The sequence below is a fragment of the Amblyraja radiata genome, chromosome 1 (genome assembly GCF_010909765.2).
Source record: "Amblyraja radiata isolate CabotCenter1 chromosome 1, sAmbRad1.1.pri, whole genome shotgun sequence".
In the NCBI taxonomy this organism is placed as follows: Eukaryota; Metazoa; Chordata; class Chondrichthyes; order Rajiformes; family Rajidae; genus Amblyraja; species Amblyraja radiata.
The window spans coordinates 190988298-191106064 of record NC_045956.1 but is presented as its reverse complement, the minus strand read 5'-3'; the positions used below and the strand labels follow the sequence as shown (position 1 = coordinate 191106064).

The 117767-nt window shown below is 47.9% G+C and overlaps 2 protein-coding genes across 2 annotated transcripts; one reads left to right on the top strand and one right to left on the bottom strand.

The window, feature by feature from the left end:
* Nucleotides 1-857: 857 nt before the first annotated feature.
* LOC116982876 (rhotekin-like) lies at nt 858-14468 on the bottom strand. Its single transcript, XM_033036424.1, has 5 exons — nt 14103-14468; nt 12304-12503; nt 3417-3478; nt 1418-1471; nt 858-979 (listed from the first exon to the last, which is right to left on the bottom strand). The coding sequence occupies exons 1-5, from the start codon at nt 14172-14174 to the stop codon at nt 858-860; spliced, it is 510 nt and encodes a 169-aa protein (XP_032892315.1). The 5' UTR covers nt 14175-14468.
* A 25981-nt stretch (nt 14469-40449) lies between these two features.
* Nucleotides 40450-100041, top strand: fbxo41 (F-box protein 41). Its single transcript, XM_033036411.1, has 12 exons — nt 40450-41396; nt 47155-47365; nt 62092-62171; nt 64811-65172; nt 67407-67648; nt 72379-72494; nt 82565-82717; nt 85689-85784; nt 86745-86863; nt 90499-90657; nt 96716-96831; nt 99555-100041. The coding sequence occupies exons 1-12, from the start codon at nt 40696-40698 to the stop codon at nt 99615-99617; spliced, it is 2418 nt and encodes an 805-aa protein (XP_032892302.1). The 5' UTR covers nt 40450-40695; the 3' UTR covers nt 99618-100041.
* The last annotated feature ends 17726 nt before the right edge of the window (nt 100042-117767 follow it).

Below are 117767 nucleotides of genomic sequence, written 5' to 3'. Positions count from 1 at the left end.
GGGGGGGCAGATAGAGGTGGGGGGGCAGAGAGAGGCAGGGAGGGGCGATCTTATAGATGTGTATAAAATCATGAGAGGAATAGATCGGGTAGATGCACAGAGTCTTTTACCCAGAGTAGGGGATCGAGGACCAGAGGACATTGGTTCAAGGTGAAGGGGGAAAGATTTAATAGGAACTTAGACAATAGACAATAGGTGCATGAGTAGGCCATTTGGCCCTTTGAGGCAGCACCGCCATTCATGGCTGATCATGCTTAGGGGCAGCCTTTTCACATCGAAGGTGGTGGGTGTATGGAATGAGCTGCCAGAGGAGGTAGTTGAGACTGGGACTAGAACAACATTTAAAAGACACTTGGACAGTATTATGGACAGAATGTTTGGAGGGATACTTTGACTGGAAGCATGAAACACTAGCTTTTGTCACGTGATAAAAATAATCTAAACCAAACTAAACTAGTTGAAGCCAGGTGTGACTAGTGTAGCTGGGACATGTTGGCTGGTGTGGGCAAGTTGGGCTGAAGGGCCTGTTTCCACACTGTATCACTCTATGACTAGTGTAGATGGGACATTGTTGGCCGGTGTGGGCAAGTTGGGCTGAAGGGCCTGTTTCCACACTGTATCACTCTATGACTAGTGTAGCTGGGACATTGTTGGCCGGTGTGGGCAAGTTGGGCCAAAGGGCCTGTTTCCACACTGTATGACTAGTGTAGCTGGGACATTGTTGGCCGGTGTGGGCAAGTTGGGCTGAAGGGCCTGTTTCCACAGTAAAACACTGTAACTCTATGACTCTAAACCCAACTAAACTAAACTAAACGCAGGCAGTTGGGACTAGTGAACAAGATGACACAGTTTGCTACTTACAACACCACAGCACTTTCAAAACAGATGTCAGTCACGGTGTGATCCACAATCACCATCTCTGTGTCGTAAATGTCACAGCCCACCTGCATCAGACCGAACACAGCGTAGCGATGTCCATCTGTGTACACACCAGTATACAACATGTGAGTATACAGCACCAGTGTACAGCACCAGTGTACAACGTGAGTACAAGTGACTTAACATGCCAGTGGACAACACAAGTGTATGTCGTATGTGTACTACGCAAGTGTGCATTGTGAGTCTGTAATGCTAGTGTACAACATGAGCATGCAACGGGGGGGGGGGGGGTGATGCCAGCACCATCACCTCCCCTCCCCCACCCGCACCCCCACTCCCCCCACTATACCCCCCCCACTCTATCCCCAGCCCCACCCCCCCCACTCCCCCCCAGCACCCCCACTCCACCCAGCACACCCACACTCTTCCCCCCAACTCCCCCCCAACCCACCCTCCCCCAGCACACCCACTCCCCCCTCCACCTTCCTCACACATCACCACCGACACCCCCCTTCCCCCGCCCCCCCGTCCCACCCACCTCCTTTGTTTTGGAAGTAATCCGTGTCTTTCCACATCAAAGGAATTCGGAGATCTGTTGATGAGAACAAAGACTGGTGTTACACCTGGCCCTGTCCACACCTGGCCCTGTTACACCTGGCCCTGTCCACACCTTGCCCTGTCCACGCCTGGCCCTGTCCACGCCTGGCCCTGTCCACGCCTGGCCCTGTCCACGCCTGGCCCTGTCCACGCCTGGCCCTGTCCACGCCTGGCCCTGTCCACGCCTGGCCCTGTTACGCCTGGCCCTGTTACGCCTGGCCCTGTCCACACCTGGCCCTGTCCACACCTGGCCCTGTTACACCTGGCCCTGTTACACCTGGCCCTGTTACACCTGGCCCTGTCCACGCCTGGCCCTGTCCACGCTTGGCCCTGTCCACGCCTGGCCCTGTCCACGCCTGGCCCTGTCCACGCCTGGCCCTGTCCACGCCTGGCCCTGTCCACGCCTGGCCCTGTCCACGCCTGGCCCTGTCCACGCCTGGCCCTGTCCACGCCTGGCCCTGTCCACGCCTGGCCCTGTCACGCCTGGCCCTGTCACGCCTGGCCCTGTCCACACCTGGCCCTGTCCACACCTGGCCCTGTCCACACCTGGCCCTGTTACGCCTGGCCCTGTTACGCCTGGCCCTGTTACGCCTGGCCCTGTTACGCCTGGCCCTGTTATGCCTGGCCCTGTCCACACCTGGCCCTGTCCACGCCTGGCCCTGTCCACGCCTGGCCCTGTCCACGCCTGGCCCTGTCCACGCCTGGCCCTGTCCGCACCTGGCCCTGTCCGCACCTGGCCCTGTCCACACCTGGCCCTGTCCACACCTGACCCTGTCCACACCTGGCCCTGTCCACACCTGGCCCTGTCTACACCTGGCCCTGTTACACCTGAACATCTACATCGGACAGTAGAGATCGTATGGGCAGGTTGATTCACCGCCTGCTTCTGCAACAAGCCAACAACAAAGGAGTCGACAGAGATGGTCAACACTGCCCGGCTCATCACACCAATGGAATGTCATTGAGACGTGTGAGGTGTTGCACTCTGGGGGCACTACCATGGGCAGGACCTACACAGTAAATGGTAGAGCAGAGGGATCTAGGAGTACAGGTGCATGGTTCCTTGAAGGTCGAGTCGCAGGTAGATAAGGTGGTCAAAAAGGCTTTTGGTACTTTGACCTTCATCAGTCAGAGTATTGAGTATAGATGTTGGGAGGTCATGTTGCAGTTGTATAAGACGCTGGTATAAGGCCGCATTTAGAATATTGTGTTCAGTTCTGGGCACCATGTTATAGGAAAGATATTGTCAAGCTTGAAAGGGTTCAGAGAAGATTTACGAGGATGTTGCCAGGACTAGAGGGAGTGAGCTATAGGGAGAGGTTGAGTAGGCTGGGTCTCTATTCCATGGAGCGCAGGAGGATGAGGGGAGATCTTATAGAGGTGTATAAAATCATGAGAGGAATAGATTGCGCAGACTCTTGCCCAGAGTAGGGGAATCAAGGACCAGAGGACATGGGTTCAAGGACATGAAGGGGTTTCATCCCAATCTGACTGAGATCACCGACTGACACGGGGGATGTTGAACAGGACACAAAACCACAGCACAGCTGGAAGGGTCTACCTGCATCAGGTAACGTCTCCCCCACCTGCACCAGGTAACATCTCCCACATCCTGACCCCCCCCCCCCCCCCCCCACTGGTGACCAGGTGACATCTCCCCCACCCTGACCGCCCCCACACTGGTGGTCCTCCGGGCTCTAAGTCCCCTCCCTACACCCTCTGCTGCCAGCAGTGTGTGGATGGGTACAGCTGCCCCTTTGCTGATGATGCCAGTGTGCTGGCAAACCTGGTGCCATGGGATAGCTCTGCCCCAGGGTGCTGGTGTCCCCAGGGTGCTGGTGTCCCCAGGGCGCTGGTGTCCCCAGGGCGCTGGTGTCCCCAGGGTGCTGGTGTCCCCAGGGTGCTGGTGTACCCAGGGTGCTGGTGCCCTCTGTTCCTACCTGAGACACTGACCGTCCCCTTGCATGGTAGGCGATCGTCGAGGAGAGCTGCATCTGAGGACCTGCAGAGAAGCAAGCAACACAATGCTGTAGTCAGTCCCTGCCTCAGCACCACGCACACAGCATCGCTCACGCACGCACACACACACACACGCAGGCACATACACGCTCACGCACGCACACGCACACACGCAGGCACATACACGCTCACGCACGCACACACACACACACACACGCAGGCACACACACGCACGCACACACGCACGCACACACGCACACACGCACACACACATACGCACACACGCACACCCACATACAGGCACACACACGTACACACGCGCGCACACACATGCACACCACCCACACCACCCACACACACCACACACACCACCCACACACACCACACACACACCACCCACACACAGCACCCACACACACCACACACACCACCCACACCACCCACACACAGCACCCACACACAGCACCCACACACAGCACCCACACACAGCACCCACACACAGCACCCACACACACCACACACACCACCCACACCACCCACACACACCACCCACACACAGCACCCACACACACCACACACACACCACCCACACACACCACACACACCACCCACACACACACATACACACACACGCACACACAACACCTGCCCCAGCACCCCGTAGGACATTCTTGCTATTGAGGGAGTGCAGCGTAGGTTTACAAGATTAATTCCCGGGATGGCGGGACTGTCACATGCTGAGAGAATGGAGCAGCTGGGCTTGTATACTCCGGTTTAGAAGGATGAGAGGCTATCTTATTGAAACATATAAGATTCTTAACAAGCTAGAGGCAGGAAACATGTTCCCGATGTTGGGGGAGTCCAGAACCAGGGGCCACAGTTTAAGAATAAGGAGTAAGCCATTTAGAACGGAGATGAGGAAACACGGAGAGTTGTGAGTCTGTGGAATTCTCTGCCTCAGAGGGCGATGGAGGCCGGTTCTCTAGATACTTTCAAGAGACCATTAGATAGGGCTCTTAAAGATAGCGGAGTCAGGGGATATGGGATATAGAGGGATCTTTCTCCCTCTCACTGGTCTGCACGGTGGCTCAGCGATATAGTCACTGCCTCACAGCGCCAGAGACCCGGGTTGGATCCTGACTACGGGTGTTGGTGCAGGCAGATACAACAGTGCCGTTTAGAAGCCCTTTGTAACAACACATTGACATGCAGGTAATGGAGGGATGTGGATAGGTGGTGGTGTTGGCATCATGTCTTGTGCAAGCACTGTCACTGTGGGCCAAAGGGCCTGCTCTATCAATCTCTCCCTGTCTGTAATGTACATCAAACCCACTCATTATCTTACTGTCTAGCCATCCGTGTTAAATGTCTTCAAGATACCCAGCACCTTTGTTATCTCAATATTGACAGGTCAGTGCAGCGCAGGGAGAGGCCCTTCGGCCCTACTGTGCTGGACATGACACCAAGCCTAACCCTCCTCTGCCTGCCAGTGATCCACATCCCTGCACTCTTACATGCCGATTCAAATGCCTCTTAAACGCCACTATTCTGTTTGCCTCCGCCACCACCCACAGCAGCATGGTCCAGACCCCCACCCACCCACCCACCCACAGCAGCACGTTCCAGACCCCCACCCACCCACAGCAGCACGTTCCAGACCCCCACCCACCCACCCCCAGCAGCACGTTCCAGACCCCCACTTGCCCAGCCCCAGCAGCATGGTCCAGACCCCCACCCACCCACCCAGCCGCACGTTGCAGACACCCACCCACCCACAGCAGCACGTTCCAGACCATCACCCACCCACCCACAGCAGCATGTTCCAGACCCCCACCCACCCACCCAGCCCCAGCAGCATGGTCCAGACCCCCACCCACCCACCCAGCAGCACGTTCCAGACCCCCACCCACCCACCCACCCACAGCAGCATGTTCCAGACCCCCACCCACCCACCCAGCCCCAGCAGCACGTTCCAGACCCCCACCCACCCAGCCACAGCAGCACGTTCCAGACCCCCACCTACCCAGCCCCAGCAGCACGTTCCAGACCCCCACCCACCCACAGCAGCATGTTCCAGACCCCCACCCACCCAGCCCCAGCAGCATGTTCCAGACCCCCACCCACCCACCCAGCCCCAGCAGCACGTTCCAGACCCCCACCCACCCACCCACAGCAGCATGTTCCAGACCCCCACCCACCCACCCAGCCCCAGCAGCACGTTCCAGGCCCCCACCCACCCAGCCCCAGCAGCACGTTCCAGACCCCCACCCACCCAGCCCCAGCAGCACGTTCCAGGCCCCCAACACCATGTTGATTATCTGCCCTGCATATCTCAGTTAAACTTTGCACCTTAAAGTTGTGCCTTCAAGTCTCTGAGATCTCCATCCTTGGAGAAACGTTCTGAGTTTCTGACAATCTATACCACTCATAATGTTATCAACTTCTATCAAGTCTCCCCTCAACCTCTGTTCCAGAAAATGCAATGCAAGTCTGTCCACCCACTCCCTGTAGCTAATCCCCTCTAAACCAGGCATCAATCGATAAAGGACACACAGTGCTGGAGTTAGACAAAGATACTGGAGAAACTCAGTGGGTGAAGCAGCATCTATGGAGCAAAGGAATAGGTGACGATTCGGGTCGAGATCCTTCTTCAGACTGATGTGGGGGTGAGGCGGGGGGGCAGGAAGAAGAAAGGAAGAGGCAGAGACAGTGGGCTGTGGGAGAGCTGGGAACGGGAGGGGAAAGGGAGAAAGCAAGGACTACCTGAAATTGGAGAAGTCAATGTTCATACCGCTGGGGTGTAAACTACCCAAGCGAAATATGACTTGCTGTTCCTCCAATTTGTGGAGAAACTCACTCTGGCCATGGAAGGAGGCCCAGGATAGAAAGGTCGGATTTGGAATGGGAGGGGGAGTTGAAATGCTGGGCCACCGGGAGATCAGGTTGGTAAATGCGAACTGAGTGGATATGTTGGGCGAAGCGATCACCAAGCCTGCGCTTGGTTTCACCGATGTAGAGCAGTTGACACCGAGACCAGCGAATGCAATAGATCAGGTTGGAGGAGGAGCAGGTGAACCTGGATAGACGGCTTGGGTCCTTGAATGGAGTCGAGGGGGGAGGTAAAGGTTCACCTGCACCTCCACCAACCTTTGAGGAAGGACATCCTTGTGATTGAGGCAGTGCAGTGTAGGTTCACAAGATTGATCCCTGGGATGGCGGGACTGTCATATGAGGAAAGATTGAAAAGACTAGGCTTGTATTCACTGGAGTTTAGAAGGATGAGGGGGTATCTTATAGAAACATATAAAATTATAAAAGGACTGGACAAGCTAGATGCAGGAAAAATGTTCCCAATGTTGGGCGAGTCCAGAACCAGGGGCCACAGTCTTAGAATAAAGGGGAGGTCATTAAGACTGAGGTGAGAAAAAACTTTTTCATCCAGAGAGTTATGAATTTGTGGAATTTCCTCCCACAGAGGGCAGTGGAAGCCAAGTCACTGGATGGATTTAAGAGAGAGTTAGATAGAGCTCTAGGGGCTAGTGGATCAAGGGATATGGGGAGAAGGCAGGCACGGGTTATTGATAGGGGACGATCAGCCATGATCATAATGATAATTAAGGATAAGGGCGAAATCCTTTAGGACCGAGATGAGGAAAACATTTTTCACACAGAGAGTGGTGAATCATTGGAATTCTCTGCCACAGAAGGTAGTTGAGGCCAGTTTATTGGCTATATTTAAGAGGGAGTTAGATGTGGCCCTTGTGGCTAAAGGGATCAGGGGGTATGGAGAGAAGGCAGGTACAGGATACTGAGTTGGATGATCAGCCACTGGTTCTCCCTTATCCACTCTACTAGTTACATCCTCGAAACATTCTACAAGATTCGTCAGACATGATTTACCTTAATCCATGCTGAATTTGTCCAATGATTTCACCACTTTCCAAATGCGCTGCTATCCCATCTTTAATAACTGACTCTAGCAGTTTCCCCACTACCGATGTTAGACTAACTGGTCTGTAATTCCCCGTTTTCTCTCTCCCTCCCTTTTTAAAAAGTGGGGATATATTAGCTACCCTCCAATCCTCAGGAACTACTCCAGAATCTAAAGAGTTTTGAAAAACTATCACTAATGCATCCACTATTTCTGGGGCTACTTCCTTAAGTACTGGGATGCAGCCTATCTGGCCCTGGGGATTTATCGGCCTTTAATCCATTCAATTTACCTAACACCACTTCCCAGCTAACCTGGATTTCACTCAGTTCCTCCATCTCAATTGATCCCAGGTCCCCTGCTATTTCTGGCAGATTATTAATGTCTTCCTTAGTGAAGACAGAACCAAAGTGGTGGCGGCGCGACTCGTTGCAGCGGCTCCTACAGCCTGTCTGTCTTTTTTTTTTTTTTTGTCTAGTTAAATGTAGTGTTTGTGTTTTTTTAAGCTTGGTTTTAAATGTGTATATGGGGGGGGAGGGGGAAACCGTTTTAAATCTCTTCCCTGTTCGGGAGACCCGACCTTTTCCCTGTCGGGTCTCCGTTGTCGTTGGGGCCTAGCACCGTGGAGCGGCCTCCACCCTGAACGACCCGGGGGCTCGGGAGACTGCGGATCTGCGGACTACTCACCATCGTGGGGCTGGCCGGCCTCGGTGCGTGGGGAGCGGTGGTGACTCGCTGCTGCGACTCGACTCCTGGGGCTCGGAGGCTCCAGCAACGCAGCCGCAGGTCCGGTGGACTGGGACATCGGGAGCTCGCGGGTCCGGGGGGAGAGAGAGACCGCTTCCCGGAGCTCCCGCAACGCGACTTCTCCAGCCCGTGTCGCGGGGTTGGAACGACCCGGAGCGGGGTCATACATCGCCCGGCACGGCTTCATGGCCGTGGGACATTACAGCGCCCGCCGGGGGCTCTAACTTCGAGACTTCTAGACCGGGAGCGGGGCCGTAAATCGCCCGGCACGGCCTAAAATGGCCGTGGGACTTAGCATCACCCGCCTGGGGCTTGGACATCGGGAGAGAAATTGAGAGCAGGGGAGAGAAAAGACTTTGCCTTCCAACACAGTGGGTTCACTGTGATGGATGTTTGTGTGAACTTAATTGTGTGTATGTCTGTAGGACATTGTTTTTGTTTGTATGGCTGTGGAAACAAAATTTCGTTTGAGTCTCACTGGGGCTCAAATGACAATAAATTTGTATTGTATTGTAAGTAGTTATTCAATTAGTCTGCCATGTCCTTGTTCCCCATGCTCAATTCATCTGTTTCTGACTGCAAGGAACCTACATTTGTTTTAACTAATCTTTTTCTCTTCACATATCTATAAAAACGTTGGCAGTCAGTTTTTATGTTCCCTGCCAGTTTTCTTTCATAATCTATTTTTCCTTTCCTAATTAAGCCCTTTGTCCTCCTCTGCTGGACTCTGAATTTCTCCCAGTCCCCTGGTAGGCTGCATTTTCTGGCTAATTTGTATGCTTCATCTTTTGTTTTGATACTATCCCTGATTTCCCTTGTTATCCACGGATGCACTACCTTCCTTGATTTATTCTTTTGCCAAACTGGGATGAACAATTGTTGTAGTTCAGCCATGCAGGCTTTAAATGCCTTCCATTGCATATCCACCGTCAACCCTTTAAGAATCAATCGCCAGTCTATCTTGGCCAATTCACGTCTCATACCCTCAAAGTTACCTTTCTTTAAGTTCAGGACCCTTGTTTCTGAATTAACAATGTCACTCTCCATCCTAATGAAGAACTCAACCATATTATGGTCACTCTTGCCCAAGGGGCCACGCACAACAAAACTGCTAACTAACCCTTCCTCATTACTCAATACCCAGTCTAGAATAGCCTGCTCTCTCGTTGGTTCCTCTACATGTTGGTTTAGAAAACTATCCCGCATACATTCCAAGAAATCCTCTTCCTCAGCACCCCTGCCAATTTGATTCACCCAATCTATCTGTAGATTGAAGTCACCCATTATAACTGTTTTACCTTTGTTGCACGCATTTCTAATTTCCTGTTTGATGCCATCCCCAACTCCACTACTACTGTTAGGTGGCCTGTACACAACTCCCACTAGCGTTTTCTGCCCCTTAGTGTTTCGCAGCTCTACCCATATCGATTCCACATCCTCCAAGCTAATGTCCTTCCTTTCCATTGCGTTAATCTCCTCTCTAACCAGCAACGCTACCCCGCCACCTTTTCCTTTCTGTCTATCCCTCCTGAATATTGAATATCCCTGGATGTTCAGCTCCCAGCCTTGGTCACCCTGGAGCCATGTCTCCGTGATCCCAACTATATCATAATCATTAATAGCTATCTGCACATTCAACTCATCCACCTTATTACGAATGCTCCTTGCATTGAGACACAAAGTCTTCAGGCTTGTTTTAACAACACTCTTACCCCTTATACGATTATTGTGAAAAGTGGCCCTTTTTGATTTTTGCCCTGGATTTGTCTGCCTGCCACTTTTACTTTTCACCTTGCTACCTATTGCTTCTACCCTCATTTTACCCCCCTCTGTCTCTCTGCTCTTGCACTCATCCCCCTGCCACATTAGTTTAAACCCTCCCCGACAGCACTAGCAAACACTCCCCCAAGGACATTGGTTCCATTCCAGCCCAGGTGCAGACCGTCCTGTTTGTACTGGTCCCACCTCCCCCAGAACTGGTTCCAATGCCCTAGAAATTTGAATCCCTCCCCCTTGCACCATTTTTCAAACCACGTATTCATCTGCAATATCCTCCTATTTCTACTCTGACTGGCCCGTGGTACTGGTAGTAATCCAGAGATTATTACCTTTGAGGTGCTACTTTTAAGTTTATCTCCTAGCTCCCTAAATTCACCTTGTAGGACCTCATCCCTTTTTTTACCTATATCGTTGGTGCCAATATGCACCACGACAACTGGCTGTTCACCCTCCTCCTCCAGAATGTTTTGCAGCCGTTCAGTGATATCCCTGACATTCCCACAACATCATACTTGCCAATTTCTAACTGAATCTCTAGCTCGTCCACTTTATTCCTTATACTTCGTGCATTCATGTACCTTTAATCCATTACTCACCTCACCTTTCACATCGATTCCTATTTCACTTGGCCATACTCTCCGATCCTTTCTGCCCCGTTAATTCTGTGGTATTTCTTAACTTTTCTTATACTCTCTTTCCCTTTAACTCCATCCTTATATCTCCAGTTGTCTCCCCCCCCCCCCCAACTATTAAATTTAAAATTCCATTAAACATTTCCCCTTCACCTTAAACCTACGACCTCTGGTCCTCGATTCCCCTACTCTGGGCAAGAGACTCTGTGCATCTACCCGACCTATTCTTCTCTTGATTTTGTACACCTCTATATCATTCCCCCTCATCCTCCTGTGCTCCATAGAATAGACACCCATCCTACTCAACCTCTCCCTATAGCTCACACCCTCGAGTCCTGGCAACATTCTTGTAAATCTTCTCAGTATCCTTTCCAGCTTGACAATATCTTTCCTATAACATGGTGCCCAGAACTCAACAAAATACTCTCTATGTGGTGTCACCAACGTCTTATATAACTGCAACATGACCTCACAACTATACCCTCTCCAAAGCCTCCACATGCATCCTGTAATGGGGTGACCAGAAATAAACGCAATACTATAAACGTGGCCTGCCCAAAGTCCTGTAGAGCTGCAACATGACCTCGTGACTCTCATTCTCTGACGACAGATGGCACAATGGGCTAAGTGTTCGGCTGGCGACCGGAAGGTAGCCGGTTCAAATCCCGCTTGGAGTGCATACTGTCGTTGTGTCCTTGGGCAAGACAGTTCACCCACCTTTGCCTGTGTGTGAATGTGTGTGAATGTGTGTGAGTGATTGGTGGTGGTCGGAGGGGCCGTAGGCGCAGAATGGCAGCCACGCTTCCGTCAGTCTGCCCCAGGGCAGCTGTGGCTACAGAAGTAGCTTACCACCACCGAGTGTGACTGAGGAGTGAATGAATAATGCGATGTAAAGCGCCTTGAGTATTAGAAAGGCGCTATATAAATCCCATCCATTATTATTATTATTATTATTCTCAATGTCCAACCTATGAAGGTGTTTATTCCTCCCTGACCATCATCCCTGTTCTCTGCCACAGAAGTCAGTGGAGGCCAACTCCCTGGATGTTTCCTAGAGAGAGTTAGATTTAGCTCTTAGGGATAACGGAATCAAGGGATATGGGGGGAAAAGCAAGAACGGGTTACTGATTGTGGATGAGGTGAGGTATGGATTAAAGGTACATGAATGCACGAAGTATAAGGAATAAATTCTTATAGAAACTTACAAAATTCTTAAGGGGTTGGACAGGCTAGATGCAGGAAGATTGCTCCCGATGTTGGGGAAGTCCAGGACAAGGGGTCACAGCTTAAGGATAAGGGGGAAATCCTTTAAAACCGAGATGAGATGAACTTTTTTCACACAGAGAGTGGTGAATCGCTGGAACTCTCTGCCACAGAGGGTAGTCGAGGCCAGTTCATTGGCTATATTTAAGAGGGAGTTAGATGTGGCCCTTGTGGCTAAGGGGATCAGAGGGTATGGAGAGAAGGCAGGTACGGGATACTGAGTTGGATGATCAGCCATGATCATATTGAATGGCGGTGCAGGCTCGAAGGGCCGAATGGCCTACTCCTGCACCTAATTTCTATGTTTCTATCATATTGAGTGGCGGTGCTGGCTGGAAGGGCCGAATGGCCTCCTCCTGCACCTAATGACTATGTTCCTGACCTCACCATCATCGCTGTTCTCACGCCACCTGACAGCCTTCCCTGGCTCCCTGTGTGGATACCCTCCATGGTCACTGACATGATCCTGCCCTGGTCCCCGCTACACGCACAGCGTCACACGTGTGGGCAGCTCACCGCCTGACCCGGCGCGGGATCACCTGGCGTTCCTTCATCCTCTGGACCTGCGACATGCAGGAGGTGATGCGGGCGTTACACACCAGCAGGCTCTTTGCAGCTTCCAGTGCCTGCTCCTTCTGCGTGCAGGCTGCCAGCAATCTGCAGGCACCATCCCTCACTCGCAGCTCACGGTCGATCTTCTCCTGGAACTCAGAGTCCTGCACAGTGTGGAACAAGACAATAGACAATAGGTGCAGGAGTAGGCCTTTCAGCCCTTCGAGCAAGCACCGCCATTCAATGTGATCATGGCTAGTCATCCCCAATCAGTACCCCGTTCCCGCCTTCTCCCCATATCCGCTGACTCTGCTATTTTACACAGACACAACTCTCTCTGAGAAAAAGTGTTTCCTCGTCTCAGTTCTAAATGGCTTACCTCTTATTCTTAAACTGTACCCCTGGTTCTGGACTCCCCCAACATCGGCAATATGTTTCCAGCCTCTAGCGTGTCCAAACCCTTGTTAATTTTATATGTTTCAATAAGATCCTCTCTCATCCTTCTAAACTCCAGAGTGTGCAAGCCCAGCTGCTCCATTCTCTCAGCATATGACAGTCCCGCCATCCCAGGAATTAATATTGTAAACTGAATTAACAGATAGTAAACTGCCTTCCTGTTTTTGCTAATAAAGTGGATAACCTCTCATTTATCCACATTAAACTGCATCTACCATGCATCTGCCCACTCCCCCAACCTGCCCAAGTAACCCTGCAGTCTCATAGCATCCTCCTCACAGTTCACACTGCCACCCAGCTTTGTGTCATCTGCAAATTTGCAAATGTTACTTGTAATCCCTTCATCTAAATCATTAATATATATTGTAAATAGCTGCGGTCCCAGCACCGAGCCTTGCGGTACCCCACTAGTCACTGCCTGCCATTCTGAAAGGAACCCGTTAATCCCTACTCTTTGTTTCCTGTCTGCCAACCACTTCTCTATCCATGTCAGCACCCTACCCCCCAATACCATGTGCCCTAATTTTGCCCACTAATCTCCTATGTGGGACCTTATCAAATGCTTTCTGAAAGTCCAGGCACACTGCATCCACTGGCTCTCCCTTGTCCATTACAGCTACTAGAATTGACCCACTACCTGCAACACGAGGAGGGCACAGCTCTGGACCGCTGCCCCATCAGGCAGATCACAGGCCAGTGTCTGCAACCTGAACATGAAGGGTCAGTTTTGGACAAAGGCTTTTCACTCTATGTCTGCACACATGACAATAAACTGAATGGAGCCTTGGCTCTTCATGGAAGCGGGTGACAAGACCAGGTCCTGATCACAACAGCAACAAACCAACTGGTATTGTAATCCTACAGTTGATACAAGGTCAGGAGGGCGTGATCATTCGCAAACATTCATCCACGTCTTGTAAAACCTCAAGCACGAAAGATCATTCACGCACAGTACTAGAGTAACTCAGTGGGTCAGGCAGCATCTGTGGAGAACATGGATAGGTGACATTTCACAGAGTGCTGGAGTAACTCAGCGGGTCAGGCAGCATCTGTGGAGAACATGGATAGGTGACGTTTCACAGAGTGCTGGAGTAACTCAGCGGGTCAGGCAGCATCTGTGGAGAACATGGATAGGTGACGTTTCACAGAGTGCTGGAGTAACTCAGCGGGTCAGGCAGCATCTGTGGAGAACATGGATAGATGACGTTTCACACAGTGCTGGAGTAACTCAACACCCAAGGGATACCCCACCCGGACCCCCCCCCCCCCCCCCGGCCGAACCTACCCACAGACCTACACCCCGTTACCTGCAGACTGAGGGCCATCTGTCGGATGTAGAGCAGGTTCAGGTCCTCCATGATCCGGAGCGTCTCATCCATTCCGGCCGCTCACTGACCGCTGCCTCCCGTGACAGGCATCGGCCCGGACACTGGCTATTGTCTCCCGACACCGGTCAGTGTCTCTGGACACCGGTCAGTGTCTCCGGACACCGGCCATCCCCCTTCCAGCCGCGGACAGCAGCGAGTGTGCGGCTCCGGACACTGACCGCTAGATCTCCTCACGGCGAGCTGTGATTCACCATGAAGCTCCCGCTGCTGCTCCGGCTTTGCGGTTAGACCCGCCCCGGCCCCGCCCGCTCCTCCTCCTCCCAGCCGGTCCCTGTGTCAGCCCCGCCTGGCCCGGCCCGGTCCCCGGCTCCTTGCCCCGCACCGCCTGGTCCAGCCCAGCCCAGACACTGCAGTTCCAGCCCCAGCCCGCTGCAGCCCCAGCCCCAGCCCCGCTGCAGTCCCAGCCCCAGCCCCAGCTCCAACCTCGCCTCCTCCACGCATTGACTGCTCGCCAGCTGTACACATTCCTCGCCCACAGGAAGCCGCGCTGACTGCAGCCTCTCCCAGCTCACACACTGGCTCCTTTCACCTCTCTCAATGCGGCGAGTGTTCGCAGTTTGACATCTCTCCCTGTAACTCGTTGCCACACCCACCCTTTAACCCTTTGTCGGCGCTCAACCCCCAACAACGCAACGCCACGCCACATCCCCATACAGCGCCCAAACCCCTCGGCCCAACTTGCCCACAGCGACCAACATGTCCCCATCTAGTCCCACCTGCCCGCGTTTGGCCCATATCCTTCAAAACCTGTCCTATCCATTCAAGATTCAAGGGGGTTTATTGTCCCAGATAGGACAATGAAATTCTTACGTTGCTTCAACACAACAGAACAAGAATTACCATTTTCCAATGTGTGGAAAAGTTACCCCACCAATTCCCATTCAATCATTCCCCTCTCACAGAGGGTGGTGGGTGTATGGAACGAGCTGTCGGAGGAGGTAGTTGAGGCTGGGACTATCCCAACACTCAAGGGACTTTGAACAGCTACATGGTATTCTCCTCTACCCGATCTGCCAAACTGTCTCTTGTCCTTCTCTTGCCCTCTCACATATTCCCCATATCCCAACCTTTAAGAAACAGTTGGACAGGTACATGGATCAGACAGGTTTAGGGGGATATGGGTCAAACGTGGGCAGGTGGGACTAGTGTAGCTGGGACATGTTGGTCGGTGTGGGCACGGTGGGCCAAAGGGCCGGTTTTCGTGCTGTTTCACTCTATGATGTTCAGTACAGACACTGTGGGCCGAATGGCCTGTTTCTGTCCTGTATCACACTATTTATCTTGTCATGCAGGGTTCCCCTTCAATCTGACAGGAACACGCTGCCCCTGAGCTCGTGCTACCTCATGTTTAAAAGCCCCCACACCCACACAAGACGCCTCTTTACATGCAGCCTCTCGTAATGTCACAATGTCATGGGTAATAGGGGCAGAATTAGGCCATTCGGCTCAGACCTGGGTGTCCTTGTACATCAGTCACTGAAAGTAAGCATGCAGGTACAGCAGGCAGTGAAGAAAGCAAATGGAATTACGTCAATAGCAAGTTGCCCTTCATTGTGAGAGGATTTGAGTTTAGGAGCAAAGAGGTCCTACTGCAGTTGTACAGGGCCCTGGTGAGACCACACCTGGAGCATTGTGTGCAGTTTTGGTCCCCTAATTTAAGGAAGGACATTATTGAGAGAAGGGATGTGTGAGAGACAGTGAGAGATAGGGAGAGGGGGGTGGGGGGTGGGGGGGGGGGGTTGTAGAGAGAGAGAAAGAGAAGATGGAGAGAGAGAGAGGATAGAGAGAGAGAGGATAGAGAGAAATAGTGAGAAATAGTGAGGGGGGAATGTAAAGAGAGAGAAAGAGAGCAGATGGAGAGAGAGCTGGGGGGGGGGGGTGTAGAGAGAGGGGGAGGGGTTGTGCTCATCAAAGCACAACTCCCCTCCTCTCGTTCATCACGACTATCATGTCTGACAATAGACAATAGGTTAAGGAGTAGGCCATTCAGCCCTTCGAGCCAGCAATGTGATCATGGCTGATCATCCCCAATCAGTACCCCGTTCCTGCCTTATCCCCATATCCCCTGACTCCGCTATCTTTAAGAACTCTATCTAGCTCTCTCTTGAAAGCATGGAGAGAATTGGCCTACACTGAGGCAGAGAATTCCACAGACTCACAATTCTCTGGGTGAAAAAGTTTTTCCTCATCTCCGTTCGAAATGGCTTATCCCTTATTCTTAAACTGTGGCCCCTGGTTCTGGACTCCCCCAACATCGGGAACATGTTTCCTGTCTTTAGTGTGTCCAAGCCCTTAATAATCTTATATGTTTCAATGAGAAACCCTCTCATCCTTCTAAACTCCAGAGTGTACAAGCCCAGCTGCTCCATTCTCTCAGCATATGACAGTCCCGCCATCCCGGGAATTAACCTTGTAAACCTACGCTGCACTCCCTCAATAGCAAGAATGCCCTTCCTCAAACCTGGAGACCAAAACTGCACACAATACTCCAGGTGTGGTCTCATTAGGGCTCTGTACAACTGCAGAAGGACCTCTTTGCTCCTATACTCAACTCTTCTTGTTATAAAGGCCAACATGTGACATTTGTTCCCAGGAACATTGAGCTGCCAGTCCTGACGCTGCCTCGACTGTGGCTCTGTAACAGCTGTCAGACAGTGGCTGTCCCTTATACCCATGCATGCCCTGAACTCATCAGCCTCACCTGTTGGCCTCTTGCATTGAAACACAGGCAGTTGAATCCAAGTCTTCCTTTACTCCCTGCCGTTCTCCTTCCTGTCTCTTCCACTGAACCTGCTCTCCTTAACTTCTGCATTTGCCTAAACTTTCCCATCTCCACATGTCTACTGTGGGTCCCATCTCCACATGCCTGCTGTGGGTCCCACCTCCACATGTCTGCTGTGGGTCCCACCTCCACATGTCTGCTGTGGGTCCCACCTCCACATGTCTGCTGTGGGTCCCACCTCCACATGTCTGCTGTGGGTCCCACCTCCACATCTGCTGTGGGTCCCACCTCCACATCTGCTGTGGGTCCCACCTCCACATCTGCTGTGGGTCCCATCTCCACATCTGCTGTGGGTCCCATCTCCACATCTGCTGTGGGTCCCATCTCCACATGTCAGCTGTGTTTGCTAATACATCTTGCTAATACAAAGTTAATTCCCGGGATGGCGGGACTGTCATATGTTGAGAGAATGGAGCGGCGGGACTTGTACACTCTGGAGTTTAGAAGGATGAGAGGGTATCTCATTGAAACATATAAGATTGTTAAGGGTTTGGACACGCTAGATGCATGAAACCTGTTCCCGATGTTGGGGGAGTCCAGAACCAGGGGCCACAGTTTAAGAATAAGGGGTAAGTCATTTAGAACGGAGACGAGGAAACACTTTTTCTCACAGAGAGTGGTGAGTCTGTGGAATTCTCTGCCTCGGAGGGCGGTGGAGGCAGGTTCTCTGGATGCTTTCAAGAGAGAGTTAGATAGGGCTCTTAAAAATAGCGGAGTCAGTGGATATGGGGAGAAGGCAGGAACGGGGTACTGATTGGGGATCAGCCATGATGACATTGAATGGCGGTGCTGGCTCGAAGGGCCAAATGGCCTACTCCTGCACCTATTGTCTATTGGGTCCCACCTCCACATGTCTGCTGTGGGTCCCACTCCTCCACCATCTAATTTAAACATGGACATTGCTTACGAGGTTCCTGGCATCGGTTAGTTCAGATGGTTAAAGACACGGGATTCATGGAAACTTGGTGGCTTGGATTCAGACATGTCATTGGCTCTGCATGTCAACCCTATCAGTAACATTCACCACAGCCCACTCACACTCGCTACATCTTTTCCTTTATTTAGAATCGGGACCTGGTCTCGGAAGCAACTCTCTCATTCTCCACGAATGTGAAGAATTCATGTCCCGGTCCCTCTTCACCAAGGGAGCTAGAACACAAGATTAGTCACAGAGTCATACAACACAGACACGTCACTATGGCCAAACATGCCTGCCCACCCTTGCTGGCGAATGACATTTGTCTTCATCTCCATTCTAAAGGTACGTCCTGTACCCTCTGGTCCTAGACTCTCCCATTACTGGCAACATCCTCTCCACATCCACTCTATCCAGGCCTTTCACTATTCTGTAAGTTTCAATGAGGTTCCCCCTCATTCTTCTAAACTCCAGCGAGTGCGGGACCAGTGCCGACAAATGCTCATCATAGGTTAACCTATTCATTCCTGGGATCATTCTTGAAAATCTCCTCTGGACCCTCTCCAACACAAGCACATCCTTCCCCAAACTGCTCACAATACTCCAAATGCGGTCTGATCAGCGCCTTATCAAGCCTCAGCATTACATCCATGTTTTTATATTCTAGTCCTCTCAAAATAAATGCTAGCATTGCATTTGCCTTCCTTACTACCGATTCAACTTGAAAATTAACGTTTTGTGAATCCTGCACCAGCTCCCAAGTCCCTTTGCAGCTCTGACTTCTGTATTCTCTCCCCATTTAGAAAATAGTATACGCCTTTATTCCAACTACCAAAATGCATGACCCCACGCTTTGCTACACTATATTCCATCTGTCACTTCACTGCCCACTCTCCCAACCTGTCCAAGTCCTTCTGCAGAGTCCCTGCTTCCTCTGCACTACCTGCCCCTCCACCTATCTTTGTATCGACCACAAATGTGGCCACAAAGGCTTCAATCCCCTTGTCCAAATCATTAATATACAACGTGTAGAGTAGTGGACTCAACACCGACCCCTGCGGAACTCCACTGGTCACTGGCAGCCAACCAGAAACACCTCTCTTTTATCCCACTCTTTGTCTTCTCCCAGTCAGACAATCTTCTGCTATCCACAGGTTATTACCTTTTTTGGTTTTCAATTTAGTCCCTAGCTGCTCAAATTCTCTGTTCCCCTGCCTGCCTCACTGGCAGTCACACTCTCCTTGTGACCACGGACCATGTTGGAAGCAGTTACTCTAACGGGTGTGACTGCCTCTAGAAACACAGCGTCCAGGTAATTCTCCCTGCCCCTGATGTGTCGCAGTGTTTGAAGCTCACACTCCAAGTCATCAGCTTTCAGTCTGAGTTCCTCAATCAGCCAATACTTACTGCAGATGTGGTCACCAGGATTCAATGGGTCCAGCAGCTCCAACATCATGCAGCTACAGCACTTTGTGTGATCCTGCTAGCCTACTGTGTATCCGCCTGCCAACTCCTCTTTACACTTCCTGCATGTAAAATTCTTAAAGGATTGGGCAGGCCAGTTGCAGGAAAAATGTTCCCAATGTTGGGGGAGTCCAGAACCAGGGGTCACAGTTTAAGAATTAGGGGTAGGTCATTTAGGAAGGGATACGGGGAAAAAGCAGGAACGGGATACTGATTTTAGATGATCAGCCATGAGAGGTTTATACTCTCTAGAATTTAGGAGATTGAGAGGGGATCTTATAGAAACTTACAAAATTCTTAAGGGGTTCGACAGGCTAGATGCAGGAAGATTGCTCCCGATGTTGGGGAAGTCCAGGACAAGGGGTCACAGCTTAAGGATAAGGGGGAAATCCTTTAAAACCGAGATGAGAAGAACTTTTTTCACACAGAGAGTGGTGAATCTCTGGAACTCTCTGCCATAGAGGGTAGTCGAGGCCAGTTCATTGGCTATATTTAAGAGGGAGTTAGATGTGGCCCTTGTGGCTAAGGGGATCAGAGGGTATGGAGAGAAGGCAGGTACGGGATACTGAGTTGGATGATCAGCCATGATCATATTGAATGGCGGTGCAGGCTCGAAGGGCCGAATGGCCTACTCCTGCACCTAATTTCTATGTTTCTATGTTTCTATCATATTGAATGACGGTGCTGGCTCGAAGCACCGAATAGCCTACTCCTGCACCTATTTTTCTATGTTTCTATCCCAGGACAGTCTATTACATGCAAACAATATCTACTGCCCAGCCCTGCCCTCATCATATAACCATATAACCATATAACAATTACAGCACGAAAACAGGCCATCTCGGCCCTACAAGTCCGTGCCGAACAACTTTTTTCCCTTAGTCCCACCTGCCTGCACTCATACCATAACCCTCCATTCCCTTCTCATCCATATGCCTATCCAATTTATTTTTAAATGATACCAACGAACCTGCCGCCACCACTTCCACTGGAAGTTCATTCCACACCGCTACCACTCTCTGAGTAAAGAAGTTCCCCCTCATGTTACCCCTAAACTTCTGTCCCTTAATTCTGAAGTCATGTCCTCTTGTTTGAATCTTCCCTATTCTCAAAGGGAAAAGCTTGATCACGTCAACTCTGTCTATCCCTCTCATCATTTTAAAGACCTCTATCAAGTCCCCCCTTAACCTTCTGCGCTCCAGAGAATAAAGACCTAACTTATTCAACCTATCTCTGTAATTTAGTTGTTGAAACCCAGGCAACATTCTAGTAAATCTCCTCTGTACTCTCTCTATTTTGTTGACATCCTTCCTATAATTGGGCGACCAAAATTGTACACCATACTCCAGATTTGGTCTCACCAATGCCTTGTACAATTTTAACATTACATCCCAGCTTCTATACTCAATGCTCTGATTTATAAAGGCTAGCATACCAAAAGCTTTCTTTACCACCCTATCTATATGAGATTCCACCTTCAAGGAACTATGCACGGTTATTCCCAGATCCCTCTGTTCAACTGTATTCTTCAATTCCCTACCATTTATCATGTACGTCCTATTTTGATTTGTCCTGCCAAGGTCACCTCACATTTATCAGCATTAAACTCCATCTGCCATCTTTCAGCCCATTTTTCCAAATGGCCTAAATCACTCTGTAGACTTTGGAAGTCCTCTTCATTATCCACAACACCCCCTATCTTGGTATCATCTGCATACTTACTAATCCAATTTACCACCCCTTCATCCAGATCATTGATGTACATGACAAACAACAAAGGACCCAACACAGATCCCTGAGGCACCCCACTAGTCACCTGCCTCCAACCCGACAAACAGCCATCCACCATTACCCTCTGGCTTCTCCCATTCAGCCACTGCTGAATCCATCTTGCTATTCCTGCATTTATACCCAACAGTTTAACCTTCTTAACCAACCTTCCATGAGGAACCTTGTCAAAGGCCTTACTAAAGTCCATATAGACAACATCCACTGCTTTACCCTCGTCAATTTCCCTAGTAACCTCTTCAAAAATTCAAGAAGATTAGTCAAACATGACCTTCCAGGCACAAATCCATGTTGACTGTTCCTAATCAGACCCTGTTTATCCAGATGCTTATATATATTATCTCTAAGTATCTTTTCCATTAATTTGCCCACCACTGAAGTCAAACTAACAGGTCTATAATTGCTAGGTTTACTCTTAGAACCCTTTTTAAACAATGGAACAACATGCGCAGTACGCCAATCCTCGGGGACTATTCCGTTTCTAATGACATTTGAAATATTTCTGTCATAGCCCCGGCTATTTCTACACTAACTTCCCTCAATGTCCTAGGGAATATCCTGTCAGGACCTGGAGACTTATCCACTTTTATGTTTTTCAAAAGTGTCAGTACTTCCTTTACTTTGAAACTCATAGTATCCATAACTACTCTACTCGTTTCCCTTACCTCACATAATTCAATATCCTTCTCCTTGGTGAACATCAATCTTCTTCATCAACGTTTCAATAGACAATAGACAATAGGTGCAGGAGTAGGCCAATCAGCCCTTCGAGCCAGCACCGCCATTCACTATGATCATGGCTGATCATCCCCAATCAGTACCCCGTATCTCCCCATATCCCCTGACTCCGCTATCTTTAAGAGCCATCTTCCAAAAAACTCTAACTTATGAGACTCGATTTCCCACAGACAAGTCAATGCTGACTATTCCTAATCTAAATGCTGGCATATCGCAGATTGCCCTCCAGTAACTTACCCACCACTGACATCTGGCACACTGGCCTGTAGTTCCTTGGCTTGTTCTTGCAGCGCTTCCTAAATAACGCAGTCCTCTGATAGCTCACCTGTAGCTAATGATAATGCAAATATCTCCACCAGGGCCACTACAATTCTCTAGCTTCCAACAATGTGCAAGGGCACTCGTGGACAGGCCCCAGGGATTCATCCCCCTTAATGTGCTTCAAGACCATCAACACCTTCTGTTCTACAATATTATCACTATTCATTTCCCTTGATTCGTTACCTTCCTTGACCTTTTCCTCAGCAAATATAGATGAGAAATATATTACATAGAAACATAGAAAATAGGTTCAGGAGTAGGCCATTTGGCCCTTCGAGCCTGCATCGCCATTCAATATAATCATGGCTGATCATCCAACTCAGTATCCTGTACCTGCCTTCTCTCCATACCCCCTGATCCCTTTAGCCACATAGGCCACATCTAACTCCCTCTTAAATATAGTCAATGAAACATAGAAACATAGAAACATAGAAATTAGGTGCAGGAGTAGGCCATTCGGCCCTTCGAGCCTGCACCGCCATTCAATATGATCATGGCTGATCATCCAACTCAGTATCCCGTACCTGCCTTCTCTCCATACCCTCTGATCCCCTTAGCCACAAGGGCCACATCTAACTCCCTCTTAAATATAGCCAATGAACTGGCCTCGACTACCCTCTGTGGCAGGGAGTTCCAGAGATTCACCACTCTCTGTGTGAAAAAAGTTCTTCTCATCTCGGTTTTAAAGGATTTCCCCCTTATCCTTAAGCTGTGACCCCTTGTCCTGGACTTCCCCAAAATCGGGAACAATCTTCCTGCATCTAGCCTGTCCAACCCCTTAAGAATTTTGTAAGTTTCTATAAGATCCCCTCTCAATCTCCTAAATTCTAGAGAGTATAAACCAAGTCTATCCAGTCTTTCTTCATAAGACAGTCCTGACATCCCAGGAATCAGTCTGGTGAACCTTCTCTGCATTCCCTCTATGGCAATAATGTCCTTCCTCAGATTTGGAGACCAAAACTGTACGCAATACTCCAGGTGTGGTCTCACCAAGACCCTGTACAACTGCAGTAGAACCTCCCTGCTCCTATACTCAAATCATTTTGCTATGAAAGCTAACATACCATTCGCTTTCTTCACTGCCTGCTGCACCTGCATGCCCACTTTCAATGACTGGTGTACCATGACACCCAGGTCTCGCTGCATCTCCCCTTTTCCTAGTCGGCCACCATTTAGATAATAGTCTGCTTTCCTGTTTTTGCCACCAAAATGGATAACCTCACATTTATCCACATTATACTGCATCTGCCAAACATTTGCCCACTCACCCAGCCTATCCAAGTCACCTTGCAGTCTCCTAGCATCCTCCTCACAGCTAACACTGCCCCCCAGCTTAGTGTCATCCGCAAACTTGGAGATATTGCCTTCAATTCCCTCATCCAGATCATTAATATATATTGTAAATAGCTGGGGTCCCAGCACTGAGCCTTGCGGTACCCCACTAGTCACTGCCTGCCATTGTGAAAAGGACCCGTTTACTCCTACTCTTTGCTTCCTGTTTGCCAGCCAGTTCTTTATTCACATCAATACTGAACCCCCAATGCCGTGTGCTTTAAGTTTGTAAACTAATCTCTTATGTGGGACCTTGTCGAAAGCCTTCTGGAAGTCCAGGTACACCACATCCACTGGTTCTCCCCTATCCACGCTACTAGTTACATCCTCGAAAAATTCTATAAGATTCGTCAGACATGATTTACCTTTTGTAATCCATGCTGACTTTGTCCAATGATTTCACCACTTTCCAAATGTGCTGCTATCCCATCTTTAATAACTGACTCTAGCAGTTTCCCCACTACCGATGTTAGACTAACTGGTCTGTAATTCCCCGTTTTCTCTCTCCCTCCCTTCTTAAAAAGTGGGGTTACGTTTGCTACCCGCCAATCCTCAGGAACTACTCCAGAATCTAAAGAGTTTTGAAAGATTATTACTAATGCATCCACTATTTCTGGAGCTACTTCCTTAAGTACTCTGGGATGCAGCCTATCTGGCCCTGGGGATTTATCGGCCTTTAATCCATTTAATTTACCCAACCCCACTTCCCGGCTAACCTGGATTTCACTCAATTCCTCCAACTCCTTTGACCCGCGGTCCCCTGCTATTTCCGGCAGATTATTTATGTCTTCCTTAGTGAAGACGGAACCAAAGTAGTTATTCAATTGGTCCGCCATATCCTTGTTCCCCATGATTAACTCACCCGTTTCTGACTGCAAGGGACCTACATTTGTTTTAACTAATCTCTTTCTTTTCACATATCTATAAAAACTTTTGCAGTCAGTTTTTATGTTCCCTGCCAGTTTTCTTTCATAATCTATTTTTCCTTTCCTAATTAAGCCCTTTGTCCTCCTCTGCTGGTCTCTGAATTTCTCCCAGTCCTCCGGTATGCTGCTTTTTCTGGCTAATTTGTACGCATCATCCTTCGCTTTGAACTGGCCTCAACTATCTTCTGTGGCAGATAATTCCACAGATTCACCACTCTCTGTGTGAATAATGTTTTTCTCATCTCGGTCCTAAAAGATTTCCCCCTTATCCTTAAACTGTGACCCCTTGTTCTGGACTTCCCCAACACCAGGAACAATCTTCCTGCATCTGGCCTGTCCAACCCCTTAAGAATTTTGGAAGTTTCTATAAGATCCCCCCTCAATCTCGTAAATTCTAGCGAGTACAAGCCGAGTCTATCCAGTCTTTCTTCATATGAAAGTCCTGACATCCCAGGAATCAGTCTGGTGAACCTTCTCTGCACTCCCTCTATGGCAAGAATGCCTTTCCTCAGATTAGGAGACCAAAACTGTATGCAATAGTCCAGGTGTGGTCTCACCAAGACCCTGTACAACTGCAGTAGAACCTCCCTGCTCCTATACTCAAATCCTTTTGCTATGAATGCTAACATACCATTCGCTTTCTTCACTGCCTGCTGCACCTGCATGCCTACTGTCAATGACTGGTGTACCATGACACCCAGGTCTTGTTGCATCTCCCCTTTTTCTAATCGGCCACCATTCAGATAATTCAATATTAATTTAAGGTGGTACAGAAATCCCACACCACCAGGTTGAGGAACAGCTATGTTCCTACATCCATCCAGTTCTTGAACAGACCGACAATCTACAACCATAGGACCACTCATGCACTATAATGAACGTTCTTCTAATTGTGTATTACACTAATGTCATGTTTTAACAATCTATCTTTTCACTGTCTGATGTAAATTATATATTTGTGTGTTGTTCATAAGTGATAGGAGCAGAATTAGACCATTGAGCAATCAAGAAAAAGGGGAGGTGCAATCCTTCAAGAGTATTGTGTGCCCCATTAAGGATTGGAGGCTTTGGAAAGAGTGTCCATGAAAACAAGGATAAACAACATAGGTATAATTCAGTCATCATACAGGAATACATTGACAGATACTACAGTTTTGTCCAAATTTATACAGATGCATCAAAAGATTCAGTAGATAAAGTAGGAGTAGCATTTATTGTACCAGAATTTCACATCAAAGTAGGGAAGAGGATCAATAATGAGGTCTCAGTATACACAGGTGAAATGATTGCAATATTGTTAGCGGTACAGTGGGTCGAGGATACTAGGCCTTTAAGGACAGTTATTTGCTCAGATTCAGGTTTAGCAATAAAGAGTTTACAGCACAGCCATTCAGACAGTAGACCAGACATTTTGATTGAAATACAACAAACACTATTCAGAATTCAAATGATGGGGCTTACAGTCATATTTTTATGGGTACCAGCACACATTGGCATTAGAGGAAACGAAATGGCAGATAAGGTAGCAAAAGAGGTAGCAAAAAGAAGTAAAATTGATTTAAGTATTAACATAGGTAAAACTGAAATCAAAGACATTATTAAGCAAAGACTGAAGGAAAGATGGCAAAAGCAATGGGATGAAGAGCGGAAAGGACGGTGGTTCTACAGAGTCCAGAGGAAAGTGGGAGAAATGAGATGTGCAGGAAAAAACAGAAAAGAGGAGACAGTAATCTCAAGAATTAGATTTGGACACACTGGTCTGAACAGTACACTTTTTATAATAGGCAAGCATAATACAGGTAGATGTGAATACTGTGGGCAAGAAGAGACAATAGAGCATGTCATTGTACATTGTGAGAGGTATGAGGAGGAGAGAGAACGGATGAGTGAGCAGTTCAGAAAAGAAAGAATACAATTTGATTTGGTAGATATTTTGCAAGGAAGTTCATATAAGTGCTATCAAATCCTGTTGCATTTTCTTAGGGTAACCAATTTGTTCGGAAGGATATAGGTTATGAGTATATGTAATGGTGTTGTTTGATCCACACTCCATGCCAGTTGGTGGCGGTAATGCACCAAAAAAGTTGTTTGCCAACCGCCAAAAAACACCACATAGAAGAAGAAGAAGAAGAAGAGTGTCCATGAAGTTTACCACATTGATTCCTGGATTAGGTGTGTTGCCACAGGATAGACATGCATTGTTGGATAGACTTGGATTGTTTTCTCTGGAGCACCAGAGTTGCGGGGAGACTTGATAGAAGTATATTAAATGATGAGAGGCATAGCGTGGACAGTCATAACTGCAAGAGATGTAACACCTATCCCAAACCCACTTCCCTCACCTCTATCCAGGGACCCCAGCAGTTCTTCCCGATGAGACAGAGTTTCACTGTGCCTCCTCTAACCTCATCTACTGCATCCGCTGTTCCCAATGTGGCCACCTGTACATGGGTAACACCAAGTGTAGATTTTCTGTCTGTTTGGCTGAACACTTGCACTTGGTCTGCCAAGACCTACTGGATTTCTCGGTTGCTATCCATTTTAAATCCCCTTCCCATTCCCGTACTTACCTTCCTGTCCTGGCCTCCTCCATTGCCAGAACGAACTGGAGGACCAGCACCTCATATTCAGCTTGGGCATCTTACAACCCAATGGTATAAACATTGAATTCTACAATTTTAGGTAAATAATAACCAACAAACCACCCTTCCTTACCCCCTCCACTGGTTGGTCGAGCCCCAATTTAGGACTTATCTTGTGGACCCTTTCTATGTACCGGTAATGTTATTGCAAGTTGTTAATTGTACCTGCACCTCACTGCCCTTGTACATCTATATCATTAAAAGTCTCATCTTGTCCACTTCCTGTTTGCACTGTGCTTTGATTTTAGAAAATCCGCTACCACATATGGCTGTGATTTTATGGCCATCTTACTCAGAGTCCTCCTCCGCTGCGCAGGTCCCGAAGATTTTTCTCATCGATGAAAAATAAAAGACTTATTAGTGTTTAAAAAAACTTGAGATTCTCTCTCCTGTCAATCACCTCAATGAAGACCACGCCCCTTCCGGTGGGAGGGGGGAAGGGACCATGAAACCGGAAGTGTGCGCGTGGCTCAGTCTGTCTGCAAGTTGGCGAGGGAGAGGTCACAACTCTCTGTCTGAGCTGGGAAAAGTACAGAACACTGTGAATATGCAATGTACTTGAATAAATGATTTGTTAGCCCTTAAATTAGTTGTTTGGCCTGCCCTGTGCTTGAAAGTGCAAAGGCAATGGAAATGAAGTGAAAATGCAATCAGCTGTTTGGCTTGAGCCTGCCCTGTGCTTGAAAGTGCAATGGCAAGAGTTGAATAGGTATTTCGGATCTATCTTCACTAAGGAAGACACAAACAATCTCCCAGATGTACTGGAGGACAGAGGTCTAAGGGGGTAGAGGAACTGAAAGAAATTTTCATTAGGCGAGAAATAGTATTGGGTAGGCTAATGGGACTGAAGGATGATAAATCCCCTGGACCTGATGGTCTGTATCCCAGGGTCCTCAGGGAGGTGGCTCTAGAAATAGTGGACGCATTGGTGATCATTTTCCAATGTTCAATAGATTCATGATCAGTTCCTGTGGATTGGATGATAGCTAATGTTATCCCATTTTTCAAGAAAGGAGCGAGAGAGAAAACGGGGAATTACAGACCAGTTAGCCTGACTTCGGTGGTGGGAAATATGCTGGAGTTAATTATTAAAGAGGTAATAATGGGGCATTTGGATAGCAGTAAAAGGATTAGTCCAAGTCAACATGGATTTATGAAAGGGAAATCATGCTTGACTAATCTTCTGGAATTTTTTGAGGATGTGACAAGTAAAATGGATGAAGGGGTGCCAGTGGATGTAGTGTATCTGGACTTTCAGAAACACAGTGATAAGGTCCTGCACGGGAGACTGGTGACTAAAATTAGAGCACATGGTATTGGGGGTAGGGTGTTGGCAGGAAAGAAAATAGGTTGGCAGACCGGAAGCAAAGAGTAGGAGTGAACGGGTCCTTTTCAGAATGGCAGGCAGTGGCGAGTGGAGTGCCGCAAGGCTCGGTGTTGCGGCCGCAACTGTTTACCATATATCTTAATGATTTGGAAGAGGGAATTAGGAGCAACACTAGCAAGTTTGCGGATGACACAAAGCTGGGTGGCAGTGTGAACTGTGAAGAGAATGTTAGGAGGTTGCAGGGTGACCTGGACAGGTTGAGTGAGTGGGCAGATGCGTGGCAGATGCAGTATAACATAGATAAATGTGAGGGTATCCACTTTGGCGGAAAAAACGGGAGCAGATTATTATCTCAATGGGGTTAGGTTAGGTAAGGGGGAGGTACAGCGAGACCTGGGTGTCCTTGCACACCGGTCACTGAAAGTTGGCTTACAGGTACAGCAGGCAGTGAAGAAAGCTAATGGAATGTTGGCCTTCATAACAAGAGGATTTCAGTATAGGAGTAAAGAGGTTCTTCTGCAGTTGTATAGGGCTCTGGTGAGACCACATCTGGAGTATTGTGTACAGTTTTGGTCTCCTAATTTGAGGAAGAACATCCTTGTGATTGAAGCAGTGCAGCGTAGGTTCACGAGATTGATCCCTGGGATGGCGGGACTGTCATATGAGGAAAGATTGAAAAGACTAGGCTTGTATTCACTGGAGTTTAGAAGGATGAGGGGAGGATCTTATAGAAACATATAAATTTATAAAAGGTCTGGACAAGCTAGATGCAGGAAAAAATTTCCCAATGTTGGATGAGTCCAGAACCAGGGGCCACATTCTTAGAATAAAGGGGAGGTCAATTAAGACTGAGGTGAGAAAAAACTTTGTGAATTTATGGAATTCCCTGCCACAGAAGGCAGTGGAGGCCAAGTCACTGGATGGATTTAAGAGAGAGTTAGATAGAGCTCTAGGGACTAGTGGAGTCAAGCGATATGGGGAGAAGGCAGGCACGGGTTATTGATAGGGGACGATCAGCCATGATCACAATGAATGGCTGTGGTGGCTCAAAGGGCCGAATGGCCTCCTCCTGCACCCGTTAATTTCAAAGTTAATGGAAGTGAAGGGAAAATGCAATCAGCTGTTTGGCTTGGCCTGTCCTGTGTTTGAAAGTGCAATGGCAATGGCAATGGAAGTGAAATGAAAATGCAATGAGCTGTTCCGCCTGCCGTGCTTGAAACTGCAATGCAATTGGAAATGAAATGAAATGAGTTGTTTGGCTTGCCTGAAACCACTAATTTTGGCCCACAAGGCCCCTACTAGCCGATAAATCTCTCTCCACCTCAACTTGGTCAAAAAGGCACACTTCAACATTTAATCACTACTCTACTCACTTCGATCTGCACGAGATAACCACTGATGAGATGTTTGCGCAGCAATCAACCAGAACCATCCCCTCTCTCCCCGCCCTCCCCTCTCCTCCACTCCTCCCCTCTCTCCCCCCCTCCTCTCCCCCTCTCCTCTCCCCCCCTCCTCTCTCCCTGTCTCCTCTCTCTCCCCTCCCCTCTCCCCCCCTCTCTCTCCAGTCCCCGCCCCCTCGCTGCCCATTGGGCGGTTGCCCGTCACTCAGGCTGTTTCTGCTGCTGTGATTGGGTGGGGCGCGGCGCTTCCGGTGGGGGTGACCGGATGTGAGTTTGGTCACCGCGGCGCCGGCGTCAACGGCCATCGGCTCGAGCTGGCGCGGACACGGACACGACGGCGGGTGGCGGCAGCGGGGACAGGTGAGCGGGGACAGGTGAGCGGGGCCGGGGCCGGGGCTCCAGGAGGGGGCTGAGCGGGGACAGGTGAGCGGGGCCGGGGCCGGGGCTCCAGGAGGGGGCTGAGCGGGGACAGGTGAGCGGAGCCGGGGCCGGCTGGATGTCCCTCGTCGCCCATCGGACCTGGGCGGTGGATGCGCTGACACCCCCCGGCCCCACCATGACACGGCCCCGGTTACCCCCCCCCCCCTCCCCCCCCCGGCCCTGACACGACCCGTCTCACAGCCGGTCTCCACCGGCCCCCGGCCCTGACACGATCTCGGTTCCCCGGCTCCGACCTCTTTCCTCCCCCCCCGCCCCCCTGACACGGTCCCGAATTCTCGATCCACGGTCCCGGTGTCTCGCCCCCCCCCACCCACACCCGACACGGTCCCGGTCTCTCTTCCCCCCCCCCCCCCCCACCCGACACGTCCCGGTGTCTCGCCCCCCCCCACCCACCCGACACGGTCCCGGTCTCTCTCCCCCCCCCCCCCACCCGACACGGTCCCGGTGTCTCGCCCCCCCCCACCCACCCACCCGACACGGTCCCGGTCTCTCTCCCCCCCCCCCCCCACCCGACACGGTCCCGGTGTCTCGCCCCCCCCCCCACCCACCCTCACGGTCCCGGTCTCTCTCCCCCCCCCCCCCCCCGACACGGTCCCGTGTCTCGCCCCCCCCCCCCCCCACCCGACACGGTCCCGGTCTCTACCCCCCCCACCCCCCCCACTCGACACGGTCCCGGTCTCTCTCCCCCCCCCCCCACTCGACACGGTCCCGGTATCTCGCCCCCCCCCCCCCACCCCGCGACACGGCCCCGGTCTCTATCCACCCCCCCCCTGGGTTACTCCAGGGTAGATACATTGTGAGAACTGTCCCCTAGCCGGTCCCCAGCTATATTGTGCTTGTGCTGCTGTCCGTGTGGGATCCAGTCACTGACTCATTCCTGCTGCCGGATGAGACGAATCCCAACGGGGAATCATCCATGGGAGGGAAGGAAGGGCTGCTAACGAGGTGCTGAAGGGAAAGCGCTGTAGATCTGCTCTCCCCGTGAGATAATATGCCCTGTAATCCATTCCTTGGCCACCAGTGTCAGGCTTGCTGAAGCGTGTGTCCACTATGCCCCATTACTGCCTCTTGTAACACTAAAAACCCCGCAGATGCAACAATCCTGAATGAAAAGCAAAGTGCTGGTGGTACTCAGTAGGCCAGGCAGCATCTGTGGAGGGAATTGACAGGTGACATTTCAGGTCTTCCCTTCTTCAGACACCAAGCCAATATGTGAGGAGGATGCTATGAAGAAGCAGGGTGACTGGGACAGGTTGGGTGAGTGGGCAGATGCACGGCAGATGCAGTTTAATGTGGATAAATGTGAGGTTATCCACTTTGGTGGCCAAAACAGGAAGGCAGATTATTATCTAAATGGTGTGAAGTTGGGAAAAGGGGAAGTACAATGGGATCTGGGGGTCCTTGTTCATCAGTCACTGAAAGTAAGCATGCAGGAACAGCAGGCAGTGAAGAAAGTGAATGGCATGCTGGCCTTCATAACAAGAGTAGTTGAGTACAGAGCAAAGAGGTCCTTCTGCAGTTGTACAGGGCACTGGTGAAACCACACCTGGAGTATTGTGTGCAGTTTTGGCCTCCAAATTTGAGTAAGGACATTTTTGCTATTGAGGGAGTGCAGCATAGGTTCACCAGGTTAATTCCCGGGATGACAGGACGGATATATGTTGATAGAATGGAACGGCTGGGCTTGTACACTCTGGAGTTTAGGATGAGAAGGGATCTTATTGAAACATATAAGATTATTAAGGGTTTGGACACGCTAGAGGCAGGTAATATGTTCCTGATGTTGGGGGAGTCCTGAACCAGGGGCCACAGTTTAAGAATAAGGGGTAAGCCATTTAGAATGGAGATGAGGAAATATTTTGTCGAACAGAGAGTTGTGAGTCTGTGGAATTCTCTGCCTCAGAGGGCGTAGAGGCCGGTTCTCTGGATGCTTTCAAGAGAGAGTTAGATAGATCTCTTAAAAATAGCGGAGTCAAGGGATATGGGGAGAAGGCAGCAACGGGATACTGATTGTGGATGATCAGCCATGATCACATTGAATGGCGGTGCTGGCTCGAAGGGCTAAATGGCCTACTCCTGCGTCTATTATCTAGGTCGTATGTCCATTTCTTCCACAGGTACTGCTCGATTCACTGAGTTCCTCCAGCCATTTGTTTACTTGCTCTGTGAATGGAACAGTACAGCACACGAACAGGCCCTTCAGCCCACGATGTCTATGCAGAATATGATGCCAGACCAACTCTTATCTGTCTGCACACAATCCATATCCCTCCATTCCCTACAAATTCCCTCGCTAGAATTTAGAAGATTGAGGGGGGATCTTATAGAAACTTACAAAATTCTTAAGGGGTTGGACAGGCTAGATGCAGGAAGATTGTTCCCGATGTTGGGGAAGTCCAGAACAAGGGGTCACAGTTTAAGGAAAAGGGGGAAGTCTTTCAGGACCGAGATGAGAAAAACATTTTTCACACAGAGAGTGGTGAATCTGTGGAATTCTCTGCCACAGAAGGTAGTTGAGGCCAGTTCATTGGCTATATTTAAGAGGAAGTTAGATGTGGCCCTTGTGGCTAAAGGGATCAGATGGTATGGAGAGAAGGCAGGTACAGGATACTGAGTTGGATGATCAGCCATGATCATATTGAATGGCGGTGCAGGCACGAAGGGCCGAATGGCCTACTACTGCACCTATTTTTTCTATATCCATGTGCATGTGAGAAAGCCTCTTGTATGCTACTATTGTATCTGGGTATTTTATCCAGCAGTGTGTTCCAGGCACTCATCATATCTCCCCTCTCACCTTCAAGCTTTGCCATCTAATCTTTGACATTTCAACCCTGAAGTAAAACGATTCTGACTGTCTATTCTATCTAGGCCCATCATTATTTTATATACTTCCATCAGGTCTCCCCTCAACCACGACTGTACCAGAGTAAACAATGCAAGTCTGCCCAACCTCTCCTGATAGCTCATACCCTTAATCCAGGCAGCATTCTAACAAACTTCCTCTGCACCCCCTTAAAACCCTCCATGTCCTTTCTGTCATGAGGCAATCAAAACTGCATGCACTACTCCAAATGTGGCCAAAAGCAAAGTCCTACATGATGACCCGTGGCTCATGCTCAACACCCTGACCGATTAAGGCAAGCATACCTTGTGCCTTATTTATCACTCTACTTGAGTGGCCACTTTCAGGGAGCTATGGACTTCGACCACAAGGTCCTTCTGTACATCAATGCTGTCATGGGTCTAGCCATACATTTTATATTTTCCGCTGCATTTGATGGCCCAAAGCACACCACCTCACACTTGCACACTCCATCAGACACTTCTCCCATTTCTGTATCCGCTGTACACCTTGACAATCTTCATCACATTCCGTGACTCCAGCAATCCTGGTGTCATCTGCAAACTTATTAACTAATCCATCTATGATTTTGTCCAAGAAAGAACTGCAGATGCTGTCGCTGTCTTCTATCAGTGAGCTAGTTCTGAATTCATACGACCAAGTCACTGTTAATCCTGTGCTGGATCTTGATCTGGATCAGCCCACCATGGGGGACTTTATCAAATGCCTTCCTAAGTAAATGTTAACAACTTCCACATCCCATACCTTTTCTTTACAACAGGATTCTCGTGTGTCGCTATATTAAGAGTAATCTATGACTGCATGTGTTATGTGTGGATATCCTGTCAGAATAGCATGTATCCACTTTTAGGTCCATTTTGTGAAGGGATTCTTCCAGAGAATATCAAATATAATGGATTACTACATATGGTAGTTTTTCATAAGTTCATATTCATAAATGATAGGAGCAGAATCGGACCATATGACTCATCAAGTCTAGTCCGCCATTCAGTCGAGGCTGATCTATCTCTCCCTCCTAACCCCATTCTTCTGCCTTCTCCCATAACCCCTGACACCCATACTAATCAAGAATCGATCTCTGCCTAAAAAATATCCATTGACGACCTCCACAGCCTTATGTGGCAAATAATTCTACAGATTCTCCACCCTCTGACTAAAGACATTCCTCCTCATCTCCTTTCTAAAGGAACATCCTTTAATCGTCTGGTCCTAGACTCTCCCACTAGTGGAAGCATCCTCTTCACATCCACTCTATCCAAGCCTTTCACTATTCAGTAAGTTTCAATTAGGTTCCCCCTCATCCTTCTAAACTCCAGCGAGTACAGGCCCAGTGCCGTCAAACGCTCATCTTATGTTAACCTACTCATTCCTGGGATCATTCTTGTAAACCTCCTCTGGACCCTCTCCAGAGCCGGCACATCCTTCCTTCGATATGGGGCCCAAAATTACTCACAATACTTCAAATGTGGCCTGACCAGTGCCTTTTAGCCTCAGCATTACATCCCTGTTTTTGTATTCTGGTCCTCTTGGAAATAAATATTAGTATTGCATTTGCTTTTCTTACTACCGATTTGACTTGCAAATTAACATTTTGGGTCAAGGGATCTTTTCAGAATATTCAATCGAGATCACTACTGGATTTGCTAGCTCATTGCATCTTGTGGTTAGAGAAGATACAAAGTTCTTTGTCAAGGTCCCTGCATTCTGCTCTCTTAATTATCTGCGATAGATCTCATCACGTCCTGAGGATTTATCCACCTTAATGCTTTTCATGAGCCTCAACACCTCTTCCTTAATCTTCACCAGCCCTTGCATATTAGCATTCTTCACACAGATCTCACTGTCCTCCATGTCCTTCTCCTTCCTGAATACCGATACAAAGTCCTCGTTTAGTACCTGACCTACATACTCACACATCAAGCAGAAATTCCCTTCTTTAGTTTGCTGTCACGTGTACCGAGGTACAATGAAAAATAAAGATCCTATAGCGGAGCAAGATAGACCACTCCTGCTAAATGCAATGGGCTGACGTGTAGTACGCAACGGAGCGGAATGGAACGTGGGCTTTTTTTTCATCCATTTCCATAACCTGACCCGACTTGCAGTGTAATCAACGTTGCGGGGGAACAGTTTGTGTTAATAAATTAAAATTCTGAAAATGAGGAAAAGATTTTTACCAAATAACTTTTATTTTTATGAGGATGTTTCCGTAACCGGCTTCCGTCTCCGCACTAGTATCCTATGGGATCTTTGGTGCGGAGACTGAAGCCGGTTACGGAAATGGGGCCGAAAATTACCCATGAATCTGCCCTGGACCGTACTACGTCTTTTTCGTCGAGTGATCTATCTTGCTTGCTGTAGGATCTTTGGTGAAAAGCTTTTGTTGTTTGCTAACCAGTCAGCAGAAAGACAATACATGATTACAATAGATAAGTGGTTCTTTATCCTTGATTGGTCCCATCATTCCCCTGTTTTCTCTCATGTTTTTAAGGTATGTTTAAAAAGTCTTGGAATTCTCTTTAACCTGACACCCTTCCCAATGGCATTTCATTGCCTCTTTTAGTCCTAATTCCCCGCTTGAGTTTTTCCCTGCTTGCGTTATATTCCTACATGCCCTGTCTGATTTAACCTTCCTAAGCATTGTATATGGTTCCTTTGATTAGAAACCAATTGTACAACCCTTCTGCTCATCCAAGGGTCCTTTACCTTGCATCATTATCCATCTTGCCTATTGGAACATGCCGGTCCTGGACTCTGATCAGCTGATCTGGGACATATGACAATAAAACACTCTCAAATTCTCAGGCTTGGGCTTAAAGTGAGAGGGGTGAGATTTAAAAGGGACCTTAGGGGCCCCTTTTCACCCTGAGAGTGGTCTGTATTTGGAATGAGCTGCCAGAGGAAGTTCTAGATGTGTTTACAATTCTAGCCCTTTAAAGAGGAAACATGGATAGGAAAGTTTATCCCAACTTACTGGGACGAAGGACCCTCTTGGTGGGACCTGTTTACTTGCTGTGCTCTATGAATCTAGTCCCCAGCTGGTCCCCATACCCTGCAGGTTCCCACTCTTTCTTTTGTTGATTTAAAAACCTTAGCAAGAATGATAAATATGAGATAACCACCTCTGTTCGGTTCGCAATAACCAGCCTGATCTCTCGGTGGCTCAGCACTTCAACCCCCCCCCCATCCCATTCCCAATCCGACCTTTCTGTCCTGGGCCTTCTCCATGGCCAGAGTGAGTCCCACTGCAAATTGGAGGAGCAGCACCTCATATATTGCTTGGATAGTTTACACCCCAGCGGTATGAACATTGACTTCTCCAATGGTAGTCCTTGCTTTCTCTCTCCTTCCCCTCCCCTTCCCAGCTCTCCTACAGCCTCTTCCTTTCTTCTTCCCGCCCACCTCCACATCAGTCTGAAGAAGGGTCTCGACCCGAAACATCACCTATTCCTTCGCTCCATAGATGCTGCCTCAGAGATTCTCCAGCATTTTTGTCTACCTTAGATATGAGATCATTTTGTTACAACTGAATCTGGCACAGATTGGGAGTCCAGCGTTCATTTCTCGTGTGTGTGTGTGTGTGTGTGTGTGTGTGTGTGTGTGGTGTTATATTAGCAAATTTGCAGATGACACAAAGCTGGGTGGCAGTGTGAACTGTGAGGAGGGTGCTATGAGAATGCAGGGTGACTTGGACAGGTTGGGGGAGTGGGCAGATGGATGACAGATGAAGTTTAATGCGAATAAATGTGAGGTTATCCACTTTGGTAGCAAAAACAGGAAGGCAGATTACTATCTAAATGGCGTCAAGTTGGGAGAAGGGGAAGTACAACGGGATCTGGGGGTCCTTGCACATCAGTCTATGAAAGTAAGCATGCAGGTACAGCAGGCAGTGAAGAAAGCGAATGGCATGTTGGGGCTTTATAACAAGAGGAATCAAATATCGGAGCAAAGAGGTCCTGCAGTTGTACAGAGCCCTAGTGAGACCACACCTGTAGTATTGTGTGCAGTTTTGGTCCCCTAATTTGAGGAAGGACATTCTTGCTATTGAGAGAGTGCAGCGTAGGTTTACAAGGTTAATTCCCGGGATGGCGGGACTGTCATATGCTGAGAGAATGGAGCAGCTGGGCTTGTATACTCTGGAGTTTAGAAGGATGAGAGGGTATCTTATTGAAACATATAAGATTGTTAAGGGCTTGGACACGCTAGATGCAGGAAACATGTTCCCGATGTTGGGGGAGTCCAGAACCAGGGGCCGCAGTTTAAGAATAAGGAGTAAGCTATTTAGAAAATAGGTCCGGGAAACACTTTTTCTTACAGAGTGGTGAGTCTGTGGAAATCTCTGCCTCAGAGGGCAGTGGAGGCAGGTTCTCTAGATGCTTTTAAGAGAGAGCTAGATAGAGCTCTTAAAAACAGCGGAGTCAGGGGATATGGGGAGAAGGCAGGAACGGGGTACTGATTGGGGATGATCAGCCATGATCACATTGAATGGCGGTGCTGGCTCGAAGGGCTGAATGGCCTCCTCCTGCACCTGTTGTCTATTGTCTGTTGTCTCCTTCAGAGAAGTAATGCAAGCTACCGCAAGATGGCATACAATAGGCACATGGATATGCCGGGATATAGATTGTGTGCATGCACACTGTGCCTATCTGAAAGCCTCTTAAACATTTAAATATTGCTGTCAAATGTGTCTCAGTCACCACCCCTGGCAGCATTCGCCAATCTGAGTTTTAAAACATTTACCCTACACATCTCACCCCAGCAGCCTGTGAATCATTCTCCAACGTTTCTAATACTCCAAATTAAACACACCTACCACAGAGATCACTCCCCCTGCAACCCCTTGGTTCACTAATACTTTCCCACCCCATCCAGCCTGAGGTACCTTCCCCTGCCACGGCAGGAGTAACATCTGTCCCTAAACCACATTTCACTTGCCAGGCTTTGCTTTGCCCCTCCTCTCTTCCAGCTTTCTCCCCCTATTACAATCAGTCTGAAGAAGGGACCCAACCAAAACGTCACCTAGTCGTATTCACCAGAGATGTGTAGGATCAAGTTTAAAGGAGATACAAGGAACTACAAGTGCTGATTTACAAAGAAAGTCAAAATGCTGGAGTAACTCAGTGGGTCAGGCAGCATCAATGGAGAAAGACACAAAAAGCTGGAGTAACTCAGTGGGTCAGGGAAGAATGGTCTTGACCCAAAATGTCACCTATTTTTCTCCAAAGATGCTGCCTGACCCGCTGAGTAACTCCAGCTTTCTATGTCTTTCTCCATAGATGCTACCTGTAGCTAATACCCTCCAATCCAGAGAAGGATACCTCTGAGCATCTCACTCCAAAACCATCCCTCAGTGTGGAAAGGGTGGGGATTCATGTACCTCTGAGGTCCAACCAGAGCCAAGACTATGCTACCACAAAGGTTGGGAAGAGCAAACGTGAGAACAGACTCAATATAACGAGGGCCATTGGTGGTGATATCTCCCTGGTGTCAGGGTCAAGGTTGTCACTGAATGGTGGGGAGGGGAAACAGACAGAGGCATGGTTCATGGCAAAGGGAAATAAGGTCCTGGACATTAATTCAGGGAGCTAGGTAATAGAGTAAATATTCTTGGGTTGTAATCTGTGAATTACTTTGTGTTGCGAGTATCGGAATGGGAAGTAGTTCAGATGAGTATGTGTGCTGTGGGGTTAGTGTTACCTGGAAAGCTTTACATTTCTGCATTACTGCTATCTGATCTGGCAAAGATTGGATATGTACGTGGCACTAAATGCAGCTCAACTAGAATGGGTCCAACATCATAGAAAATAGGTGCAGGAATAGGCCATTCGGCCCTTCGAGCGTGCACCACCATTGATGGCTGATCATCCAACTCAGTATCCTGTACCTGCCTTCTCTCCATACCCCCTGATCCCTTTAGCCACAAGGGCCACATCTAACTCCCTCTTAAATATAGCCAATGAACTGGCCTCAACTACCTTCTGTGGCAGAGAATTCCAGAGATATCCTGGCATACGGTTTGCCACTGCAACCATATAACCATATAACAATTACAGCATGGAAACAGGACATCTCGGCCCTTCTAGTCCGTGCCGAACACTTACTCTCACCTAATCCCATCTACCTGCACTCAGACCATAACCCTCCATTTCTTTCCTGTCCATATACCTATCCAATTTATTTTTAAATGATAAAATCGAACCTGCCTCCACCACTTCCACTGGAAGCTCATTCCACACAGCTATCACTCTCTGAGTAAAGAAGTTCCCCCTCATGTTACCCTTAAACTTATGTCCCTTAATTCTCAAATCATGTCCTCTTGTTTGAATCTTCCCTACTCTCAATGGAAAAAGTAGGGAAATTAAGCCTTGCATAAAGTTTGCCACTTGGGAAAGGGTTTCAACTAATCTAACAGGGGAATGGGTTTCAACTAATCTAACAGGGGAATGGGTCACAAAATAGATGTGCAGTTGGAAGGGGTTACTGCCAAGAATAGGAAAGCCCAGTCCAGCAGGCATTGCTCACAGGGTGATAGGCTCTTGAAGGGAATAAAGTCTCAAGAAACAGTAGATGCTGGAATCTTGAGCAAAACACAAAATACTGGAGGAACTCAACAGGTTAGACTGGATCTGTGGAGGGAATGAACAGATGACATTCTGGGTCAAGACTATTTCAGTCTGAATAAGGATCAGAATAAGAATCAGCAACCTGTGCCTTTTGTGCCTGAACTTGGACTGGTGGAGAGCAGAGATCCCTGCACCTTGTTCTGGGCACAGGGCTGTATCTCAGCACTATTTATAGCCGGGAAACGGTCAATTCCATCTCTCAATTGTTTAGTTGTATTGAATTGCATTCCAAACCACAATCACAAGACTGGTAAAAATAATCAATGATGTTACATTTAAAACTGCTTTTGCGATGTATACTTTTTAAAACCATTGTTTTCAATAATTATCCTGACCACTCTTCCCTCTCCCCTTCTATCTCCCCCCTTCTCCCTCTCCCCTTCTCCCTCTCCCCTTCTCCCTCTCCCCTTCTCCCTCCCCTTCTCCCTCTCCCATTTTCTCTCTCCCCTTCTCCCTCTCCCATTTTCTCTCCCCCTTCTCCCTCACCGCTTCTCTCTCTTTCTCCCCTTCCATCTCTCTCCCCCCTTCCCTCTCCCCTCTTCTCTCCCTCTCCCCTTCTCCCTCTCCCCTCCTCCCTCTCCCCTTCTCCCTCTCCCCTTCCCTCTCTCCTTCTCCCTCTCTCCTTCCCTCTCCCCTTCTCCCTCTCCCCTTCCCTCTCTCCTTCTCCCTCTCCCCTTCTCCCTCTCCCCTTCTCCGTCTCCCCCCGCTCTGTGTTTCAGCAGGTGCTGCACCTTATGATGTAGTTCAGCCAGTAAAGTGTAAATGCAGATGAAGATGGCGGAGGTGGTAAATGGAGTGAGGAAGCTGTGTGCCAGCGCCGTGATGCTACTTTATCTTCAGTCTGTGTTTCATTGATGAAGATGTGTGAGAAGAATGCTTCATTATGAGAAGTGGCCCTGGGTGTGAGCCGTACTGTACAGGTCGATGTGGAGGGGTACTTTGAGGTATGGCCTCATTGGATCTACCTTACCGCTGTCCAAGATGTGGGGAACACAAGCGTTTTAGGAGTTTGTCTTCATTGCGAGCTCACCTGGAATACAACCACACCTATGAGACCCTTTACGTCCTTTCTAAGTCTAATAGCATCTGTGATGCCAGTATTGTGTCTCCAGCAGCTGACAAATCAATTCTGATACCTGCTTCCTGTAAAGAAATCTTTGAAAGTACCTCATTCAGCAGTAAAGAACAGAGATATTTATATGATTTAGAGTGCGGGGAGGAGTTATCCGCCTGTTACTTGCCTGAGGTTGAGGAGCCAGTAAACGAGGTCCTGATGAGAAAGGCCATGACTCCCTCCACTCCGCCCGCTGCCCTGGCGGCAGCCGACGCCGTTTATGAAGAAGGCCTGGCTCGGTTGAAGATCCAAGCTTTTGAGAAACTGGACTTGAACGAACGCTTGGAGAAGCTATCCGAAGAGGTGGAGCAGAAGATCACGGCTCGAGTGGACAAGCTTCAGGGCGAACTTGAAAAAAGAAGCTCAGAATTGGAGCGAGCCAAGCAGGAGAGTCTCAGGTTGTGTCAAGAGAAGCAGGATCTTGAGGATAAGGCTTCGGAACTATCAAGGCAAGTCGACGTGAGTGTGGAAATGCTGGCGACGCTGAAGCAGGACTTGGCACAGAAGGACCAGGAGCTAGCCAGGAAACAGCAGTGAGTATGTCCTGTGGTCAACCTGTGTAAAAGAATATCATATGCCTATGCAAGGTGGCAGCATGTGTTTATCATCATTGTAAAACTCCTGCATCTTGAATTCACAGCAGAATGAAAGGGAATGACCAGGGGTCACAGTTTAAGAATAAGGAGTAAGAGCATTGAGTTTAGAAGTTGGGATGTAATGTTAAAATTGTACAAGGCATTGGTGAGACCAATTCTGGAGTATGGTGTACAATTTTGGTCACCCAATTATGGGAAGGATGTCAACAAAATAGAGAGAGTACAGAGGAGATTTACTAGAATGTTGCCTGGGTTTCAGCAACTAAGTTACAGAGAAAGGTTGAATAAGTTAGGTCTTTATTCTTTGGAGCGCAGAAGGTTAAGGGGGGACTTGATAAAGGTCTTTAAAATGACGAGAGGGATAGACGGAGTTGACGTGGATAAGCTTTTCCCATTGAGAGTAGGGAAGATTCAAACAAGAGGACATGACTTCAGAATTAAGGGACAGAAGTTCAGGGGTAACATGAGGGGGAACTTCTTTACTCAGAGAGTGGTAGCTGTGTGGATTGACCTTCCAGTGGAAGTGGTCGAGGCAGGTTCGATTTTATCATTTAAAAATCAATTGGATAGGTATATGGATGGGAAAGGAATGGAGGGTTATGGTCTGAGTGCAGGTAGATGGGACTAGGGTAAAATAAGTGTTCGGCACGGACTTGTAGGGCCGAGATGGCCTGTTTCCGTGCTGTAATTGTTATATGGTTATATGATTATATTTAGAACGGAGACGAGGAAACACTTTTTCTCACAGAGAGTGGTGAGTCTGTGGAATTCTCTGCCTCAGAGGGCGGTGGAGGCAGGTTCTCTGGATGCTTTCAAGAGAGCTGGATAGGGGTCTTAAAGATAGCAGAGTCGGGGGATATGGGGAGAAGGCAGTAACGGGATACTGATTGGGGATGATCAGCCATGATCACATTGAATGGCAGTGCTGGCTCGAAGGGCCGAATGGCCTACTTCTGCACCTATTGTCTATTGTTTATTGAATGATAATGGGGCAGCTGGTAGAATCGCCACCTCAGTGCCAGTGAAAATGGCTTCCATCCTCACCTCAGCTGTTGTCTGTGTGGAGTTTGCGTGTTCTCTCTGTGATTTCGTTCTCTCCGGATGCCAAAGACATGCGGGTTTGGTAAAGGTTCTGAAAGAGGTGGCTTTAGTGATTGTGCAGGCATTGGTAGTGATCTTAGAAGAATGACTAGAGTCAGGAATGGTTCCAGTTGATTGGAAAATTGCTAATATTACTCTGCTCTTCAAGAAGGGAGCGAAGCAGAAGAGTGGAAACTATAGGCTGGTTAACCTGACTACAGTAATTGGTAAGAATTTACAGTCCACTAGACCAAGTGGGACCCGTTGGGTCCCGTCCCTTCAGGGGGGGGGGGGGGGGACTGTGGCGAAACACACACACATACTAACCACCATCACACACATACACACATACACACACACACACACACACACACACACACACACACACACACACACAAACCCTTGATATTATATTAATATTATTCATTGGCTCCTTTTACCCCATCCCCGCCCTATCCACTGATGCATAGCCCCCAACTCGCAGGCGTGTCTAGAGAGAGAGGGACAGAGAGAGAGACAGAGAGGGGGGGAGGGAGGGGTGGAAATGGGGGGAGAGAGTGGGGGAGAAAGATGGGGTTGGGGGGGGAGAGGAGGAGGGGAGCGGGGTGGGTGGTCCGGGCTGCCGGGTGACGGCACTCGCAGCGCATGGAACACAGCATGCATACCCATTGTGACGTCATCAGCCAAAGCCAGACGGTTTTATTTTCTAAGTTATTTCAGATTTTTGAACATTTTGATTAATAACTCGAGAAATAATGCATTAATTTTTCCGATAAGGCAATTTCGGAGTCCACGGGATAAATCTCTATCGAAATATATAAGAATTTTACCTTTACTGCATCGTTTGTTCGCAAAGATGTGATCACACACCACACACACACCCACACTCATGTTAAAATGAGTTCTTTTTGCCAGTCTAATTCAAGAAAACTTGAGTCAAACCATTGCTGCTAAAATCAGTTCTTTATTCTGTCAGCGCTGGAGAATTCTTTAAACCTTCCAACACAGAGTTAGAAACTCTGGGGCAGGTCGAAAGAATTACTGACTTTGGCATAAATGTAACACATTATATAGGTAAAAGACAAGGATAGTACAAAAGGAGTGGCAAACTATTAACCAATCATTATGGTTTACCATACATTTAACTTATTTGCATTAACCAATCAACTAAATCCTTTCCATTGATTGACAACACGTATAGTCACATGATTTTCCCTTTTCCAGCCCCTTTACAACCTTCTTCCCCTCTGTGGTTTCTTCAACCTCTTTGCTCAAAATCATTTTATTTCAATAAAGCAAAACCACAGATATACAACTAATTCTCAGAATATATACATAATACAGCAATCACACAACACATACATACAAAACATATTTTCACTTTTGGAAGAGAAAGTTATTTCTAAAACTCCGATTTAAACAAAGTCTAATACTTACAATCATAATTAAACACAATACACTTCACAATTAATTTCCTTACAACCACATAGTTAAAATACAGTTACTTATGGATTACAAAGATTAAAGATGAGTTTTGCCTCATTCTTACAAAGTGATAAAGACAAAGTTCTAATCACACAATTCCCAACTACAGACACATAAAGGCCATTAATTGTCACACTTGATTGCTTCTTCCCAAGCTCGGGTCTAATTTCATTCTGTATTACAACCTCCCCCTACTATCTCTGGAAGAAAAGAATGTAACGCTTCTTCACTAAAAGCATTCCTCACAACAAATGAAAGAGTATCAAAACAGAGTTACTTTCTCAGTTTCTGGTAACCATAAGAAATCCTTTTGCAAAGGTCACACAACCATCACCTATGCCTTATCTCTTATCCCAACATAAACACATGTAAACAGCACAAACCATCTCACAGTCTAGTATCTACCCTTGGTGCCTACAATCCCATAGGCAACCATAAATCGCCTTAAATGACACAGCCAAACTCTGAGATGTGTCACAAAGGAAGAAGGATGGTGCCCATGTCATGGAGAAAGATCCCATTTACAACTTCCATTATAAACAGCAACCTAAACCAACTACAACTTCTCACAGCATGATTATTGCTTCAAAGCAATAAATAAAGATATGCCTATTCAGATCAACCTTTCCATGTTATGATAAGCCATCTGTTCTGCTGTGTGTGTTCTTTGTTCTTTATTTCTTTGTGGAGGCCTGTATTTCTGAAAGTCCCAACTCCAAACCCTTCTCTTGCAATTTAACACAAGTTCCTTAAGAGCTTATCATTTGAGCAATTTTATTATATATTTCCTCACTCACACTCACGATCAGAGTTTTATAGTTATAAGGATTATCAAAGATGAGGTTCTGGGTACTTCGAAACACATGATAAAATATGGATATCTTGTCTGACGAACTTGGTGGAATTCTTTGAGGAAGTAAATAGCAGGACAGACAAAGGAGAGTCAGTGGGTGTTGTTTACCTGGATTGTCGGAAGGCCTTTAAGGTGCCACACGTGAGGCTGCTAAGGAAGATGAGAGCCCACGGTATCAAAGGGCAGATGCTAGCATGGATAGCAGGTTGGCTGGATGGCAGAAGACAAAGAGTGGCAATAAAGGGGGCTTTTTCTGGTTGGCTGCCAGTGACTAGTGGAGTTCCACAGGGGTCGGTGCTGGGGCCGCTACTCTTCACATTGTATATTAATGATTTGGATGAGGGGATTGAAGGCTTTGTGGCCAAGTTTGCAGATGATATGAAGAGAGGTGGAGGGGCAGGTAGTGTAGAGAAAGCAGGGACTCTGCAGAACTTGGGCAGGTTGGGAGAGTATGCAGAGAAGTGGCAGATGGAATATAGTGTAGCAAAGTAGGAATAAAGGCGTAGACTATTTGCTAAATAGGGTGAGGATTTGGAAATCGGAGGTGCAAAGGGATTTGGGAGTGCTGGTGCAGGATTCCCAAAAAGGTTAATCTGCAAGCTGAATCAGTAGCAAGGAAGGCAAATGCAATGCTGGCATTTATTTTGGGAGGACTAGAATATAAACGCTGTGATGTAACGCTGATGCTTCATATGATGCTGGTCAGACCGCATTTGTAGTACAGGTTGAACATTGATTCTCTGGCAAGTGTAGTGCATTTGGATGGGCAAGAACAGGCCCTTTAGTCCACAATGTCTGTGGCAGCACAATGCTAAGATCATCTCTCGTCTACCTGCACACTATCCATTCCCTGCCTATCCACAAGTCTCTATTTTGCCTCAACCACCATTCCCGGCTGTGTGTTCCAGGCACTCACCACCCTCTGGGGTGAAAAAAAGTTAGCCCACACACCTCATTTAAATTAGCCTCTCATATAACTTTATACACTTCTATCAGATCTGCCCACAACCTCTGGAGTTCCAGAGTCTCCAACCTCTCCCTGTAACCCAAGCAACACTCTGGTCACCACCTCTGCACCCTTGCCAAGGCCACCCAATTCTTCCTGTAATAGTGTGACCAGTTTCACTTTAGTTTATTGTCTTGTGTAGTGGGGTAGCTTTTGTTGCGTGCTTACCAATCAGCAGAAAGACATTACATGATTACAATTGATCCATTTACAGTGTATAGAAACATGATAAGGGAATACCGTTTAGTGCAAGGTAAAGCCAGCAAAGTCCGATCAAGGATAGTCCGTGGGTCACCAAAGAGGTAGTAGTCCAGCACTGCTCTCTGGTTGTGGGATGGTTCATTTGCCTGATAACAGCTGGGAAGGAACTGTCCCTGAATCTGGTGCTGTGGTTTTTACACATCTATATCTTTTGCCTGATGGGAAAGGGAAGAAGAAGAAGTGGCCAGGGTGTGATTGGACCTTGATTATGCTGCTGGCCTTGCTGAGGCAGTGTGAGGTGTAGATGGAGTCAATGGAAGGGAGGTTGGTTTGTGTGATGGTCTGGGCTGCGTCCACAATTCGCTGCAATTTCTTGCAGTTTTGGGATCATACAGAATATGTATAAAATGACGAGAGGAATTGATTGAGTCTTTTGTGCAGAGTAGCGGAATCAAGAACCAGGCACCATAGGTTTAAGGTGAAAGATTTAATAGGAACATGAGGGGCAACGTTTCATGCAGTGTGTGTGGTGGGTATATGGAACTAGAGGTACATCATAGAAAGTACAACTGCAGCACAGCAACAGGCTCTTCCGTTCACAAGTCTGTGCCAAACATCTTACCTAGATAAACTAATGCCATTTGCATTCACTTGATCCATGTCCCTCCATTCTCTGCATATCCACGTGCCTGTTTAAACCCTTCTTAAATGCCACGTATGTATCTGCCTCCTCCACCACCCCTGGCTGCACCTTCTAGACCCACACCGCTCTCTGTGTAAAAACAAAAGCCTGCACATCTCCTTTAAATGAGGTACAGTAACAACATTTTAAAAACATTTGGGCAGGTACAAGGATAGGAAAGGTTTAGAATAACAAACATGGGAAATGGCACTAGTTTAGATGGGAGATCTTGATCGGCATGGTTGTTTGGGCTGAATGACTATGATGCTAATTTAAAGGTTTAGTTAGGTCTATAAAATATATATATTTTAGTCTATGCATTGCTGATGGTGTGATAAGATAAGCCAGTTGAATTGTCAGCTTTTAATTTTGGTCTTGGTTTTTGCAGGGAGGTGTTACAGATCGATCAGTTTTTACAAGACACGGCGGCACGAGAAGCTAACGCAAAGGTCCGCCTGCAGCAGTTCATCGAGGAACTTCTGGACCGAGCGGACAGGGCGGAGAAGCAGCTGATGGTCATCAGCAGTTGTGGGTCAACACCAAACGGCAGCCTGGGCCGATGCAGCAATCTCGGGCCAAAGGGAGCTGGCAGACAACAGGTACGTGGGGGGAGGGACTGCTGGTTTACACCCAACTGGAGTAACTAAGCTGGACAGGCAGCATCTCTGGAGAGAAGGAATGGGTGATGTTTCAGGTTGAGATCCTTCTTCACACTGAGAGTCGCGAGAGGGAGACACAGAGGTAAGGAGGAGTAAGGTGTGAAAATGAGGCATCAAAGGAGTAGTGGAAGGGGGGGGGGGAAGGTAAAGAGTAACCCTTGTTTTTCCACTGCATCCCTCCCACTTCCTACTTCTCCGACCAGTCTGACTGTCCACATGATTACATTTTATCTCCTTGTGCTTCGTTGTCAACCTCTCCTAGCTACCAATCATCTACGCTACATTTTCCTTGATCACCATCTCCTGTGATGCCTCATCTGTACACCTTGCCCTTCTTTATCTCTGTCTCCCTCTCCCCTGACTCAGTGTGAAGAAGGGTCTCAACCCAAAACATCACCCATCCCTTCTATCCAGTGAGGCTGTCTGTCCCGCTGAGTTACTCCAGCATTTTGTATCTAACAGGTATGTGGGTTTGATTAATAAGGAAATCAAAATCTAATCTGAACACAGAAAAGTACAGCACAGGAACAGGCCCTTTGACACACAATGTGTGTGCCCAACATGTTCATAAGTTCTAGGAGCCATTCAGCCCATCAAGTGAACTCCGTCATTCAATCATGTCTGATCTATCTTTCCCTCTCAACCCCATTCTCCTGTCTTCGCCCATAACCCTGACACCCTTACTAATCAAGAACCTGCCAATCTCCACGTTTAAAATATCCATTGACGGCCTCCACAGCTGTCTGTGGCAATGAATTCCACAGATTCACCACACTTTTTCATGCCAAGGCCACCCCTTATCTGGCTGCATATGCCTCCCTGCATATCCATGTGCCTATTCAACACTCACTTAAATGCTGCCTCTACCACCACCCTGACAGCACATTCCCAGCACTGCCCGGCCTCTGTGTAAAAGAAACATCACCTTTAAACTTTGCCACTCTCACCTTAAAGCTATGACCCGCTGAGTTTCTCCAGCACGTTGTATCTTGCTCAAGATAGCAGTGTCTGCAGTCACTTGTGTCACCAAAATCTCATCTGACATGAAATTAAAGAACAAAGCTACCTGAAAATATTATAGGTTTTCTTGACTTGGTGCGAATCAAATCATTGGTGAGAACACACTTGGATACGGTGTACAGTTCTGGTCACGCAGCTGGAAAGCAGTGACAGGACCGGTCAAAGTCAGCATGAATTTATGAAGGGGAAATCATGCTTGACTAATCTTCTGGACGTTTTTGAGGATGTAACAAGTAGAATGGATAAGGGAGAGCCAGTGGATATGGTGTATCTGGACTGAAGGCAGAGTGTTAGGTAAACTGTTGGGACTGAAGGCAGATAAATCCCCAGGGCCTGATGGTCTGTATCCTAGAGTACTCAAGGAGGTGGCCCTAGAAATCAAGAAGGTGGCCCTAGATGCATTGGTGATCATTTTCCAATGTTCTCTCGACTGGATCAGTTCCTGTGGACTGGAGTGTAACTAATGTAACCTCACTTTTTAAGAAAGGAGGGAGAGAGAAAACTGGGAATTATAGACCAGTTAGCCTGACATCGGTAGTGGGGAAGATGCTTGAGTCGATTGTTAAAGATGTTATAGCAGCACATTTGGAAAGCAGTGACAGGATCGGTCAAAGTCAGCATGGATCTATGAAGGGCAAATCCTGCTTGACTAATCATCTGGAATTTTTGAGGATGTGACAAGTAAAATGGATGAAGGAGGGACTGTGGATGTAGTGTATCTGGACTTTCAGAAAGCCTTTGACAAGGTCCCACACAAGAGATTAGAGGGCAAAATTAGAACACATGGCACTGGGGGTAGGGTATTGACATGGATAGAGAACTGGTTGGCAGACAGGAAACAAAGAGTAGGAATTAACGGGGCCCTTTCAGAATGGCAGGCAGTGACTAATGGGGTACCGCAAGGCTCGGTGCTGGGACCCCAGTTATTTAACAATATATATTAACGATTTAGATGAGGGAATTATGTGGAAGTTGGAAGGTCATGTTGCAGTTGTATAAGATGTTGGTGAGACCACATTTAGAATATTGTGTTCAGTTCTGGGCACCATGTTATAGGTAAGATATTGTCAAGCTTGAAAGGGTTCAAATTATTATCTGAATGGTGTCAGATTAGGAAAATGGGAGGTGCAACGAGACCTGGGTGTGCTTGTACATCAGTCACTGAAAGTAAGCATGCAGGTACAGCAGGCAGTGAAGAAAGCTAATGGCATGTTGACCTTCATTGCAAGAGGATTTCAGTTTAGGAGCAAGAAGGTCCTTCTGCAGTTGTACAGAGCCCTAGTGAGACCACACTTGGAGTATTGTGTGCAATTTTGGTCTTCTAATTTGAGGAAGGACATTCTTGCTATTGAGGGAGTGCAGCATAGGTTCACCAGGATTCCCGGGATGGCGGGACTGCCGTATGATGAAAGAATGGGTCGACTGGGATTGTATTCACTGGAATTTAGAAGGATGAGAGGAGATCTTATAGAAACATATAAAATTCTTAAAGGATTGGACACGCTAGATGCAGGAAAAATGTTCCCAATGTTGGGGGGAGTCTAGAACCAGGTGTCACAGTTTAAGAATAAGGGGTAGGTAGAGATGAGAAAAGACTGAGATGAGGAAAAACTACTTCACCCAGGGAGTTGTGAATCTGGAATTCTCTGCCACAGGAAGCAGTTGAGGCCAATTTTTCAAGAGAGAGTTAGATTTAACTCTTAGGGCCAACAGAATCAAGGCATATGGGGGAAAAAGAAAGAACGGGGTACTGATTTTAGATGATCAGCCATGATCATATTGAATGGCAGCACTGGCTCGAAGGACTGAATGGCCTACTCCTGCCCCTATTTTTCTCAGTTTCAATAGAAAGATGTCATTAAGTTGGAACGGGTGCAGAAGAGGTTGAATGAGACTACCTGGACGTGGGCTTAATTTATATAGAGCAAGAGGTTATATAGGCTGGGAATTTGTCTGTGGAGTGGAGGAGGCTGATGGGTACCTAATTTAGCTGTACGATGAATGAAGTGAATGCTGACAGTCGTTTTCTCAGCATAGTGGATTGTAAAACTAGAAGGTGGAGGTGGAGGATGAAGGTGAGAGGGATGAGATTAAAGAGGTACTTCCAGGATAACACATTCATTCTCTCACAAATTCTCACCAACTCAGACAGATGCGTGTAGAAAGCATTTTATCAGGATGCATCACAGCATGGTTTGGGAACAGCTCCATCCAAGACCGCAAGAATTGTGGACGCAGCCCAGACCATCACACAAACCAACCTCTTTAATTACTGACTTTATCGTTAAACATTATTCATGTTATTCCCGTCATCATGTATCTGTACACTGTGAACGGCTCGATTGTAATCATGTATTGTCTTTCTGTGGACTGGTTAGCACGCAACAAAAGCTTTTCGTACACGTGACAATAAAGTAAACTGAACCTCGTTCAGAAGGTAATCAGTATGTGGAATGCGCTGTCAGAGGAAGTTTTCTAAGTGGATACATATATGATTTTTCAAAGGCTTTTGGGCAGATATACGATGGGGAGGGGCAACTGCAGGCACATGGGACTAGCCCAGCATGCTGATGTTGTTATCGTGGACAAGGTGGGCTGGGGTTGTTTCCATGTACAGCTCCATGCCCAGCATGCTGATGTTGTCGTGGACAAGGTGGGCTGGGGTTGCCCTGTGTGGTGGAGGAGAGGACTCGGGATAAAGTGGGTGATAGGTAGAGACACATAAGGTAAAAGGATTTTTAAAAAGTGGTAGATTGAGCCAAGGGTGGAGAGAGAGGAGTTAAGGGCTTGTCCCACTTGGGCGTCATTTGCGCGTCATTTACGCGACATACTAAAAATTGGTTAGCGCGTCGTGACGCGCACATGGTGGCGTATGCTGTGGCGCTCGGTAATATGCGGTGCTTCCCTATCACCCCAGGAGTTTGGAATGTTCAAAATCTTCGCATGCCACCTGTGTGACGTATCCCTTGCGTACACTGACGTACTGATGGCGTACGTGTAGCGCGTGGTGACGTATGGTTACGCACGGTGACGCACGAACATTGCCTATGCTAATTTATAATGCGTCACCGTGTGTCAACGTCCGTAACCCTGCGTCGCCGTGTGCCGCCCGTACGCTATCGGCGCTCCATTTGCATGTCATTTGCGCCACACCACGTGATCACCCGGGTATAAAGCGCTCCGAATTTTGAAATATTGTCGCTGGGAAAATCCGTGCCACGGAGACTGGCGCTACTTAGCGCTCGACTTGCGGACTGCTAGACGATTTTTGCGCGACAGTCGCGCATCATTCACTGCTGGCCTGTCACGTAAATGACGCCCAAGTAGGACAGGCCCTTTAGAGACTGGGGTTAGAAGGGGATGTGGCGATGAGATGCTGCAGATCTGTACTGTGTTAGGTAGCACCCGATAAAGGGAGAGATGAGGGGCAGATGAGAACATTTGGGGAGGACAATGAATGGGTGAGTGTTTGGGGGGGTGGGGGGGGTGGACAGAAGGAGAGAGATGGACTTGCCTGTAATTGGAGTTGTAAACTACTGTTTTACCTGGGGCCGTGGGACAAAGCTTACCACAAATTTCAATGATTATTGAGTTTGCAGATGGCGCTAATTTGGGTGGCATCGTAGACATTGAGGATCATTATCAAGATTTACAGTGGGATCTAGATCAGATGGGCAGGTGGGCTGAGGAATGGCAAATGGAGTTTAATGCAGATAAGTGCAAGATGTGAAAGTTTGGGAAATAGAACCAGTGAATGGACACATCCTGGGGAGTGTTGTAGAACGGGGATTTGGGGTACTGGTAATAGTTCCTGTAAGTGGCGTCACAGGTAAATTGCCTTTGGCATGCTTTCCTTTATCAGTTGGGGAACTCTATACTGAGTAGGGATGTTATGTTGCAGTTATGTATGTTAGAGAGGCCGTATTTACAGTCATAGAGCTATACAGCACAGAGACCTTTAACCCATCTTGTCCATGCCAACGTTGGCACAACATGGGGCTCCTCTCATTTGCCCGCATTTGGCTCATAGCCTTCTGAAAACCTTCCTATCCATATATCTTTCCAAACGTCTTTTGAAAGTTGTCATTGAATCCAATTCTATAGCTTCCTCTGGCAGCTCGTACTAGATAAGGTCAACTGTCTGGGTAAAAATGTTGTCCCCAAAGTCCTGAAAATCTCTTCTCTCTCACCTTAAGCAAATGCTCTCTAGTTTTAGAAGTCTCTACCCTTTAGAAGTCTCCACATGCCCCTCGTGATCTTGTACATCTCTATGAACTCCTTGGCCTCTTACGCTTCAAGGCCAAAAGACCTCGCCTAATAAACCTCTCCCTATAAATCATGACTGCAAGCCCAGGTAACATCCTGGTGAATCTCTTCTGTACCCTTTCCAACGTTCTGACATCCTTCCCTGTTGCTGGGCAACCAGAACTGAACACAGTACTTCAAGTGTGGTCTCACCAGCTACACGTCCAACCTTTACACTTAGTAATGATCCAAGCAGACTGGTGGCATGGACTGCTATGATGCAGTTTGGTATGAGGAATAAGGAGAGGCAATGCAGAATCACAGGAGCAACGGGATCTGGCAATTAGTGTGCACTTAGATTCACAATGTGGTTGGTGATGTGTTCACAATTCTGGGCTTTGTCTGAAGAGTCAAAGAGTCTTCTTCTTGCGTATGGCGTGCACAGCCTAAAGTTGTGGGCCAACTTGTTCTATTTGATCTATTTGTTTGTGCACATCGGGTTGATTGCATGAGTCAAAACAGGGTGGACGTTGCAATCTCATACCAAGGCCAACTCTTCTCACCTGCACATAATCCATCATCCCCCTAATCCCTAACTGTACATAGTCTCTTAATTGTCTTCAAATAAGTCTCTTCAGTGCCACTATCATATCTGTCTCCACCTCCAGCCCTGGCATCCAGTTCCTCTGTGTAAAAAAAGTTTCATTTAAACGTTGCCCCCCTCACCTTAAATCCTATTAAATCTTTTCCCCTTCACCTTGAACCTATGTCTTCTGGTTCTCGATTCCCCTACTCTGGGTAAAAGACTGTGCATCTACCCGATCTATTCCTCTCATGATTTTATACACCTCCCCTCATCTCCCCTCATCCTCCTGCACTCCATGGAATAGAGACCCAGCCTACTCAACTTCTCCCTATAGCTCACAGCCTCTAGTCCTGGCAACATCCTCGTAAATCTTTTCTGAACCCTTTCCAGCTTGACAATGTCTTTCCTATAACATGATGCCCAGAACTGAACACAATATTCTAAATGCAGTCTCATCAACATCTTGTACAACTGCAACATGACCTCCAAACTTCTATACTCAATACTCTGACTGATGAAGGCCAAAGTGCCAAAAGCCTTTTTGACCACCTTATCTACCTGCGACTCGACATTCAAGGAACCATGCACCTGCACTCCTAGATCCCTCTGCTCTACAACACTACCCAGAGGCCGACTATTCACTGTGTCAGTCCTGCCCTTGTTTGACATCCCAAAATGCAACACCTCACACTTCTCTCTATTAAATTCTATCCACCACTCCTCCGCCCACCTGGCCAATCGATCCAGATCCTGCTACAATCGTTCACAACCATCTTCACTATCTGCAAAACCACTCACTTTTGAATCATCAGCAAACTTGCTAATCTTGCCCTGTATGTTCTCATCCAAATCGTTGATGTAGATAACAAACAGTAATGGGCCCAGCACTGAACCCTGAGGCACACCACTAGTCACAGGCCTCCAGTCCCAGAAGCAACCTTCCACCATCACCCTCTGCTTCCTTCCATGGAGCCAATTTGCTATCCATTCAGCCATCTCCCCTTGCATCCCATGCGATCTAAGCTTCCAGAGCAGCCTACCATGCGGCACCTTGTCGAACGCCTTACTGAAGTCCATGTACACAACATCTACAGCTCTGCCCTCATCAATCTTATGGTCACGTCTTCAAAAAAATCAATCAGATTTGTGAGACACGACCTCCCACGTACAAAACCATGCTGACTGTCCCTAATCAGATCTTGCCCATCCAAATGCCTGTATATTGGGGACGATCAGCCATGATCACAATGAATGGCGGTGCTGGCTCGAAGGGCCGAATGGCCTCCTCCTGCACCTATTTTCTATATCTATGTCTATACTCCTAATAATACGCTCCAGTAACTTACCAACAGCAGATGTTAAGCTCACCGGCCTATAGTTCCCAGCATTTTCCCTGCAGCCCTTCTTGAAAAGAGGCACAACATTTGCCACCCTCCAGTCTTCCGGCACCTCTCCTGTATTTAAGGACCTCATAAATTTCACCCAGGGCTCCCGCAATTACCTCTCTAGTTTCCCGCAATGTCCTCGGATATATCTGATCAGGCCCTTGATGTTCAAAAGCCTTCAAACACAACAGTACCTTCAGTACTTCCTCGACGATAACCCTGACTGCTCTCAAGACACTTCCAATGACTGTTACAATTTCCTCTGTTCTACTGTTTTTCACCTTGGTAAATACAGCGGAGAAATATTCATTGAGGACCTTGCCCATCTCCTGTGGCTCCACACAGAGGTGACCGCTTTTATTCCTGAGAGGTGCCACTCTCTCTCTAGTTACCCTTTTACCCCTTATGTATTTATAAAATCTATTGGGACTGTCCTTAATGCTACCCACCAGAGCAATCTCCTGGCCCCCTTTTGCCCTTCTGCTTTCCTTTTTTAGTTTGCTCCTTAGTTCCTGAAACTCCTTCATGATCCTAGCTGCCTATACCTGTCCCATGCATCCTTCTTGTTTTTGACTAACGTCTCAATTTCCCTCGTCAGCCAAGCTTCCTTCCATTTGCCTGACGAGGGAAATTCTTGCTATTGAGGGAGTGCAGCAAGCATTCACAAGGTTAATTCCCGGGACTGTCATAGGCTTAGAGAATGGAGCGGCTGGGCTTGTATTCATTGGAATTGAGAAGGATGAGAGGGAATCTTATAGAAACATCTACATATATTAAGGGATTGGACGTACAGATCCTGAGCTCTCTTCAGTACACTTTTAAAAACATCCCACTTTGCCAATGTTTCTTTCCCCTCTAATAACCTGCTCCAGTCAACTTGAGCGAGACCTTCTCTCATACCCTCAAAGTTGGCCTTACCCCAATTGAGCATTTTAACACGTGGACCCTCTCCGTCCCGATCCATAACTATCTTAAACCTAATAGAACTGTGGTCACTTGTCCCAAAAGGCTCCTCCACACACACTTCATTAACTTGTCCTTCCCAATTTCCTAATACTAGATCCAGCATTGCCCTCTCACATGTGGGGGCCTCTACATACTGTTTAAGAAAACTCTCCTGAGCACGTTTGAGGAATTGCACCCCATCTAAACCTTTCACGCTATGATTTTCCCAGTGTATATTGGGAAAGTTGAAATCCCGAACAACCTTATTTGACCTGCAGCTGTCTGCAATCTCCCGGTACATTTGTTCTTCTAATTCCCATTGACTATTCGGGGGTCTGTAGTACACCCCCAACAAGGTGATCATCCCTTTCTTGTTCCTCAGCTCCACCTATATAGCCTCACTAGACGAACCATCCGTAATGTCGCCTCTAAACACGGCCGTGACATCCTCCTTAACCAACAATACAACCCCCCATCTCTTTTTCCATCACCCTGTCTCTCCTGAAGCTCCTGTACCCCGCAATCATCCACAATCAGTACCCCGTTCCTGCCTCTCTCACATCCCTTGATTCCGCTGGCCATTAGAGCTCTATCTAACTCTTTTGAATGCATCCAGTGAATTGGCCTCCACTGCCTTCTGAGGCAGAGAATTCCACAGATTCTCAACTCTCTGTGTGTTCTCCAGAGATGCTGCCTGACCCGCTGAGTTACTCCAGCACCATAAACCTCCATGGCCGACCAGCGCAGGGAACAGGCTCACCAGGGCCAAGTGCTGCCACCTCCTGGGGAAACGGGGTAAGCTCGCCGGGCTGCCAGTCAGACTAAAACCCCACCCCCCTGCATAGAAACAAAGACAATAGGTGCAGGAGTAGGTCATTTGGCCCTTCGAGCCAGCACCGCCATTCAATATGATCATGGCTGATCATCCAACACCAGTACCCCGTGCCTGCTTTTTCCCCATATCCCTTGATTCCCTTACCCCAAATGGTAAATCTAACTTCCTCTTGAAAACATCCAGTGAATTAGCCTCCACTGCCTTCTATGGCAGAGAATTCCACAGATTCACAACTCTCTGGGTGAAAACGTTTTTCTTCATCTCAGTCCTAAATAGCCTCTCATTTATTCTTAAACTGTGGCCCCTGGTCAGTCCCGCCATCCCGGGAATTAACCTGGTGAACCTAGCATGCCACTGGCTAACATACAATCCATGGAAAATAAGCTGGGTGAACTTGGAGCTGGAATGACTTGCCTGAAAGAAGTGAGAGACTGCTCCGTTTCACAGAGACATGGCTCACCCCTGACAAACCTGACTGCCATTCAGCCCGATGGCTTCTTCCTACACCAGATGGACCGTACAGCGTCTTCAGGCAAGGTTGGAAGCGGTGGTGTCTGCTTTCTAATCAATACCTCGTAGTGCTCAGACATGGCAGTCCCGACAAGTTCATGTTCCCCGGAACTGGAATATCTGACTGAAGTGTCGTCCCTACGACCAGCCCAGGGAATTCAGCTCATCACCAACTTGACTTGGAGTCAGCACTCATCTCTATAACTGGATCCTTCACTTCCTGACCAACAGACACCAATCAGTGAGGATAGGGGACAAATCATGCTCTGCGATGATCCTCAACTGGTGCTCCACAAGGCTGCGTTCTCAGCCCTCTTCTTTATAATAATAATAATAATGGATGGGATTTATATAGCGCCTTTCTAATACTCAAGGCGCTTTACATCGCATTATTCATTCACTCCTCAGTCACACTCGGTGGTGGTAAGCTACTTCTGTAGCCACAGCTGCCCTGGGGCAGACTGACGGAAGCGTGGCTGCCATTCTGCGCCTACGGCCCCTCCGACCACCACCAATCACTCACACACATTCACACACAGGCAAAGGTGGGTGAAGTGTCTTGCCCAAGGACACAACGACAGTATGCACTCCAAGCGGGATTCGAACCGGCTACCTTCCGGTCGCCAGCCGAACACTTAGCCCATTGTGCCATCTGTCGCCATCTGGCGTCTTCTTTACTCCTTGTACACCCACGACTGTGTAGCCATGTACACATCTAATTCAGTTTATAAATTCACACACGACACCACCATTGTGGGCCCTATAAACGGTCAAAAGTGATAATAGAATTAGGCCATTTGTTCCATCAAGTCTACTCCACCATTCAATCATGGCTGATCTATCTCACTCCCAACCCCATTCTCCTGCCTTCTCCCAATAAACTCTAAAACCCGTACTAATCAGGAATCCATATCTGCCTTAAAAATATCCCTGACTTCGCGTCCACAGCTTTCTATGACAAAGAATTCCACAGATTCACCACCCTCTGACTAAAGAAGGGTGGTGAAGAAATTTCTTTAGGTTAGGTTCATAGGTTAACCTACTAATTCCTGGGATAATTATTGTAAACCTCCTCTGGACCTTCAAATTCCTGGGCGTGCACATCTCTGAAGATCTTTCCTGGTCCGAGAACACTGATGCAATTATAAAGGAAGCACATCAGCATCTCTACTTCCTAAGAAGATTACGGAGAGTCGGTATGTCAAGGAGGACTCTCTCTAACTTCTACAGGTGCACAGTAGAGAGCATGCTGACCGGTTGCATCGTGGCTTGGTTCGGCAACTTGAGCGCCCAGGAGCGGAAAAGGCTGTAAAAAGTTGTAAACACTGCCCAGTCCATCATCGACTCTGACCTCCCTACCATCGAGGGGATCTATTGCAGTCGCTGCCTCAAAAAGGCTGGCAGCATCATCAAGGACCCACACCATCCTGGCCACACACTCATCTCCCCGCTGCCTTCAGGTAGAAGGTACAGGAGCCTGAAATCTGCAACATCCAGGTTCAGGAATAGCTGCTTCCCCACAGCCATCAGACTATTAAACTCAACTCAAACAAAACTCTGAACATTAATAGCCCATTGCACTTTATCTGATTATTTATGTGTGTGTGTGTATATATATATATATGTGGACACACTGATCTGTTCTGTATTCATGCCTACAATATTCTGTTTTGCTGAAGCAAAGCAAGAATTTCATTGTCCTATCTGGGACACATGACAATAAACTCTCTTAAATCTTGACCCTCTTTAGAGCCAACGCATCCTTCCTCAGATATGAGGCCTAAAATTGCTCATTACATTCCAAATGCGGCCTGACCGGTACCTTTTCGAGCCACGGTTTGATATTCCTGTTTTTGTATACAAGCCGTCTTGAAATAATCTAGCATTGAGTTTACTTTCTTTCTACTGATTCGACTTGCTGATTAACCTTTTGGGAATCCTGCACCAAATGATGATGAGACGGAGTGCAGGAAGTAGATCGGGAACCTGGTGTCGTGACAACAACCTTTCAATGTCAGAAAGACAAAGGAGATAGTGATGGATCCCAGTTTGTATTGGCGCCTACGTAGGAGTCAATATTTTCTCCTGGACCACCCATATTGAAGCAACGACCACGAAAGCACACCAACGCCTCTACCTTCTGAGGCTTAGGAAGTTTGGCATGTCTCCTACAACTCTCACCAACGTCTATAGATGCGCCATAGAAAGCTTGAATCAAGATGCAGTCCAATCTCCATCCAAGACCACAAGACATTGCAGCAAATTGTGGACGCAGCCCAGCCTATCACACAAACCAACCTCACTTCCGTTGACTCTATTTATACCTCGCGCTGCCTCCGCAAGGCCAGCAGTATCATCAAAGACAAGTCGCTCCTTCTTCTCCCCTCTCCCATCAGGCAAAAGGTACAGAAGTGTGAAAACGCACACCTCCAGATTCAGGGACAGTTTCTTCCCGGCTGTAATTAGGCAACTGAACCATCCTACCACAACTAGAGAGCAGTCCTGAACTATTATTTACCTAATTGATGACCAATCTGTACTTGGATGTTACTGAGAAAAACATTTTTCACACAGAGAGTGGTGAATCTCTGGAATTCTCTGCCACAGAAGGTAGTTGAGGCCAGTTCATTGGCTATATTTAAGAGTGAGTTAGATGTGGCCCTTGCGGCTAAAGGGATCAGGGGGTATGGAGAGAAGGCAGGTACAGGATACTGAGTTGGATGATCAGCCATGATCATATTGAATGGCGGTGCTACTCCTGCACCTATTTTCTATGTTTCTATGGCTTTACCTTGCATTAAATGTTATTCTCTTTATCCTGTATCTTTACACTGTAAATGGCTCGACTGTAATCATCTTTATAGCACGCCACAAAAGCCTTTCACTGTACCTCGGTACACGTGACAATAAACTCAACTGAAACCATCTGCTGTTGCTTGTTTCTACAAGTCATGATGCAGCTCTACAGGACGTTGGTCAGGCCGTGTTTGGAGTATTATGTGCAGTTCTGGTCGCCCCATTACAGGAAGGATGTGAAGACTCTGGAAAGGGTGTAGAGGATGTTTCCCAGAATGTTGCTTGGATTAGTGGGCATCAACTACAGGGTGAGAGAGGGCAGACTTGGACTGCTGCAACACTGCATGTTGAGGGAGTGAATACAATTGTGAGAGGGATTGATAGGGTTAACAGTCTGACCAGTTTTTCCTGGGTGGAAGTATCTTGGAGGACAGCTGTTGGGTGAGAGGGCGAAGGCTGAGAAAGATGTGCGGGCTCTGTTTACACAGAGGTTGATGAGAGGCTGGAAGGAGCTTTTGGGTGGTCAAGGTGGTGGAAATGGCAACGGCATTAACACACCTTTGGATGGGCACATGGGGCATGTAGATTCCATGCAGGCAGATAAGAGGTTATCTTAGCATCATGTTCACCATGGACATTGTGGGCTGAAGGTCCTGTACCTTATGTTCTTTATGAACTGTTCTATGTTCTATGATCAATTGGCTTTTACCGTGATGTTCAAATTCTGAAAAAGTAAAATCAATCCACATAAATCCACAATCCGCAGATAAATCCCCAGGGCCTGATGGTCTGCATCCCAGAGTACTCCAGGAGGTGGCTCTAGAAATCGTGGATGCAATGGTGATCATCTTCCTATGTTCTATAGATTCAGGATCAGTTCCTGTGGATTGGAGGGTAGCTAATGTTATCCCACTTTTCAAGGAAGAAAACAGGGAATTATAAACTAGTTAGACTGACATCGGTGGTGGGGAAGATGCTGGAGTCAATTATTAAAGGGCACATTTGGATAGTAGTAAAAGGATTGGTCCAAGTCAGCGTGGATCTATGAAGGGCAAATCCTGCTTGACTAATCATCTGGAATTGTTTGAGGATTTAACAAGTAAAATGGATGAAGGAGAGACAGTGGATGTAGTGTATCTGGACTTTCAGAAAGTCTTTGATAAGGTCCCAAACAAGAGATTAGTGTGCAAAATTAGAACACATGGCACTGGGGGTAGGGTATTGACATGGATAGAGAACTGGTTGGCAGACAGGAAGCAAAGAGTTGGAATTAACGGGTCCTTTTCAGAATGGCAGACAGTGACTAGTGGGGTGCCGCTAGGTTCAGTGCTGGGACCCCAGTTATTTACGATATATATGAACAATTTAACATCTCCAGGTTTGTGGTATACACAAACTGGGTGGCAGTGTGAACTGCGAGGAGGATGCTATGAGACCGCAGGGTGACTTGGATAGGTTGGGTGAGTGGGCAGATGCATGGCAGATGCAGTTAAATGTGGATAAATTTGAGGTTATCCACTTTGGTGGCAAGAACAAGAATGATGTCAGATAAGGAAAAGGGGAGGTGCAACGAGACCTGGGTGTGCTTGTACATCAGTCACTGAAAGTAAGCATGCAGGTACAGCAGGCAGTGAAGAAAGCTAATGGCATGTTGGCCTTCATTGCGAGCGGATTTGAGTTTAGGAGCAAGGAGGGCCTACTGCAGTTGTACAGGGCCCTAGTGAGACCACACCTGGAATATTGTGTGCAGTTTTGGTCTCCTAATTTGAGGAAGGACATTATTGCTATTGAGGGAGTGCAGCGTAGGTTCACCAGGTTAATTCCCGGGATGGCGGGACTGACATATGATGAAAGAATGGGTCGACTGGGCTTGTATTCACTGGAATTTAGAAGGATGAAAGGAGATGTTATAGAAATGTAAAATTCTTGGGGGTTTGGACAGGCTAAACGTGGGAAAAATATTCCCGATGTCGGAGGAGTCCAGAACCAGGGGTCACAGTTTTAGAATAAGTGGCAGGCCATTTAGGACTGAGATGAGGGAAAACTCTCCCCCACCCCAGAGAGTTGTGAATCTGTGGAATTCTCTGCCTCAGAAGGCAGTGGAGCCCAATTCACTGGATGTTTTCAAGAGAAAGTTAGCTCTGAGGGCTAACGGATTCAAGGGATATGTGGAGAAGGCAGGAACGGGGTACTGACTTTGTATGATCAGCCATGATCATATTGAATGGTGCTGTTGGTCGGGCCAAACTGCTTACTCCTGCATCTATTTTCTATGCTCCTAAATGTTTGCCTGTGACTGGGTTAGATTGTTTCTAATTTTGAATTCCATTTTTTTGTTATCCAGGGAGAAAGGTATGCGTCCCCAAGTGGAATCTCTCGCGGCAATGTGCCTGTGTCTGAGCAGCAGTCATTGCCAAATATCAGGTATGACAAACCGAGAAATGAGTTCATAATTCAACTAAACAAGCCAAGCAGGTGTAGTAGCAACTGGGGAGTGAGAAGTACATTTGATGACTCATGACAAAGCCTCTTTGTCATTATCAACACCTCTACTTCCATAGAAGGCTCAGGAAGTTGAGCATGTTCTCTACAACTCTCACCAACTTCTACAGATGCACCATAGAAAGCATTTATCGGGATGCATCACAGCATGGTTTGGGAAACAGCTCCATCCAGGACCGCAATAAATTACAGCGAATTGTGGACGCAGCCCAGACCATCACACAAACCAACCTCCCTTCCATTGACTCCATCTACACCTCACGCTGCCTCGGCCAGGCCAGCAGCATAATCAAGGACCAATCACGCCCCTGGCCATTCCCTCTTCTCCCCTCTCCCATCGGGCAAAAGGTACAGAAGTGTGAAAACGCACACCTCCAGATTCATGGACAGTTTCTTCCCAGCTGTTATCAAGCAACTGAACCATCCCACCACAGCCATAGAGCAATTCTGAACTCCTATCTACTTCTTAGATGACCCTCGGCATGTCCTTGATGAGACTTTGCTGGCTTGACCTTGCACTGAACGTTATTTCCTTATCCTGTATCTGTATATTGTGAATGGCCATGTTTCAAAGTTGTTAAAAGCGTTGAGTCTTCACTTGGCCATGAATGCCCATTGTCCTGTCCGTGACACTGGGTCACAATGGCGGGTATTGGCCTGGCCACTCAATGTTGTGGACATCCTCCTCCACCACTCTGTACCGCTCGAAGCCTCATTTGACCAGTGAGCTTGGATTCTTGCAGCACCACCCAATCTAATGGAGCCCCAGGCTGCAGCTGAAGAAGGGTTCTGACCCGAAATGTCACCCATCCTTTGTCTCTAGAGATGCTGCCTGACTAGCTGTTACTTCAGCACTTTGTATCTATCTTCAGTATAAACCAGCATCTGCAGTTCCTTCCAACACATTCTCCCATCTTTAATACTCAATACCCTGGTGGGTAAAGGCCAATGTACCAAAGACCTTATTGACTACCATGTTTCCCTGTGATATATTTTTATCTGTACTCCTAGATCCCTCTGCTCTACAACTATTTACAATATATATTAATGATTTAGATGATGGAATTAAAAGTAACACTAGCAAATTTGCAGAGCTGGGTGGCAGTGAAGAGGATGCTAGGAGGTTGCAGGGTGACTTGGACAGGTTGAATGAGAGTGGGCAGATGCATGGCATATGCAGTATAATGTGGATAAATGAGAGGTTATCCACTTTGGTGACAAGAACAAGGAGGCAGATTATTATCTCAATGGTGTCAGATTAGGAAAAAGGGAAGTGCAATGAGACCTGGGTGTCCTTGAACACCAGTCACTGAAAGTGAACATGCAGGTACAGCAGGCAGTGAAGAAAGCTAATGGCATGTTGGCCTTCATAACGAGAATATTTGAGTTTAGGAGTGAAGAGGTCCTTCTGCAGTTGTACAGGGCCCTAGTGAGACCACATCTGGAGTATTGTGTGCAATTTTGGTCTCCTAATTTGAGGAGGACATCCTTGCTATTGAGGGAGTGCACAAGGACTGAACAAGCTAGATGCAGGAAAAATGTTCCCAATGTTGGGGGAGTCCAGAACCAAGGGGCACAGTCTAAGAATAAAGGGGAGGTCATCTAAAACTGAGATGATAAAAAAAACTTTTTCACCCAGAGAGTTGTGAATCTGTGGAATGTTTTTCCACAGAAGGCAGTGGAGGCCAATTTACTGGATGAATTTAAAAGAGAGTTAGATAGAATTCTAGGGGCTAGCAGAATCAGGGGATATGGGGAGAAGTCAGGCACGAGTTACTGATTGTGGGTGATCAGCCATGATCACAATGAATGGCGGTGCAGGCTCAAAGGGCCAAATGGCCTCCTCCTGCACCTATTTTCCATGTTTCTATGTTTCAAAGTTGTACAGGGCCCTGGTGAGACCAACCTGGAGTATTGTATGCAAGTTTTGTCTCCTAATTTGAGGAAGGACATTATTGCTATTGAGGGAGTGCAGCATAGGTTCACCAGGTTAATTCCCAGGATGGCGCGACTGACATATGATGAAAGAATGGGTCGACTGGGCATGTATACACTGGAATTTAGGATGAGAGGGTATCTTATAGAAACATATAAAATTCTTAAAGGACTGGACAGGCTAGATGCAGAAAAAATGTGCCCGGTGTTGGGGGAGTCCAGAACCAGGGGTCACAGTTTAAGAATAAGGGGTAAGCCATTTAGGACTGAGATGAGGAAAAATCTTTTTCAACCAGAGAGGTGTGAATTTGTGGAATTCACTCCCTCAGAAGGCAGTGGAGGCCAATTCATTGGATGTTTTCAAGAGATAGTTAGATTTAGCTCTTAGGGCTAAAGGAATCAAGGGATATGGGGAGAAAGCAGTAACAGGGTACTGATTTTAGATCAGCCATGATCATATTGAATGGCGGTGCTGGCTTGAAGGGCCGAATGGCCTGCTCCTGCATCAATTTTTCTATGTTTCTATGTCTAAGTAGCAGTACGGATATAATTAAAATATGAAACTTCTCCTGAGCCAGGGAGATTTGTGAACCTTGCTTTTTTCACATTTGTGTTGCTGCGTTTAGACCCAAGCCCCCTGGCCACGCGTCACGATGCTACGACAGTGACAGCTTCATGCCATCTGTTGAGGTGCAGTGCCTGGAGCAGAGTCCAGAGCACAACTATCAATACAAACAGATGCGTAATGCAGAGAGCAAGTGCAGCAGGGACCCCATGTCACGGAACTCAGCGCTACGCAGGCAGGCGGTGGAAAACTGGCATCGCAGGCCATATCGCAACAGCACGGAGGGAGAAGAAGGGGATGTGTCTGACGCAGGGTCCAGGACAACTGAATCCGAGGTGGATGTGTGGGAGCAAGAGAGTAAATGCTCAAGCGAGCCACACAAGTTTGGATCCAACTGTGGCAGGGCGTATCGCCTTAGTACAAGTAAGTGTTGCACCTCACTCATCACTGGTGTGTGGTCAGAGCTGTGTGGCCACCACTTGTGGGGCTGTCCCACTTAGGCCACTCTGTGTCTAGGTCCAGAACAAGGGGTCACAGTTTAAGGATAAGGGGGAAATCCTTTAGGACCGAGATGAGAAAAACATTTTTCACACAGAGAGTGGTGAATCTCTGGAACTCTTTGCCACAGAAGGTAGTTGAGGCCAGTTCATTGGCTATATTTAAGAGGGAGTTAGATGTGGCCCTTGTGGCTAAAGGGATCAGGGGGTATGGAGCGAAGGCAGGTACAGGATACTGAGTTGGATGATCAGCCATGATCATATTGAATGGAGGTGCAGGCTCGAAGGGCCGAATGGCCTAATCCTGCACCTATTTTCTATGTTTCTATGTAGGTGACTGCCATGGACTAGGCTTAATGGAAGTCCCCTACGACACCTGGCAACAACCTACGACAGTAAAAATTGTCGTCACTGTCACCAAACATTTTTCAACATGTTGAGAATTTTGTGGCAGTCGCATGTAGTCGCCCAAAAACTCGCCTAAGTGGGACAGGCCCATTAGTGTTCAGTGTCCTTGGAAAGGTAATGATGCACTCTCTTTGATCACAGCTATCCATGTTGAGTGAGTGAGTGAGTGAGTCATTCAATCGGGCTTCATTGCCATATGTGCAAGACACAGCCAGTCTCCAGATTTGGGGCCATTTCCAATCCCAGACACTCGGTGTTAAAGAGCGAGCCCCTGAATCGTTCAGCGACCATCGTTGTGCCCCTGGGGGTGCCTCCCGCAGCCAACCTTGCGGGCACGGGACGTAAGAGCCCAGCTCCCTCTCCTCCCGACGTGTTACTCACGAGCCCCATCACCAGCTCCCTCCACTTCCGTACTCCAGTCTACAGGGTCAAACAGGTCAGGCTCGGGGACTTCCCCTCCACAGGCCCAGGCCCACCGCGTCTCTCTGCATCCCACCGCGTCTCTCTGCGTCCCGCCGTGTCTGCGTCTAGCCGTGTGCCCCACCGTGTATGTCTGCATCTAGCCGTGTGTCCCACCGTGTCTGTCTGTGTCCCACCGTGTCTGTGCGTCTAGCCGTGTGTCCCACCGTGTGTGTCTGTGTCCCACCGTGTGTGTCTGTGTCCCACCGTGTGTGTCTGTGTCCCACCGTGTGTGTCTGTGTCCCACCGTGTGTGTCTGTGTCCCACCGTGTCTGTCTGTGTCCTACCGTGTGTGTCTGTGTCCCACCGCATGACTCAGTGGATATTCCGGGTGGGCTCCCGGTCAGTGCCGGCCAAGCAAGCCCAGATATGGGATATGGCTGTGGCTCACTGGGATGCTCCTGCTCTTGGACAGGTATTCCAGTACTGCATTCCTTTAGGGGCGAAGGGATGCTGACATATTTTGAGGAAAACTCAAGGAACTGAAGGAACTCAGCTGGTCAGGCAGCTTCTGTGGAGGAAGTAGAAGATGATGTTTCAGATTGGGTCTTCAGTCTGATCATTCATCGTCTGTCTATTCCCTCCACAGATGCTGCCTGACCTACTGATATGATATGATAGTGCCATTTAAGATGCTTCTGGATAGGCAGGGAAAGGGGATCAAGGAAAGAACGTTCACGTCACAGCCCTGTTTCCACCAATCTTTCCACCACCACGCACAAGAAGCGACAAGACAGACACCATTGTGTGCAGATGCCGGGAAGTGTGTTCAGCTCTGGCTGAACAACTTCTAATCTTGTGTGTGGTCTTGATAAGAAGAAGGCAGGGAAAGGAGGATATGAATTACGTGCAGGGAGATGAGATAGTCTTGATGTAGTGGGCTGAAGGGTCTCTTCCTCTGCTGCATTCTTGTATCTTCAATGTATACAATTCCCTTGCCTAAAGCTTGTCGCTGTACCTAGGTACACATGACAATAAATTATGAGCTGAACTGAAATGATGCTGCTAAATTAGACTGGATTACTGCCTCAGTGGAGGCCGGTTCTCTGGATACTTTCAAAAGAGAGAGCTAGATAGGGCTTAAAAATAGCGGAATCAGGGGATATGGGGAGAAGGCAGGAACGGGATACTGATTGTGGATGATCAGCCATGATCACATTGCTGGCTCGAAGGGCCGAATGGCCTACTCCTGCACCTATTGTCTATGACATTGAGTGATAGATTGACTTAGTTTGTTTGAACTTTGAAAGTTATTGACGTATCTTTGATTAGTATTCTTTGATTTGTCCGTAGGTAATGCCAAAGCAGTTAGTTACAAAACGGCCAAGCATCATAAGGGCAGCCCCTCACTGTCCAACGAAGTCATTAGTCCTGAGGTGTTGAAGATGCGAGCCGCCCTCTTCTGTATCTTTACGTACCTGGACACCAAGACATTGTTGCAAACGGCTGAGGTGTGTCGGGATTGGAAGTACGTGGCCAGACATCCGGCCGTCTGGACCAGAGTTCTGTTGGAGAATGCCAGAGTGTCCTCTAAGGTATGACACGTGTCAGCTTGTATCCTGCGTACGTCCTCCGTACGTCGGTTTTATCATCAAAACTAAATGACTAAACAAACAATATCAACACCCATTACCATCACACAAAAATCACCAAATATTGTTATGATTAAATATCAACTGAGGATGTTACAATCCTGATCCAGGATAGAGTTGATCCCCACAGTGCCTGTGGACAGCACGTGTCCTTTCTCAATGGACACCTGGACACGGATGTAACCCTGCAAAAGGGGTACGCAGTGGGCATCCGCCTGGCACCATGACCCACCGATGGCCAGCTTGGCCAGCTTGAGCAGGAGCAAACCAAGAAGAACATCTTCTGTTCTACCCACTCTCCTGTGCTTTGAGTGGCCAACGGTGAGGCTGGTGGGATGAAGTGGAGTCAGAGCGGAAGGAGCAGCCCCTTCAAATATTCAAACAGGGCCTGAAACCTCAGTCACTCCATGTAGACAAGGAACACGGACTCTTCCAGCCCACAGAAGTGCAAAGCGGGGGCTGGCCAGTCTAAACCTGCTCACAAATTGGTTCCATGGGACTCCTCAGTGCAGTACCCTCCAACCTAGGTCCCCGATGTAGAGGGGGAGAAGCCCTGCGTAGAGGGACCCCCACTGGGGGGGGGGGGGGGGGGGGGGGAATCGTGATCAAAAGACAACTCCTACAGCCACTTTGTGTCCAGGCAGGTGGTCCAGGGCGAGGAAGTGCAGGAGAGCCCCCCTGCGTCTCGGAGGGAGATGAAAGGTGTTGAGGATAGGCAGCTCAGGTTGTGTGGGACCGGCTCCCGAGAAGGATTCCGGGGTGAGGGTCCATCGAGTACTTCCGGTTAAGGGGGGATTAGCTCAGCTAGACGTACTCCACACATTTCAGCCTCAGTTCAGTTTATTGTCATGTGTGCCGAGGTAGATTGAAAAGCTTTTGTTGCATGCTGACCAGTCAGCAGAAAGACTATACATGATTACAACCAAGCTATTTACAGTGTACAGATACATGATATGGAAATAACATTTCGTGCAAGGTAAAGCCAGCAAAGTCCAATCAAGGATAGTCTGAGGGTCACCAATGAGATAGATAGTAGTTCAGTACTGCCCTCTGGTTGTGGTGGGATGGTTCAGTTGCCTGATAACAGCTGGGTGGAAGCAGTCCCTGAATCTGGAGGAATGTGTTTTCGCACCTCCACACCTTTTGCCCGCTAGGAGAGGGGAGAAGTGGGAATGGCCACGGTGTGACTTGCCCTTGATTATGCTGCTGGCCTTGCCTAGGCCGTGTGAGGTATAAATTGAGTCAATAGGTTGGTGTGTGTGATGGTCTGGGCTGGGTCCACAATTTGCTACAAGACTTTTCTTCATTCAGTTTGAATAAATACAGAATTTGTGGAAAAAGCAAAATTGTCAAGAGAGTTAAGAGTCATAGATTTTAATTACCAAATATACCCGAAAGAGAACAATTAATTTCTAGCTTGCTACAGCTCTACAGGCCACTAATGCAATAACACAAATGCACGAATCAATAATACAATGAATGAATAATCAGTAATACTCAGTAACCGCACAGCTTGGTAGGTTCTATGGCTTCTGCAGATTGTCCCTAGTGTACAGGATGTAAAACTGGGATAACATACAACGAGTGCATGGGTGATCAATGTTCAGTGTCGACTTGGTGAGCTGAAGGGCCTGTTTCCAGGCTGTATCTCTACACCAAACTACATCATGGAATCAGGCCCTTCAGCCCACCTTGTCCATACTGACCATGTTGGCATATGGGTCTGGTTCCATTTGGTTCCATAGCTCTGTAAAACATTCTTATTCAATCATAAGGATCTTATTGAAACATATAAGATTATTAAGGGCTTGGACACGCCAGAGGCAGGAAACATGTTCCCGATGTTGGGGGAATCCAGAACCAGGGGGTCACAGTTCATGAATAAGGAGTAAGCCATTTAGAACAGAGACGAGGAAACACTTCGTTACACAGAGAGTGGTGAGTCTGTGGAATTCTCTGCCTCAGAGGGCGGTGGAGGCGGGTTCTCTGGATACTTTCAAGAGAGATCTAGATAGGGCTCTTAAAGAAGGCGGAGTCAGGGGATATGGGGAGAAGGCAGGAACGGGGTACTGATTGGGGATGATCAGCCATGATCACATTGAATGGCGGTGCTGGCTCGAAGGGCCGAATGGCCTACTGCACCTATTGTCGATTGTCTATTCCTATCCATATACGTATCAGTCCAAATATAAAAGTGGTTATGGCATATGCTTGTACGTTGACCTCATTCATGCCTCTCATTTACTCTATTGACACTAAAATGGGTGACATTGTAGATGGTGAAGATGGTTATCAAAAAGTGCTGCAGGAACTTGATCGGTTGGCCAGAAGAATGGTTGATGGAATTTAATACAGAGAAATATGAAGTGTTTTATTTTGGGAAGTCTAATGGGGGGGACCTACACAGTGAATAGTTGGGCTCTGACAGAGGGATCTAGGAGTGCAGGTACATAGTTCCTTGAAAGTGGTGTTACAGGTAGATAGGGTGAGCAAAAAGGCTTTTGGCACATTGACCTTCATCAGTCAGAATATTGAGTGTAGAGGTTGGGAGGTCATGTTACAGTTGTACACAATATTGATGAGGACACCTTTAGAGTTTTGTGTTCAGCTCTGGGCACCATGTTATAGAAAAGATGTTGTCAAGTTGGAAAGAGTGCAGAGAAATTTTACAAGGATGTTGCCAAGACCAGAGGGCCTGTGCTAGAAGGAGAGTTTGAGCAGGCTAGAACTTTATTTCTTGGAGTGCAGGTGGATGAGAGGTGATCTTATAGAGGTATACAAAATCATGAGAGGAATTTGAAGAAGGACATCCTTGTGATTGAGGCAGTGCAGCGTAGGTTCACGAGATTGATCCTTGGGATGGCGGAACTGTCATATGAGGAAAGATTGAAAAGACTAGGCTTGTATTCACTGGAGTTTAGATGAGGTTCAAGTGTTCAAGTTCAAGTGAGTTTTATTGTCATGTGTCCCTGTATAGGACAATGAAATTCTTGCTTTGCTTAAGCACACAGAAAATAGTAGGCATTTACTACAAAACAGATAAATGTGTCCATATACCATGATATAAATATATACACACATGAATAAATAAACTGGTAGTGCAAATAACAGAAAGTGGTTGCTAATAACAATTAGACTGAGGTTATAGAAACATATAAAATTATAAAAGGACTGGACAAGCTAGATGCAGGAAAAATGTTCCCAATGTTGGGCGAGTCCAGAACCAGGGGCCACAGTCTTAGAATAAAGGGGAGGCCATTTAAGACTGAGGTGAGAAAAATAAAATTTCACCCAGAGAGTTGTGAATTTGTGGAATTCCCTGCCACAGAGGGCAGTGGAGGCCAAATCATTGGATGGATTTAAGAGAGAGTTAGATAGAGCTCTAGGTGCTAGTGGAATCAAGGGATATGGGGAGAAGGCAAGCACGAGTTGTTGATAGGGGACGATTAGCCATGATCACAATGAATGGCGGTGCTGACTCGAAGGGCCGAATGGCCTCCTCCTGCACCTATTTTCTATGTTTCTATGGATAGATCGGGAATCGAGAACCAGAAGACATAAGATTAAGATGAGGGGGGAAAGATTTAGTAGTAACCTGAGGGGCATCTTTTTTTTTACACAGAAGATGGTGGGTGTATGGAATGAGCTGCCAGAGGTGGTAGTTGAAGCAGGTACAATCACAATGTTTAAGAAATATTTAGACGGGTACAATGGATAATATAGGCTCGAGTCTGTGACTCATCATCTCTATGAGGCCACCCCTCGGTCTCCTCGGCTCCATAAACAATCCCTGCCTATCCAATCTACACTCCAAGCCCACAAGCCAGTTACAGGTTATATGTGAAGCTGCAGAGAAATAGGAACTGCCTCAGATACCCTGAAGAAAGGTCAAGCCATGGGAGTTGGCCATAATAGATAAAGGAAGGGTTTGAAAGTTGTACTGTTAAGGTTCATTTCTTAAAGACAGACAATTCACAATAGGTTAGGTAAATCAACACAAGCTTTACTGATCATCAGCCGGTGAGAGTGTCAGGTATGCAGAGTCAAGTATGCAACAGACACTTAACTCTCCCTGAGCCACCACTCTAATGAATGAAGACATACAGCATCTTTTATAGTATCTTGGAAACGTAGTCACATGTTTATACAGAGTTGCAGCAATGACGTTTAACACACACCCATCACAGGCTGAACCCATTCAAAGTATACTTGTCACTAATACTACAATACTTGTCATCTATGGTCATATCGATCACAAACTGTTGATCACAAACTTTGAAACAACAGGAACTTAGTCAAAAGCCCAACATTTGCAATTCAGATCAATATCAGTAGCAGCCAGGAGATTTCTGTTTACCCAGGAAGTCCCCAGGAAACATATCCTCTCCCACTATTGTTAATGGTCTTTTACTTGGGCTATCAAAACAGCTTGGCATGCAGGCTTCCTATTACCACAGCTCATCTACAGTACGGAATTATAAAACTTCAGTTTATTCACAACCCAAAAAAGTCAAGCCAATCTTTTATTTACGCTAGAATTTATTATTAACTAGGATATTCTCAGTACTTGATTTGGAGTATGCCTGGGTAAGTCTTGCAACCCTTTCTTCATGTATACAGGTGAAAGCTGTTTGTGTTTCCATCGTGTGACGGCAGGATATTGTGTGTTTCAGTTCATGGTGACCCTTTCCCAGTGGTGTACCCAGACCCATTCGCTCACTCTGCAAAGCATCAAACCCCGGCCAAAGGGGAAGAAGGAGAGCAAGGAGGAATATCTCAAAAGCATACAGTGAGCATTATCTCCTACTTTACCAAGCATTTGCTGCATTGTCTGTTAGTTGACCAACACACCTAGTGTGTGACCAACGTCTTATACAACTGCAACATGACCTCCCAACCTCTATACTCAATACTCTGACTCTTATTGATTGGGGACGATCAGCCATGATCATAATGAAGGCTAATATGACAAACGCCTTTTGATCACCTTATCTACCTGTGACGCCACTTTCAAGGAACTGTAGCTGCACTCCCAAATCCCTATGCTGGTGAAATTGGAGCGCTGGAGGATGAGGGGAGATCTTATTGAGGTGTGTAAAATCATGAGATGAATAGATCGGGTAGACACACAGTGTCTCCTGCCCAGAGTAGGGGAATCGAGGACCAGAGGTTTAAGGTGAAGGGGAAAAGATTTAATAGGAATCTGAGGGGTAACTTCTTCACACAAAGGATGGTGGGTGTTTGGAACAAGCTGCCAGAGGAGGTAGGTTTGGAGGGATATGGACCAAACGCAAGCAGGTGGGACTAGTGTAGCTGGGACATGTTGGCTGGTGTGGGCAGGTTGGCCGAAGGGCCTGTTTCCACACTGTATCACTGTATGACTCTACAACCTTCCAGAGCACCCTACTATGCAGAGCCTTGCCGAATGCCTTGCTGAAGTCCACGGATACAACATGAGGCAGGAAACATGTTCCCGATGTTGGGGGAGTCCAGAACCAGGGTCCATAGTTTAAGAATAAGGGGTAAGCCATTTAGAACAGAGATGAGGAAAAACATTTTCTCACAGAGAGTTGTGAGTGTGTGGAATTGTCTGCCTCAGAGGGCGGTGGAGGCAGGTTCTCTGGATGCTTTCAAGAGGGAGTTAGATAGAGCTCTTAGGGATAGCGGAGTTAAGGGATATGGGGAGAAGGCAGGAACGGGGTACTGATTGTGGATGATCAGCCATTATCACATTGAATGGCGGTACTGGCTCGAAGGGCAGAATGGCCTACTCCTGCACCTATTGTCTATTGTCTATTATCTACAGCTCTACCTTTATCAATCTTTTTGGTCACATCATCAAAAATCTCAATCAGATTTGTGAGACACGACCTCCCACGTACAGAACAATGCTGACTATCCCTAATCAGCCCCTGACCATCTAGATGCCTGTATATGCTACCCTCAGAATACTCTGGCAAGCCTCCGACTACTGATGTTAAGCTCACCGGCCTGTAGTTGCCAGCATTTTCCCTGAATAGGAGGCACAACATTTGCCACCCTCCAGTCTTCCAGCACCTCTCCTGTATTTAAGGACGACTCATAAATCTCTGTGATGGCCCCTGCAAATTCTCCTCTGGCTTCCCACAGTGTCCTCGGATATATCTGTTCAGACCCAGGAGATTTGTCTACCTTCATACGCATCAGGATTTCCTCGACCGTAACTGACTACTCTGAAAGCACTCCAGTGTTCCACTCCAATGACTGCCCCAAGTTCCTCCATCCTCCTGTCTTTCTCCACAAGAAAAACAAAGGAGAAATACACAGAGTTGACCGCTTGGATTCCTGAGCTTGGATTCCCACTCTCCATCCACTCTGTCTGAGCCTTATTGTATTTGCTTATTGAGGTTTACTTATTAAAGCTTTTTAAATTATATTATCCATGAGTACTGTATTTACAGACGTGTTATGCTACTGCAAGTAAGAATTTTGTGGTTGTACATATTTAAGTTCAACACTCTCGCCTCTAAAAATAGGATTGAGCACAGTCAGCATGGATTTATGGAAATGGATTCAGCGTTTCTTCCTCATCGATTTCTTCCTGCTTCTTTGCACGTCTGAAGCATTTACAATGCTCACACTTTGGGGAATAAATTAAACTGGTTCCATTGATCTCATTCAACCAGCTTCTCTTGTAATAAAGTCATAGCATGAAAACAGGCCCTTCTGCCCAACTTGCCCATGTCGACCCCGTGCCTCATCAATGCTAAACCCTCTTATCCGCTTTTGCCCCATACCCCTCTAAACCTTTCCTGTCCAAATACCTGTGCAATGTCTTTTAAATGTAGTAGTGCCTGCCTCAACCATAGCGACTCAGCTTGTTGTACAGACAGTCTGAATCCTTTGCCCAGGATAGGACAAACTATAGGGCATGGCTTTAAGGACCACACTGCTGGGATTGGTGGTTGAAACACACATTAGTAGCATTTAAAAGACTTTTGGATATCGGGAAGATAGATAATGATGGTTTTGCTATCATGTGCAGCAAAGACATTGTGGGCTAAAGGGCCTGTTCTTATACTGTGCTGATCTATGGGTTAGATGTTACCTAAAATTGGAGACTTCAATGTTCATGTTATTGGGTTGTATGCTACCCAAGTGAAAACCAAAAGCGCGGGCTATTGTCTCCGCTGACTGGGCTGACATCTTGCCATGGTGTGAGTGGGTCTTCACAAGTGAGCAGATATGTGTCGTTTCTTGCCGGTGGGAGTTGGCCGACCAAGTCCAGGTGTACGTGCTCCAAACGGGTATTCGGTACGGGAAACTCACCGATAGTTGACATGGTAGATAAGTCTTTGCCCATAATCCGACGTCCTGCTTGATGAAAGGCCAAATGAAACGTTTGGAGATTAATTTTATCATAGCCGGATGTGCAGCATGCTGAAAACTTCTCGACACATCGTCCTAGGCATAAACGGTTTGCCAATGGAAGTGTCACATTTGATGGTTTCTCTCGTGTCACTGATAGGTACATCTTCCAATTTTAGGGCTGTATGTACCCGGTGGCAATGGATAAGATTGGGATCAGTACGCTGGGTGTGAGCCATGGCCTAAAAATCAATGAGTGTGGCCACACTCAGAGCATCCACCTCCATCTTGATAGGGTGTCAGCAACCGGTTTTGCTTTTCCTTGAATGTGCCTGATATCCCTGGAGAATTGCAGAACAAAGTCCGTGGCAAATTTCCCAGCGGCGAATAGTTCCCCGTACTTGTGCGAGTAGTGTATGCGAGGGGTTGGTGATCCGTATAAATAGTGAAGAGATGGCCTTCCAACAGATGGCGGAAATGCTTGATGGCGAGGTACACAGCCAACAGTTCTCACCCAAAGGTACTGTACCACACCTGAGTGGGTGATCATTTTGCTGAAAATAATGCCAGCGGCTCCCACCTGCCGTTGACTCGCTGCTCCACCATGGCTCCCACGGCGTTGACGGAGGCATCAATGGTGAGTGGGAATAAGGCATTGGGGGCCTCTGATGGATCAGCATAGTTGCATCGGCGAGAGTCCGCTTAGTGCCGTTGAAGTCTTGCACAGCATCCTCACGTAAACACAACGGTTTCTTTGAAGACAATTTGTCCGAACCTTCGAGTAAGTTGGTCAAGGGTAATAGGGAACCTGCGGCGTTCGGTAGGAAGTGGTGGTAGAAATTCATCATCCCCAAAAATTGCCATCATTGGTTTAACAAATGCACCTTTGATTCGAAGGGCAGGATGCCGTTCTCCATCACGCAATGTCGAAGGAAAGTGAGTTAGCGAGCGCCAAACATGCATTTGTTTGTGTTAATGATAATACCATATTCGTCGGAACAGTAATCCAAGGTGTTTCTTATGTTCATCTTCGCTGGAGCCCGCTACCAACACGTCGTCGATGTATGTGTGGATGATATCGAGGCCAGAGAGTATGTGGACCATGAAACGCTGGAACGATTTTGCTGCATTCCGTAAACCAAACGGCATCTGTAGAAATCTGAACATCCCGAATGGAGTGACCATGGCTGTCTTGGGAAAATCGGCAGGCTCGACCGGAATTTGATAATAGGCGAGCACGAGATCGATGCTTGTGAACACCCGCTTACCCTGTAGGCTTGCAGAGAACTCCTGCAAATGTGGGCTGCTGTATCGATCTGGAATAGTGGCACTGTTTAGTGAACGGTAGTCGCCGCAGAGTCGCCAATCTCCGGGGGACTTCTTCGGGACCATGTGATGCCCAGCAGCTCCTAGACCTACGGATGATCCCCAGCTACAACGTATGGTCAAATTACGCCTTTGCCACCTTGAGGCGATCCACGGGTAACCTGCGCGCTCTTGCAGAAACTGCAGGGTCTGAATATGATGCGAGACAGAGTGTTTGATATCGTTGTGCCGGTAACTCAGTTATTACTCGTGGAAATTGTTTAAGTAACTCCTGATATGGGCCGGTGCTGGGTTGGAGGTTGGTAAGGTGAAAGGTAGTCATTGCTGGAAGGCAGATGCACTTCACCTGTGCGCAGGTGCAGCAATCACTCAAGCAGCGATTTTTAAAATCCACCAGCAAAGAAAAGTGTGAAAGAAAATCCACTCCGATAATAGGCTTTGATACGTTGGCGACTGTGAAAATCCAGCAAAACGTTTTCTGCAGACTGAAGTTGAGCGTGACTCATTTCTGACCGAATGTCCGTATGCTAGAATTGTTTGTGGCAGTGAGGACACATCCGGGGTTAGGGTGTAAACACTCTTGGGAACTGTGAGGAATGACCGATAACTCAGCGCCAGAGGCAATCAGATATTGTATACCCAAGAGTGGTGGGAAAGATGCTGGAGTCAATTATTAAAGAGGTAATAATGGGGCATTTGGATAGCAGTAAAAGGATTAGTCCAAGTCAACATGGATTTATGAAAGGGAAATCATGCTTGACTAAACTTCTGGAGGTTTTTGAGGATGTGACAAGTAAAATGGGTGAAGGGGTGCCAGTGGATGTAGTGTATCTAGACTTTCAGAAAGCCTTTCATAAGGTCCCGCACGGGAGACTGGTGACTAAAATTAGAGCACATGGTATTGGGGGTAGGTTGTTGACGTGGATAGAAAATTGGTTGGCAGACAGGAAGCAAAGAGTAGGAGTGAACGGGTCCTTTTCAGAATGGCAGGCAGTGGCGAGTGGAGTGCCGCAAGGCTCGGTGTTGGGGCCGCAACTGTTTACCATATATATTAATGATTTGGAAGAGGGAATTAGGAGCAACATTAGCGAGTTTGAGGATGACACAAAGCTGGGTGGCAGTGTGAACTGTGAAGAGGATGTTAGGAGGTTGTAGGGTGACCTGGACAGATTGAGTGAGTGGGCAGATTCAGATTCAGATTCAGATTCAATTTTAATTGTCATTGTCAGTGTACAGTACAGAGACAACGAAATGCATTTAGCATCTCCCTGGAAGAGCGACATAGCAAATGATTTAAATAAATAATAATAAGTGATAATAAGTGTCCGGGGGGTGGGGGGGCGATTGGCAGTCACCGAGGTACGTTGTTGAGTAGAGTGACAGCCGCCGGGAAGAAGCTGTTCCTGGACCTGCTGGTTCGGCAACGGAGAGACCTGTAGCGCCTCCCGGATGGTAGGAGGGTAAACAGTCCATGGTTGGGGTGAGAGCAGTCCTTGGCGATGCTGAGCGCCCTCCGCAGATAACGCTTGCTTTGGACAGACTCAATGGAGGGGAGCGAGGAACCGGTGATGCGTTGGGCAATTTTCACCACCCTCTGCAATGCCTTCCGGTCGGAGACAGAGCAGTTGCCATACCATACTGTGATGCAGTTGGTAAGGATGCTCTCGATGGTGCAGCGGTAGAGGTTCACCAGGATCTGAGGAGACAGATGGACCTTCTTCAGTCTCCTCAGGAAGAAGAGACGCTGGTGAGCCTTCTTGATCAGAGTTGAGGTATTGTGGGTCCAAGAGAGGTCATCGGAGATGTTGACTCCCAGGAACCTGAAGCTAGAAACACGTTCCACCTCCGTCCCGATAATGTGGATGGGGGTGTGCGTGCCGCCCCTGGACTTCCTGAAGTCTACAATGAGCTCCTTGGTCTTCTTGGAGTTAAGGGCCAGGTTGTTGTCAGCGCACCATGCTGCTAAGTGCTGGACCTCCTCCCTGTAGGCCGACTCATCGTTGTTGCTGATGAGGCCAATCACCGTTGTATCATCTGCATACTTGATGATGGTGTTAGTACCATGTACAGGTGTGCAGTCATAGGTGAAGAGGGAGTAGAGGAGGGGGCTCAGCACACAGCCCTGTGGAACGCCGGTGTTCAGGGTGAGGGTTGAAGAGGTGTGCTTGTCTAACCTAACAGACTGGGGTCTGTTGGTTAGAAAGTCCAGTATCCAGTTGCAGAGGGAGGGGTCGATGCCCAGGTTACCGAGTTTGGTGATCAGTTTTGATGGTATAATGGTGTTGAATGCTGAGCTGTAATCGATGAACAGCATTCTTACGTAAGTGTCTCTGTTGTCGAGGTGGGAGAGGGCGGAGTGAAGTGCCGTTGAGATGGCATCCTCCGTACTCCTGTTCTTGCGGTAGGCAAACTGATAGGGATCCAGTGTGGGGGGTAGGCAGCTTTTGAGGTGTGCCAGGACCAGCCTCTCGAAGCACTTGGTGATGATGGGGGTAAGTGCAACTGGGCGGAAGTCGTTGAGGCTTGCCGCAGTGGAGTGTTTTGGCACTGGCACGATGGAGGTGGTTTTAAGGCACGTGGGGACAACTGCTTGGGCAAGTGACAGGTTGAAGATGTCAGTCCAGACGTCTGTCAGCTGCGCAGCACAGGCCCTGAGCACGCGCCCGGGGATGCCGTCAGGGCCAGCAGCTTTACGTGCATTAGTCCTACTCAGTGCCACAAATACGTCGTAGGGGGTGAGTGTGAGGGGTTGGTGATCGGCAGGTAGCACAGCCTTGATGGCTGTCTCTAGATTGTCCCTGTCGAAGCGGCCATAGAAGTGGTTAAGCTCCTCAAGAAAGGAGGCGTCGCTGGATGTGGGGGTGGTGTTGGAGGGTCTGTAGTCCGTGATGGCCTGGATGCCTTGCCACATGCGTCGGGGGTCGGAGTTGTTGTTGAAGTGCTCCTCAATCCTGAGCTTATGGCAGTGCTTGGCCTTCTTGATGCCCCTCTTCAGGTTAGCCCTGGCTGAACTGTAGGCTCGAGCATCGCCTGACCTGAAAGCGGTGTCCCGTGCTTTCAGCAGTAGCCTGACCTCGCTGTTCATCCATGGCTTCTGATTCGGGAATATGGTCACCTGTTTGAGGGAGGTGACACTATTGATGGTGGAGTTTATAAAGTCCAGAACAGAGGATGTGTAGGAATCAATGTCCGTGTGGGAGTCAAGGGTGGCCTGGGCTGCAAACGCCTTCCAGTCAGTGTTTCCAAAACACTGCTGAAGTGTGAAGTCCGCTTCCTCTGACCAGACTTTAACTGTCCTCACAGTTGGTTTAACCCGTCTGATGAGTGGGGAGTACTTAGGGAGCAGGAACAATGAGACGTGATCAGACTGACCAAGGTGGGGGAGGGGGATGGCTTTGTAAGCTTCAGCCATGTTGGTGTAGACTTTGTCCAGTGTCTTGTCTACTCTAGTGGGGAAGGAGACATGTTGGTGGAATTTGGGGAGTACAGTCTTCAGGTTAGAGTGATTGAAGTCCCCCGCAACAATGAAGGCTGCCTCGGGGTTGTGCGTCTGTTGATTGCTAATGGCAGTATGCAGCTCTTTCATTGCAAGCTTGGCATTAGCATCAGGAGGGATATAGGCTGCAGTCACAACAGTGGAGGTGAACTCTCTGGGCAGATAGAACGGTCTGCATCTAACCAAGAGGAACTCAAGGTTAGCTGAGCAGTGACTCTCGATGATGGTGGAGTCCGTGCACCATGCTTTATTTACATAAATGCACAGACCCCCACCTCTGGTCTTACCGGAGTCTGATGTCCTGTCCGCTCGGAGTAAATGACGCCCCGATAGCTGGATGGCGCTGTCAGGAACGTCAGTGTTGAGCCAAGTTTCCGTGAAGATCAGGATGTTGCAGTCCTTGATCCAGCTGTGGGAGGTGATCCTTAGCCGGAGTTCGTCCATTTTGTTTGCCAGTGAGCGCACGTTGGCGAGAAAAAGGCTAGGAATCGCTACCCTGTGTGGGGCTAGCTCTAACCTGGCCTTTAACCCACCTCTGCGTCCCCGGCGGTGTTTTCGTACGCGTCGCCGTCTGTTGGTGCTTCTGGTCGGCCGAGCTGGCTTGGTGCGCGCTGGTGTTCTGCCGCTCGGTTGCTCCGCGTCTGCGTCTCCGTGACTCCGCAGGCGTTCTTCAGCCCCGCGGCTCTGCTGATGGTCTCCAGCCCCGGGGCTTACCTGGCGTTCTCCAGCCCAGCGGGTCGGGTGGCGGTCTCCAGCTCCGCGGTGTTCTCCAGCTCCACGGGTCGGGTGGTGTTCTCCAGCTGCGAGGGTCAGGTGAGCTCCACGGGTCGGGTAGCGTTCTCCAGCTCCACGGGTCGGGTAGCGTTCTCCAGCTCCACGGGTCGGGTGGCGTTCTCCAGCTCCACGGATGTGGAGTATAATGTAGTATAATATAGATAAATATGAGGTTATCCACTTTGGCGGCAAAAACAAGGGGGCAGATTATTATCTCAATGGGGTTAGGTTAGGTAAGGGGGAGGTACAGCGAGACCTGGGCGTCCTTGTACTGAAAGTTGGCGTGCAGGTACAGCAGGCAGTGAAGAAAGCTAATGGAATGTTGGCCTTCATTACAAGAGGATTTCAGTATAGGAGTAAAGAGGTTCTTCTGCAGTTGTATAGGGCTCTGGTGAGACCACATCTGGAGTATTGTGTACAGTTTTTGTCTCTTAATTTGAGGAAGGACATCCTTGTGATTGAGGCAGTGCAGCGTAGGTTCACGAGATTGATACGTGGGATGGCGGGACTGTCATATGAGGAAAGATTGAAAAGACTAGGCTTGTATTCACTGGAGTTTAGAAGGATGAGGGGGATCTTATAGAAACATATAAAATTATAAAAGGACTGGACAAGCCATATGCAGGAAAAATGTTCCCAATGTTGGGTGTGTCCAGAACCAGGGGCCACAGTCTTAGAATAAAGGGGAGGACATTTAAGACTGAGGTGAGAAAAAAAAATTTCACCCAGAGAGTTGTGAATTTATGGAATTCCCTGCCACAGAGGGCAGTGGAGGCCAAGTCACTGGATGGATTTAAGAGAGAGTTAGATAGAGCTCTAGGGGCTAGTGGAATCAAGCGATATGGGGAGAAGGCAGGCACGGGTTATTGATAGGGGACGATCAGCCATGATCACAATGAATGGTGGTGCTGGCTCGAATGGGCTCCTCCTGCACCTATTTTCTAAGTTTCGAAGGCCATTCCCAACAAGGTCGCTCCACTCCCAACAAGGTTACAGGGAGAAGGCAGGAGAATGGGGTTGTGACGTAAAGATGAATGAATGATACTTTCTTGTCATGTGCCCAGGGTGCTGGGGTAGAGTGACATACTTTGTTTTGTATACAGCCCAGGCAGTACATAGGTGTGGCCACATGTTGGCACTGACAGTCACAAAAGTAACAAACAGTCCTATCCACTGCCTGCCCCCGCTCATGACAGCACCCCTCCCTCCCCACACCGGCCCTGACAGCACCCCTCCCCACACCAGCCTGCCACAGAGATCAGTCACAATTGAATGGTGGATTCGATGGGGGGGGAGCGTTTGGGGGGGCGGAGTGTTTGGGGGGGCGGAGTGTTTGGGGGGGGGGAGTGTTTTGTGGGGGGGAGTGTGTTGGGGGGGGGGGGTTCAGGGGGGGTGTTTGCGGGAGGGGAGTGTTTGGGGGGGAAGTGTTGGGGGGGGAGTGCTGGGGGTGTTGGGCTGTTTGAGGGGGGGAGTGTGTTGGGGGGGGTGTGTGTTGGGGGAGAGAGTGTTGGTTGGGGTTGGACTGTTTGAGGGGGGGAGTGTTGGGGGGGGTTGGACTGTTTGAGGGGGGAGTGTTGGGGGGTGAGAGTGTTTGGGGGGGGGGTTGGACTGTTTGAGGCGGGGGAGTGTTGGGGGGGGGGGTGTTGGTGGGGGTTGGAGTGTTTGAGGGGGGGGAGTGTTTGAGGGGGGAGTGTTTTGGGGGCAGATTGGGTCAATAATGGTGACTACAGGGTTTTAGATGGACACCAGGATTTGCAGGGATAGGAGAGTTTGGATCACATGCTGGCAGCAAAGATGAGTTTAGGGTTAGGCCAACATGTTCAACATGGACATGGTGGGCTGAAGGGCCTGTTTCTGTGCTGCACTGTTCTATGTTGAATCAATGCTGCTGCATGTGTTTTCTTGTGTTGTGCTAGTGGCTGTCTGGAGACTGGGCTGGAATCCTTGCTGAAGGCTGCGGGCAGCAACCTACTGATTTTGAAAGTTTCTCACTGCCCCAACATACTGACTGACCGTTCCCTGTGGCTGGCCAGCTGCTACTGCCGTGCCCTCCAGGCAGTCACCTATCGGTGAGTACATCGCTGACCTTTAGTTTAAAACCAAGATGGACACAAAAAACTGCAGTAACTCAGCAGCTCAGGCAGCATCTCTGGAGAAAAGGAATAGGTGACGTTTCGGGTCGAGACGTATACTGGGCTTGTAGGATTAGAAGGATGAGAGGGAATCTTATTGAAACATATAAGATTATTAAGTGCTTGGACACGCTAGAGGCAGGAAACATGTTCCCGATGTTGGGGAGTCCAGAACCATTGATTTATATATACATTTTAACATTATTTTAATGTTTTTATTGCCTATTCTTCATGTATTGTGCTTTGCAAGTTTTACCTACTGACCACTATTGTACTGCTGGTATGTGATGTGTGTGGAATATTGTGTGGTGTTGCTGGGTACGTGAACTGTACACGCACTGATGTTCTACACAAATGAAGTTCCTAACGGATAAATAAAGTTCATTGATATACAATATTCAGGAAGGATAGGCAGAAAGGAAGAGGAAGTGGGATGGCATTGCTGGTTAAAGAGGAGATGAATACAATAGCAAGGAGAGACATTAGCTTGGATCCTGTAGAATCGGTTTGGGTAGAACTGTGAAATAGCCAAGGGCAGAAAACAGTTGTTGGAGTTGTATACAGACCACCAAACAGCAGTAGGGAGGTTGGGGATAGCATCAAGCAGGAAATTAGGGATGCGTGTAGCAAAGGTACAGCAGTTATCATGGGTGACTTTAATCTACATTTAGATTGGGCCAACCAAATTGGTAGCAACACTGAGGAGGAGGATTTCCTGTAGTGTATACGGGATGGTTTTTTAAGCCAGTATGTAGAGGAACCGACTAGACGGCAGGCCATCCTAGACTGGATATTGTGTAATGAGGAAGGATTAGTTAGCAATCTTGTTGTGCAAAGCCCCTTGGGCAACAGTGACCATATTATGGTGGAATTCTGCATTAGAATGGTTAATTCAGAGACGAGGGTCCTGAGCTTAAAGACAGACTTTGAAGGTATGAGAAGGGAATTGTCTATGATAGACTGTCAAATTATACTTGACGGTGGAGATGCAATGGCAAAGATTTAAAGACTGCATGGATAAACTCCAAAAATTGTTCATCCCTGTCCGGCGCAAAAATAAAACTGGAAAAGCGGCTCAACCATGGCTAACGAGGGAAATCGAGGATAGTGTTAAATCCAAGGAAAAGGCATATAAATTGACCAGAAGAAGCAGCAAACCAGAGGACTGGGAGAAATTTAGAACTCAACAGATGAGGACAAAGGGGTTAATTAAGATGGGGGAAATAGAGCATGAAAGAAAGCTTGCGGGGAATATAAAAACGGACTCTAAAAGCTTCTTTAGATATGTAAAAAGGAAAAGATTAGTGAAGACAAATGTAGGTCTCTTACTATCAGAGACAGGTGAATTTATAATGGGAAACAAGGAAATGGCAGAACAGTTAAACGAGTACTTTGGTTTTGTCTTCACTAAGGAAGACACAAACCATCTCCCAGAAATACTAGGGGACCGAGGATCTAGTGGGAGGGAGGAACTGAAGGGAATCCACATTAGAGGGAAATGGTGTTTGGTAAACTGTTGGGACTGAAGGCAGATAAATCTCCAGGGCCTGGTGGTCTGCATCCCAGAGTACTCAAGGAGGTGGCCCTAGAAATCGTGGATGCATTGGTGATCATTTTCCAATGTTCTCTTGACTGGACCAGTTCCTATGGATTGGAGGGTAGCTAGTGTTATCCCACTCTTCAAGAAAGGAGGGAGAGAGAAAACATGGAATTATAGACCAGTTAGCCTTACATCGGTAGTGGGGAAGTTGCTTGAGTCGATTGTTAAAGATGTTATAGCAGCGCATTTGGAAAGCAGTGACAGGATCGGTCAAAGTCGCATGAATTTATGAAGGGCAAATCATGCTTGACTAATCTTCTGGAATTTTTTGAGGATGTAACAAGTAGAAATGGATAAGGGAGAGTCAGTGGATGTGGTGTATCTGGACTTTCAAAAAGTTTTTGACAGCCATGATCATATTGAATGGCGGTGCAGGCTCGAAGGGCCGAATGGCCTACTCCTGCACCTGTTTTCTATGTATCTATGTATCTAAGTTCCCACACAAGAGATTAGTGGGCATTGGGGGCAGGGTATTGACATGGATAGAGAACTGGTTGGCAGACAGGAAGCAAAGAGTAGGTATTAACAGGTTATTCTCAGAATGGCAGGCAGTGACTAGTGGGGTGCCGCAGGGCCCAGTGCTGGGACCCCAGTTATTTACAATATATGTGAACAATTTAGACGAGCAAATTAAATGTAACATCTCCATGTTTGTGGATGACAGAAAGCTGGGTGGCAGTGTGAACTGTGAGGAGGATGCTATGAGGCTGCAGGGTGACTTGGACAGGTGCAGCGTCGGTTCACCAGGTTAATTCCCAGCATGGCAGGCTGACGTATGATGAAAGGATAGGTCGACTGGGCTTGTATTTGCTGGAATTTGGAAGGTTTAGAGGAGATCTCATAGAAACATATAAAATTCATAGAGGATTGGACAGGCTAGATGCAGGAAACATGTTCCCGATGTTGGAGTCCAAAACCAGGGGTCACAGTTTAAGAATATGGGGTAGGCCATTTAGGACTGAGATGAGGAAAAACGTGAATCTGTGGAATTCTCTGCCACAGACGGCAGTGGAGGCCAATTCACTGGATGTTTTCAAGAGAGACTTAGATTTAGCTCTTAGGGCTAAAGGAATCAAGAGATTTGGGAGAAAGCAGGAACAGGGGTACTGATATTGTGGATGATCAGCTATGATCGTATTGAATGACGGTGCTGGTTGGAAAGGCTGAATGGCCTACTCCTGCACCTATTGTGTATGTTTGTAATATGATGATGATGATGTTGTTGCAAGAAGGGGGCATGGGTACACCTGTAGACTGTTACCATTGCATAATTTGTACTGCTTTAACTTGTATATGTATTACATTCAGGAGTTCCACTGACCCAGTTGGCCATGAGGTGGTTTGGGCTTTGGGCGCTGGCTGCAGGGACATCATTTCTCTACAAGTTGCACCGTTACATCCATGGTAAGGCCACCACTTCTCCTGTGTCTCACTCACTGCTCCGTGCATCCCATGGGATCCCAGCTGGGAGGTGATGCCTCACTAATGATTCACCGCTCCTGGAATGTGTCTCCCACTGTGGCTGTAGCCTTCGCCATGTCAACATCGCATTAGAAACCCACTTGCCCCCAGTGTCCGGAGAAAACAATCCAAGTCTGTCCAAGCTCTTTCTGTAGCTACTACCCCCTATTCCAGGCCTCATGTTGCACCCTTTACAATGCTTCCTTTAATGGGGCAACTACAATTGTACATCATACTGTTAATAAAGTATATAACTATAGAATAGAATACTTTATTGTCACTTGTGACAAGCCACAATGAGATTCTCTGCTTGCGTTCCCAAGGCGTTAAAATAGTCGCCAGATAAAGGAGCTGACAAAGTGACAAAGTATCCACGCCAGGATCCTGTTGCTCTTCCCTCTCCCTCACTGCGGGACCCCTCCACCTCAGGACCGCCCCACGCCAGGTCCCCGTTGCTCTCCCCCAACAGCGAAGTCCTCCACGTGCCCGTACTCATCCGTCGGTTGGCGCCAGCATCGACTGCCGCACCGACCTCTCCACTCACAGTGCCGTATCATAGAAACATAGAAATTAGGTGCAGGAGTAGGCCATTCGGCCCTTCGAGCCTGCACCGCCATTCAATATGATCATGGCTGATCATCAAACGGAGGTATCCTCTCCGGACGCCTCCGTGGCACCGACCCAGGCCCCAGCCGCGGGCACTGTCGACCCGAGGCTCCGGCGTTGACCCGGGAGGCTCCGGCGTTGACCCGCGAGGCTCCGGCGTTGACCCGGGAGGCTCCGGCGTTGACCCGCGAGGCTCCGGCGTTGACCCGCGAGGCTCCGGCGTTGACCCGCGAGGCACTATGTACTAATCTCTCCCCCATCCACCTCTGGCATTGACTCCTGTGTTTCTCTCCCCAGCCACCAGCCAACGCGTTTCAACAACCGGAGTCTACAGATGATCGGCCGGTGCTGGCCGCACTTGCGGGCACTGGGAGTTGGAGGAGCAGGATGTGGACTGCAGGGTCTGGCCTCCTTGGGTAACTATCCTGCCTCTTCTTTATTTTACAACTGCTTTAATTGAGTTTGTGGCATTCAGAGGTGACAAGGTGACAGACGTTGGTGGCTCTGTGACAACTTGCTGACAGAGGAGTGCCAGTGTGTGCCCAGTCCCTGGATGTCTGCTGGTTCTGCATCAACGTTTGGTTAAAGTTCAACACAATGTCTGTTCAGCACCCTCTGTAACTTGCAACCCCTCCGCCAGTGCCTGTCCCTTCCTTATGTAAAATGCCTCCATCGGATCCCGACAACTCCGATTTGCCCAGGCAAGGGCCGGAGCTACAGGGATAGGTTGGGCAGACTAGGATAGACACAAAATGCTGGAGTAACTCAGCGGGACAGGCAGCATCACTGGAGAGAAGGAATGGGTGACGTTTCGGGTCGAGACCCTTCTTCAGACTAGAACTAGGTCAGGCATGGACTTTATTCCTCAGAGGCAGAAGCTGAGGGGTGATCTTAAAGAGGTGTATAAAATAATGAGGGGAATAGATTGGATAGATGCAGATTACCAGATTACCAGAATCTTTTACCCAGATTACCAGAATCAAAAACCACAGGTGATACGGTAAAGGTGAGGGGGGGAAAGATTTAACATGGACCTGAGGGGCAACCTTTTCTCATAGTGTGCTGGGTGTATGGAAGGAGCAGCCAGAGAAGGACTGGTACTTGGTGGATAGGAAGATACGTGGATAGAGGCATGGGCAGAGAAATGGTAAATTAAGTTTAATCAGAGCCTCGTGTTAATATGAGGAGAAAATATACAATTAATGGCCAGACCCTGAACACCATTGATGCAGAGAGTGGTCTCTGGGTTCAAGTCTATAACTCGCCAAAAATGGCAACACAAGTAGACATGGTGGTAAAGAAGGCATGAAATGCTGGCCTTCATTGGTTATTTAGAGACAGGCAGTAATGATGCAGCTTTCAGAGTTTGGTTGGGTGGCATTTGGCATATTGTGTGTAGTTCCTGTAATGCATCCCATTGCAGGATGTGGAGGCTTTGGAGAGGGTGCAGGGGACGTTGACCTGAACGCTGCCTGCATTAGTGGGTATCAGCTACAGGGAGACCTTGGACAGACTTAGATTGTTTTCTGCGGAATGCCAGAAGTTCAGGGAGACCTGAGAGAAGTGACCTTTTCCCCCAAGACTAGAGAGCATAGCTTTAAGGTGAAAGTGCAACGTTTAAAGGAGGCATGCGGGGCATGTGTTTTTACAAAGTGCCTGGAACGTGCAGCCAGGGATGGTAATTAGACATAGAATATAGAACAGTAAGTCGCCAAGTCAAGTTTATTTGTCACATACACATACAAGATATACAGTGAAATGAAAGTGGCAATGCCTGCGGATTGTGCAAAAACTACAGAACAACAGAACCAGTATTTACATTTTTTTTTAAAGACACAACAGTATTTACGCCCTGGTGAGATTAGAGTTTACAGTCCTGATGGCCTGTGGGAAGAAACGCCATTTCATCCTCTCTGTTTTCACAGCATGACAGCGGAGGCGTTTGCCTGACCGTAGCAGCTGGAACAGTCCGTTGCTGGGGTGGAAGGGGTCCCTCATTATGTTGCTGGCTCTGGATCTGCACCTCCTGGTGTATAGGTCCTGCAGGGGGGTGAGTGTAGTTCCCATAGTGCGTTTGGCCGAACGCACGGCTCTCTGCAGAGCCTTCTTGTCCTGGGCAGAGCAGTTCCCAAACCAGATTGTGATGTTGCCGGACAAGATGCTTTCTACAGCCCCAGAGTAAAAGGATTGAAGGAGCCTCAGAGAGATTCTGAATTTCCTCAGCTGCCTGAGGTGGTAAAGGCGCTGCCTTGCCTTACTCACCAGTGCGGCAGTGTGTGATCTCCATGTCAGATCCTCTGTGATGTGGACTCCCAGGTCTGTGCCATGATGGCATGATGCCAACTTCTGCCAGCCTGCGCATCATCTATATCCCTCCATTCCCAGCATGTCCATGCGCCTTTCCAAAAGTCTCTTAGATGCTGCTATCATACCCGTCTCAACCTCCACCCCTGGCACTGCCTCCCAGGCACTGCCCGCCCTCTGTCTCTCAACCTCCACCCCTGGCACTGCCTCCCAGGCACTGCCCACCCTCTGTCTCTCAACCTCCACCCCTGGCACTGACCACCCTCTGTCTCTCAACCTCCATCTCTGGCACTGCCTCCCAGGCACTGACCACCCTCTGTCTCTCAACCTCCACCCCTGGCACTGCCTCCCAGGCACTGCCCACCCTCTGTCTCTCAACCTCCACCCCTGGCACTGCCTCCCAGGCACTGACCACCCTCTGTCAACAACCTCCACCCCTGGCACTGCCTCCCAGGCACTGCCCACCCTCTGTCTCTCAACCTCCACTCCTGGCACTGCCTCCCAGGCACTGACCACCCTCTGTCTCTCAACCTCCACTCCTGACACTGCCTCCCAGGCACCCAGCACACCTTTCACCATAAAGCTATGCACTCTAGTATTTGATGTTGCCATCCTGGGTTGTGACAGTCTATCCCGTCTATGCCTCTCATCGTTGTGTCCACCTTCAGCAGGTTTCCCCACAACCCCTACAATCCGTGTGTGTCCAACCTCTCCCTGTAGCTGAAAACCTGTAATCCAGCCAGCGTTCTGGTCAACCTCCCCTGCACCCTGTCCAAAGCCCCCACATCTGTCCTGTAATGTGGCCACCTGAACTGTACACAAACCCCACATGTGGCCCGACCAAAGTCCTAAAAAGCTGCATGATGACTTCCCGCCTTTTGTACTCAGTGCCCCGATCGATGAAGGTGACCAGCTGTCAGCCACTCAGTGTAAAAAAACAAACCTCTGAACCATTTTCAACTCCTTCCTTACTCTCTCCTTAAACCTCTGCCTCTTGCTATTGATACCCCAACCATGGGAAACACATTCTGGCTCAATACGCTATCTATACCTCTTATTATTTCCTATACCTCTATCAGAGCGTCCCTAATACATACAACAGATGACTCCCTCCATTTCCCTGGTTATTTGCTGTCTGGTAGGTAGACTTGATAAGTTTAACCATGGTTCCATTCGGAGTATTTCAACCTGTCAAAGAGCAGCAGCTTCAGGAGAGACTGCAACCTTCACAGTGGGAGATTGCAACCTTCAGGTGGTCCGCCCTGTTTCAACCTATGCAATCAACCCAGCGTGCACAATCAAATAAGATCAAATAGAACAAGTTGTCCTACAACTTTAGGCTGTGCACGCCATACGCAAGAAGAAGGAGGAGACGGGTTTGATGACGATGTGCCTCTGGTGTGAGGCTGGATCTGAAAGACCGATTCTGGAATTGAATGTGAATGTCACCCAACATGCAGGCGTTTAGCATATTAGACTTTAGAAATCCAGCGTGGAAACAGGCCCTTCGGCCCTACAAAACTGGGGTGTGGGAGGAAACCGGAGCACCTGGAGCAAACCCACGCAGGTCACAGGGAGAACGTACAAACTCCGTACATACAGCACCCGTAGTCAGGATTAAAGCCGGGCCTCTGGTGCTGTGAGGCAGCAACTCTACCGATCTTTTCTGTCACTGGTTTTGTTGTGAACAGTGGAAGCTTTGTTCTGATCATTATTTTTCACCCCCTGGTGGTAATTTATTCCTCAGCTCGGAACTGTATCCGTTTGCAAGTTCTGGAACTTGATCACGTGACTGAAATAAACCAGGAAGTAGCAGCGGAGGTTTGTCGAGAGGGGCTGAAGGGATTGGAAATGCTGGTGTTGACATCAACCCCAGTCACCCCGAAAGCTCTGCTACATTTCAACAGTAAGTAACCTTCTTTTTTCCCCTCACACGGGCAAAAGATTAATGTCAATACGAAAGCTTGAGGAAGGGTAGGAGCTTAGACCAAAGTGTGCTGTTCACTTCTGGTCACCATCTTATAGGAAAGATGTTGTCAAGCTGGAAAGGGAACTGATAAGATTTACAAGGATGTTGCCAGGGCTAGAGGGTCTGAGCGACAGGGAGAGGTTGAGTAGAAGCATAGAAAATAGGTGCAGGAGTAGGCCATTTGGCCCTTCGAGCCAGCACCGCATTCAATATGATCATGGCTGATCATCTAAAATCAGTACCCCGTTCCTGCTTTTTCCCCCATATCCCTTGATTCCTTTAGCCCTAAGAGCTAAATCTAACTCTCTCTTGAAAACATCCAGTGAATTGGCCTCCACTGCCTTCTGTGGCAGCGAATTCCTCAGTTTCACAACTCCGAGCAGGCTGCGACCATTCCTTGGATTGCAGGAGGATGAGGGGTGATCTTATGTATAAAAATCATGATAGGAATAGATCAAGTAGACGCACAGAGTCTCTTGCCCAGAGAAGGTGAATCGAGGACCAGAGGACATAGGTTTAAGGTGAGGTGGAAAAGATTTAATAGGAATCTGAGGGGTAACTTTTTCCCACAGAGGGTGGTGGGTGTATGGAACAAGCTGTCAGAGGAGGTAGGTGAGGCTGGTACTATCCCATTGTTTATGAACCAGTTAGACAGGTACATGGATAGGACAGGTTTGGAGGGATATGGACCAAGCGCAGGCAGGTGGGACTAGTGTAGCTGGGACATGTTGGCCGGTGTGGGTGAGTTGGGCTGAAGGGCCTGTTTCCACACTGTATCACTCTGTGACTAGTGTAGCTGGGACATTGTTGGCTGGTGTGGGCAAGTTGGGCTGAAGGGCCTGTTTCCACACTGTGTGACTAGTGTAGCTGGGACATGTTGGCCGGTGTGGGCAAGTTGGGCTGAAGGGCCTGTTTCCACTCTGTATCACTCTGTGACTAGTGTAGCTGGGACATGTTGGCCGGTGTGAGCAAGTTGGGCTGAAGGGTCTGTTTCCACACTGTATGACTAGTGTAGCTGGGACATTGTTGGCCAGTGTGGGCAAGTTGGGCTGAAGGGCCTGTTTCCACACTGTATGACTCTATGACTGAGGGGCAACATTTTCACACAGAAGATGGAGGGTATATAGAACAAGCTGACAAAGGAGATAGTTAAGGCAGGTACCGTAACAACACATACGAGACATTGGGATAAGTACATGGAGAAGAAAGGTTTAGAAGAATTTGGGCCAAACGCGGGCAGGTGGGACTAGTGGATGAATCATTAGATCATAATAATAATAATAATAATAATAATAATAAATACTTTATTGATCCCCTCAGGGAAATTCAGATGTCCAGAAGCTCCCAACCAACAAACCCACAGATTCAAAACGAACGCAGACAGAAAATACATAGGTCATAAGAGTAGAATTAGGCCATCCGGCCCATCAGGTCTACTGCACCTGTTCTTCATGTCTGATCTATCTCTCCCCCCTAACCCCATTCTCCTGCCTTCTCCCCATAACCTCTGACACCCGCACTAAACAACAATGTATCTATCTCTGCCTTCTGTAGCAAAGAATTCCACAGATTCACCACCCTCTGACTAGAGAAATTTCTCCTCATCTCCGTCCTAAAAGAACGTCCTTTAATTCTGAGGCTATGACCTCCAGTCCTAGACTCTCCCACTAGTGGAAACATCCTCTCCCACATCCACTCTATCCAAGCCTTTCACTATTCTGTATGTTTCAATGAGGTTCTCCCCTCATCCTTCTAAACCAGTGAGTACAGGCCCACTGCCGACAAATGCTCATCATGGGTTATGTAGGAAGGAACTGCAGAAGCTGGTTTAAACCAAAAATAGACACAAAGAGCTGTAGTAACTCAGCGGGACAGGCAGCATCTCTGGAGAGAAGGAATGGGTGACGTTTTGGGTTAAGAGCCTTCTTCAGACTAGGTTAACCAACTCATTCCTGGGATCAGTCTTGTAAACCTCCTCTGGACCCTCTCCAGAGCCAGCACATCCTTCCTCAGATATGGGGCCCAAAATTGCTCACAATATTCCAAATGCGGCCTAACCAGCACCTTATAGAGCCTCAACATTACATCCCTGTTTTTGTATTCATGCCCTCTCGAAATAAATGCTAGCATTCAGTTTGCTTTCTTACTACCGATTCGACTTGAAGATTCACTTTTTGGGAATCCTGCACCAGCTCCCAAGTCCCTTTGCACCTCTGATTTCTCGATTATCTCCACATTTAGAAAATAGTCTACGCCTTTATTCCTACTACCTAAACGCATGACTCCACACTTTGCTACACTATATTCCATCTGCCACTTCTCTGCCCACTCTCCCAACCTGTCCAAGTCATTCTGCAGAGTCCCTGCTTTCTCTACACTGCCTGCCCCTCCACCTATTTTCATATCATCCACAAACTTGGCCCAAAGCCTTCAATCCCCTCGTCCAAATCATGAATATACAACGTGAAGGGCAGCATGTTCCAGGCAACCATCACCCTCTAAAAGAAAAGTTGCCCTGCACATCCTTAAACTTTGCCCCTCTCTCCTTAAAGCTTCTCCCTGTAATGTTTGATCATTCCATCCTGCGTAAAGGTTCCTGACTGTCCACCTTATCTGTGCCTCTCTGCACTCATGTCGTTTACAGCATAGAACATAGACAATAGATGCAGGAGTAGGCCATTCGGCCCTTCCAGCCAGCACCGCCATTCAATGTGATCATGGCTGATCATCCACAATCAGTACCTCGTTCCTGCCTTCTCCCCTTATCCCTTGATTCCTTTAGCCCCAAGAGCTAAATCTAACTCATTGGCTATATTTAAGAGGGAGTTAGATGTGGCCCTTGTGGCTAAGGGGATCAGAGGGTATGGAGAGAAGGCAGGTACGGGATACTGAGTTGGATGATCAGCCATGATCATATTGAATGGCGGTGCAGGCTCGAAGGGCCGAATGGCCTACTCCTGCACCTAATTTCTATGTTTCTATGTTTCTAACTCTCTCTTGAAAACATCCAGTGAATTGGCCTCCACTGCATTCAGAGGCAGAGAATTCCACAGATTCACAATTCTCTGGGTGAAAACGTTTTTCCTCATCTCAGTCCTAAATGGCCTGCCCCTTATTTTTAAACTGTGACCCCTAGTTCTGGAATCCCCCAACATCGGGAACATTTCCCCTGCATCTAACCTGTCAAATCCTCTAAGAATTTTATATGTACTATAAGATACCCTCTCATCAGATTCAGATTCAGATTCAATTTTAATTGTCATTGTCAGTGTACAGTACAGAGACAACGAAATGCATTTAGCATCTCCCTGGAAGAGCGACATAGCAAATGATTTAAATAAATAATAATAAGTGATAATAAGTGTCCGGGGGGGGGGGGGGTGATTGGCAGTCACCGAGGTACGTTGTTGAGTAGAGTGACAGCCGCCGGGAAGAAGCTGTTCCTGGACCTGCTGGTTCGGCAACGGAGAGACCTGTAGCGCCTCCCGGATGGTAGGAGGGTAAACAGTCCATGGTTGGGGTGAGAGCAGTCCTTGGCGATGCTGAGCGCCCTCCGCAGATAACGCTTGCTTTGGACAGACTCAATGGAGGGGAGCGAGGAACCGGTGATGCGTTGGGCAATTTTCACCACCCTCTGCAATGCCTTCCGGTCGGAGACAGAGCAGTTGCCATACCATACTGTGATGCAGTTGGTAAGGATGCTCTCGATGGTGCAGCGGTAGAAGTTCACCAGGATCTGAGGAGACAGATGGACCTTCTTCAGTCTCCTCAGGAAGAAGAGACGCTGGTGAGCCTTCTTGATCAGAGTTGAGGTATTGTGGGTCCAAGAGAGGTCATCGGAGATGTTGACTCCCAGGAACCTGAAGCTAGAAACACGTTCCACCTCCGTCCCGTTAATGTGGATGGGGGTGTGCGTGCCGCCCCTGGACTTCCTGAAGTCTACAATGAGCTCCTTGGTCTTCTTGGAGTTAAGGGCCAGGTTGTTGTCAGCGCACCATGCTGCTAAGTGCTGGACCTCCTCCCTGTAGGCCGACTCATCGTTGTTGCTGATGAGGCCAATCACCGTTGTATCATCTGCATACTTGATGATGGTGTTAGTACCATGTACAGGTGTGCAGTCATAGGTGAAGAGGGAGTAGAGGAGGGGGCTCAGCACACAGCCCTGTGGAACGCCGGTGTTCAGGGTGAGGGTTGAAGAGGTGTGCTTGTCTAACCTAACAGACTGGGGTCTGTTGGTTAGAAAGTCCAGTATCCAGTTGCAGAGGGAGGGGTCGATGCCCAGGTTACCGAGTTTGGTGATCAGTTTTGATGGTATAATGGTGTTGAATGCTGAGCTGTAATCGATGAACAGCATTCTTACGTAAGTGTCTCTGTTGTCGAGGTGGGAGAGGGCGGAGTGAAGTGCCGTTGAGATGGCATCCTCCGTACTCCTGTTCTTGCGGTAGGCAAACTGATAGGGATCCAGTGTGGGGGGTAGGCAGCTTTTGAGGTGTGCCAGGACCAGCCTCTCGAAGCACTTGGTGATGATGGGGGTAAGTGCAACTGGGCGGAAGTCGTTGAGGCTTGCCGCAGTGGAGTGTTTTGGCACTGGCACGATGGAGGTGGATTTAAGGCACGTGGGGACAACTGCTTGGGCAAGTGACAGGTTGAAGATGTCAGTCCAGACGTCTGTCAGCTGCGCAGCACAGGCCCTGAGCACGCGCCCGGGGATGCCGTCAGGGCCAGCAGCTTTATTCCAGTGAATCCTAATCCAGTGAATACAAGCCCAGTCGACCCATTCTTTCATCATATGGCAGTCCCGCCATCCCGGGAATTGACCTGGTGAACCTATGTTGCACTCCCTCAATAGCAAGAATGTCCTTCCTCAAATTAGGAGACCAAGTTTGCACACAATACTCCAGGTGTGGTCCCACCAAGACCCTGTACAACTGCAGTGGGACCCCCTTGCTCCTAAACTCAAATCCTCTCACAATGAAGGCCAACATGCCATTAGCCTTCTTCACTGCCTGCTGTACCTGCATGCTTATTTTCAGTGACTGATGTACAAGCACACCCAGGTCTCGTTGCATCTCCCCTTTTCCTAATCGGCCACCATTCAGATAATAATCTGCCTTCCTGTTCTTGCCACCAAAGTGGATAACCTCACATTTATCCACATTATACTGCATCTGCCATGCATCTGCCCACTCACCCAAACTAGTCAAGTCATCCTACAACCTCATAGCATCCTCCTCGCAGCTCACATTGCCACCCAGCTTTCAGTCATCCTCAAAATTGGAGATGTTACATTTTATTTCCTCATCTAAATCATTAATATATATTGTAAATAACTGGGGTCCCAGCACCGAGCCCTGCGGCACCCCACTAGTCAATGCCTGCCATTCTGAAAAGGACCCGTTAATTCCTACTCTTTGCTTCCTGTCTGCCAACCAGTTCTCTATCCATGTCAATACCCTACCCCCAATACAATGTGCTCTAATTTTGCCCACTAATCTCTTGTGTGGGACCTTGTCAAAGGCTTTTTGAAAGTCCAGACACACCACATTCACTGACTCTCCCTTATCCATTCTACTTGTTACATCCTCAAAAAATTCCAGAAGATTAGTCAAGCATGATACCCCTCCATAAATCCATGCTGATTTTTGATCGATCCTGTCACTGCTTTCCAAATTAAAAACATCTTTAATAATCGACTCAAGCAACTTCCCCACTACCGATGTAAGGCTAACTGGTCTATAATTCCCTGTTTTCTCTCTCCCTCCTTTCTTAAAAAGTGGGGTTACATTGGCTACCCTCCAGTCCACAGGAACTGATCCAGAGTCGAGAGAACATTGGAAAATGATCACCAATGCATCCATGATTTCTCAGGCCACCTCCTTGAGTACTCTGGGATGCAGAACCTCAGGCCCTGGGGATTTATCTGTCTTCAGCATAACAGTTGACCTAACACTATGTCTTCAGTGCTAACAGTTGAACTAACACTTGCTTTTACAAGGTGTGTGTCGCAGCTTGAAGTCCATTGTGGTACACGTTGGGATAACCGATTACTTTGAGGAGCCAGGCAGCCCAGAAGCTCGCAAGTTGTTTGAAGAAATGGTCAGCAAACTTCAGGTAGGGTCAGTGAGTCCTGCAATAAGTCGTTATAAACGGATTTAAATGTTCCATGTGTTACGATTACATGGTAAATAAATGATGTAATGTTATCATCAAACAATAGGTGTTGATGGCAGCCATTTGTCACAGAGTTATACAGCATGGAAACAGGCAGCAACCCAACTCACGGACAAAAGCCATGGTCGAATGGTGGAGCAGACACAATGGGTCCGCTCATTGAAGCTTACAAAATAGTGAAAAGGCCTGAATAGAATGACAATAGGTGCAGGAGTAGGCCATTCGGCCCTTCGAGCCAGTACCGCCATTCAATGTGATCATGGCTGATCATTTCCAATCAGTACCCCGTTCCTGCCTTCTCCCCATATCCCCTCACTCCACTATGTTTAAGAGCCCTGTCTAGTTCTTTCTTGAAAGCATCCAGAGAACCGACCTCCACCGCCCTCTGAGGCAGAGAATTCCACAGACTCACCACTCTGTGAGAAAAAGTGTTTCCTCGTCTCCGTTCTAAATGGCTTACCCCTTATTCTTAAACTGTGGCCCCTGGTTCTGGACTCCCCCAACATCGGGAACATGTTTCCTGCCTCTAGTGTGTCCAAGCCGTTAACAATCTTATATATTTCAATGAGATACCCTCTCATCCTTCTAAACTCCAGAGTGTACGAGCCCAGCTGTTCCATTCTCTCAGCATATGACAGTCCCGCCATCCCGGGAATTAACCTTGTAAACCTACGCTGCACTCCCTCAATAGCAAGAATGTCCTTCCTCAAATTAGGGGACCAAAACTGCACACAATACTCCAGGTGTGGTCTCACTAGGGCTCTGTACAACTGCAGAAGGACCTCTTTGCTCCTATATTCGATTCCTCTTGTTATTAAGGCCAACATGCTATTGCTTTCCTCACTGCCTGCTGTACCAGCTTGCTTACTTTCATAGACTGATGTACAAGATCCCGTTGTACTTCCCCTTTTCCCAACTTGACGCCATTTAGATAGTAATCTGCCTTCCTGTTTTTGCTACCAAAGTGGATGACCTCACATTTATCCGCATTAAACTTCATCTGCCATGCATCTGCCCACTCCCCCAACCTGTCCAAGTCACCCTGCATTCTCATAGCATCCGCCTCACAGTTCACACTGCCACCCAGCTTTGTGGAGAAGATGTTTCCACTAGTGGGAGGGTCTAGAACTAGAGGTCATAGCCTCATAATTAAAGGACGTTCATTTAGGAAAGTGATGAGGAGGAATTTCTTTAGTCAAAGAGAGGTGAATCTGTGGAATTCATTGTCACAGACAGCTGTGGAGGCCGTCAATGGATATTTCTAAGGCAGTGATAGATTCTTGATTAGTACGGGTGTCAAGGGTTATGGGGAGAAGGCAGGAGAATGGGTTTAGGAGGGAGAGATAGATCAGCCCCATCTAAATGGTGGAGTAGACTTTTTGGGCCAAATGGCCTAATTCTGCACCTATCACTTATGACGATGGGTTGAATGGCCTAATTCTGTTCTGGTGTTTTATGGTCTAATTGATCCATGCCGATCAAGATGCCCCATCTAAGGTGGTTCTATTTGCCTGCACCAGGCCCACGTCCCTTCAAATCGTACACGACCTGTTTACATGTTGTTATAGTACCTGCCTCAACAACCTCTTCCTGCAGCTTATTCCTTATTCTCATTCTATTCTCTCTTTCTATTCCCCCTCATGATTTTATACACCTCCATAAGATCACCCTCAGACTGCGCTCCAAGGAATACAGTCCCAGCCTACCCAACCTCTCCCTGATCTCTTCCTCCTAATCCTATTTTCCTGCCTCCTTCCTATAACCCTTGACACCCATTCTAATTATGAATGTATCTATCTCTACCTTAAATATCCACTGACTTGGCCTCCACAGCCCTCTGTGGCAATGGCTTCCACAGATTAACTACTCTCTGACTGAAATACTTCCTCCTCACCTCCTTTCTAAAAGAGCACCCTTTAATTCTGAGCCCATGACCTCTGGTCTCAGACTCTCCCACGAGATGGCCTGTTTCCGTGCTGTAATTGTTATATGGTTATATTATATGGTTATCCTTTCCACATCCACTCTATTTATGCCTTTCACTATTCTGTACGTTTCAATGTCCCCCCTCAACCTTCTAAACTCCAGCGAGTACAGGCCCAGTGCTCATCATATGCTAACCCACTCATTCTCAGTATTATTCTTGTAAACCTCCTCTGGACCATCTCCAGAGCCTGCACATCTTTCCTCAGACTAGGACTGAGATGAGGAAAAACTTTTTCACCCAAAGAGTTGTGAATCTGGAATTCTCTGCCATGATTCAATGGTGGTGCTGGCTCAAAGGACCAAATGGCCTACTATTGCACCCATTTCTATGCTTCTCTATAACAACGTTTATGAAACAATTAAGACAGGTACTTGGATAGGACAGGTTTAGAAGGATATGGGCCAAATGCAGGAAGGTGGGGCTAGATGCAGCAAGTTGGTTGGCATGGGCAAGTTGGGCCGAAGGGCCTGTTTCTGCGATCTATGACTATATAGAAGCTCTTCAAGAGCCCAGCTGTTTGATCTCAAACTGACCTTGTACGTTAGTGTTTCCCACAAGTTCAGGACTGAAGCTCTATCATCTATCAAAAGTCGTGCAGATGACACTCCATAGTTTTGTTCCTTGTGTTGACTGCTCATGCCCATCTGTGACAGGTGATGTTTTTTTAATTTATTAGGCTCTGAAGAAAAGGCCTGGCTTTTCAAAAATCCTGCACATCAAAGCGGAAAGTGTTTGTTGAAGTTTACAACTGAGAACTCCTATTCTGATGATATATATCACCTGATGGAAAGACATTATTACAGAAATGGGGCTTTTCTGTAACGGTCCAAAACTAATGCTTGATCAGAAAGCAAAGCTGACTTGAGTTGTAATCAAAGAGCAGTCTGAGCTGTAATCACTCTCACCTCAACCATCAACCTGCCACAAACTGGCTCATGTTTCCTACAGGAAGACTGGACAGAAGCATCTCTTCAACGCCCAGCATTCAGTCAAGTCCCACATTCGTTGGTCACCCTTCAGTGATGGAACCAGAAGGCTAGCCAAGCAATCGTAGTCAGACGACTTCAAATACAAATGTACATTGATTGGTGTAGGACGGAACTGCAGATGCTGGTTTACACCGAAGATAGACACAAAAAGCTGGAGTAACTCAGCGGGACAGGCAGCGTCTCTGGAGAGAAGGAATGGGAGATGTAAAAAGGGTCTCGACCCGAAACGTCACCCACTCCTTCTCTCCAGAGATGCTGCCTGTCCCGCTGAGTTACTCCAGCATTTGGTGTACATTGAATGGAATGGATCTACCATCAAGCCACCTGATATCTGGATACGTTACCTGGTAATGGAGCTGGTATCAACTCTCCAACTCTCCAGCTGAAAGACCAAGAAGACTGGGAGTAGCTCATACCAGTGTCGAAGGTATGAAATGAAGTATTGGCTGAGAACAAAGTGTGAGTGAGATTGGAGGTGATGTTTCGTGCTCAGGAGAGGAAGCCCCTGGTGTGGTCTGGACACATTGTCAGTCTGCACTGCAGTAAACCATTCTCATCGACAACAAATCTGAAGTCTAAAGAAGGGTCTCGACCTGAAACGTCACCTATTCCTTTGCTCCATAGATGCTGCCTCACCCGTTGAGTTTCTCCAGCATTTATGTCTACTATCAGTTAGAAGCTTCAGTATTTAAGGAACAAAACATCGACTCTAGGATTGTTCTGTCACTAATGCCAAGAGTCACGGAGCCATCGATGCCATTGGCTGGTTTCACTGGTGCTCCAAACCTGGGTCAGTTTGGTTACAAGTTCCCACTGCCGATGAAAGAACAACAAATGGTACAGCTGCCTTGCTTTCTTTTCCACGAGTCACAGTGATAGGACATGGAAAGAGCTGTGTGTTCACTCACTTGCTGGCACTGACCATCAATCACCCATCTCCATCAATCCCATGCCTTCCTCACCTGCTCCCCCCCCCCCCCCATCCCTAGCCCCGTCACACCCACACACCTTGGGGCCAGTTACAGAGGCCAATTAACCTGCTGCACATATTTAGGATGTGGGAGGAAACCGGAGCACCCAGGGGGAAACCTACACAGTCACAGAGAACGTGCAGACTCCACACAGACAGCACCTGTGGTCAGGATCGAACCCGGATTTATAAAGCAGTTTACTAAATTATTAATAACTTTTCAGACTGAGACTCCTCTACAGAAAGGCCGTTCTCATCATGATTGTCTTTAAGAGATTGTTCTGTTCGACCATTTAGCCGCAAGCTCCAGGTAGCTGGACCTACTGGTGGGAGTCTGTTTATGAAAACAATTTGAGGAAGACATTACTTCTGTGACCTTCTAAAATGGAGACTTAACATTGTAGACACAAGGGGCTGCTTATGCTAGAACATGGAGCTGCAGCAATCTGGAGCAACTCAGTGGGTCAGGCAGCATCTGTGGAGGAGGGGGGATCTCAGTGGGGGGGCAGGGTGAGCAGACTGAGATGTGGAGTACAGGAGGAGGAGGATGAGACTGGGACATGGAGTACAGGAGGGGGGGAGAGAGACTGGGACATGGAGTACAGGAGGGGGGTGAGACTGGGACATGGAGTACAGGAGAGGGGTGAGATTGGGACATGGAGTGCTGGAGGGGGAGAGTGAGACTGGGGCATGGAGTACAGGAGGAGGAGACTGGGACATGGAGTACAGGAGAAGGGTGAGACTGGGACATGGAGTACAGGAGAAGGGTGAGACTGGGACATGGAGTACAGGAGAGGGGTGAGACTGGGACATGGAGTACAGGAGAGGGGTGAGACTGGGACATGGAGTACAGGAGAAGGGTGAGACTGGGACATGGAGTACAGGAGAGGGGTGAGACTGGGACGTGGAGTACAGGAGGAGGAGGATGAAACTGGGACGGAGTACAGGAGGAGGAGGAGGGTGAGACTGGAACGTGGAGTACAGGAGGAGGAGGGTGAGACTGGGACATGGAGTACAGGAGGAGGAGGGTGAGGGCTGATGTCATACAGTGTATAAAATCCCAAGGGCAATAGATAGAGTGAATGCAGAGACGTTTACCCAGTGGGGGGTCAAGAAGCTGAGGCACCGGTTTATGGTGCGAGGGGCAAGAGCCTGAAGGCAACTGAGAGGTTGGTGGGTGTATGGAACGAGCTGTCACAGGAGGTCGTTGAGGCAAGGACTACTGCAATGTTTAAAAGACTTTGGACAGGTACATGGATAGGACAGGTACATGGATAGGTCAGGTGCAGAGGGAATGTACCTCTTCCCATTTCTACCAGCTGTCTCCTCTCCCCTTTCAGTGCTGAGGTAAGGTGTCTGCCTGTAACATCAGCAGCATCCCCCCAGCATGCTGCCCTGACCACTGAGCTACCCCAGCAGATCACTTGTTGCTGCAGGTCTCTTGTGTCCATGCAAGGAAGCTAGGCATCACTGAACATCCCAAATCATAATGAGGACTATACTGCACAACACATCGTTCAATGGGCCAATGTATGAGAGTCGCAGCAGTCTGTGTAGTGAAGGGAACTAAATATACTGCATTCATTCACTCATTAATTCATTCAGACATTCACTCATTCATCCATTCACTCATTCACTCACTCCTTCATTCAGTCACTCCTTCATTCAGTCACTCCTTCATTCAGTCATTCATTCATCCACTCATTCATTCATTTACTCATTCATTCAGACATTCAGTCATTCATCCACTCATTCATTCAGTCAGTCAGTCATTCAGTCATTCATTCATTCATTGATTGTTGGACAGATTGCTGTGAATATTCTGTTGCTGGGTAATATTAGTCCACAGTGGCGGGGCGGGGCGGTGTCCTTGTGTTGATGTAAGTGTATTTTGCATGTGCCTGGTGAAGGGCTGGAATGGTGGTGATATTATTTCCATGATAAATGACCATGTCAAAGCTGTGCCAATATGTCCAGGGTGCCCACAAATGTGACTTTTTCTAAAGATATATTTCACAAAGTATTTACCTGTTGGGAAAGTATTAGTAGGCTGTTAAAATGTTTTATGTTGTAGGAATAGACATACATTTTTTATAAATATATTTAACCTTCTTCAGATGTTAGTTGAAAAGGAAACACAAGTATGAAGAGATCGAAAGTTTGAATATTTATTAGGACTGAATTCAGAGATATTAAGTACAATCTTGGAGGTATATTTATTTGTTGCGTGAGACTGCTGACATCTGTATTCATACTGCCAATCCACCAGCTTAACGTTGAGCTGTGATCTCTCTCTCTCTCTCTCTCTCTCTCTCTTTCCACTGTTGGCATGTTTAAAGCACAGTTTTTTAACAAAAAGTGAGTATTTTTCAAAATGATTGCAAATTGTAAATGTCGCGGTACTTTGACCAGTTCCCTTCCTGTCATGGCGGCCTGTGTGTTCAAGGTGCGGTCACGCCACTGTTCACCAGAAATCTCCTCTCCCATCACATGAGCAGGAGCTTGGCAGGAGGAGGAGCGTCAGAGTTTGGAAACCAGCCAGCAGAGCATGGGCCCACTCCATTCCCCAGGCACTGCCGCGGCTTGAGAAACCAGGGTCCCAGTGGTGAACGAGGAGGCAGGCAGAGTGTGTTGGAGGGGATGCTGAGGCTTGGGCTCAAGAGGCTTTGACGAGAGACTGGGTGATCAGGACTTGCAACTTGCCAGTTAGTGCAGGTGTGTGTCCACCTGCAGGATGTGGGGATCAAGACACTTCCAGTGTACCTGAGCACTACACCTGTAGAAGGTGCGTCCAGCTGCAGCTCCTTACAGACCACATCACGGAACTGGGGCAGCAGCTGCATCACCTCAGGGTTCTCTGGGACACTGAGGTCAGAGTTGGGACTTAGAGTGAATGGTCACGTCTCGGGTACCAATAGATGGATGACCACAGGAAAGTGAGAGGGTGGAGTGTGCAGGAACGGCCTCCATTCCTCTTCTCGTGTCCAGTCGCACTGTTGTACAGAGAGCAGCAGCACAGGTGTGAGGCCCTGGGCCCAGCTCTGTGGCACAGGGGAATGGGTGGTCAGGCCCAGCCATGGTGACAGGAGGCTTGTTAGTAGGGGGACAGGCTGGCGACACTCCAGGATGGGATCCTGCCTCCCTGGTGCCAGGGTCCACAATGTCTCGGAGCCACTGCACAACATTATCAAGGGGGAGCAGCTGGAAGTTGTACACGTTGGCACAAACAACATGTAGGGAAAGGAATGAGATTACAGGGAGATACACATGTTCAAAATCACCTTGAGATAGGAGCGGGAAGATAGCACAGGTGAACATACGGCTGAGGAGTTGGTACAGGGGACAGCCATTCACATTGTTGCACCATTGGCATCTCTTCTGGGGCAGAGGTGACCCGTACAAGAGGGACGGGTTGCACCTGAATCAGAGGAGAATTCATATTATGGTGTGCATGAAGGAATTGCAGATGCTGGTTTAAAGCAAAGAAATACACAAAGTGCTGGATTAACTCAGCGGGTCAGGCAGCATCTGTGGAGAACATGGATAGGTGACGTTTCACACAGTGCTGGAGTAACTCAGTGGGTCAGGCAGCATCTGTGGAGAGACGGAATGGGCTAGGGTTAGCAGTGATGTACAGACGGGTTTTTGTGGTCCTAGTGCATAACTCCCAGCAAGTGCCAACGCATGTACACAGAGTGGTAAAGAAGGCGTAGGACGGGGCATTGAGTGCAAGACTCAGACGTCATGATGCAGCTTCAGAGCACTTTGGTTCGGCTGCATTTGGAGTACTGTTGGCAGTTCTGGTCGCCCCCATTACAGGAAGGATGTGGAGAGAGAGGACAGAGGAGGTTGGCCAGAATGATGCCTGGATTACAGGATATTAGCCCCAGGGAGAGGTTGGATAGATGGATCATTTTCTCTGGAATGCCAGACATTGCAGGGATACCTGATAGAGGTATATATAATTATGAGAGGCACAGATAGAGTAGACAGTCAAAACCTTTTTTCCAAATCAAATACTACTGTGCATAGCTTTATGCTGAGAGGGATAAAGTTGGAAGGAGATTTGCGGGGTAATGTGACCCACTGCCGGGGGTAATGGTGGAGGCAGCAATAGATAGGATATCTAATTGGTGTTAGAGACACGTGGATGGGTACATGGATATACAGGGAGTTGAGAGATATGGACAAGAGATGATCCTGCTGGCATTATGTTGAGCACAGATATTGTGGGACAAAGGGTTTGTTCTTGTGTTCTATGTTCTAGTACCACACAGGAGGCTTTAAACTAGAGGGACTGGATCCAGAGCAGTAGTGAGGCAGGTGACAGGCTGCATATAATAATAACATGTTAGAAACATCAGGACAGGTACATGCATAGGAAAGGTTGCACAGAGTATGGAGGGACATCTTTATTCGCTAAAGATCTAGATTATCTTTATGTCTCCTCTCGCCACAAGGCCCGAGGACTGTGTTGTTCCGTTATTTAAGAAGGGATGTAGAGAATCCAGGGAATTATAGGACTGTGAGCCTGGTGTCAGTGGTCGGAAAGCTATTAGAAAGGATTCTTTGAGATAAGATTTACTCCCATTTGGAAGAGAATGGGCTAATTAGAGACAGTCTACACGGCAGGTCATCTCCTACTAACGGAGTTTGTTGAGGACGTGTCAAATGTGATCAATGAGTGGTGGATGTTGTCCACATGGATTTTAATAAAGCTTTGATAAAGTCCCCCATAGTTGACTGATTCAGATCAAGATCCAGCACAGGATTAACAGTGACTTGATCGTATGGATTCAGAACGAGCTCACTGATATAAGACAGCGGCTTGTGGTGGAAGGAGAATCTTCAGGCTGGATGTCGGTGACTAGTGGAGTTCCGAAGGGATCTATGCTGGGACCTCTGCTGTTTGTGAAATAAATAAATGACTGTGACATTGAGAGTCTCGACCCGAAACGTCACCTATTCCTTCGCTCCATAGATGCTGCCTCACCCGCTGGGTTTCTCCAGCATTTTTGTCTTCTTGTGACATTAATGCAGACTAGTTAGTCAGTAAGTTTGCAGATGACACCAAGGTTTCTGGAGTCGCGGACTTTGAGGATGGCTGTACTTTGTGTCGGATGATGAGGTGAGGTACTATATGAGTACTTTGCATCTGTATTCACCAAGGAGAAAGACTTGGAGGACAGCAAGATCATCATTGAGAATACAAATGTGTCAGGGCAGTTTGAGTTGGAAAGGAGGGGGTGCTGGGGCTTTTGAACAACATCAGGATATGATGGGATCTATCCCAGGTCATTAAATCCATAACTTCACAACGTGGAACACAAGTAGATAAGAGTAGAGAAATGGCATGCTTTTGGAAATGGCATTACAAATTAGTCGGGAGGGGGCAGCTTTATAGGACTTTGGTCAGGCTGCATTTGGAGTATTATGTGCGGTTCCAGTCGCCCCATTACAGGAGGATGTGGAGGCTTTGGAGACCGTGCGGAGGAGGTTTACCAGAATGATGCCGGGGTTACAGGGTTTCAGCTACAGGGAGAGGTTGCAATGTACGGGTTGTGGGGAGACCTGATAGATGTTTATAAAATGATGAGAGGTGTATATGGGGAGTAGATGTTCAGAATCTTTCCCCATGGTAGAATTGCCAAATGCATTGGGGCCAGAGCTTTAAGGTGAAAGGGGCAAGTGTCAAGGAAATGTTCAGTGCAAGTTTTTTATACATGGAGGCTGGTGAGTGCCTGGAAGGTGCAGCGTGGGTGGTGGTGGTACACTATACCTGTGCACACTGTACCGATGTACACTGTACACACATGGGTATACAATCTGCAGGGCTGGTGTCCCCAGCATCATGCCCACTGCTGTACCTTGTTTCACTAATTCTGCTGGTGGAACCACGATTAGAGCCTTACCTCATTCCCGTACAATCAATCATCTGACGAGCAGGAGTGAAGAAACTTTGACTAGGGATTGAAGATGGATCATTCTTCATTCCAGCTGCTGAACCATAAAATGCTTTAGATGCACTTTAGATGTGGTTGCTTTCATTATCAATCATTTTTGGATTGTAAGTACTGGTGATAAAATGTATATTTAATAATTTATGAATAAATGGTAAAACTAATTGAACAGCTCTTCCTGCTTGCTGTTATATTTAACGTCAGCGTTTTTGGTGTGACCGTTTGATATTTCCATCGTGCGTCTGCCATCGATGAACTGCCTCCTCCAGCTCTGGGTTTGCACACGAGAGATCACATCCAATGCCCATTAACCACTCCAAACACTCACTACCTTCCAACCAACCACCAACTCCTTGCTACACAGCATGGAAACTGGCCCTTCGGTCCACCTTGTCCATGCCGACCAAATTGGCCTCTTGGGCTAGTCCCATTTGCCTGCATTTGGGCTGAATCCCATGTACAGTATCTACTATAGCTTGCTCTGGCAGCTCATTCCAAATGCAGACTAATGAGTGGAAAAGTTGCCCATCTTAAATCGCTCCCCTCTCACCTTAAGCCTGTGCCTCCTATTTTTAGAATCCTCTACCCTGGGGAAGAGACTGTGAGCGTTCACCTTATCCATGCTCCTCGTGATCTCGTACACCTCAATAAGGTCAGCTCTCCGCCTCCTACACTCCAAGGGAAAAAATCCCATCTTAACCAACCTCTCCCTATAACTCAAGGCCCGCTGACTGGTAACATCCTGGTGAAATGTGTCACTAGGAACTGCAGATGCTGGTTTACACCGAAGATAGACACAAAATGCTGAAATAACTCAGCAGGACAGGTAGCATCTCTGGAGAGAAAGGAATGGGTGAAGTTTCGGGTCGAGACCCTGCTTCAGATTGCTGAGTCAGGGGAGAGGGAGACACAGATGTAAGGAAGGGTAGGGTGTGAAAACAAGACATTGATGAAGATCAAGGAAAATGTAGAATAGATCAGTGTAATCTAGGAGAAAGTGACTACAAAGCACACAAAGATAGAATAAGACCTCTCATCCTTCTAAACTCCAGAGTGTACAAGCCCAGCTGCTCCATTCTCTCAGCATATGACAGTCCCGCCATCCCGGGAATTAACCTTGTAAACCTACGCTGCACTCCCTCTATAGGGAGGTTTCACGGCAGTCGGGTCACGACCCATGACCCGTACTGTTGCTACGCTACACCAAGTGGAGTACACGCGATGAACTGCAGGTAGGCGCTTACCATTTGTTTCCAGCGTAGCGGGCCCGTTAAAACCCGCTGAAATTGTCAATTTTTGCGCTGTAAATAATTATGGAAATCAGGATAAGCGTGAGAGACATTTAGCCTACTTCAGAATTCCGAAAGTGAGGAGAAATGACGGTAGATGGAAGCGAGAGCAGAAGGGACAACAACAGCCAAAGTGCTTAGCGAACATTGGCCGTTTGCTCACTGCATTTCATCAACTAAGGCATTATTTGTGTTTTTTCCTTGATTCCTTTGGCATCTAAAAAGTTTAAGAAGTGATAAATCTGGCTGTAATTTTTTTAAAATCGCCCATGGTTCTCAAGTGGGTTTTTACATACAAAATGAAAACGCATCTGAAGAAAAATTTACAGCCAGAACTATTGGCCGTTTGCTCACTGCATTCCATCAACGGGGACATAGTATAAATCAAAAATTGCGTAGCAAAAGAAAATGGGTGGATTGTGAGGAAAGGGTTAATAGGGATAGTTGATTTAGACTAGGACTAAAAAATATAGCTGAGGTAGAATAATAGTGAGCTTTCAGCACAGACATCAGAAATGTGCTAGGCTAGATAGTAAACAACAGAAGACCAGGTTGTTTCTTTCAAGGTTGAGAATTAACAGGTAACCAGTCCGGCAGAAACCTTTACGAGCACTGGGGAAAGGGGCAGGAGATACTCTATCACATATGCGTAATGAGAAACATGAATATGAAGACAACACCCACTATGACAAGATGCATCATTTAAATGCACATGCGATGCATGATGTAGGAGGTAACTTTGACGTCGAGAGGCGTTCCGAGACGTTCTCGTGGGAATGTAAACCTTAGTGCTCTGATTGGAAGGAGCCCGAAGGAGAGGATAAGGGTGTGACAATTGTAAACTGAATGAATAAAAGTGAATGGCATCCTCATCCTCATCGTGTCTCGTTGGAGAGACACCCGGGGGCTGCAGACTCGTAAATTAAGGAGTTTCTTGTTTCCACGACTTTGTCTCTGGCATTTGTGATTGTGAGCGCACACATTTATATCTCACAATTTTGGCGGTTTTAACAGGGAGGAAAGTACACATCTCTAGCATTAATAACATATACCGGAAGTTACGGATGTCCTCCAGATGGATTGAGCGCTCCGTGCGTCGAGCCCTATGACCTAGTGACCTTACGTGCAACCTCTCAATAGCAGTATGTCCTTCCTCGAATTAGGGGACCAAAACTGCACACAATACTAGTGGTCTCACTAGGGCTCTGTACAACCGCAGAAGGACCTCTTTGCTCCTATATTCAATTCCTCTTGTTATAAAGGCCAACATATAACCATATAACAATTACAGCACGGAAACAGGCCATCTCGGCCCTACAAGTCCGTACGAACAATTATTTTCCCTTAGCCCCACCTGCCTGCACTCATACCATAACCCTCCATTCCCTTCTCATCCATATGCCTATCCAATTTATTTTTAAATGATACCAACGAACCTGCCTCACCACTTCCACGGGAAGCTCATTCCACACCGCTACCACTCTCTGAGGTAAAGAAGTTCCCCCTCATGTTACCCCTAAACTTCTGTCCCTTAATTCTGAAGTCATGTCCTCTTGTTTGAATCTTCCCTATTCTCAAAGGGAAAAGCTTGTCACATCAACTCTGTCTATCGCTCTCATCATTTTAAAGACCTCTATCAAGTCCCCCCTTAACCTTCTGCGCTCCAGAGATAAAGACCTAACTTATTCAACCTTTCTCTGTAACTTAGTTGTTGAAACCCAGGCAACATTCTAGTAAATCTCCTCTTTACTCTCTTTATTTTGTTGACATCCTTCCTATAATTGGGCGACCAAAATTGTACACCATACTCCAGATTTGGTCTCGCCAATGCCTTGTACAATTTTAACATTACATCCCAGCTTCTATACTCAATGCTCTGATTATACAGGCTAGCATACCAAAAGCTTTCTTTACCACCCTATCGATATGAGATTCCACCTTCAAGGAACTATGCACGGTTATTCCCAGATCCCTCTGTTCAACTGCATTCTTCAATTCCCTACCATTTACCATGTACGTCCTATTTTGATTTGTCCTGCCAAGGTGTAGCACCTCACATTTATCAGCATTAAACTCCATCTGCCATCTTTCAGCCCATTCTTCCAAAAGGCCTAAATCACTCTGTAGACTTTTGAAATCCTCTTCATTATCCACAACACCCCCTATCTTGGTATCATCTGCATACTTACTAATCCAATTTACCACACCTTCATCCAGATAATTGATGTACATGACAAACAACAAAGGACCCAACACAGATACCTGAGGCACCCCACTAGTCACCCGCCTCCAACCCGACAAACAGCCATCCACCGTTACCCTCTGGCTTCTCCCATTCAGCCACTGTTGAATCCATCTTGTTACTCCTGCATTTATACCCAACAGTTGAACCTTCTTAGCCAACCTTCCATGAGGAACCTTGTCAAAGGCCTTACTAAAGTCCATATAGACAACATCCACTGCTTTACCCTCGTCAATTTCCCTAGTAACCTCTTCAAAAAATTCAAGAAGATTAGTCAAACATGACCTTCCAGGCACAAATCCATGTTGACTGTTCCTAATCAGACCCTGTTTATCCAGATGCTTATATATATTATCTATAAGTATCTTTTCCATTAATTTGCCCACCACTGAAGTCAAACTAACAGGTCTATAATTGCTAGGTTTACTCTTAGAACCCTTTTTAAACAATGCGCAGTACGCCAATCCTCGGGGACTATTCCCGTTTCTAATGACATTTGAAATATTTCTGTCATAGCCCCGGCTATTTCTACACTACTTCCCTCTATGTCCCAGGGGAATATCCTGTCAGGACCTGGAGACTTATCCACTTTTATATTTTTCAAAAGTGTCAGTACTTCTTTTACTTTGAACTCATAGTATCCATAGCTACTTACTAGTTTCCCTTACCTCACATAATTCAATATCCTTCTCCTTGGTGAATACCGAAGAAAATAAATTGTTCAATATCTCCCCCATCTCTTTTGGCTCTGCAGATAGCTGTCCACTCTGTCTCTCCAATGGACCAATTTTATCCCTCGTTATCCTTTTGCTATTAATATAGCTGTAGAAACCTTTTGGATTTACTTTCACCTTACTTGCCAAAGCAACCTCATATCTTCTTTTAGCTTTTCTAATTGCTTTCTTAAGATTCTTTTTACATTCCTTATACTCCTCAAGCACCTCATTTACTTCATGCTGCCTATAATTATTTTAGATCTCCCTCTTTTTCCGAACAAGATGTCCAATTTCCCTTGAAAACCAGGGCTCTTTCCACTTTTTACTGTTTCCTTTCAACCGAACAGGAACATAAAGATTCTGTACTCTTAAAATTTCCCCTTTAAATGTCCTCCATTTCTCTTCTACATCCTTCCCATAAAACAAAATGTCCCAGTTCACTCCTTTTAAATCATTTCGCATCTCATCAAAGTTAGCCTTTCTCCAATCAAAAATCTCAACCCTAGGTCCAGTTCTGACCCTCTCCATAATTATATTGAAACTAATGGTATTATGATCACTGGACCCGAAGTGTTCCCCAAAGCATACCTCCGCCACCTGTCCCGTCTCATTTCCTAACAGGAGGTCCAACACTGCCCCTCCTCTAGTAGGTACCTCTATGTATTGCTGCAAAAAACTATCCTGCACACATTTTACAAACTCAAAAATCTCAACCCTAGGTCCAGTTCTGACCCTCTCCATAATTATATTGAAACTAATGGTATTATGATCACTGGACCCGAAGTGTTCCCCAAAGCATACCTCCGCCACCTATCCCGTCTCATTTCCTAACAGGAGGTCCAACACTGCCCCTCCTCTAGTAGGTACCTCTATGTATTGCTGCAAAAAACTATCCTGCACACATTTTACAAACTCCAAACCATCCAGCCCATTTACAGAATGTGTTTCCCAGTCTATATGTGGAAAGTTGAAATCTCCCACAATCACTACCTTGTGCTTACTACTAATATCTGCTATCTCCTTACATATTTGCTCTTCCAATTCTCTTTCCCCATTTGGCGGTCTATAATACACCCCTATAAGTGTTGCTACACCTTTCCCACTTCTCAGTTCCACCCAAATAGCCTCCCTAGATGAGCCCTCCAATCTATCCTGCCAAAGCACTGCTGTAATATCTTCCCTGACTAGCAATGCAACACCTCCACCTCTTGCCCCTCCAATTCTATCACACCTGAAGCAACGAAATCCTGGAATATTTAGTTTCCAATCACAGCCCTCCTGCAACCATGTTTCACTGATCGCCACAACATCATACTTCCAGGTGTCTATCCAGATTCTAAGCTCATCCGCCTTTCTTACAATGCTCCTAGCATTAAAATATACACATTTAAGAAACCCCCCGCCTCTTATTCTCTGTTTATTTCCTTTTTCTTCTTTCTCCTCTTGTGTCCGAGTGCTTCCCTTTTCTGCTTCCTGCCTCCCATTCTGTCTACTAGCTTTCTCTATTTGAGTCCCTCGCCCCAACCATTCTAGTTTAAAGTCTCCCCAGTAGCCTTTGCAAATCTCCCCGCCAGGATATTGGTCCCCCTCGGGTTCAAGTGCAACCCATCCTTTCTGTACAGGTCCCACCTTCCCCAAAAGAAGTCCCAATGATCCAGAAACTTGAATCCATACCCACTGCACCAGTCCCTCATCCACGCATTTATCCTCCACCTCGCTCCATTCCTACTCTCACTGTCGCGTGGCACAGGCAGTAATCCTGAGATTGTTACCTTTTTGGTCCTTTTCCTTAACTCTCCTCCCAACTCCCTAAATCCTCCCTTCAGGACCTCTTCCCTTTTTTTACCTATGTCATTGGTACCTATATGTACCACGACCTCAGGCTCCTCTCCCTCTGATTTCAGGATATCTTGGACGCGTTGAGACACGTCCGAGACCTTGGCACCAGGGAGGCAGACCACCATCCTGGTCTCCCGACTGCGTCCACAGAATCGCCTATCCGACCCCCTAACAATAGAGTCCCCAATTACTATTGCCCTCTTCTTTTTGTCCCTACCTTTCGGAGCAACAGGGCCGGTCTCTGTGCTGGAGGCCCGTCCGCTGTCGCTACCCCCGGGCAGGCTGTAACCCCACATCCGTACTCAAAAGGAGTACTTATTTCAAGGTTGTACCGACCATTGGAGTACTCACTCGTCCTTGCCTCTGCCCCTTGCCCTTCCTTAGCGTGACCCACATGTCTCTCTCCCGTGGTTTTGGAGTGACCAGCTCCCTATAACTCCTCTCTATGACCTCCTCGCTCTCCCTGACCAGACAGAGGTCATCGAGCTGCTGCTGCTCCAGGTTCCTAATACGGTCCCTTAGGAGCCCCATCTCGACGCACCTGGTGCAGATGTGGACGTCTGGAGGGCCATCCGACACCATGACCTCCCGCATCTGACATCCAGAACAGTAAACTGCTCTGGCTGTCATTCTCCCGCCTTACACTGGATCCGATACAAGTACAATACAATAGAAACTGCTGGGAGATTTAAATACTCACAGCCCTGACCCTCCTCCACTCACTCCAACGGTTCCCGGGCCTCTGTGAAAGAAAGCCCCACGCTCGGTTTAAATACCGGAAAGTTAATGGCATGTTAGGGGACCAAAACTGCACACAATACTACAATATTATTGTACTGCTGCTGACAACCCAAATTTCCACCAACCCTGGTTGTGTGGCAATAAATTATATCTATCTATCTATCTATTGTACAATACATTGTAGTATTGTGTGCAGTTTTGGTCCCCTAACATGCCATTAACTTTCTTCACTGCCTGCTGTACCTGCATGTTTACTTTCATAGACCCGCTGAGTGACTCCAGCACTCTGTGTGTTTCCCTGGTGAAGCAGCGCCTGCAGTTCCTTGTGTCCAAAGATCTTATAGATCTGCTATAACTGACCTTTGCTTGTGTCCACTGACTGACCCTGGTTGCTGCCTGCCCGGCTGACCCTACCCCCCCCATGACCCTTCACCTCCTGACCCCCCTCCCCCTGACTAACCCCTGCACAACCTCTCACCCCTTGTCTGACCCCGTGACCCTGCCGCCGGGGGCGGGGTTTGTCTCCCGCCGCTCATTGGCCGCCGGGTCAGTCAGGTGAGGGCGGGAAACCGGTCACACACACAGATTGCAGAAGTTGCTACAGTGTCTGTGGTCACAACGGTAACAGCACCGGGCAGTGGACCGGACCGGACCAGACCGGACCAGACCAGACCAGGACCAGGACCAGGTGAGGAACACGGGCCCAGCACCGCCCCCCCAACCCCCACCGCACACCCTCTACACCGGGAAACCGGTCACACACAGAGTCTACAAGTTGCTACAGTGTCTGTGGTCACAACGGTAACAGCATCGGGCAGTGGACCGGACCGGGCCGGACCGGACCAGACCAGACCAGACCAGGACCAGGTGAGGAACACGGGCCCAGCACCGTCCGCCCCGCACACCCTCTACACCGGGAAAGCGCTCACACACACAGAGTCTACAGTGTCTGTGGTCACAACGGTAACAGCACCGGGCAGTGGACCGGACCAGGTGAGGTGAGGAACACGGCATTACCCCCAGCACCGCCCCCACCCCCTCACCCCCTACACCGGGAAACCGCTCACAGCGGCCGAAAGTGAGAAAAACCCCGCACATTCATTCACCCCGCACTTACCCCCTCCCTCAGCACCGCCCATCACTCTCACTCTCCCCTCCCCCCCACCCCCACTCTCACCCCCCACCCCCACTCTCACTCTCCCCCCCCACCCCCACCCTCACTCTCCCCCCTCACTCTCACTCCCCCCCTCACTCTCACTTTCCCCCCTCACTCTCACTCCCCCACCTCACTCTCACTCCCCCCCCCCCACTCTCACTCCCCCCCCCCTCACTCTCACTTCCCCCCCCCACTCTAACTCTCCCCCACCCCCACGCTCCCCCCATTCTCACTCTCCCCCCACCCCACTCACTCTTTCCCTCCCCCCCCCCCGCGGGGAGAGAAACATGGGTGACGGGACAGAAAGGGAGAGAGGGTGTGGGGAGAGTAGCAGTGAGAGTGAGAGGGGGTTGAGGGGGAGAGAGGAGAGTAGGTGGGGGTGGTGAGAGAGTGGAGGGGGGAGAGGTGAGGGGGGGTAGAGTTGTGGGGGGGAGGGGGGAGAGTGATGGGGTGGGGTGGGTGGTGCTGAAGGAGCGGGGTGAGGCGGTGCATGTGTTGCCAACAGGGTTTGCCCACGGATCCCGTGTGCTGACCCCTGGAGCAGTTCCCGTGACATGAGGCGGAGCATGTAACGGTACAGAATCGGACCATTCAGCCCACAATGTCCGTGCCCAACATGACGCCAAGTTAATGTAATCCCCTCTGCCTGCACATGATCCATATCCCTGCATATCCGCGAGCCTGTATAATCTGCATACTGTATGCGCCTCCACCACCACCCCCAGCAGTACGTTCCAGGCCCCCACCACCCTTGCCCGCACATCTCCGCACTGTCTGCAACTCCTGCCTATTGTTAAACTTTCCCCCTCTCACCTTAAAGTTATGCCCTCTAATGTTGGACATTGCCACCCTGAAATGTTTTGATAAACTTCTATCGTCTCCCCTCAACTCCTGACATTCCAGAGGCAACAATCCCAGTGTGTCCAACCTCTCCCTGTAGCTGAAACCCTCTAAACCAGGCATCATCCTGGTAAACCACCTCTGCTCTCTATCCAAAACGTCCACATATTTCTTGTAATAGGGTGGACCAGAACTGCACACAACACTCCAAATGCAGCCTGACCAAAGTCATATATTGGTCGGCACGGTGGCGCAGCGGTAGAGTTGATGCCTTGCAGCACCAGAGACCCGGGTTCAAACATGACCATGGGTGCTGTCTGTACGGAGTTGGTACGTTCTCCTCATGGCCTGCGCGGGGTTTCTCTGGGAGTTAATGGCATGTTGGCCTTCATAACAAGTGGATTTCAGTATAGGAGTAAAGAGGTTTTTCTGCAGTTGTACAGGGCCCTGGTGAGACCACATCTGGAGTATTGTGTGCAGTTTTGGATTCCTAATTTAAGGAAGGACATCCTTGTGATTGAGGCAGTGCAGCGTAGGTTCACAAGGTTAATTCCCGGGATGGCGGAAAGATATGAGGAAAGATTGAAAAAACTGGGCTTGTATTCACGGGAGTTTAGAAGGATGAGAGGATATCTTATATATACGTGTAATATTATAAAAGAACCAGGAGCCCCAGTCTATGAATAAAGGGTAGGCCATTTAAAACCGAGATGAGAAAAAACTTTTACACCCAGAGAGTTGTGAATTTGTGGAATTTTCTGCCACAGAAGGCAGTGGAGACCACATCACTGGATGGATTTAGAAGAGAGTTAGATAGAGCTCATGGGGTTAATGGAGTCAAGGGGTATGGGGAGAAGGCAGGCACGGGTTATTGATTGTGGATGATCAGCCATGATCATAATCATCAAAATCATACTTTATTAGCCAAATATGTTTTGCAACTTACGAGGAATTTCATTTGTCAAGCAGTCATACCAATAAAAAGCAACAGTACACCCAAAATACATTTTAACATAAACATCCACCAGAATGACTCCTCCACATTCCTCACTGTGATGGAAGGTGATAAAAAGTTCAATCTCTTCCCTTTGTTCTCCCGTGGTCGGGGGCCCCGAGCCTTCCCTTGACGGGACGATCTTGACTCCCGTAGCCGGCGGTGTTCGGGCCCTCTGCATCGGGTCGATCAAGCTCCTGCATCGGGGGGTATCTCAGCTCCCCCACATTAGGTAATCAGACCCCGGGTCAGGGCTGGTCGAACCTTCTGCGTCATTGGACATCCCGACATCTACGGTTTCTACCCGAGACTGCGAGCTCCCGATGGTAAAGTCCACAGGCTGCGGTTGGAGTGTCGATCCCAGGCAAGGAATCGCAGGCTCCGATGGTAAGTCCACGTCCCGCGGTGGGGCTCAAAGTCAGTCCCTTCGCGAGGCCTCCAGCTCCACGATGTTAGGCTGCAGAGCGACCGGAGATACGATCCGGAAAACAATCGCATCTCCGGCAAGGTAAGAGGCTGGAAAAAAGTTTCCCCCGACCCCTCCCCCCACCCCCCACATATAAAACAAACCAGAGAACATTAACACAAACTTTCAAAACACACTAAAAGTAACAGAAAAATACGAAAGGACAGACAGACTGTTGTCATCGCGATGTCACCAGGTAGTCTTTATGAATGGCGGTGCTGGCTTGAAGGGCCAAATGGCCTCCTCCTGCACCTATTTTCTATGTTTCTAATCTCCTTTGTCACCTCTTCAAAAAGTGAACCTCTGCTTCACCCTCCATCCCTCCCGCTCCCAGTTCTCTGACTAGTCTGACTGTCCATGTTTACATTTTAACTCTCAGTCTGAAGAAGGGTCTTGACCAGAAACGTCACCCACCCCTTCTCTCCAGAGATGCTGCCTGTCCTGCTGAGTTAAGGCCCTGTCCCACTGTACGAGCTAATTCAAGAGTTCTCCCGTGTTTGCCCTGATTTGAACTCGGACAATTACGGTAATGGCCGCTCGTAGGTACTCGGGTTTCCTGGACATTTTTCAACGTTGAAAAATCTTCACGAGTCTTCTCGAGCTTACTGCGTTTCCCGAGTACCTGCCGTTAGCGTTACGAGCCGCTAAAAGACTTCCCCGAGCTCCGACGTACCCGCTACGTACATT

What these genes read in the sequence shown, in the direction of transcription:
- LOC116982876 (XM_033036424.1), bottom strand. Translation starts at nt 14,174, where the DNA reads ATGGATGAGACGCTCCGGATCATGGAGGACCTGAACCTGCTCTACATC. An exon ending in ATCCCGCGCCGGGTCAGGCG is followed by an intron (nt 3,479 to 12,303) that starts GTGAGCTGCCCA and finishes GCTTCTCTGCAG; the next exon opens with GTCCTCAGATGCAGCTCTCC. An exon ending in GGGGACGGTCAGTGTCTCAG is followed by an intron (nt 1,472 to 3,416) that starts GTAGGAACAGAG and finishes TCTCATCAACAG; the next exon opens with ATCTCCGAATTCCTTTGATG.
- fbxo41 (XM_033036411.1), top strand. Translation starts at nt 40,696, where the DNA reads ATGGCCTCATTGGATCTACCTTACCGCTGTCCAAGATGTGGGGAACAC. An exon ending in AGGGAGCTGGCAGACAACAG is followed by an intron (nt 47,366 to 62,091) that starts GTACGTGGGGGG and finishes TTTGTTATCCAG; the next exon opens with GGAGAAAGGTATGCGTCCCC. An exon ending in GAATATCTCAAAAGCATACA is followed by an intron (nt 72,495 to 82,564) that starts GTGAGCATTATC and finishes GTGTTGTGCTAG; the next exon opens with TGGCTGTCTGGAGACTGGGC.